Source organism: Ursus arctos, unplaced genomic scaffold (genome assembly GCF_023065955.2).
Source record: "Ursus arctos isolate Adak ecotype North America unplaced genomic scaffold, UrsArc2.0 scaffold_19, whole genome shotgun sequence".
Taxonomy (NCBI): domain Eukaryota; kingdom Metazoa; phylum Chordata; class Mammalia; order Carnivora; family Ursidae; genus Ursus; species Ursus arctos.
The window spans coordinates 58010600-58154778 of NW_026622863.1; the positions used below are offsets into that span (position 1 = coordinate 58010600).

General features: G+C 38.1%; 2 protein-coding genes and 1 pseudogene across 2 annotated transcripts; 2 read left to right on the forward strand and 1 right to left on the reverse strand.

The window, feature by feature from the left end:
• The first annotated feature begins 3276 nt into the window (after window positions 1–3276).
• On the forward strand, window positions 3277–96091 carry LOC113269424 (glutamate carboxypeptidase 2). The gene is made up of 19 exons (XM_057314632.1): window positions 3277–3473; window positions 5487–5595; window positions 10691–10877; window positions 18191–18292; window positions 24317–24442; window positions 25280–25466; window positions 34553–34646; window positions 40511–40609; window positions 41131–41216; window positions 43248–43367; window positions 45519–45601; window positions 58098–58161; window positions 62437–62504; window positions 73055–73146; window positions 74726–74816; window positions 78099–78363; window positions 78643–78724; window positions 83348–83440; window positions 95763–96091. The coding sequence occupies exons 1-19, from the start codon at window positions 3365–3367 to the stop codon at window positions 95950–95952; spliced, it is 2247 nt and encodes a 748-aa protein (XP_057170615.1). The 5' UTR covers window positions 3277–3364; the 3' UTR covers window positions 95953–96091.
• On the reverse strand, window positions 34059–34155 carry LOC125281869 (U6 spliceosomal RNA; annotated as a pseudogene).
• A 14585-nt stretch (window positions 96092–110676) lies between the features above and the next one.
• On the forward strand, window positions 110677–119770 carry LOC125282902 (tripartite motif-containing protein 64C-like). Its single transcript, XM_048220598.2, is given in 8 exon segments — window positions 110677–110773; window positions 110776–110814; window positions 110817–111085; window positions 111652–111747; window positions 112420–112650; window positions 113437–113459; window positions 119114–119357; window positions 119534–119770. Coding segments are annotated over 8 exon segments (1236 nt in total).
• Window positions 119771–144179: the final 24409 nt, after the last annotated feature.

Here is a 144179-nt window from a genome sequence, read left to right on the forward strand (position 1 = left end):
GTCATGTTTTTCCTATTTGGCTGGAACAGATGTCTTTATGGGTCTAGATAACTCTCATAGCTATATAGTGCCCCAAGGTTCAGTCATTCCACTGAGAGGGCATGGGGGAAGAGGGAGAGAGCGAGGGGTGAGGTGGACAGAGAAAGAGAATTGAGGAGTTATTTGGTAACTTGGTAACTTTGAGGAGATGTACTTTGCATATTTGTATGTGGAAGTATTTGTGTCTTCTCAATAATATTTGTTGTTGTTTATTTATTTATTTTTTTAGATAAATACCCTAAATGAATCTAAGATTCAGCATTTTAGAAGCCATATCTTTATTCATTTGTTCTTTTCTTTATAATCTGGGCCTTTTCGCATCCTTTAGTTTTTAGAATTGCTACCTAGTTTGTTTTTAAAATGGTGGTGAGAATATTTAATATGAAATCTATGCATTTAACAGATTATTTATTTATTTTGCTTTTTGTTTTTGTTTTTATTTTATTTTTTATTTTTTAATTCCAGTGTAATTAACATACAGTGTTATATTTACCTCAGGTCTACAACATCTGATACAACAATTCCATACATCACCCAGTGCTCTTAATCTCCTTCACCTACTTCATCCATGCTCCCTACCCTTCTCCCTTCTGGTAATCACCAGTTTGTTCTCCATAGTTAAGAGTCTAGGGGTTTTATGTTTGTTTCTTTTTTACTTTGTTCATTTGTTTTGTTTCTTAAATTCCCCATATGAGTGTGAGCATACCGTATTTGTTTATCTCTGACTTATTTCATTTAGCATTATACCCTGTAGATCCATCCATGTTGTTGCAAATGGCAGATTTCATTCTTTTTATGGCTGAGTAGTATTCCATTGTATATCTATACTTCCTCTTCTTCATCCAGTCATCTCCTGGTGGACATTTGGGTTGCCTCCATATCTTGGTCCTCTTTTAACAGATTTCTAAGTGTGCAAAACAGTATTGTTATCTATACCGCACAAAGTTATCTATAGGTGCAATGTTGTGCACCATTTATCTAGATCTTTTTCATCTTGCACAACTGAAATTTTATAGCCCTTGATTAGCAACTCCCTGACAACCACTGTTCTAGTCTTTGCTTCTTCAAGTTTGACTCTTTTAGATATATAAGTGAAAGCATGCAGTATTTTCCTTTCTGTGACTGGTTATTATACTTAGCAGAATGTCTTCAAGGTTCATTGATGTTGTCACATATTGAAGGATTTCCTTCTTTTTCAAGGCTGAATAATATCTCACTGTATGTATATACCATATTTTTTTAACCCATTCATTGATTGGTGGACATTTAGGTTGTTTCCACATCCTGGCCATTGTGAATAGGGCTGCAATAAACATGACAGTGCTAATATCTCTTCAAGATTCTGCTTTCAGTTTTTCTGGATGAATATCCAGAACTGGGATTGCTGGTAGTTCTTTTTAAATTTTTGAGGAAACTCCATACCATTTTTCATAGTGGCTGCGTCATTCTGCATTCCCACCAACAGTGTACAAGAGTTCCAATTATTTAAAACAAAACAAAATAAAACAAAAACAGAGATTCTAGCTTTTAGTTTCTAGTTTGGCATAAACAATGTAATATCCCTCCATTCCCTGTTCCTCCCATTTCCTAATAAAATTGCATTTTAATTGAATCTTCAGTTTCTTCTCCACCATATTCTTTTTTTTTCTTTTTAAGATTTTATTTATTTGAGGGAGAAAGAGAGAATGAGTGGGAGGGAGGGGCAGAGGGAGAGGGAGAAGTAGACTCCCCGCCAAGCAGGGAGACCAATGTGGGGATGCAGGGCTAGATCCCAGGACCTGGAGATCATGACCTGAGTTGATGGCAGATGTTTAACAGACTGAGCCACCCAGGCACCCCATTCTTTCCCCCATATTCTGTCAGAAGCTTTGAAGAAGATCTTTCTTCAGCCACACACTAACTCGATTCCCTTCAGTTTTGAACTCAATATATTTTTCTCTGAATTCCCATTACAGACTTTCAAAATGGTAAGTGCCTGGGTGGCTCAGTTGGTTTTGTCTGACCCCTGATTTTGGCTTAGATCATGAACTTTGCACTCAGAGAGTCTGCTAGAGAATTCTTTCTCTCCTCTCAGTCTGTCTCTCCACCCCCTGCCTTGCTCACACACACACTCTCTCTAGAATAAATAAATCTTAAGAACAAAAACAAGAACAACTGCAACCTTTGCCAAAATTTATTCCCAACAGCTTCTGGCTGAGTTCGCACTTTTATACTTTTATATTCCAAATAAATCTCAATAAGTTTTCACTTTGCTCTGTACAAATCACACACACCTTACTTCTTACCACACTGAAATCACTAACATTCTCTGATTATTCTGCTGTGTGTGGAATATGTCTACTTCATCTGTCTCGAGAATGCTTTCTCATATTTCGAGTTCTTCAAGGGCTACTCCCTCTTTTTAAATGTTTATTCATGACAAAATTTGTGGTGTTACTTTTCAGAACAGATTTTAGCTTTAATTCAATATATTAAGTTCTTATGTGAATCAGCTACACAGAAATTTTTGGTATGCTTAGAATGAAAATTGCATTCTTCAATCTATCCTTGAAAATATTATAACACTACTAAAAAACAATAAACAAGATAATTTATATATTGATATGAAAATCTTCATTATTGAGTAAAAAAATTTAAAAATTATAGGCATATATATGTTCAAAAATTCTTACAAAACAAAAAGAAAAAAGCAGGATACTCAATAGAAAATAGCTTCTTACTTTTTCAGAAAAACCACATTTGTCATATTTAAGTAAAATGCAGTATTTTTCTGTTAATGTTTATTACTACATAAAAACTTGTTTATTATTTTAAGAAATATGTATAGAAGTATAGGAAGTAAGAAGCTCAAGAAAATCTTTTACGCCCATCTCTTCCTGACCTCACCGTACCACCCTCCAGAGGTAAACACTGTAAATATTTCCGTACTAATCCTACCCAGACATTTTCCTATGCACACACACAAAATATTTCAAGAAATACAAAATGAGATCACGCTATGCCTTTATTTTTTTTAAGAAGGTTTTAATTGTTGTATATACACATGCAAAAAAGTACACAAGCCACAATCTTACAGCTTCAGGATGCTGAATTATCAGAGTTTGCACTTCGTAAAACCTCCCGAAGCTGATTGGTTCAGAGTAAGCTACAACTATTCTAGGGCGGAGAAACGAGTCCCGCGCCAGGCGCGCCGCCTTCTAGCCCGCAGTAACTGATAAGCGCGGCGTAGGTGGGAGGAAGCCGCTGTCCCGCTGTCCCGCTGCCCCGCTGCAGGGGGGCCGCAGCAGAGGCCCAGGTCCCAGGAGGCCCCGCCGGCCGCGCCGAGATGTGGAATCCCCTGCACGAAGCCGACTCGACCTTTGTCGCTTGGCGCCGCCCGCGCTTTGGGACGCTCGTGCTGGCCGCCGGCCTCTTGATCGTCGGCTTCCTCTTCGGTAGGGGGGCGCAGGACTCGCACATGCCGGAGCCTACCCCGCGGCCCCGCGGTTCCCGGGACTCGCGGGCCGCTGCCGAGTGCGGTCCTGTTGCGTGTTTACCCCAGGGACGGTGCTTTGGGTTGCGGGAAGGTGGGGAACGGGCTCCGGCGCCTTAGCTGGGGATCGCTGGAGGCGAGGGCACAGTAGGGTTCTGGACAGGCTATGGTAAGACAGTCACCCAGGGTAAGGAGTGGAACGCAGAGACCCTGAAACAGGACTTCAGCAGGTGCCACCCGCTCGAGCCCTTTGGGAAACTGGTACGTATTATGACCAGCGGGGCAGTTGAACTAGGTCGTCCAGGAAGCTTTGCGGGATAGGACTCTAACCTGTTTGGGGTCTTTCGTCGTGTGCCTGAGCTGCTTCATGTATACAGTAGGTGGACGTCAGGGCATTGTTGCACGGGGGCTCTTATCTCTCCTCATTCTTTCGTCCTTGGGAATTAAATAATTAGAGGAACATTTGAAAACTGGCTATTATTGTCAGCGCTCTGAGCAGATCTTTGCCGGTAGGTCTTTTGCGTTACTCTGTGTACTGATTCGCACACTTAACCCAACTTCCTAAAAATCCAGGGGCAGCACTGACAAGCTCAGACTCTTAAATTTTAATTTTGACTCTGCTACTTCTTCGTGGCTTTGAACAATTTACTGAGTCTTTCCTGGCTTCAGTTTTTCAATCCTTATGATAAGAATATCTGTAATTTATTCGGAATGGTAAATGAAAGAGCATCCGAAGCTCCTAGCACAGTGTTGGGTTGCTGGCACTTTTCTTTACTCCTTCTTGATGAGGAGATGCTTCTAATTGGACGTTGGTGCACAGGACTAGTTTAAGGTAGTTCACCCCTGCTCTGAATTCACTGCCCAGTGGATGACACAGAATAAGTTCTTTATTAATTGTAAATTTTTTCTTAGGATTCTCTGCTCTCCTTTCCCCCCACAGGCCTCCCACCTCTTCATTTTGTTCGTTTTTCATCTCTCAATTCAAGCATTTCATCCTCAGTGTGTCCTGCCCTGATCCCAGTCTAATCCAAGTCCTTTTGTTTTATGTACCAGTGGAATTGTATTTCCATTTGCTGCCACCTATTTATTTCAATATGCATGTATATATGCGTGTGTGTATGTATGTATATGATTAATAACTGGAAATTTCCACAAAAGCTGGATGGGTGATTTTGGTAACTATTTTACGCCCAGATCATATCATTTCTCTAAATAAAGCCTGTAAAGATGCCTCATTTCCCCCAGAGTGAAAGCCAGCTACAAGAGCAAAGTGCTCCACGTGATCTGGCTACCCATTCCTTCTGGTCTCTGTGCACTGGGCATCTTGCAGAGCCTTTGGGTGAATTGTAGTTTTCTTTTTTCTTTTTTTTTAATTGTAGTTTTCTTCTAGCTTTCTAAAGTTCAAAATCTCAAGCCTGCTTCAATTGGAAACACAGAATCTCAATACATTTTGTTTTAGTTTCTGAAACAAATTGCAAGTCTGAGTTTCCTTCAACTCTGAAATAATTTATGTACTTGAAATAGATTCATCATTAATTCATTATAAACATTTACTAAATGCTTATTCTGCATCAGCAGAGGAGCAGTCACTGGGGATAGAAGCTTTCAGGAGAAAATAGGTAGATCTCCTTTTTGCCTTAACCTTTAAGAGATCTTGTTTATCCCCATTAGTTGAAACGTATTTAATTTTATTGGTCCTTTGCTTATAAAACATTTCGTTTTTTAGAATCACAGCAACATCTGTCATTGAAATTATTTTAAAAAAGTATGTTGTGACTGATCTGTATTTGAAAAGTGTTTCCATGATTTTTTTTCTAGTGAAACTGGGCAAGAGAAATTAAATGTAAAATAATCTCAGTTAATACTGGAGGTCATTGATACTTTGTGTTTCATGCATGATAGATACAATAATAAGGAAAAATAGGTCCTGTTTGTGAACTCATGTCTTGTTCCTATCTTTGTATGTATTTTACAGGATGGTTTATAAAATCCTCCAATGAACCTACTAACATTGTTCCACAGCATAATGTGAAGAAGGTATTTTTGGATGAATTGAAAGCTGAGAACATCAAGAGGTTCTTATAGTAAGTATATACTTGATGGCTTATATGGGTAATTTGTTATTCTGTTCAGAAAGTTTTGATTAAATATTTCATATACAGGAACTGACTTTTAAAAAAAGTTTTATTTGTTGAAAACACTGTATCATATTTCATCTAGACAGGATTATACTTTAAGCTAAACTGTATCACTAGATTCAATTTTGGGCAGGAGTCAACAAACTATGTCTTATAAAGGACCAGCCCCTGTAGGCCAGCCGATCTCTGTTACAATTACTCAGCTCTGCTATTGTAGCACAGAAGAGGCCAGAGAAAATACATAAACATACAAGAGTAGCAGTTTCAGTAAAACTTTATTTATGGGCACTGAAATTTGAATGTCATATATGTCACAAAATATTTTTTTTTTTGCTGTTTATAATGTAAAAACCATTTCAGCTTGTGGACTGTACAAAAATAAGGAAGTGGGCTGGATCTGGTCAGTGGAACAATTTGCTGACTCCTGTTTAGAAGACAACATTATATTTTAGGCAAAAAGAATAAACTTGGACTTTGCACTCAGATATACTTTTTTTTATAATAATTTTTTATTATGTTAGTCACCATACAGTACATCATTAGTTTTTGATGTAGTGTTCCATGATTCATTATTTGCATATAACACCCATGCAATACGTGCCCTCCTTACTACCCATCACCGGCCTACCCCAGTCCCCCACCCCCTCCCCTCTGAAGCCCTCAGTTTGTTTCCCAGAGTCCATAGTCTCTCACGGTTCATTCCGTGGACTCAGATATGCTTGAATTTAAATTACATCTTTGCCCATTGACAGTAAAATGACTTGGAGTGAATACTTAACCTTCCTGAGCTTTCATTTCCAAATCTGTAAAATGGGAACCATGATATCACTGTGACAAGGATGAATTAGAGAGCGCATATATGACATGGTTTGAAAACTAGCTCTCTGTTTCCTGAAATAGTTATTTGTAGTGTAGAGCAAAATATGTAAATTAGTAAATTTAAAGAGCATTTGCAAAGCAACTAAAAATAAAACACTTGTGTAGAATGACTGTATGTAACTGATTAGACTACTTAGCTTTTCCAAAGCAAAATACTTGGAGGTCCTGATAGTGATTGAAGCATTCCTTAGTGAATACAAGTTAGAATTTTATGTAAAAGACAGTTATACACACACACACACGCATAGATGTACACACACATGATCATACAAACACATATGTCTATTTTATTTATTTATTTTAAAGATTTTATTTATTTATTTGAAAGAGAGAGTGAGCTAGAGAGAAAACACAGCAGGGGTTGCGGCAGAGGGAGAGGGAGAAGCAGGCTCTCCACTGAGCAGGGAGCCGAGCCAAAGCAGGGCTGGATCCCAGGACCCCAGGATCAAGACCTGAGCCAAAGGCAGACATTAATGGACTGAGCCACCCAGGAGCTTCCTATTTCAATTACAATAGAATTAAAACTATGAATAAAAATTTGCTTGGGCACCTTCCAGTCTTTGGAAGGGCCATTTCAACTGAGAGACCTGGAAGCTTAAATTTTGTGGAAACCCCTCCTCTGCCTCTAGGACTTCTTTCACTATAATTCTGTATAATAGATAAAGTAAAAGTGGAGCTCTGGCAAGATATAATGTTCACTTCTAGACAGAGCTGCTGTCCCTGCTTCCTTTCCTAACCTGTGACATGGACTGACTGGCAGAGAACAAAAATGAATGCCTTCATTTCTCTTTCTAGACCCTGAGTAAAATGAAAGCAATCAGTTTCTTGCTTATTCTCCATGACCCCAGCAAAACGCCTCTCATTGTTTAGAACTCAAGGATTTTCACCATTAGCACACACAAAAAAAGAAATTAAGAGAACCCAACTCATCCCTCCAAGGACCACAGAATTACCAGAAACCTCCTGGACTCTCCAGATTTCCCATTTGCCATTCAGCCATTAGAGAGCTTTCAATCTAATTCTACCCATAGGCCAGGGGTCGGTAAAGCCTCAGATCTTCCATCTTATCTTCCTTTGCTCTGCTTCTAAAGGTCCTCTCTACTTCCAAGTTGTCTGCCTCTCCATAGTGGCTGGGAGGATCAAAGTAGGGGCTGTTTTTTTCAGCCTCCTTTGGGATAGGGGTTGTCCTGTTTCCCTTCTGGTTTTTTTTTTTTTATTATATTATGTTAGTCACCATACAGTACATCCCTGATTTTTGATGTAAAGTTCGATGATTCATTAGTTGCGTATAACACCCAGTGCACCTTACTACCCATCACCAGTCTATCCCATTCCCCCACCCCTTTCCCCTCCATTGAATTCTCAGCTCTGTTCACTACTTTGCATCTCCTTAAGGAAACTTTCCTTCTATTCTGGTCCGGTTTTGAAAGACAAGATTATTTTAGAAAACTCTTGTAGACCTGTGGGCTCAGAATTTCCCTGATAGGCCTTTGAGTACCACTTCTGCTTTTACTAGCTGCTTTCCAGGCATCTAGCTCCTGGAAGCACTGTTCCATCATTTGTAAGCCAGACAGCTCTCTTTATTAATTGAGATAATGTAATGATATGTGGCACTTTTCTAGCCAGACAGAGATATGTGAGCCCACTTTTAAATACAAGTTGTTGGCTATTTGGGATGGTTTGTAAATTATTATTTTTTAAGAAAACTTGATATTTTAGTAGGATTGACAAATTATTTGCAACACTCTTCGTAATTGAATAATACAATAAAAATTAAGAGTTGCAGTTTAAGTTACCCAATTGAGCTACGGATCTTTGGAAAGTAGTGAGGTAGTAATATTCTCCGAGGGTGCAGATGAGAAACTAAAGATTTAGCCAGGATTACACAGGTTAGTGGCAAAGCCTCTACTATACCACTTATAAGATTTTATGCCAATTTATTTATCATTGGAAATGGATTTTTTCCTACTCTTCATTAGGATCAGCTTTGCTCCACATGAGTGGGTTCCAGCCCTAATTGTAGCACACTCTTGTATCCTCATTGGTAATGACAACACTGTTACAAGGAATTTCACTTGTAATAGCCAGGTTTGATAATTATCAATTCCTCCCTCCCTCCCTCGCTCCCTTCCTTCCTTCCTTTTTTGGTGGTAGGGAGAACAGGTTCAAGACTCCCTATTGGTAACTGTTCTTTTTTTCTTCCTTTCATTTTTATTTATTTATTTTTTTAAGTAAACTCTACCCCCTAAGTGGGGCTCAAACTCACAACCCTGAGATCAAAAGGCACATGCCTTATCAACTGAGCAAGCCAGGTGCCCTATTTCTTAACATGTAGGGACAGTTATCACTCTGACTTGAGGAAATATGCATAATCTGCATTCACTTTAGTTACAGTTTGTGATCTGTATTATATAGAAAAAAAATTGCAACGTGTTGGCTCTTTTTCTGTTATCTCTGCAGGTATTCATTGAAAAGATATAAAGAAACCTCAGCTGCCTCTTGTGTTATTTTTGTTATTACTTTTTGCAAATACACATTAGAAATTTTGTGTAAGTTGTTGTAAGGGAGCAAGAATGTCCTATCCCTTTCAAGGTCCTACTAGCAGGACTAAGAATTAAATTGACACAAGAGAGATTCACAGGAGAAAATCAGATTTAATAGTGTATGTGTGGGGAATCCGTATAGACATGGGAATTCCAAAGACAGGCAAAATGAGGTATATGAAAGGAATCCACTTTGCAGGGTGATTAAGAAGAGCAGATGTTTGGTAATTAGGTAGATATTTGTCCTGCCATACAGATGGATCACTCAGATAAAATTTATCTCTGCTAATAACCCTTATTTTGAGAAAGATCACCAATTTAGATTCTTCTGTTTTGTTAAGGGAGTGGCAAAAGTTTCTTTTGATCCTGTAGGGTTTTGATGGCCTTCAGCTCAGAATAATGTTCGTGCCAAAGTGGCCCATCTTGGGCAGTCCACTTTGGCTTCTATAGTGTTAAGCCCTTAAGCATTTTTGAATAAGGATTTTGATACTATCTTTGTAAATACAATTTAAATTATTCCAATAGAATTATAAAAAAATAATCACAAGAACTCCATTTTTTTAAAAACTGAGAGTTATGCTTCTTGGCAGTTGATTTTCCAAGTCAAAAATTAAGATAAATTACCATAAAAGTAAACATTTGAAAATGGAATTATCATAATCATGTTGCCTATTTATTTGTTTTTTAAAAAATCCCTATAAGGATGGACATGTGTTGATTTTAGAAAAACCTACATATTCAGGAGCAGAAGTTTGTGAAGATCTAGAAGTAAATGTCTTTTTATGATACATGATGCTTTTTGGCATGTGGATTTTTTTTCTCTAAGTGATTTGAGACCAAAATACCAAAGAGCTGAATCTTCAGGGAAATAACACATTTCCAGGAGAGAGAGAGAAATTTAAACAAACAAAAGCACCAGTATCCAGACATATTAAATGAGAAAGTAGTAAACTCATGAAAATATTTTTAGTAGCTACCCTCATAGCTTATTCATTAGAGATATTCCTGGTCAGGCTAATTATCATCATTGATTTTTAAGTGTATTACTATGCACAATGAACGGAGTACAAGAGATTCAGTCTGAGCTTCTTGAAATATGTTTAGATTATTCCTTAATGAAGATACTTTATAAAGGTTGCTAATCAAAAGCTTTCTCACTTGGCCATAACTTGGAGTACTTAAAAATAAATGTAATTATCAATCATTCTTGGCTCGTCACAACTTGGTATTTTGTATGAAAATATTTTTTACCTTCTAAATCTGTTTCACAAGTGAAATAAATAATTCCATGAAAATTCTAAGACGCATGAGTCTTAAGGAAAGAATAGGACACTTTCCTCATCTACTATATGGGGACACGCCCACAGGATTTCATATAACAATTCTCTACAAAGATCAGTTTCTCCAATTTTTCTTTTGAATGAGTACAAATTAGAGCATGAAAACTTCAAAATAAGCTTTGAAAATCTATTTGATGCAATAATAGTACCACTTTCCTTCTTTAACATATCACATTTCAAAGCACCTTTGAAATGTCAATCTGCCTTCCTTGGTTGTTCATTTGGGATAAAGGCAGACTAAACATTAATTTCTAACCACTTTCAATTTTTGTTCACCAGTAATTTTACACGGCTGCCACATTTAGCAGGAACAGAACAAAACTTTCAGCTTGCAAAGCAAATTCAATCCCAGTGGAAAGAATTTGGCCTGGATTCTGTTGAGTTAGCCCATTATGATGTCCTGTTGTCCTATCCAAATAAGACTCATCCCAACTACATCTCAATAATTGATGGAGACGGAAATGAGGTAAAACAAAGAGATAAGAAACTATCCTCATCTCTATTCTTTTCAAACAGCTTTTATGAAAGAATGTCCTATACATCTCTAATTATTGATAGAAATCAATGTTATTGAAACTTGTGAATGATGTCTTTAATATCTCATTACCAATGTCAACTCCTTTCCTATGATGTTTGAATTTAATGTGATGTTGGAAAAAGTCTGAGAAATTAATGCTTGATGACAGTTGTATTTTCTGTTTTTTAGTATTGTGTGCTAATACAAAATATGATATATTAATACTTCCAAGCAAGTAAAATATACACATTTTTGATAGGTTCAGACTATAAAAGATACTGTATGAGTTTGGGGATGTGAGGAAACTCAAGACATCTGGTGTGCAGTTTGAGTCTGCAGCTTTTTACTGGTACATAATGATATGACTCATATGATCATGTGTTCAGCTCTGTGCCCAAAACTTGGATGTGGGCATTTAAAGGGGAAGAGAATTTGGAGAGAATGTCTATAGAATGATTATCTAAACAATTTACAATCTTGTTTGCAAGTTAGGGTACATTCTTGAGGAAGAAAAGAATACAAGTAATTTGAGATATTTCTTATCATGATATGTATTCAATATGAAACTCATAAAATAAAACTCATTTGTTTAACCCTGTTTAGCATACCTTAGTTTTAGAGCTACTGTACTGAAATAGCCCCTTTCAGTAGAGATAGTTTCCTTCAGTCGTTTTGTTACTTGAGCCTTCTCAATTGTATATAGCTTCAGATATGTCCAGATTGATCAGTGAACTGAAAATGTCATGTGATTTAAATATATATAAATTTAAAATTTTTTTCCTAATATGTCAATCACATTCTATCAACTAATGAATCAGTCTTTTAATGGCAAATATGCTGTTATGTTTTGCTGTTAGTGATGTAATGCCATGCTAAATTTCCTAATATGATTTAAAACTTTCCATATTAACTACTATTTTAAATTATTGTAGTTAATAGTTAATCTTTTTAAAATATTAAACTACCTCAAAATTTAAAAAGTATTTTTTAAAAAAGGTTATGTGGAACAATATACAGCATATGGTCCCATAATATTTATTAAATAAGTGGGGGCATATCTATATAATTAAGTACTAAGGAGTCTATAAAAGTATGTTTAGGAAAGTTATTTAATGATGAAATAAGATATTGATTATGTTAATATATATGTTCATATATGTGTATAAAATCTCTGTCTTGATCTGTCGGATTTGGGGATGATCTATCCAGTGAGGAAAATAACAAACTTGCGCTTCTTTTTCTTTTTTCTTTCACCTCCCAATTTTGACTGTGACTTTGCTTTTATTATTCCATTTCATTATTTGTTTTGTCATTATAAGCATTTATTAAATTCTTCAAGTCTGACACCTAATATAAAGGTATCATGTAGAAACATCATTCTGGAGATTTTCTGGAATGGTGTTAGCTGTTTCTTTTGGCTTCCTAGACCAATTTCTGTTGGAATGGGGAGTGTTTTCCCCACACATCCAACAAGCAATTCTCAAACACCAGTTGGGTGTCCTATGATTCAACTCAATTCTGACACTATTTCCCCAGAGAGAGCATCAGATTCCATCGGTAACAATTCAGTCTCATAAGACTGCCCTCTTCCCCACCCATTCAGATGCCAGTTGCAAGCCTAGGTTGTTAACCTGTGTTTCTGACCTACCAACTATAGACTGGAGGTTCCAATGACCCCATTCAACTCAGGATGCCAGTTTGTTCATTGTACTTCTGACAGATGGGCAGAAATTAGAGGTTCCTATGATCCCCTCCTCAGGATTGATTAATTTGCTTGAGCAAATTAACATTTGCAAAAAACATTTTACATTCCAAATTACTGATTTATTGTAAAAGGATGATAAATGATACAAATCAATAGCCAGATGAAGGATGCATAGGGCAAAGTATGTGGGAAAGAGCAGAGAGCTTCCACACCCGCTCTAGGAACCCCAGTCCCCCTCATCTCCAACCGAGAAGCTCTCTGAACCCTGTCCTTTGGGTTTTTATGGACGCTTCATTACATAGGTGTAATGATTAAATCTTGGCTCTTGTGATTGATTCAACTTCCAGCTCCTCTCTCCTGGCTGGGAGGTTAGCAGTGGGACTGAAAATTCCAACCCTCTAATCACTAAGTTTGTTCTCCTGGCAACCTGCGCCCATCCTTAAGTGGGGTCCAAAAGTTACCTCGTTAACATAACAATAGACAGCTTTGTTGCTCTTATCAGGAAATTCCTTTTAGAACATTTTAGGAGCTCAGTGCCAGAAACGTGATGAAGATCAAATATATATTTATCATAAATCTCAATATCACACTGCCTAAAACTTCCTAATTTTTAAAAAGCTGTATCATTAGTCCATTTTCCTTTTTTATTTTCATCCAAAGTACATCTGAACATAGTCACATACTTCTCCAAAGTGCCTTGTTTTCTCCCTATTTCTCCTTTTCCTGAAGCAAGCTGTGTCAACTGTTGACACAAAATGAACAAACCTTTTAAATTTTAAAGGAAAAGGAAAAGAGTTTTATTTGAGCCCAAGTTAAGACAGCTGCCCAAGATACATGATTTTCACGAAAGAAAAAAGGAGCATTGGGGGGGAAAGGAAGAGTAAAAATTACATAATAGGAAAGTAAAAGTGACTTAAGTGCTGTGTATCAGTAATTAGAAAAAAAAATTAAAGGAAAAAACTGATTTAAAACATAGCATGTCAAACTAAGTAAAATCAGCTGTGTACTATTTTATAAGGAGTAATTTGAACACAACATCACAACAAGTTTGAAAGTAACTGAAAAACTGAAAAAGAAATACCAATTAAATATTGACTTAAAAAATGGTTTTATCTTATAAAGTAAGTTTTAGGACAAAGTTAAAAACCTCATTAAGAGATAAAGAGGGTCACTACCTAAGTTTTTCAATTCACCAACAATTCTAAATTTGTTTTTATCTGTAGAGGAAAAGTTACAAGAGGCCCCAAATGGAGTTACTTCTACTAAGCCCCCTTCAGCAACCCAAGACTTAATACCTAACCTAACAGTTTCAGCCTCTCCCAGGAATGTGATCTTTAACTAGTCAATCTGAAATTATCTGGTCAGCACTGATGAGGTAATCCACCCGATGACCCCTTTTGTCCCCTAAAGGACAAAGATCAATAAGGAAAAATACAAGGAAAGCATAAATAAATACGGAGTGAAAAACAGAGGCATATCTATTGATGCTGTGCAGATTCAAAGAGATAAGAAAATTCTAGGAAGAAGGATGCCAATAATTCACAGCTGAGACGAAATGGAAAAAACATGAAAATTGACACAAGAATGCTTTTTTTAAAAATCCAAATAGTTCTATAAGATTAATTAAATTGAATTAGTACTTCAGAAACTCCAACAACACAGAGCATCAAGACCAACTGGTTTACCTTTAAGTTTGAAAGATTGAAGTTAAAGATCATTTAAATATAACACAACCTATTTCAGAGAATATTAAAAACTCAATTCATTTTTTAAAGCAAGTATAATCTAGAAATGATAACCCAACAAGCAAATTGCAAAAATACAGGCCAAATGTGTAATGTGTATATATATGGATAATATAATTATCGTTATGAAAAAGAAAAATTGCATACTCATCTCAAAACATATCCAGCCCCCCCCAAAAAAGTTGAAAAGTGAAAAATAAATTCACGATAAAAACTCTTAGTAAACTTGGAAAGGAAGTTAATTAACATCACCTGATAAAGGTCACAGCAACTATCAAAATTAATGGTGAGACATTAAAAACATTCCCTTTGAGTTTGGATATCTATCACTACTTTTCAACACTGTACATGGCCCTGGTCCTGGGCAGGGGTACAAACAGTGATGGGAGACCAAGAGTGAACCTGACATTATGTTATACCAACTAGAGCACTAAATATCTACCTTTTCTGAGGCACACAGAACCTAACGTGAAACCATATCAACTACTACCCTTCAGAAATGCCCACATCCTCCATATAGCCCATAATTTTTCTGTAAACCACATAGGGTATGAAACTCATCTGAATCATTGGGAAAGATTCTAAAAGAAACTGTAGTAAAGTACAATACAAATCCATCCAGAAACAAAGTCCTTGCATCAGCACGTCTTTCAGCCAAGGGAGTATTCAAGTTGGTGTCACTCAATTTGCCTATATGGATGGTAATCTACAATTTTACAGCCTCTCTGAACAAGGGGATTTTAGAGCAAGTTAATGAGTTATTCTAACAAGTAGGAAAAATTTGTAAGGTCAAGGAAACAACTTTTTTGGGTGACTTTATCAAAGGTAGACTATATAACAGAGAGCATTGCTCACTTTCCAGAATTCACTAATATAGCCTCAAATTATGTATCCTGAGTATAACTAAAACAGTTTAGTTTACAAATTTCTATTTACCTTTTGTGGCATAAAAAAAGGCAATATATAGTTCAATCTATATCATATGTTCCCTCTATGTGAACAAAGATAAGATAATGTGTCTGTATATATTTAAAATATTTCTGGTAGAATTTATAGAACAGTAGTCATATTTCTTGCCTGTGGAAGGAGGAACTTGTGCGTGTTGTGCAGGAGACTAAAAGTTTACAGTTTACCACAGAACTCAGCTCTGAATAGTCACAATAATTAAATTACACTGGGAGATGGTAATAGTACAAAAACATTCACAAGTGGGGCAGAGGGACAAAAACAGTTGAACTGTTGCAATATTCATAGATAACACCTAAATCTGAAACATAGCATGTTATTTAAAGAAACAGAGGTAAATATCCCCCAAATCAACTCCTGGTTGTGATAAAAGAAAGGGAATTTTCAACTTTTCATGTTTGTGGGTCCTACTCCTGGGCTCCCAGAGAAGCTATGCTTGAATGTTTACCAAGGTCAAAATGACTCAGCAAAACCTTGAAGTATGAATGGTCTCTGTTTTTGCCCTGAGCACACATTGTATATCTGCTTCATTAAAAAACCAAAGAGAAGCATTCCAAACATAAGGACAAGAAAAAGAAAGAAACCTCCCAGATTCCCATAAGATTAAAATCATGCAGACTTGCACATACTAAAAATATAAGATAAAGTCTATAATTTTCTGGAATGTCCTTTGTCATAATGATTTCTAATTCTTTTCCCCCCCTTCCCTTCTTCTTCTTCTTTTTTTTTTTTTTTTGGATGGTTAATCTTGCCAGTTTCATTTTTTAGTAGTTTGGAAACTAAAAAATCTGATCCCTACTTAACAATGTCATAATTGATCAATATTCCTATAATACAAACATACAAATATCTTAGAATATTTTCACTTTGGTCATACCCTACCAATTTATGCCCATAATTCTAATCCAATCTTGTTCTTGTCAACTTGAACAATACTTGACTTTATTATTACATACAGTGCATATTTATTCATTTTTTCCACATATTCAGGACACCTTGCTTACCGGTCCTTCTTGAATCATCTTAGAGCTTCTTTTAGAGGCTTTATTTGTTTTGTTGAATGATGTCATTTAGAGATTTTCTTTAAGTGAATATCCATTGACTCCGAACTGTTAATTTTTCATAGGAGAATGTGTCTTTCATTTCATTTTTTCTTTTCATTTCCTCCCTCCCTTTCTTTTTCTTTTTCTTTCTTTCTTTTTCTTTCTTTCTTTCTTTCTTTCTTTCTTTCTTTCTTTCTTTCTTTCTTTCTTTCTTTCTTCTCTCTCTCTCTCTCTTTTTCTTTCCTTCTTCTTTCTTTCTTTTATAGAGAGAGAGAGAGAGAAAACTCATGCCTGCGTGCAAGGGAGGGGAGGGGCAGAGGGAGAGAGAGAATCTTAATCAGGCTCCATGCCCAGCTGTGAGCCCAATGCGTGGCTTAATCTCATGACCTGATATCATGACCTGAGCCGAAATCAAGAGTCAGACGCTTAACCAATTGAGCCGTGCAGGTGCCCCCATTTCATTTTCAAAAGGAAGGATGTTTTTGTGGGACCTAGATTTGTAGTTTGACAGTTATTGTCCCTTTACACATGGAGAGAATATTTGACAGCATTTTGGCTTCCATTATTACTGTTGAGAAATTAGCTGCCAATCTAATTTTTATTCTGTTTGGGTTTCTTGTATAATCTCTCTTTTGTAACTTTTGACATTTAAATAGTATATTGAATATCATAATTTTACTATGATGGGTCTGGATGTAAGTTATTTTTTCGTTAGCTTGGTCAGTAGTCATTGGACCATCTGAATCTTAGAGTTCATAATTTTTATCAGAAATTTTATTTAACAAAATTTTATTGAAAAATTCTTATTATATATTTAAATTTAGCTCCTCCACATTCTTTCTATTCTCTTCTCTGTCTCTCTCTCTTTTTTTTAAAGATTTATTTATTTTTTATTTTTTTAGAGAGAAAGAGAGCTAGTAGAGAGAGGGCAGAGGGAGAGAGAATCCCATGCAGACTCCGTGCTGAGTGCAGAGCCCGACATGGGGCCCAATCCCACAACCCTTGAGACCACCACCTGAGCTGAAATCAAGTCAGATGGCCAACCAACTGCGCCACTCCAGCGCCCCTCTATTCTCTTTTACGAGTCCTCATATACACATCCAACGGGTTTGTCTCTAGTGTATCCTTAACCCTGAAGGATGTTGTTCTTTGGCAACCCAGCTTTATGTAGGGGTGTCTTGTTTAGACTCCATTATTTCCATTATTTGGACCATCTCAGAATTTCGTCAAACTCCTGTGCCTCTGTTTTGGCTCTGAGAGACCCAGTTAAGGCAAAGGCAGACTTTAGTGCAGCCTTTCAGGATTCCTGATTTCATGCCATTTTTTTGGCTTCTGAGTATTCCTCACGTTTTTTTCCCAATTTGATGATACATTTAAAAAGGTAATATTTTATATTTGGTTCAGCATCTTTAGTTCTTTTCAGTGTGAATGTTGTTCAGTGTAGATACTATTAGATATGGATCCCCCCAAAATGTAATATTTTTATTGAAGCGAATTTGGTATTTAATTTGTTGTTAAATAATTATCTTAACAATGTTATAAAGGATTAAGATTACAATACAATGTTACTCTTTATTTGGGTGTTAACATTTTCCTCCTAAATCAAAACCTGGTGCTTGATAGATCCTCTCTGGGTCTGTGGTTTATTCTAGGACAGTGCTGGGTATATGATTTTTGTATTTTCAAAATACAAAATAAAAATCCCTCTACTGACAAAAATGGTAATGTACATTTTTCCTTGTTTGCTTATAGTAATCAAACTTCACCTGACTTAGTTTTGACTATTCTATTTTGCTTTTCCAGATTTTCAACTCATCATTATTTGAACCACCTCCTCCAGGATATGAAAATGTTTCAGATGTTGTGCCACCTTTTAATGCCTTCTCTCCCCAGGGGATGCCAGAGGTAAAAATGCAATAAGATAAAATATAAATAACAAACAGAACCCCTCATACATGCAGACAATAAATAAACAGTTATAAGGAGATATTTGATATAATCCAAATTTTTAAATAAGAGAGAAAATACTATTTTTTATTTTCAAATGTATTGGATTTATTAACTTATTTATAATTTAAAAATTCTTGCAAACTTTGAATGAAAGTGTATTTTCCATGGTTATATGAAATTTACTTCAAATGATTAGTTTACATCTTAATGGTATAATATTAGAAAAATTCTTTCTAATATTTAGCACATAAACAGAATGCTTGCAATCATAATTATTTCATAATTGATGGTTGAGCTAGGAATGAGGCATATAACTATTGGTAGTGAAGAGATAACATATTTTATATCTCAGGTGTACTGTGGTCACTTAGGCTTATACCACAGGTTAAGGTGCCTTACCATCATGGACCCATGTATGATTCTTAATTTCCTTTCATTTCTTTTCGTTTTTTCTTTTCTTTCCTTTTTTTTTCTTTAGAGAAGGAGAGAGCAGGGGAGGGGTAGAGGGAGAGGGAGAGAAAGAATCCTAGGCAGGCTCCATGCCCAGCAGGCCTAGATCTCACAATGCTGAGATCATGACCTGAGCCGAAAATCAAGAGTTGGACACTTAACCAACTGAGCCACCCAGATGCCCCAGCATTGTATATATTCTTGAAATTTTTTAATTTATGTAAATAGCATTTAAAATTAGGTCTTACTTGATCTCTTACTCTTTTCAATCAATGGCCTTTAAAAACTCTTTCCATGTTGCTTTATGTCATTACTTTTTACTGTTGCTTATTGTTCCACGTTGTATGCACACCACATGTAACTTACCCATTCTTTTTGTGGTGAGTCAGCTTTACTCCTAAATCCTCATCACCACCGTGTTGCAGTGAATATCCTCATATGTGTCCCCTTCTGGGTTTTTAAGGGTTTCTCTATTTATAGTAAACCGGGGTGGTATTGCTGTTTTGTAGGAATATTTAATTTCACAGTGTCCAGACTGTAGCAGTTGATTGCTTCCATTGACACTCAATGAGTGTTCCTTTTTCCTCATATATTTTCATCAACACTTGAAACTATGTAACTTTATGACTTTTGCCCTTATTTTATTCTAATTCACATTTCTCTGATTACAACCGAGGTTGCTCATCTCTAAACATATTTATTTATTAGCCGTTCTGGTTTTTATTCTGTACAATGACTAAGTATAGCCTTGTCTTCTTTCTGTTGAATTTCCAGCCTTTTTCTTATTAAATTTAAGGGTTTCTTAAATATTTTAATTATTTATTCCATATTGGTTTAAATATTACAAATACCTTTTTCTCATTTTTTACTCATTTGCTCATGTTATCTAAGCTGCCCTTTATTTATTTTTTTAAATATATGAATATATATATATATATATATATATATATATATATATATTTGATTTGTGAAAGAGAGATCATGAACAGGGAGAGAGGCAGAGGGAGAGGGAGAGACAGATTCCTTGCAGAGCAGGGAGCCTGACATGGGGCTTGATTCCAGGACCCTGGGATCATGACCAGAGCCAAAGGCAGATGCTTAACCAACTGAGCCACCCAGGTACCCCAAGTTCCCCTTTATTGAAAAGATATCTTTAATTTTAATATTGCCCAATTGTTCTCCTTATGTTTTTATACTTTGGGTCTTTTTATTAATTCTTTTCATTATTTACAGTGATATCTGTATAACCAGAATATACAAAAAACACTAATACATCATTATTTAAAAATAGCATTAATATTATCAGATTAGAGTTAAGTATATATGGACAAATAGTGTATAATGACAGAAAATATAACAAAAAATTTAAAATAGCCATAAAATATAAAATACACTTTAAAAGTCTTCACTGAGTGTGATGTAGTTGAAGAACACTGTGAAATTTATTAAGCAGTGAAAATATTAAGTGTAAAGAAACAGATTATGTTTCCAGGTGATAAGAGAGAGTGCTATAAGGAGAAAATTGTTCCCACATGAGTTTGTGGGTTTAATGTATAATCAATTGAAATCTCCCAAGTAATTTTTGGACTTTGACAGAATTATTCTACTTAAACTCTTCTAGATTAACGGGAAGATAGAAAGAGTCTGTGATTCTGCATGAGATTCTTGTTTGTGTTCAAATATTAGATGAGTTTGTTGGCTGATGTGCTTCATTGGGTCACCTGTAACTCAGCCAGTGCGATGTTAATTTTTTTAAAGTTAGATATGTCTGTGCTTAAGATATTTCACTATAAGTAATCTTTGGATCTGAATTCTCTGGAGTGTGAAATACTGGGCTCTGCTTTAGGCTATTTGAAATGAGCAATTCGATAATGTCTTATAAAAATATAATCTAGGGACGTCTGGGTGGCTCTGTCAGTTAAGTATCTGTCTTTAGCTCAGGTCATGATCCCAGGGTCCTTGCTCAGCAGGGAGCCTGCTTCTCCCTCTGCCTGCTGCTCTCCCTGCTTGTGCTCTTGCTCTCTCTCTCTGACAAATAAATAAATAAATCTTTAAAAAAATTAAAATAAAATAAAATAAAAAATCTAATCTAATTTAGTGGTTCTCAAACTTCGGCATGTACCATGATAATCCAGAAGACTTATAAAATACCAGTTCTTGTTCCCACCCCCTTGAGTTTTGGTAGGTCTTCATAGTTCATTTCCAACAAGGCCCTAGGTGACTGATTCTGAGGGCTTACGAACCATGCTTTGGGAGCCACTGGCCTTGTCTCCCGATTCTGTTTCAATTAACAAGAGCAAGAAGATGGAAGCTTGAAAGAAACGGAAAATTCTAGGCTAACAGTGCAAGATTGTATTTATTCCCAGTCATAGAACAATGGTACAGTGTAAACTTTACAAGAAGATCATTGTCTGAAAACAAAGCTTTTTTCTAACTGACAGTGACAACTTGCATTTGTGAAGTGCCCAGAGGATACATCTATCACCCTTGTTTTATTTTCAAAGTCACCCTTGTTTTATTTTCAAAGTGTACTGTCATTTTTCAACTAATGTCTCCTCCTATCTCTCATTTGTCTTGTGAGGATTGCAGATTATGAAAAGACAGCCACAGCTTGCAGACATTTAAGGAAGTAGTCTCCCCAAAATTAGTGATATTAAATAGGGATCAATTTCAAGTAGGACACTGACACTAAGACAAAATTCACTGAAATTAAATTGGTTAATAACTCTATATTCACAGAATAAGAGTGAGCTCCAGAGAGGGCTAACAATTATAAATGAGACATACAGTGCAGTCATTAATAGTGTGTTAATCCTGCATTGTCAGAGAAAAATATAAGAGCTAAAAGCAATCCCTTTACTGAAGCAAAGATTCAAATGTCACCTTCTCAGTAGACTTAACTTTTTTTCATTTAAAGTTGCACTCGCCCAAGTACTAGTTTACTATTTGCCTATCCTATTTAAACTTTGAAACAATTTTCTACAGCACCTGTCACTTTTTAATATACTATGTAATTTACTTAGTTATTATTTTTATTATCTTATCTTTCTGCATTTCAGGTGAATGTAAGTTCCTTCAAGGACAGGAATGTGCTGTATCCCTAGTTTGTAGAACACTGCTGGATCCATAATGATACATTTTCAACAAGTTTGTCAATTGAATCCTAGAATTAGCTTACAAACCACTTAATTTTAGCATGTGTTATAAATTTATTGTGCGCAAGCTAGGAGAAATGTAGCAGAAGAGGGAAACAATAAAAATAAAATTATAGGATATGAGAAATTTTCCTGCCCAGGGAGTTCAAACTAGGATGTATGAAGACTTTACAGAGGCAGACATGAGATCATTTTAATGAAATTGGTTTCCACCACCAATTTCTCAGTGTATAATTACATTGGATTGAGAACTACCCCATGGTCAGGTCCTGCTGGTACTTTGTTCCCACTTCCTTATTTATAATAATTTTTCTCTTATTTTTACAAATGAAAGACATCTCTCACCCACCCTAAAACAATATGAAGCATATCTCCAAGTCGTAAAAATCTCTGAGGTTCTGGACTAAGAGACAATAGTGAAAGATTCTCATAAATGGATAACAAGAGATTTGGCAAGTCAAATGGTTTGCAGTTGAACAAAATTAGATGAGCCTAGTTGAGCATCTAGCTGACATCATTAGAATTAACTCAGATAATAGATCAGTGTGTGTGATTTGGGCATTGTAATTTGGAAGGAGTTTAAATAACTTCATGATAATTCTGTAACAAAACTTCTTTCCTTTCCATCTCAAAGTTTCTCGAAATTATGTAAAAACAAGACGTGTGAATAGAACTAATGTGGAGTCCTGTCTCATTCTAGCAATAATTTATTCATCCAGTGACCTGATGTTTTAACATCTAATAGCTTTAAGAGATATATTTCAAGTAAAATTTTATGCTTGGGTATCATTTATGTAAATTGGTAATATTATTAGACTTAGTCTGATACTACTAATAATTAGCTTACTCCTAAAGAATTTTCTTCGTGCATACATCCTGTCACAAGACATTTTAAAAAATTCTCTCTCTTTCTCTCTCTCTCTCTATATATATTTATACACAGACATACATAAGTATATACACACTTACATATGCACATACACACACACACACACACACACACACACATACACATATATGTATATTCTTAATCAAGGGAAGTTTGGCAGTGATCAAGGAAAGACTTCCAGACTTTCCTGGATTCTAGGTGACAGAAACTGAGATGGAATGTAGCATCCTAGATGTTAATTAAGAAGTGTTCTCTTGGGATCAATAGTTGTGTCAGGGGAGGGAACCTGGATTGAGCAGAGGGAGCAGTGACCCTCAATGGTAGCTCAGGGACAGCCTCTGCTGATCTGAAGGGCATTTCTAGAGTCAGCAGCCCTTCAGAGCTGTCCTGGGTTGGACTAAAATGTCCAAGGCTTTATACTCCCCACTGATCAGTCATGGACTGTGTGACATCCCAGGAAGGGGCATGACTTTGAGCAGGGTGGTTGTCTGTAGCTGAGGAAATTCCTGAAGAGGCTTGAGAACTGAAGGCTGTCTGCAGAGAGCCTTTCTTGCAACTGGAGCAAGAACGTCTTCAGCGAAGGGGGATCTGGGCAGCACATCCCAGTGTCCAGCACAAATATATTCTACTCTAGAATAAAATTCTTTGGGGAAAGGGGGACAAGATAGAAGCTCGAGGAGAAAAGGCATGATAAAATTCTGACTGAAGAGTGTCTTCCTTTTTAAATGGATGATGTAAATCAGTATAGTGTGTATATTCTTTTGGGTTACATACAAAAAGTGATGTAAAAGTGCTTGTCAAAATATTAATAGTTATAATATGTTGGAAATTGCATTTGTTGTAGCTCCTTAAAGGTATGATAAGCAATTTTAGATGTCAAGTAAATATATGAGGGGTGTGTTGTTTTTCAAAATTAATTTAGGGAGTAGGTGAGAAAAAAAAATGAAGGATACTGGTTTAACAGGTCATTTTGCAAATGAGAATACTGAGACTCAGAGATGTTATTAAGACTTGCACATAATCGTATTAATAATATGAAAGCAGACCCATAAGGCAGTTATACTACCTGACCATTCTTCCTTACCTGGTGTTAGAGGAGACCCATTAGGCTACTAGTTGTGAATGTACTTCTAAGAATAAAACTCTTGTCAAGTGTTTCTTAACCTAGGGTGCCTGGACTCCTTCAAACTGCATGCGGCAATGTGTATATTCATATACATTTTGGGGGGAACACTTCTATAACATTATAACCACTGTAAAGGAGACATAAAAACAGAGCTTACTGTTAAATTCATATGTCTGTAAGTCAGCCAATTGCTATAATTCAGGCTCATTTCTCCCTTGCATCTCTTATGTGAGACTGATGCTTTTCTGGCCCTCTTGCATGCTCTTGCCTCTTTCCTCATTCAAAGATGTGAAACAGTCATGCAGAGGAACCTCCTTGTATTAAATCATACTTATATTAAATCATTCCGATCTCAACAGGGTGATCTCGTATATGTTAACTATGCACAGACTGAAGACTTCTTTAAACTAGAGAGGGACATGAAAATCAATTGCTCTGGGAAGATTGTGATTGCCAGATATGGGAAAATTTTCAGAGGAAATAAGGTAAAAATCATTTTTTTCCTTTTCTCCCAATATAAAAAATATATCATATCTTACATATGTAGAAACATATCCTTAAAACTTTCTGAGAACCATGATTCTCTCATATTCTGTAACACAGCCACCTTATGGGGAGGACACATTTACTGGCTTATAGACAGGGGTTTTAAATGGGGTCATTGGAGTTTGGACCAGTGTAGAAGTTCAAGGAGAACAGAGCAGATTTTTCCATACCTGCAAGTTATGCCTGTGGTATACATAGAAAGCATTCATTGGGTTTGTTGTTGCCATCAGTATCTTTGTTTTTTAATATTATCTTTGAAAATATTTACTAAATTCAATTTTAATGTGAATTGTTATTATAGGTAATCAGAGAAACCAAATTCTACATAGCAGTTTTAAAAAATTACTATCACTTGATCTGTTCATTTTTTTCTTTTTTGTGAGAAATTAAATTTCAAAAATATTCCCTTCCAGCCATAAAAGATATAGGAATCTGGTCTGTAGAGTCTGCTTTTTTTCTTGTACATCTAGACTAGTGAAAGAAACAGAAAGTACTTGCTATCACTACTATAGACATTTTCTAAAGCTACAGCTCTGAGGGATGATCCATTCCTAGAAACCCATTTTTATCTTTTTTTTCTCCTAGAAACCCATTTTTAGAACTTGAAGTAGGAAAAAGCAAAAGCTAGTTCTCTATGAAATGTCCTTATTGTAGGTCCAATGATAAGAGATTGAAAATAACATTTGACTGTTCATGTAAGCGTAATTTCAGAAAAGATTGATATTATCAAATCTAGAACAACCAAACTGAATTAAGAGAGACATTGTGCTTTCCAGGTTAAAAATGCCCAGCTGGCAGGGGCCAAAGGAGTCATTCTGTTCTCAGATCCTGCTGATTACTTTGCTCCTGGGGTGAAGTCCTATCCAGACGGTTGGAATCTTCCGGGTGGCAGTGTCCAGCGTGGAAATATCTTAAATCTTAATGGTGCAGGGGACCCTCTCACACCTGGTTACCCAGCAAATGGTGAGTGATTGGGCCTTAATCATCATGGGAAACTTAAAAACATTTTTAAGTGATTTTATTAAAGGTTTTCCAGATGAAGTATGTCTTTTTAAAATTCTCTTTCCATCTAAGAAGTACGTTAAAGAGTTTCAAATTCTGGAAATTATTGGCTTAGGTCCCTTATCTCTTATTTGGAACCCTTGGGCCTGATTCAGATATTTTCAGATATTTAAAAGTAATGTGAGTCATATCCCATATATTGGCTGACACTCAGGAGGCTAGGATAGAATACAGGAAGCAGGCATATAAATATTTTTTGCAACAAAATATATGAATAATCATACTAAGCAGAGGTAAATAATAAATAATAAAAATAAATAATATGGATAACCACATATTTACTCAAATTAGATTTTGCTGTCAAATGAGTTTGCATCAAATCAGGTTTTGATGCCAAGTAAATTCCCTCCAAATTTATGGTTTTTACAGTTTTTGGATTTCCTAGTTGTAGATTCAGGATAGCAGAAAAGAAGTTCTATAAACCCCCAAATTGGCACATTTAAAATTTAGTGTCCAGGGGTGCCTGAATGGCTCAGTCAGTTAAGCCTTTGACTCTTGATTGGGGCTGGGTGTTGTGAGATTGAGTCCCATATCCTGCTCCGTGCTCAGCACAGAATCTGCTTGAGGATTCTCTGTCTCCCTCTCCCTTTGCCCCTCTCCCTGCCTGCACTCTCTCTCTTAATAAATAAATAAAATCTTTTTTTAAATAAATAAAATAGAGAGTCCAGAAAATGCTTATTGCATCTTTGCTATGTAAATACAATAGTGATAACTTTCTAAATTGTTTCCTGAATTAACAGCTTTGTAGTTTTACTGCCTCTGCTTGACCAGAAGAAAGGGAGACAAGAGGGCGGTCTGCCCAGATCACCACACCACTGAGTGAGGGGTGGGATTCCACTTCAGGAAGCCTGGCTGGAGATGCATATGCTTGTATAAGGCTGAAATGCTCCCCTGTAAAACTGTGGATCATTAACAAAGGGAGCCACTTAATTTGAATGTACTCAGCTATTTGATAAAGTTTATAAAAATCTGCGATGGTTGAGTTTATGTGGGTTTTTTTTTAAGATTTTATTTATTTGAAAGAGAGAGATAGCAAAAGAGAACACAAGCAGGGGCAGAAGGAGAAGCAGACTCCCTTGAGCAAGACCCTGGGATTATGACCTGAGCGGACTGCAGATGCTTAACCAACTGAGCCACTCAGGCGCCCCTGGGTTTCTGTGGTTTAAAACTAGTTAAGGTGTATAACTTGGATAATGAAGATAATATTTATTCCTCATCTGATTTTTTTGTCAAATTGTAGACTCCTTTAAAGCTTATGTGTTTTGGCTTTATAAATCTTCTTGGAACATAGTACACTGTCATAGATTTTTTATACAACACATATTTTATTTTAAACATATTTTATTTTAAAATATGTATTTTTTAAACAATACATATTTTTAAACAACACATATTATCCTATAATAAAATTACATAAACACACCTGAACTTCACTTCTTTTTTTCCCCCAGATTAAAAAAATATACTTCTCTTAATCTCTGTTTTACAAAGCTAAAATTATAAACATACAATGAACTTAACTAGACTATTTCTGTTAATTATTCTCAAATTTAAACAGTATTTGGGGGAGGAAAGTGGTATCCTTGGTATCCCTATGGGGCTTGCACTTATTAAATTCCCTTTTGTACCCTGTTAATTTTTTTTAATTTTATTTTCCTTTTAGTTTTGCTTTTTATTATGGAATAGTTCTAACATACACAAAAATAGAGATAATTATCAACATATTTTATCAATCTTGTTTCATCATCTCTTCATCCTCCCTTCTTTATTGTTACTTAGGAAAATTTATTTTTTTATTTTTTTAAATTTTTTAAAATGTTTTTTTATTATATTCTGTTAGTCACCATACAGTACATCCCTGGTTTCTGATGTAAAGCTCGATGATTCATTCGTTGCGAATAACACCCAGTGCACCATGCAATACATGCGCTCCTTACTACCCATCACCAGTCTATCCCATTCCCCCACTCCCCTCCCCTCTGAAGCCCTCAGTTTGTTTCTCAGAGTCCATAGTCTCTCATGCTTCATTCCCCCTTCTGATTACCCCCCATTTCGTTATCCTTTTCTTCCCGTACCTATCTTCCTAGCTCTTATGTTCCACAGATGAGAGAAATCATATGATAATTGTCTTTCTCTGCTTCACTTATTTCATTTAGCATTATCTCCTCCAGTGCCGTCCATGTTGCAGCAAATGTTGAGAACTCGTTCTTTCTGATAGCTGAATAACATTCCATTGTATATATGGACCACAACTTCTTAATCCAGTCATCTGTTGAAGGGCATCTCGGTTCCTTCCACGATTTAGCTATTGTGGACAATGCTGCTATGAACATTGGGGTGCATATGGCCCTTCTCTTCACTACGTCTGTATCTTTGGGGTAAACACCCAGTAGTGCAATGGCTGGGTAATAGGGTAGCTCAATTTTTAACTTCTTAAGGGACCTCCACACTGTTTTCCAGAGTGGCTGTACCAACTTGCATTCCCACCAACAATGTCGGAGGGATCCCCTTTCTCCACATCCTCTCCAGCAATTGCTGTTTCCTGCCTTGTTGATTTTTGCCATTCTAACTGGCGTAAGGTGGTATCTCAGTGTGGTTTTGATTTGAATTTCCCTGATGGCTAATGATTTTGAACATTTTTTTATATGTCTGTTAGCAATTTGTATGTCATCATTGGAGAAGTGTCTGTTCATATCTCCTGCCCATTTTATGATTTGTTTATTTGTTTCTCATGTATTGAGTTTGAGAAGTTCTTTGTAGATCTTGGATACCAGTCTTTTATCTGTAGCATCATTTGCAAATATATTCTCCCATTCTGTGGGCTGCCTCTTAGTTTTTTTGACTGTCTCTGTGGCTGTGCGGAAGATTTTTATCTTGATGAAGTCCCACATGTTCATTTTATCTTTTGTTTCTCTTGCCTTTGGAGATGTATCATGAAAAAGATTGCTTTGGCCGATGTCGTAGAGGGTGCTGCCTATGTTCTCCTCTAGGATTTTGATGGATTCCTGTCTCACATCGGGGTCTTTCATCCATTTGGAGTTTATTTTTGTGTATGGTGTGAGAGAGTGGTCAAGTTTCATTCTTTTGCATGTAGCTGTCCAATTTTCCCAGCACCATTTATTGAAGAGACTGTCTTTTTCCCACCGGATGTTTTTCCTGCTTTATCAAAGATTAGTTGCCCAAAGAGCCGAGGGTCCATCTCTGGGCTCTCTATTCTGTTCCATTGGTCTATGTGTCTGTTTTTGTGCCAGTACCATGCTGTCTTTGTGATCACAGCTTTGTAGTACAGCTCGCAATCCAGCATTGTCATGCCCCCAGCATTGTTTTCCTTTTCAACAGTTCCATGGCGATTCGGGGCCTTTTCTGTTTCCATACAAATTTAAGGACTCTTTGTTCCAGTTCTTTGAAAAATGTCCTCAGTATTTTGATCAGGATAGCATTGAAAGTGCAGATTGCTCTGGGTAGCATGGACATTTTAACTATGTTAATTCTTCCGATCCATGAGCATGGAATATTTTTCCATCTTTTTCTGTCTTCCTCAATGTCTTTCAAGAGTGATTTATAGTTTCTAGAATATAGACCCTTTACGTCTCTAGTTAAGTTAATTCCAAGGTAACGTATGGTTTTTGGTGCTATTGTAAATGGGATGGATTCCCTACTTTCTCTTTCTTCAGTCTCATTGCTCAGGTTTAGAAATGAAACTGATTTCTGAGCATTGATTTTGTATCCCACCACATTACTGAATTGCTCTATATCTTCTAATAGTTTGGGAGTGGCTTCTTTTGGGTTTTTCATATAGAGTATCATGTCATCTGCGAAGAGAGACATTTTGACTTCTTCTTTGCCAATTTGGATACCTTTTATCCCTTTTTGTTGTCTGATTGCTGTTGCAAGGACTTCTAGTACTATGTTGAATAATAGTGGCGAGAGTAGGCATCCTTGTCATGTTTCTGATCTTAAGAGAAAGGCTTCCAGCTTTTCCCCATTGAGAATATTTGCTGTAGGCTTTCCATAGATGGTTTTTATGATATTGAGGAATGTACCCTCTATCCCTACAATCTGAAGGGTTTTAATCAGGAAAGGATGCTGTATTTTGTCAAATGCTTTTTCTGCATCTATTGAGAGAATCATATGATTTCTGAATATTTCTTTCTGGATAAAATCCAAGACCCCGATCGATTTGCGAATGTTGAACCACCCTTGCATCCCAGGAATTAATCCCACATGGTCATGATGGATAGTCCTTTTAATGTACTGTTGGATTCTATTAGCCAGGATCTTGTTGAGGATTTTGGCGTCCATATTCATTAGGGAAATCGGTCTGTAATTCTCTTTTTTGATGGGGTCTTTGCCTGGTTTGGGGATCAAGGTAATATTGGCCTCATAGAATGAGTTTGGTAGCTTTCCTTTGTTTCTATTTTTTAAAATAGCTTTAGGAGAATAGGTATTATTTCTTCTCTGAATGTTTGGTAGCATTCCCCAGGAAAACCATCTGGGCCTGGAGTTTTGTTTTTTGGAATGTCGTTTATCACTGACTCAATCTCTTCCTAATTAATTGGCCTGTTTAAAAAATCAATTTCTTCCTGCTTCAGTCTTGGTAGTTTATAGGTTTCCAGGAAGGATTCCATCTCTTCCAGATTGCTTAATTTATTGGCATAAAGCTTTTGGTAAAAGCTTCTAATAATCCTTCCAATTTCATTGGTGTTGTTTGTGACCTCTCCTTTTTCATTCATAATTTTATTAATTTGGGTCCTTTCTCTATTCTTTTGGATAAACCTTGCCCGTGGTCTGTCAATTTTATTGATTCTCTCAAAGAACCAGCATCTAGTTCTGTTGATCTGCTCCACTGTACTCCTGGTTTCTAATTCATTGATTTTTGCTCTAATCTTGGTCAACTGCTTCCTCGTGCGTGGATTAGGCCTGTCCCTCTTTTGCTGTTCCAGCTTCTTGAGGTGAGAATATAAAAACTGCATTTTAGATTTTTCTGTTCTTTTGAGTGAGGCTTGGATGGCTATGTATTTCCCCATTAGGACTGCCTTTGCAGTATCCCATAGGTTTTGGACCATTGTGTTTTCATTCTCGTTGGTCTCCATAAATTGTTGAAATTGATTTTTGATTTCGTGGTTTATCGAATCATTCCTGAACAGGAAGGTTCTTAGTCTCCAAAGTTTGAGTTTCTTCCAAATTTTTCTTCCTGGTTGAGTTCCAATTTCAGAGCATTGTGGTGTGAGAATATGCAGGGAATAATTTCAGTCTTTTGGTATCTGTTGAGACCTGTTTTGTGTCACAGAACATGGTCTATTCTTGAGAAAGTTCCATGGGAATTAGAATAGAATGAGTATTCTGTGGTTCTGGGGTGTAGTGTTCTATATATATCTATGAGGTCCAACTCATAAAGTATGGCATTCAAAGCCCTTGTTTCTTTGTCAATTTTTTGCATGGGTGTTCTGTCTATTTCTGATAGTGGAGTGTTGAGGTCACCTACTATTAACATATTTTTATGTATGTCTCTTTATTCTGGTTAAGAGTTGGCTTGTGTATCTTGCTGCTCCCTGTTGGGGGCGTATATATTTATAATTGTCATATCCACTTCTTGGATACATCCTTTAAGAATAATATTGTGCCCTTCTGTGTCTCTAACTATAGTCTTTAGTTTAAATTCCAATCTATCTGATATGAGAATTGCTACCCCAGTTTTCTTTTGAGATCCATTTGCATGAAAGATGGTACTCCATCCATTTACTTTCAGTCTGAATGTATCTTTAGGTTCAAAATGAGTCTCTTGTAGACAGCAAATGGATGGGTCATGTCCTTTTATCCAATCTGCAACCTTGTGGAGTTTATGGGAGCATTTATGCCATTTATATTGAGACTGATTATTGAGAGATATGATTTTAATGATGCCATGTTGCCAGTAAAGTCTTTGTTTCTATAGATTGTGACTTTCTGTTCTGTATCACTCTTGGGGCCTTTTTACCTTTATAGAACCCCCCTTAATATCTCCTGTAGGGCTGGTTTCGTGGTTACGAAATTGGTCAATGACTGGCGATTCTGGATGGTCTTTATTTCTCCATCAATTCTGAATGACAGCCTTGCTGGAGAAAGGATCCTTGGCTGCATGTTTTTCTCTGAAAGAGGTTTAAAAATGGCCCCCCAACCCTTTCTGTCATTCCAGGTCTGTGTAGACAGGTCTGACGTAATTCTGATACCCTTGGCTTGGTACATGAGAAATTTCTTTGCCCTGGCCGCTTTCAATACTGTATCCTTGGATCTAATATTTGCAAAATGCACTATGATGTGATGTGGTGTAGGTTTGTCATGGTTGAGCTTGGTAGGGGTCTTCTCTGCCTCTTGGACAAGAATGTTTGTTTCCCTTGCTTGATTAGGGAAGTTTTCAGCTACAATTTGTTCACATTTCTCTTCTAGATCTCTGTTTTTCTCCACCCTCTCGGGGATGCTGATGATTCTGACATTGGAACGTTTCACTGAGTCAGTTATCTCTCGTAACCTACGTTCCTGAGCATGGATTTTTTTGAGTCCAGATTCTATTTTAGCTTTTTCTTATACTAACCCATCCTCCAATTCACTTTCACGTTCTTCTGCCTCATTCACCCTGGTCGTCAGAGCCTCTAGCTTTGACTGCATTTGGCTCATAGAATTTTTAATTTCTGCCAGATTCACTCTCATTTCTGCCCTTAGAGATTCTATATTCTCATTAACATTTTCGTTAATACTTTGTTCAAGTCTACACATCATCTTGACCATTGTTACTCTGAATTCCATTTCTGATAATTTGGTTATACCCATAACCATTAGTTCTGTGGCAGAGGCCACAGACTCATTGCCTTTTCTTTGCTGGGGGTGATTTCTCCTTCTTGTCATTCTGATGAGGAGAGGTTGCGGGGTTGTCCAGAGCCCAAATTATTGACTGGGACACAGGCTGTGCACCCTTGTTTTATAGGGATCTTAGGGATGTGGGCTTCTTGATTTTTCAGTCTGCCTTCTGGGGGAGGGGCCTGCTGCGCCGATACTCAGGCAACCCTGTTTGGGTAGAGTCTCCTTGTCCCCTGCGAGGGGGGATGGATATGGGCACACTGTGAGATGGTATTTCCAGGCTTTTGTTCTCTGGAAGCTTTCCCTGGCAGTTTGCTCTTCCTCTTCTGAGAGTCAGATCAGCAGTGGCCGAATCTCAGCCTCTGTTTCAGAACTGGGATCGCGGACCGTTCTCCACTGATGTTCTAGCCACTTTAACTCTGTTTCTGTTGGTGCTGCTCAACCCTGCGGCGTTTCGGGACGTGTGCCCCACACCCTGCGTCCCAGCCCTCACTTCCAGGGCTGGCTCTTTTCTGTCCTTTGTGTTTCTAACACCGCCAGCCACCAGCCACCAGCCACCCCCGCGCGCTCCCAGAACTGCTGGTCTCAGTCTGGTTCCAGTGAGTGCACCGGAGGTCCAGTTTTCAGACCGGTCGCGCATGTTCCCTGGCTCACGGTCTCTGTCTGCTGTCTCTCAGGTGCCGGTCTGCGAGTCCACCCACTCCCCTGTGCAGGTGGCTACCACTTCCCGGTCCCTCCCCCTTCCATTAAGCTTCCAATATCTGTTGGCAGTTTCATGGCTCCCCTCTTTGTACCTCAATACTCAGTGCTGGAGATGTTCATTTGTAGAGATCCAGATGTATCTTCCTGCGTCTCAGGCTGATTCCGTGGATGTTCGTGCTGGTCTGGTACCTACCCAAGTCGACTCAGCGGACTGGCTGAAAAAGGGGTCCCCTACTCCTCCACCACTTAGGATACTTTTAAAATAAATTCCACATAACCTATCATTAATTCATTTTACCCATAAAAAGAATACACTTTTAAAATCACCTAAAGTTCTTATTAGATAATTTAAAATTTGGAGGAAAAGTGGAAAAATAACATATTTTTTAAATCTGAAGAAATTACAGTATGTTTTTATTTTTAAGTAGAGTTTACATATAATAAAATACACAGTTCAATAAAATTTTTTAATTGCATATATCTGTGTCACTCATAATAAAATACAGAACATTTTCATGACTCCAGAAAGTTCTCTTGTGCTCCTTTTTCTGATCAACTGCCTTCTGGTATTTCTCACTATTGATCAGTTTTGAATTTCATATACATGGAATCAACATACATTCTCTCTCTCTTTTTAAGATATTATTTATTTGAGAGAGAGAGAGAGCATGGGTGAAGGAAGGGTAGAGGGAGGAGGAGAAGCAGGCTTCCCACTGAGCAGGGAGCCCCACATGGGGCTCAATCCCAGGACGCTGACATCATGACCTGAGCCCAAGACAGACGCTTAACCAACTGAGCCACCCAGGTCCTCTCAGTGTCTATTCTTTTGTACCTTGCTGCTTTTATTCAGTATGATGATTTGAGATTTATCCGTGTTATTGTGTGTACTAATCATTTGGTCCTTTTAATTGCTGAGAAGAATTCTGTGTGACTATACTACAGATTGTTTTGTTTTTTTTTTAAACAGAACACTTCACAAATTTGCATGTCATCCTTGCACAGGGGCCAAGCTAATCTTCTCTGTATCATTCCTATTTTAGCATACGTGCTGCACCAGATCATTTATTCCTGCTGCTGTTGACAGACATCTGCACTGTGTCCTGTGTTTGGCTGCCCGAATGCAGCTGCTATGAACAATTTTTACAGGCCTTTTTGTGCACATATATTTTCCTCTTCCTTGGGGAAATACCTATGAAAGTAATTTTGTGTCCTCGTGCACAATTCCATATAACCTTATTTTCAAAAGAGTTATCCAAAGTGACTGTGTATTTTTACACTCTTGGAAGGAATGTGGGAGAGTTTCACTTGTTCCACATACTAACATTTGAGATTGTCTTTTTAGTATGACAGTTCTAGTAGATGCAATATAAGAATGTGTTTAAGATGATTTACAGAAAAAAACTTTTGAATGGGACTGAATTTTTACTAATGTGTGTTCCACTTTTTTTCAGAATATGCTTATAGACGTGGAATCACAGATGCTGTTGGTCTTCCAAGCATTCCTGTTCATCCAGTTGGATACTATGATGCACAGAAGCTCCTGGAGTAAGTTTGTGAGAAACAAACAGATGGCTGTTTGGATATTGCTCTTTATTGGCAGTCTTCAACTATCGGCAGTATTCAACACCTGAATATTTCTTCAATATTCAGAAATACGGAAATTCTCTTAAATGGTAGAACCTACAATTTTATCACCATTTTAAAGAACAGTTGATCTATTCTGGAATTTACTTTACGTAGTGGTATCCAGTGTGAGAGTCATGAAAATGAGACTTTCAGTTCTCCAACTGCAGGGGGCGTGATTGATCAATGGAACTAGCTACTGTGCTTTGAAGTCTGTCACCCTGTGTGTGTCAAGGCCATGCTTCCCACAAGCATTCCCCTCAGTGACTGGTTGCAGCAGGGTCACTAAAACAAGCCCATTACTGGGTGGCGCAGGGCTCCTGTCATGGGAGACTTTAGCTCAGGATTCCACAGCAGGCTTGCTCAACTAGATGCCGCCACCCACCACCCTTTTCTTCCTTCTCTTTCTCCTTCACTCCACATGAGACCTGCATTGTAGTCTGTTGGATTTTTCAGCTTTGTCCTACCCCCCACCTTACTATTTCTCTCACAGGCTTTTCCCCTAAGAAATCTCTTACTCATCTCATCCTCATATTGTCCACAACTTGAGCGACCTGGAATAACACAGTGTGAGAGCAATTCCATCTTATTTTCCTCTTTATGCCTCTTCCCCCTTTGCTTTTCTGACATTGGAGCCCTTTCCCCTTTCCTGCCATGCTTTCTCCCATCTGCATGTCCCTTCTTGTCCAGTCTCCTTTAGGAAGGAGAGAGCATGACTTCTCTGTAAGTAGAATTGTGAGAGAAGCATCTGGCCAGGTAGTACCGTTTCTCAAATAAGAAGGCATTCTTAATCATTTTATTCCAGTCTCCATAAGAAGACTTTTCATGACCTAAAGCAGTGCCCTTCTTTTACAGTTGAGGAGGCTGACATTCAGAGGAGTGGAAGGATCTGTCCCATTTAAGGGCAGACTAAGGAATAGCACCTTGGTCTTTTTTGCTTTTGAGCTCTTAGCTTTGCCACATGGGTTAGAATTCAAGATCCAGGCACAACTTTTGAGGGCACTATGGCTATGTGTTTACCTAAACATATTTATAAAGTCTCAATATTTGTGATATTTAAAAAGATGAACGTGATTGTAACTACTTATAATAGTTGAAAACTACAAATAACGCAAATCTTCAATAATTGGTAAGTAGTCAGATACATCACTGGCTATGATAGTGCATGGGGCCATTAATATATGTGTTGTGCAAGAATATTTAATGATATGGAAACACAAGTATGCTATACTACTAAGTGGAAATGGCAGGTTTATCTAGATATCTAGAAATCTATAGATATATTTATATATAGACATGCAGAGATATAAAGAGAATAATCTCAATTATGTAAACGTTTTTTAAAAAATGAACTTGTATTATCTTTGTAATTAAAAAAGAATGCATGGAAGGAAAGAAGGAAAGATTATATAGAATTGATTTTGAGGTGTACTTAACTATGTCTACTATTTGCTCCAATTAACTAGGTCAATGTCACCTATGACCTAAATGTGGACTAGAATTACTTGATCAGAAAAAAATCACAAATGCAGTTTGCCTCTAATGTATTTAATTTAGCCTCTTTAAGCCATCTTATAAATGCAATCACCATTAATAACATAACTTCCATGGAAAAGTGCATTTTGTTTTGAAAACACCATAATTAAAAATGAACTTAGAAAGCACAATCTACTTGGATAAGGAGATGATCTTTATATATTAAAAGCAGGAAGACAGGTCCAATTTCTTTTCTTTTTTTTTTTTTAAGATTTTATATGTAAGTAACCTCTACAGCCAATGTGGGGCTCAAACTCACAACCCCAAGATCAACAGTCACACGCTCCACTGACTGAGCTAGTTGGGCCCCTCTCCTATTTCATCTTCCACACTTTCTAACATATAATGAAACATTCTACATGATTGGAATTTAGTCTTATACATTTTTTTCAAAGAACATATAATTTGTTTATGATTTTCACTGTGTTTATTTACTCCCTTTGCACACTTAGGTTAGGAGTATGCTCATTGTCCCTGACAGTCAATTCTCAGATGCCCACAAATGGTTAGCCATTTAACATTATGTATTAATTGGAAAAGATGTTTTACAAGTTGGATACATCATAAAATGAGAGTTTCTTAAATGTATGAGAAGATGAGGAGAGATATAAAATCATATTAATGGTCCAAGAATGCTGAGAATTTCATATCTGAGATGTGAGTTAAAGTAAAGCAAAAACACATTTACTTGGGTGGGAGGGATTCCCATCTATACTGAAGGGAATGTGATTAAATGGTTTTCATTTGCCTCCCTGAGTAACAACTAGGATTATGATAGCAACGCCAACAATAATGACAGCAATAATAATAGCATCTATCATGCTATTATTTGTCAATTTTGTTGATCTTATCAAAGAATCAACTTTTGGTGTCATGGGTTTTCTCTGTTTTTTTCCTCTGTTCTCTAATTATCTTTGTTACAATCTTTATTATTTCCTTTCTTATGTTTGATACAAGCTTCCTTTTTTTCTTTATTGTCCAGTTTTTTAAGGTGGAAGACTAGTTTATTGATTTGATGTCTTTCTACTTCTTAAATATAGATGTTTATGGCTATACATTTCTCTCCAAGCACGGCTTTAGGTGCATCCCATAAGTTTTGATATATTGTGTCTTCATTTCCATTCATCACCAAGTATTTGCTAAGTACTCTTGTGATTTTTTCTTTCAGCCATTGGGTATTTAGGAGTCAGTTGTTTGATTTCCATATATTTGCATATTTCCCAAATTCCTGTCTGTTATTGATTGCTTAATTATTTCTTTTGTGGTTGGGTTAGTAAACAGATTACATAATTAATTAAAGCATTGCATAATCTCAGTCATTTAAATTTATTTAGACTTATTTCACAGCCTAATATATAGTCTATCCTGGTAATATGTTCCATATGCACTTGAGAAGAACGCGTATTCAGCTGTGGTCAGATAGAGTGTTCCAGATGTGCAACAGGACATTTCTGGCTTGCTAGCTTCTTCAGCTCCAAGTCTGGGGAAATAAGCCAAAAAGGAAACTGAAGGAATTCACCACTGTGCCTTTTCTTGTACTCTGAGATCCCAAGTTAGTTTGTTTTCTTCTCTCCACCCTTCAGAGCCTAATGTTTGTTTTCTGTATACTTATGGTCCAGAGAATTTAGTTGTACTTAGCAGGAAGAATAGGGTAAAGCACATCTCCATTTTTCCAGAAGCAAAGTTTTACTCCTTTTCAAGCTTCTGTCATGGTACCCTGGTTATCTTATACCACAGCCAAAACAATCACCATACCTTACACTTGCTCTATACTTTTCTGCATCTGTACCTCTTTATACCATATTTTGTACCTGGAACGCTCTTCACGTCATCTTCCCATGCCCAGATCTTAACTCATCCTTTAAAATTCAAACAAGTAAAACCTCTAGAAAGTGTTCATGATCCCACAAGCTAAATCAAGTTTCCTTTTGTCTATATTCTTTACCACTTTTTCTATCATTTGTCTTGCTTTGTTTTATACTATAGTTGGCTTTATACGTATTTTCTTCTGATTAACTTCTGACTATACTCTTTGGTAGAACCACGGCGTCATGTACATATCTGTGTTCCTTAGTGAGTAGAACACATTGTCTTGAACATTGTAGACAATAAATCTTTGCCAAATAGACAAATAAAAATTAATTTGCTACAGGATATAGATTTTAAATGCAATGCTTTTTATACATATTTGTTGAGCATCCCTTATCTGATTAAATCTTTTCTGAGACATTTTCAACACTTACTTTTATTTCCTGAAGTTTTTATGGTCTGAAAGTTTAATATTCAACTTTTTAATTTTCTTGGAATTTATGTTTTATTTATAAAGTGAAGTAAGTACCTAAAGAAACTTATATCCTTAATTATATCAATAATATTTATTGACTAAAACTTCTATTCTCCATAGATGTATGATATTTCCTAAACTGATACATCAGATTCTTACATACAGCTGTTATATTCTATTCCAATCATCTGTTTACTTGTCCTTGTGGGGCACTACAATTTTGGCTTTATATTTTATTATTTTGTGGGAATATGGACTATTCATTACCTTCCTTGTGTTATAATACACAATTGACTGTTATTCTTCCTGATGAATGTACCTTCTTTTGTTTCTCATATTTTTATTTTGAAAAGGAAATAACATTTACACAGTTCAAAATTCAAAGGAGTATACAGTAAAAGGTTTCCATCTTACCCATTTACACCCCAAAAGCAATTAGTATTGTTAACTTACAATATCTCATTATAGAAATATTTTATGTATAATCAAGCATAGGTATATCTTTCTTCACTTATGTTCTACAACATTTTTGCGTACTTAATGCTCTGCTGTTTTGACTGATTATGCTTTCTACCCATGTAAAGTGTCTCTTCACGTTAGTTGATGCTCTTTGTGTGAAATTTTATTATAAATAGATAAACAAATTTTATAGTATGTTACTTGAATTTATGTTTATTAGCCAAACTCCTGAGTGAGATAGGGAAAAAAGTAAGCATTTACTCTCAGAGCATTTTAAAACAGAATATTACTTGTAATTAGTTTTTTATGAGAAGATAATTTAATCGATTAGTATTGTGTGTGCAGTAGATTCTAGGTCAGGTTGAACTGTTCACATGTCCTCGAAGAGGCAGACAGGGAACAGCTGCTGTGTGTAGGCACAGCACAAACGAGGGAGCTGCAGAGCGTGCTCCGCTGCGAAGCCTAGGGTGTATGGGGGTCTGTGAGGACAGATAAAGTCATAAAGTATAGATTGATCTTTTCCATGCTCTTAATTTTCCCCTGAACCACATTCTTCTGTTAGCTCCAGTTTAGCAAGGGGACATTTGGTTTCCGTGCCTAAATCAAGAATAAGTCAATCAGTGCTCTTAAAAGAGTCATCATCCTTCCAGATATGTTGAAGTAAAACCACAAGAACCCCTTCATTCCATACACATTATCATATTATCTTTCTCAGCCACCTGCTGAAAAATAACCAGGGCTAGTGGCATGTGCTGGCAAATCTGCCTGAATCTTTCTACCTTTTTACATTTTTTTAAAGATTTTTATTTTTTAATTTATTTGACAGACAGAGAGCACAGGCAGAGGGAGAAGCAGGCTCCCTGCTAAGCAGGGAGCCTGATGCAGGGCTTAATTCCAGAACCCTGAGATCATGACCTGAGCTGGAGGCACTGAAACTACTGAGCCACCCAGGCGCCCCTCTACCTTTTTAAATTAAAAAAAAATAGAATGAAGCTTTTAGGGCCTGATAATTGAAGTGTAATCCTTTCCTTTGCTCTTCTTCACTCCCTAATAGATGTGTGTGAAAGGACTTTGTAAAAGATGACCATATGCATATTTGGGGATATATTTATCAGTGAGAGAAATAATAAAATAGAAAATCCCAGAGTTTGATGTCAGAACTCTTCCCCCAGTGTGTGCCCTGGAAAGCACTTTTTGTAAACTAGCTTTCTGTTAGAAACTGGGAACGCAGAGTCTAAATTCTTACCAGATGTTTGACCCGCAGCTGTGCCACTTACCAGCTGCATGACCTCAAGCATGTTACCTGTCTCTCTAAGCTTCAGGCCTCTCATCTTTGAAGTGGGAGTAACAGTAGATGCCACCTCATAAGAGCCATAGTAAGGGGTAAATGGCATATCCCTGACTCATAGAAGCCATTATGAGCAGGCACTCCAGAAAGCAAGCTCACTGACATTTTAACTGTTAGCTCCAAAGTGTTCCTTCAGCTAATACTTTTTGCGTTCAACAGGAAAATGGGTGGGGCAGCACCGCCAGATAGCAGCTGGAAAGGAAATCTCCAAGTGCCCTACAATGTTGGACCTGGCTTTATTGGAAACTTTTCTACACAGTTAAGAGATTATTTCTATTGTAACTCTCTTTGGGGGGAGGAAACCTTTTTTCAAAAAAAAAAAAAACAATTACGTAGGATAACAGAAAAAGTAAAATACATCTAGTACCAGCAGGAAACAAAACCACAGGTTGTACAGGGGGATACATTTAAATCGTATCAGACAACTGGACAATGGAATCCTTGCATGTGTACATTTAGAAATGAAGCATGGGAGACTATGGACTCTGAGAAACAAACTGAGGGCTTCAGAGGGGAGGGGGGTGGGGGAATGGGATAGACTGGTGATGGGTAGTAAGGAGGGCACGTACTGCATGGTGCATTGGGTATTATATGCAAATAATGAATCATCGAACTTTACATCAGAAACCAGGGATGTACTGTATGGTGACTAACATAATATAATAAAAAAACATTAAAATAAAAAAAAGAAATCTTTAGAATGATGTAAGAGTTAAAAAATTGTGGGTCTCAAAGCTTTAACCAGTATTTTCAGAATGTGTCCTTTATTTTTGCATTAGAAAAGTCAAGATGCACATCCATTCTAACAACAAAGTGACAAGAATATACAATGTGATTGGAATTCTCAGAGGAGCAGTAGAACCAGGTAAATTAATCATTTGCTCAGCAAATATCAATTGAGCAATTCTTCTGGGCCAGGTACTGTTCTGAGCTCTGGGAACACAGGGTGAACAGAGCACAGCAATTCTTTTTTTTTTTTTAAGATTTTATTTATTTATTTATTTGACACAGAGAGAGAGATAGCCAGTGAGAGAGGGAACACAAGCAGGGGGAGTGGGAGAGGAAGAAGCAGGCTCCCAGAGGAGGAGCCTGATGTGGGGCTCGATCCCATAACGCCGGGATCACGCCCTGAGCCAAAGGCAGACGCTTAACGACTGAGCCACCCAGGCGCCCCAGAGCACAGCAATTCTTTGCCCTAATGGAACTTACGTAAACACAGAATACATAAATATGAGGTAATTTTGTATTGTGATACATGTTGTAAAGAAGAGGAAATGTGGGGTTAGGTTGATTAGATGCCCAAATGTTAGTTAATGTTAAGCTGTGCATGCTTCAATTAAAGGATCAAGGGAGGAAGGGCAGGGAGAGGTCATTTTGAAGTATTTTCTCAGGATTTTCTGGATTTGCTTACCATGTATTTTGCTTGGGGAAATATCTTCATGATAGCTACAAGCATCTATATAAAAGATAACACTCTTAGAAAATTAAGGTAACCTTGGGGTGCCTGAGTGGCTCAGTCAGTTAAGCATCCAGCTCTTGACTTCGGCTCAGGTTCTGATCTTAGGGTCATGAGATCAAGGCCCAAATGTTAGTTAATGTTAAGCTGTGCATGCTTCAATTAAAGGATCAAGGGAGGAAGGGCAGGGAGAGGTCATTTTGAAGTATTTTCTCAGGATTTTCTGGATTTGCTTACCATGTATTTTGCTTGGGGAAATATCTTCATGATAGCTACAAGCATCTATATAAAAGATAACACTCTTAGAAAATTAAGGTAACCTTGGGGTGCCTGAGTGGCTCAGTCAGTTAAGCATCCAGCTCTTGACTTCGGCTCAGGTTCTGATCTTAGGGTCATGAGATCAAGGCCCGAGTCGGGCTCCATGCTCAGCTTAAGAGTCTCTCTTTCCCTCTTCCTCTGCCCCACCCCCTCAACCCTGCTCATGTGCACTCACTCTCTAAAAAATAAAAAAAGAAAGAAAATTAAGGTAACTTTGAATTAATGAATCCTTTACATAATTTTATTTTCCATTGAAGTTCGTGAGATATATAGACACATGATTTCCACAAAATTTCAGATGACCTACAGATTAATACATTTTATAAATAGTCTTCATTATGTTTCAGTTCCTTAGGAATTATGGTTATATATTGGTTACCAACAGGCATACAGTTAAATCACATATTTTTCTTAGAAGCAGCCAATGCTTTCTTTCAGGGGTAAAGAATATTGGTATGCTTTCAGTGAGTACTAAATAATATGTAATGGACAATTCATTGAATCTTCCTAAGTACCTGTTTTGTGCCAGCTCTGTATTAGGCATGAGGAATGGAGGGGTAAAATGAAGACATGAGCCATGGATAAGAAGCCATATATTCAAGTGTGGTAACTGCTTTGTCAGATATGATAGGATTGCTCTAGGAGCTGGATTGTGGGAGCAGTTTCTTCCCATTTGGAAGCTAGGAAAGAGTCACAGAGGGGGAGAATCGCTGAGCTGTACCTTGAAAATTGAGCAGAAGGAATAGGAAGTGGAGAACTTACTACGTGGCCACTGCATTCTCTTACTCTGAAAATACTGGAAGCAAATTGATAAGTAGGTAAGAGAGGAGTATCAGAGAATTATAAAAGGAGGTGCATAGAATAATTTCTATACTTTTATACTTATCATTACTTCTATACTTATGATTACTATCATACATTGAAGTATATATTTGCTTATCACATTCATATTTTCTTCATACATCAAAATCAGAAAAAAATAGTATATTTACACAGGTCTTCAGGAACCTTGGTATCTTTCTTTGAGTCATGAGTGCTCTGTATTTGGTGCTCTTGAGTCATTTGCAGTTTGCTCCACTGTTGACCTGGTATGACAAGTACTTTTGTAATGATACTTTCTAGACAGATATGTCATTCTTGGAGGTCACCGTGACTCATGGGTGTTTGGTGGCATTGACCCTCAGAGCGGAGCAGCTGTTGTTCATGAAATTGTGAGGAGTTTTGGAACACTGAAAAAAGAAGGTAATATAAACAAAGTAAAAAGATCGGCCTCTCTGAATCTCAGTGTAGTCTTCTCTAAAGTGGGTAAAATTACCACCTTCTCACAGGATTGTATGAAGGGTCAACTGAGAGGATGTGTGCAAAGTATACCATCTTAGTAGCATCAAGTACTTAGTAATACCTATTAGCATAGAACAGCTTTCAATAACTAGTGGCTATATTACTCATCTGGGTTAGTTAATTATATTGTTTATTTATTTTTGCTTATTTATAGAATGTTTACATTATTGATATTCATAAAATTATAATCTGAAATAAAGGAATTCTGCTGTTAAGGGTTGCTCTTGACAACAAAGAAGGTGGAGGTGGGTTTCTTCACAGGAGAGGACAAACCAAAACAGGTCATAAGCCAAATTGTACTGATCAGAGAACTGTCCTCGCACCCTTCTAACCTCACACGTCAGGTCAAGTGTCCCAAGTAAGGAGATGGAAGCTTTCTCAGAAAACTACTGGTCTCGCTGCCTAATAGGATTTCTCGAATCTTTGCTGTTTGCATTCCCACACCCCCAGCCTTGGTTTGCCCTCTCAAGATTTAGGTTTCTTCTCCTAGCACCAGTGCTTTAATTGTTTTAGAATCTTCCTATGAAAACAAAGATAAGATTGATTTCAAAAGGCTACTTTTTAAAACATATTACACCTTGAGAGCAGAAAATCTGCTCTGTGTACTGACCCTGCAAATGAGGGTTCGGGGCTGGAAATGTGATCTATGATTTTTTAGCAGCAGTAAAAACAATGGCAAAAATATGTTAAGTGTGCATTGTACTCGTTTCCTCAGAGAACCAGTGTTTTCACGTGTTCTCTGTTTTGAACTCCTAGCAACCAGGGAGAAGTTTAGTTATTTCTGTTCTCACATCACCAATAAGCTAAACAAGGTTTATAGAATCCAGTTGTATAGCTAGTGAGTTGTGTAGCTGGTGTGTGGCAGAGTCAGAGAATCAGGGTTTCAACTCGAATTTCTGGCTACCAGTCCACAAAGCCACGTCTCTCTTTAAAACAAAATGGTGAGGAGCTATATTCTTTTTTCCGCACAGCCATCTTATATTTTAAAGACACAAAATTATGAAGGCTTGAATCTACATAGCTCATGAATTAGCTAGTGTTTAATAGCAGTGTAAAACAATGCCATGATTTTTCAATAAGATTCCCTATGATGAATACAAAACATCACAGTGACAATGATAGCATGCCAAAAGAATGCAATGATAAGGAATAACAATTCATAGGAAATTTGAATAATATCATGAACAAACTTGACAAAAATAAAACACTGGACTCAGCTGTAGGGATACACATTCTTAAGAAGCACAAATGAGCTATTTACTGAAATAATGACAAGTTTTTGGAGCATGCATGAAGTGCTATATTTGTAAACATGACTCCATTCAATCTTCCCCCAAATCAAGTAATATCTTCATCTTTACCTTGCTATTCCTGGGGTACAGATGAGGAAAGGGAAACAGAGAAAGCTTGCGTAACTTCCCCTCAGTCCTACTGCTAGTAAGTGAAAGAACTGGGAATTGAAATAAGATCTTTCTTTAACTCCAAGGTCAGTGTTTATAACTCCCAGCCACATCACCTCCTTGTTGAGTGATGCTTAATTATTGTAGCAGCCACAGACATCAGTACTGCTAACTGAGCTTCTGTTGACAAATTCTGGCAGAGAATGGAGTGAAATCACACAACCAGCTGACACTGAACAATTGTTTGTGTGATGCCAGAATGTGGAAGAGTTGTAAGGAATTTTCTCTCAGTTCTATCTGCTCTCAGAACACAGACCACATCTAACACTTTCTTCTTTCTCTCCGGCAGCTGCAGAGCCAGATGGCTGCCTGTGTGTATCTAATCATTATATATCAGTTAGAATATTATGACTTCACAGAATTTTTGCTGTGTCTACATTTTCCCCCTTTTTAGTGCAAATGTGCTCTTTTGTATTGACAAATCAGCTTTAAAATCTCACGAAAGGAAATTATATAAGTCAAAATTCTCACCAGAGTTCACCTTTCCTAAACAACCAATGAAGTTTTAGGGTTGTTTTTCTGTGGAGTTTTACAATGTTTTGGATATATTATGCATTTTCCCAGCATTTATATGTATTCACATATATTTTAGGATGGAGACCTAGAAGAACGATTTTGTTTGCAAGCTGGGATGCAGAAGAATTTGGTCTTCTTGGTTCTACTGAGTGGGCAGAGGTTAGTTGATAATTTGCTACAATATAAATTTTCATAATAGCAAAGCAGTTAATACTTAATTCTCAAAAATGTAAAAATAACAATTGAATTCAGTGAGGATATATTCAGACTTTTTTCTAAAATCTGAAATAACACATCCTTGTTTAAAAATAACAATTCTTTGTATTGAAGAACTGTTTTGTTTGAACTTTTGAAGCCACTTAATGTCAATTGTCAAAATGATTTATCTTCATTTTCTGGGAGTGTGATAGTAAATAAGTAATTCACTAGAAACCAAACATCAAAATAAGATATCACATTTCTATCGCCATTTCCAAATTAGCTCCTAAAGCTATCCACATTTAAATCCCCCCCTTGAGCCTGTACAGTAGTTGCCCCCAAACTGGACAACCTAGAAGAAATGGATAAATTCTTAGAAACATATAATTTTCTTGGGTCCATAGCCTCTCATGGTTTCAGAGGGGAAGGGGATTGGGGTGAGGGGGTAGCAAGGTGATGGGTATTTATGTTCCTTATATGACTGACTCTGAATTAAGTCATGGTAAAAATGAGACAGGAAGTCTCACTGAAGAATATTTGATAGGCCCCTTTAGAAGTAATTTTACCTTTACACTGAAGATGTTATATACAAACCAAATGGTAACCACAGATCAGAAACCAGTAATGGATATGCAAAAAATAAAGACAGGAATCTAAGTATATCACTAGAGAAAGCCAACTAACCACGAGAGAAAAGAGCCAAAGAAGAAAGGAACAGAGAGGAACTACAAAAACAAACATAAAATGAGCAACAGAATGGCAATAAGTATATCCCTATCAATAATTACTTTGAATTTAAATGGACTAAACATTCCTATCAAAAGACAAAGGGACAGAATGGATAAAAAAAGCAAGACCCATCTACATACTACCTACAAGAGACTCATTTTAGAGTTAGAGACACATGCAGGCTGAAAGTGAAGGGATGGAGAAGCATTTATGCAAATGGCTGTGAAAAGATATCTGGGGTAGCAATACTTATATTGGACAAAATAGACTTTAAAACAAAGACTGCAACAAGAGACAAAAAAAGACACTATATAATCGTAAAAGAAACAATCCAACAAGAAGATATAACAATTTTAAATATTTATGCACCTGACATGGGAGCATCCAAATACATAAAGCAGTTAACAACAAACATAAAGGAACTAATTGATAGTAATACAATAATAGTAGGGGACTTTGACGTCCCATTTACATCAATGGATAGATTATCCAAACAGAAAATCAACAAGGAAATAGTGGCTTTGAATGACACTTTGGACCAGATGAATCTAACAGATATATTCAAAACATTCCATCCTAAAACAGCAGAATACACATTCTTTCCAAGTGTACATGGAACATTCTCCAGAATGATCATATCTTAGGTCACAAAATAAGCCTCAACAAATTCAAAAAGATTGAAGTCATACCATGCATCTTTTCTGACCACAGCACTGTGAAACTACAAGTCAATCACAAAAAAAAAAAAAAATCTGAAAAGAACACAAATACATAGAGGTTAAGTAACACGCTACTAAATAATGAATGAGTCAACCAAGAAATGAAAGAGAAAATCGAAAAATACATGGAAACAAATGAGATTGAAAACACAATGGTCCAAAATCTTTTGGATGCAGCAAAAGCTGTTCTAAGAAGGAAGTTTATAGCAATACAAGCCTACTTCAGGAAGCAAGAAAAATCTCAGATAAACAACCTAACCTTACATCTAAAAAACTCGAAAAAGAAGAACAAACAAAACCCCAAATCAGTAGAAGGAAGTCACTATAAAGATTAGAGCAGAAATAAATGAAATAGAAACTAAAACAAAAAAAAAATAGATCATGAAACCAGGAGCTGGTTCTTTGAAAACATCAACAAAATTGATAAACCTTTAGCTAAACTACATCAAAAAAAAGAGAAGACTCAAATAAACAAAGTCAGAAATGAAAGAGAAGAAATAGCAACCAACACCACAGAAATACGGATTATAGGAGAATATTATGAAAAATTATATGTGCCCCAAAACTGGACAACCTAGAAGGAATGGATAAATTCTTAGAAACATATAAATTTCTGGGGTCCATAGCCTCTCATGGTTTCAGAGGGGAAGGGGATCGGGGTGAAGGGGTAGCAAGGTGATGGGTATTAAGGAGGGCACATGTTGTGATGAGCCCTGGGTGTTATACGCAACTAATGAATCATTGAATACTACATCAAAAACTAATAATACAGTGGCTAACTGAACTTAATAATAATAAAAAAAACAAACATATAATTTACCAAAACTGAATCAGGAAGAAATAAAAAATTTGAATAGACCAATTATCAGCAATGAAAGTGAATCAGTAATCAAAAAATTCCCAACAAACAAAAGTCCAGAAACAGGTGGCTTCACAAGTGAACTGTACCAAAAATTTTAAAAAGATTTATTAACTATTCTTTTCAGATTAACCCAAAAAATAGAAGAGGAAAGAAAGCTTCCAAATTTATTCTATGAGACCAACATTACCCTGATACCAAAACCAGAGAAAAACACTACATAAAAAGAGAACTACAAGCCAATACCACTGAGGAACATAGATGGAAAAATCCTCAACAAAGTATTAGCTAACTGAATCCAACAATACATTTAAAAAAAGTCATTCGCCACAATTAAATGGTATTTAATCCTGGGTGGTTCAATATTTGCAAGTCAACCAATGTGATCCACCACATTAGCGAGAGAAAGGATAAAAACCATATAATCATTTCAATAGATGTAGAAAAACCTTTTGACAAAGTACTACATCCATTCATGATGAAAACCCTCAACAAAGTAGTTTAGAGGGAACATACCTCAACATAATAAAGGCCATATATGAAACCCCACAGCTGACATCATGCTCAGTAGTGAAAAACTGAGAGCTTTTTTCCTAAGGTCAGGAACAAGGCAAGGATGTCCACTTTCACCACTTTTATTCAACATAGAACCAGAAGTCCTAGACACAGAAATCAGACAAGAGAAAGGAATAAAAGGCATATACATTGGTAAGAAGGAAGAAAAACTTTCACTATTTGCAGGTGACATGATACTATAGGAAACCCTAAATTCCACCAAAAAACTACTAGAACTTATACATGAATTCAGTAAAGTTGCAGAGTACAAAATCAGTAGGCAGAAATCTATTGCATTTCTATACACTAATAATGAAGAAGCAGAAAGAGAAATTAAGGAAAAGCAATCCCATTTACAGTTGTACCACAAATAATAAAATCCTAGGAATAAACTTAACCACAGAGGTGAAAGACCTTTACTTGGAAAACCTTAAAACATCGATTAAAGAAATTGAAGATGACATAAACAAATGGAAAGAAATTCCATGCTCATGGATTCGGAGAATAAATATTGTTAAAATGTCCATACTACTCAAAGCAATAAACAGATTTAATGCAATTCCTCTCCAAATACCAGCAGCATTTTTCACAGAACTAAAACAAACAATCCTAAAATTTGTGTGGGACCTCCAACGGCCCCAGATGGCCAAAGCAGTCTTTATTTATTTATTTTTTTAATAATGATTTTTTATTTTATTATGTTAGTCACCATACAGTACATCCCCGGTTTCCGATGTAAGGCTCAATGATTCATTAGTTGTGTATAACACCCACTGCACCATGAAATACGTGCCCTTCTTACTACCCATCACCGGCCTATCCCATTCCCCCACCCCCCTCCCCTCTGAAGCCCTCAGTTTGTTTCTCAGAGTCCATAGTCTCTCATGTTTCATTCCCCCTTCTATTTACCCCCCCTTTCTTTATCCCTTTCTTCCCCTACTGATCATCCTAGTTCTTATGTTCCATAGATGAGAGAAATCATATGATAGTTGTCTTTCTCTGCTTGACTTATTTCACGTAGCATTATCTCCTCCAGTGCCGTCCATGTTGTAGCAAATGTTGAGAACTCGTTCTTTCTGATAGCTGAGTAATATTCCATTGTATATATGGACCACAACTTCTTAATCCAGTCATCTGTTGAAGGGCATCTCGGCTCCTTCCACGATTTAGCTATTGTGGACATTGCTGCTATGAACATTGGGGTGCATATGGCCCTTCTCTTCACTACGTCTGTATCTTTGGGGTAAACACCCAGTAGTGCAATGGCTGGATCATAGGGTAGCTCAATTTTTAACTTTTTAAGGGACCTCCACACTGTTTTCCAGAGTGGCTGTACCAACTTGCATTCCCACCAACAATGTAGGAGGGATCCCCTTTCTCCACATCCTCTCCAACAATTGTTGTTTCTTGCCTTGTCTATTTTTGCCATTCTAACTGGCGTAAGGTGGTATCTCAGTGTGGTTTTGATTTGAATTTCCTTGATGGCTAATGATTTTGAACATTTTTTCATGTGTCTGTTAGCCATTTGTATGTCTTCATTGGAAAAGTGTCTGTTCATATCTTCTGCCCATTTTTTGATTTGTTTATTTGTTTCTCGTGTATTGAGTTTGAGAAGTTCTTTGTAGATCTTGGATACCAGTCCTTTATCTGTAGTGCCATTTGCAAATATATTCTCCCATTCCGTGGGCTGCCTCATAGTTTTTCTGACTGTTTCCTTGGCTGTGCAGAAACTTTTAATCTTGATGAAGTCCCATAAATTCATTTTATCTTTTGTTTCTCTTGTCTTTGGGGATGTATCATGAAAAAGGTTGCTTTGGCTGATGTCGTAGAGGGTGCTGCCTATGTCCTCTTCTAGAATTTTGAAGGATTCCTGTCTCACATCGAGGTCTTTCATCCATTTGGAGTTTATTTTTGTGTATGGTGTGAGAGAGTGGTCAAGTTTCATTCTTTTGCATGTAGCTGTCCAATTTTCCCAGCACCATTTATTGAAGAGACTGTCTTTTTCCCACCAGATGTTTTTTCCTGCTTTATCAAATATTCGTTGCCCAAAGAGCCGAGGGTGCATCTCTGGGCTCTCTATTCTGTTCCATTGGTCTATGTGTCTGTTTTTGTGCCAGTACCATGCTGTCTTTGTGATCACAGCTTTGTAGTACAGCTCGAAATCCGGCATTGTGATGCCCCCAGCTTTGTTTTTCCTTTTCAACAGTTCCTTGGAGATTCGGGGCCTTTTCTGTTTCCATCCAAATTTAAGGACTATTTGTTCCAGTTGTTCGAAAAATGTCCTCGGTATTTTGATCGGGATAGCATTGAAAGTGTAGATTGCTCTGGGTAGCATGGACATTTTAACTATGTTAATTCTTCCGATCCATGAGCATGGAATATCTTTCCATCTTTTTATGTCTTCCTCAATGTCTTTCAAGAGTGATTTATAGTTTCTAAAATATAGGTCCTTTACGTCTCTGGTTAAGTTAATTCCAAAGTAACGTATGGTTTTTGGTGCTATTGTAAATGGGATGGATTCCCTAATTTCTCTTTCTTCGGTCTCGTTATTCGTGTACAGAAATGCAACTGATTTCTGAGCATTTATTTTGTATCCTGCCACGTTACTGAATTGCTCTATAACTTCTAATAGTTTGGGAGTGGCTTCTTTTGGGTTTTCCATATAGAGTATCATGTCATCTGCGACGAGAGACATTTTGACTTCTTCTTTGCCAATTTGAATACCTTTGATCCCTTTTTTGTCGTCTGATTGCTGTTGCAAGGACTTCTAGTACTATGTTGAATAATAGTGGCGAGAGTGGGCATCCTTGTCGTGTTCCTGATCTTAAGGGAAAGGCTTCCAGCTTTTCCCCTTTGAGAATAATATTTGCAGTAGGCTTTTCATAGATGCCTTTATGATATTGAGAAATGTACCCTCTATTCCTGCACTCTGAAGGGTTTTAATCAGGAAAGGATGCTGTATTTTGTCAAATGCTTTTTCGGCATCGATTGAGAGGATCATATGGTTCCTGAGTCTTTTCTTGTTGATCTGATGTATCACGCTGATTGATTTGCGAATATTGAACCACGCTTGCATCCCAGGTATGAATCCCACTTGATCGTGATGGATAATCCTATAATGAACTGTTGGATTCTATTAGCAAGTATCTTGTTGAGGATTTTGGCATCCATATTCATTAGGGAAATCGGTCTGTAATTCTCCTTTTTGAGGGGGTCTTTGCCTGGTTTGGGGATCAAGGTAATATTGGCCTCATAGAATGAGTTTGGTAGCTTTCCTTCTGTTTCTATTTTTTGAAATAGCTTTAGGAGAATAGGTATTATTTCTTCTTTGAATGTTTGGTAGAATTCCCCAGGAAAACAGTCTGGGCCTGGAGTTTTGTTATTTGGAAGGTTGTTTATCACTGACTCAATTTCTTCATAATTAATTGGCCTGTTTAAGAAATCAATTTCTTCCTGTTTCAATCTTGGTAGTTTATAGGTTTCCAGGAAGGATTCCATCTCTTCCAGATTGCTTAGTTTATTGGCATATAGCTGTTGATAAAAAATTCTAATAATCCTTCCAATTTCAATGGTGTTCGTCATGACCTCTCCTTTTTCATTCATAATTTTAATAATCTGGGTCCTTTCTCTTTTCTTTTTGATAAATCTTGCCAGAGGTCTGTCAATTTTATTGATTCTCTCAAAGAACCAGCTTCTAGTCCTGTTGATCTGCTCTACTGTACTTCTGGTTTCTGCTTGATTGATTTCAGCTCTAATTTTGGTCAACTGCTTCCTCGTGTGTGGATTAGGCCTGTCCCTCTGTTGCTGTTCCAGCTTCTTGAGGTGAGAATATAAAAACTGCATTTTAGGTTTTTCTATTCTTTTGAGTGAGGCTTGGATGGCTATGTATTTCCCCCTTAGGACTGCCTTTGCAGTATCCCATAGGTTTCGGACTGTTGTATTTTCATTCTCATTGATCTCCATAAATTGTTTAATTTGATTTTTGATTTCCTGGTTTATCGAGTCATTCCTGAGCAGGATGGTTCTTAGTCTCCAAGTGTTTGAGTTTCTTCCAAATTTTTCCTTGTGGTTGAGTTCCAATTTCAGAGCGTTGTGGTCTGAGAATATGCAGGGGATAATTTCAATCTTTTGGTATCGGTCGAGACCTGTTTTGTGTCCCAGAACATGGTCTATTCTTGAGAATGTTCCATGGGCATTAGAATAGAATGAGTATTCTTTTGTTCTGGGGTGTAGTGTTCTATATATATCTATGAGGTCCAACTCGTCGAGTATGGCATTCAAAGCCTTTGATTCTTTGCTTAGTTTATGCCAGGGTGTTCTGTCTATTTCTGATAGTGGAGTGTTGAGGTCCCCTACTGTTAATGTATCTTTATTTACATGTCTCTTTATTCTGGTTAAGAGTTGGCTTGTGTATCTTGCTGCTCCCCTGTTGGGGGCATATATATTTATAATTGTCATATCCACTTGTTGAATACTTCCTTTAAGAATAATATAGTGCCCTTCTGCGTCTCTAACTATAGTCTGTAGTTTAAAATCCAATTTATCTGCTATGAGAATTGCTACCCCAGCTTTCTTTTGAGGTCCATTTGCGTGAAAGATGGTACTCCATCCTCTTACTCTCAGTCTGAATGCATCTTTGGGTTCGAAATGAGTCTCTTGTAGACAGCAAATGGATGGGTCATTTCTTTTTATCCAATCTGCAACCCTGTGGCACTTTATGGGAGAATTTAAGCCATTCACATTAAGACTGAGTACTGAGAGATATGCTTTTAATGATGCCATGTTGCCAGTAAAGTCTTTGTTTTTATTGGCTGTGACTTTCTGTTCTGTATCACTCTTGGGGCCTTTTTACCTTTATAGAACCCCCCGTAATATCTCCTGTAGAGCTAGTTTCGTGGTTACGAAATTGGTTAGTGACTGGCGATCTGAAATGCCTTTATTTCTCCATTAATTCTGAATGACAGCCTTGCTGGATAAAGGATCCTTGGCTGCATGTTTTCCTCTGAAAGAGCTTTAAATATGCTCCCCCAACCCTTTCACTCATTCCAGGTCTGTCTAGACAGGTCTGACGTAATTCTGATGCCTTTGCCTTGGTACGTGAGAAATTTCTTTGCCCTGGCCACTTTTAACACTGTATCCTTGGATCTAATATTTGCAAAATGCACTATGACGTGACGTGGCGTAGGTTTGTCGTGGTTGAGCTTGGGAAGGGTCCTCTCTGCCTCTTGGACACGAATGTTTGTTTCCCTCGCTAGATTAGGGAAGTTTTCAGCTATAATTTGTTCAAATATCTCTTCTAAACCTCTGTTTTTCTCCACCCCCACGGGGATGCCGATGATTCTAACATTGGATTGTTTCATTGAGTCAGTAATCTCCCGTAACCTACATTTGTGGGAGTGGATTTTTTTAAGAGCATCTTCTATTTTCATTTTTTCCTCTATTAACCCATTCTCCAATTCACTAACCCTTTCCTCTGCTTTGGTGACCCTGGCCGTCAGAGCCTCTAGTTTTGCCTGCATTTGGCTCATAGAATTTTTAATTTCTGTCAGATTCGCTCTCATTTCTGTCCTTAGGGATTCTATATTCTCAGTAACCTTTTCGTTAATACTTTTTTCAATTCTGCTCATCATTTTGACCATCGTTACTCTGAATTCCATTTCTGATAATTTGGTTACATCCATATCCATTATTTCTGTGACAGAGGCCACAGACTCACTGTCTTTTCTTTGCTGGGGGGGTTGCTTCTCCTTCTTGTCATTCTGATGAGGAGAGGTTGTGGGGTTTTCCAGAGCCCAAATTATTGACTGGGTCCCAGGCCGTGCCCCTTGTTTTATAGGGATCTTAGGGATGTGGGCTTCTTCTTTAAAGATTTTATTTATTTATTTATCTGAGAGAGCGAGACAGACAGTCAGCAAGAACGGGAACAGAAACACTGGAGTAGGAGAGGAAGAAGCAGGCTCCCAGCAGAGGAGCCCGATGAGGGACTCCTTTCTGGAACGCTGGGATCACGCATTAAGCCAGAGACAGGCGCTCAATGACTGCACCACCCAGGCGCCCCGGGTTGTGGGCTTCTTGATTTTTCAGCCTGCCTTCTGTGTTCTGGGGGAGGGGCCTGCCGCACCGATACTCAGGCAACCCTGTTTGGGTAGAGTCTCCGTTTCCCCCGCGAGGAGGGATGGGGATGGGCACGCTGTGAGCCGGTATTTCCAGGCTTTTGTTCTCTGGTGGCTTTCCCTGGCGGTCGGCTCTGCCTCTTCTGAGAGTCAGAGCAGCAGAGGCTGCATTGTCACAGGACAGAGGGATTGCAGCCTGTTCTCCACTGATGTTCTGGCCACTTTAACTCTGTTACTGTTGGTGCTGCTCAACCCTGCAATGTCCCAGGATGTGCGCCCCACACCCGGTGTCCCTGCCCTCACTTCCAGGGCCGGTGCGTCTCTGTCCTTTGTGTTTCTAACGCCGCCAGCCACCGGCCGCCCCGCGCACTCCCGGGTCTCCCGGTCTCAGTCTATGCCAGGTGAGCACACTGCGATTCCAGAGTTCCGTGAGAAGCCTGGTGGCGCGCGCACCCGGTTCAGGGTCTCAGTCTGCTGTTCCGCGGGTGCCAACCGCGAGTCTGCCCGCTCCCCTGTGCAGGTGGCCTGCCAGCCGCCAGCTGCCCCGCGCACGCTCCGGGAGCTCCCGGTCTCAGTCTGGATCCCGTGAGCACACCGGGATTCCGGTGTTCCGCGAGAAGCCTGGTGGCGCGTGTTCACGGCTCACTGGTCTCAGTCCGCTCTCTCGCGGGTGCCATCCATGAGTCCGCCCGCTCCCCCGTGCAGGTGGCTGCCGCTTCCCGGCACCCAAACGCGGTGGCTCCCTCCCCCTTCCGTTTATCTTCTGATATCTGTGCGCAGTTTTATGGCTCCCCTCTTCGTACCTCAATACTCAGCGCTGGAGATGTTCATTTGTAGAGATCCAGATGTATCTTCCTGCATCTCAGGCTGATTCCGTGGTTATTTAGGCTGGTCTGGTACCTATCCAGCTCGACTCAGGGGACCAGCTGAAAAAGGGGTCCCCTACTCCTCCGCCATCTTAACTCCCTCCAAAGCAGTCTTTAAAAAGAAAAAACGGGAGGTATCACTATTCCAGGTTTCGAGTTATACTACAAAGTTATAGTATGGCATTGGCACAAAAATAGACACATAGATCAATAGAATAGAATAGAGTGCCTGGAAATAAACACCACAATCATATGGTCAATTAATTTGACAATGCAGGAAAGAAGATGCAAAGGGGAAAAGACAGTCTCTTCAACAAATGGTATTGGAAACACTGGACAGCTACATGCAAAAGAATGAAATTGGGTCACTTTCTTATACCATAAACAAAAATAAACTCAAAATGGATTAAGGACCTGAATATGAGACCTGAGATCATAAAAATCCTAAAAGAGAGTACAGGCAGTACTTTTTCTGACGTTGGCCATCGCAACATTTTTCTAGATATGCCTGCTGATGCAGGGGATACAAAAGCAAAAATAAACTATTGAGATTATATCAAAATAAAAACCTGGACAGCAAAGGAAACAATGAACAATACTGAAAGCCTACTGAATAGGAGAAGATATTTGCAAACGACTTATCTGATAAAGGGTTAGTATCCAAAATATATAAAGAACTGAACAGCTCAACACAGAAAAAACAATCCAATTAAAAAGTGAGCAGAAAACATGAACAGATGTTTCCCCAAGAAGATATACAGACGACCAGTGGACACATGAAAAAAATGCTCAACATCACTCATCATCAGGGAAATGGAAATCAGAACCACAATGAGGTATCACCTCACACCTGCCAGAATGTCTGAAATCAAAAACAAAAGTGTTGGTTAGATGTGGAGAAAAAGGAACCTTGTGCACTGTTGGGGGGAATGCAAACTGGTGCAGCCACTGTGGAAACCAGTATGGAAGTTCCTCAAAAAACTAAAAATAGAATTACTATATGATCCAGTAATTCCATTACTGAGTAATTACTCAAATAATATGAAAAACAATAATTCAAAAAGGTATATGCACCCCTATGTTTATAGCTGCATTATTTACAATAATTATTTACAATAACTAAGTTATGGAAGCAGCCCGTGTCCATCAATAGATGAATTGATAAAGAAGATATCTATATCTATATCTATCTATCTATCTATCTATCTATAAAGGAATATTATTCAGCCATAAAAAGAATGAAATCTTGTCATTTGCAATAACATGGGTGGACCTAGAGAATATAATGCTAAGCAAAATAGCTCAGAGAAAGACAAATACCATATGTTGAATTTAAGAAACAATGAATGGGTGGGGGAGGGAAAGAGACAAACCAAGAAACAGGCTCTTAAGTATAGAGAACAAACTGATGGTTACCAGAGGGAAGGTGGGTGGGGTAATGGGTAAAATAGGTGAAGGGGATTAAGAGTACACTTATCATGATGAGCACTGGGTAATGTATAGAATTGTTGAATCACTGTATTGTACACCTGAAACTAATATAACAATATATGTTAACTATACTGGATTTAAAATTTAAATTGCATATATTTGAGCTTGCATATATTGTTGGCTTTGTGGAATGGAATAGCTGTAAATATATGCAAAGTTAATGTTTATCTCATTAATTTCCAGGCATGCTGTAAAACTTATTTGGCTTCTATTATATACTTTAGGAAGTAGGAGAAGCCATGTAAACTTCCATTTTCTTTGGGTGGGAAAGAAAGTAGTGCTCCTGAAGACAGGAAGGATTTATGGTGGCATCAGAAAGAGCCTAAATATTTTGAGGTTTGTCCCTTACAGATTATTTTCACCACCTAGAGTTGCAAGTTTTTTCCACTTCCTTTCTTACTGTTGGGACGCTTAGGAAATTACATGTTTGGAGATTCAAAATCCACTGGATAGCTTAAAAACCAAACAAACAAATAAAACAACTCTGCTACAATTTTTGTCAGCATTTTACTATTGTGCAATGATCAGTCTTGACCAGTGGGTGGCGCCATCCTACAGAAGAATGTCATGCTTCTGAGTATAGTATGGAAACTTCACATATTTTTAACCCATAAATTTGAAATTATTCATTCCCTGAGAATCGGACGGGATTCTTGGCGCCTGGGTGGGTCAGTTGGTTAGGCGTCCACTCTTGAGCTCAGATCAGGTCTTGATCTCAGGGTCATGAATGAGTTTAAGCCCCATTGGGCTCCATGCTGGTCTGGAAGCCTACTTTAAAAAAAGAGAGAGAGAGAGAGAGGTTTCTTTCTTAAGTCATTCATGTTTGCTAAGAGAATTTCTTAAAGGATAAACCATGGCATGGTTAAGGAATCAACTCCTTCTCTATTTACCACATTAAGAATATGAGCAGTTTCGTCTTAAATTTTAATCTTAAAAATGTTTTGCTTGTTATTTCTTAGAATAATCTTTATTGGAATTCTTTCAAACAAACTCTGTTTGAGAATGTTATATATCAGTTTTGTGGTCAGCTCACTTCAGAAATCTGTACACAGTACATGTAGATGTACATTGTTTTAGGGGGCAGTTATGGTATATGTTTATGGTTTTCTTTCTTTTTTATTATAGGAGAATTCCAGACTCCTTCAAGAGCGTGGTGTGGCCTATGTTAATGCTGATTCTTCTATAGAAGGTAAATGATGTTGGTCTCATAAGAAAAGATGTGATCTTGGTAGTAGCAGCCACTTAGTTCATAAATGATGCTCCAGTAAGGAGGGCAAATATAGTAATGTGGTTAGGGACTCTGCTGCTGGTGGTTCCAGCTGTGCCCTTGCCTCACAGCAGCTGTGAGCCCAAGATACTAATTTGGGAGAACAACCCTTTCTGATTTGCTTCATCTGGCAAATTACCTTGTCCGTGCTAGGGATCATAAATACCTGTTAAATGGATAAATAAATCATAGAACTAAAGATTTCTAGTTAAGTGAATAAGTAAATCACAGAACTAAAGATTTCTATGGTTTTAGAATGGAATAGCAAAAAAAGTATAATTTAAATGTAATCCTAGTTTTATCATATCACGCATATAGATTTTGGAAAAAAATACTGATGTCCAAGTATTTTTTTTATTAATTTTTTTCCCAATTCACCAAATAGTTATTGAGCACTTCTCTATGTAATGTATTTTCCAGTATTTCAAAGGAATCAGAGGTTAGTAAAGAACAGTCTTGCACTCGGGACTTTGTTCCTCAGTACAAATGATAAATTAGTCCAGGATTTTAATATATGCAGGTACTATGAAAAGGCCATAAGGATGCCTGGGTGACTCAGTCGGTTAAATGTCTGCCTTCGGCTCAGTGTCTGCCTTTGGCTCAGGTCTCTCTCTCTCTCTCGAATAAGTGAAATCTTTTAAAAAATCATATTACTATATTTTTTAAAAAGGCTATAATCAGACTGATCTGGAAGTTCAGAGGAGAGAATAGTAGTAAGTTCGGGAAAGGCTTGAGAAATGACATTTGAGACTGGCCTTTAAGAACAGATTTGCTTTTGATAAGCAGAGATTTGAACAAAAGGGCATCGTCAGATCTATTTCCAAGATCAAGCAGTCCATTGCCACTACCCTCCACACCCACTCATCTTTCTGTTTTTGACCACATGCACCTTCCCGGCCAGTGCAGCTGCTGTTTCCAGTACTCAGATGACTGTTCAACACACTCTACCTGTTTAATTCTTATCATTACAGCCTCCCCTGAACTGTTGCTTTTTCAAGGAAGCCCTGTCTTTAGCACTCATCGCTGCCATGGCTAAACAACTATTTGCTTTACAAACTACTTCTGTTACTAGGCTGTATTCTTCAGCCAGGAGCAGACAGGATCTTGATAACTCGTGGCTTCCTTGCTAAAGAAACATGTGTTGTACAGGTGCAGCAAATGAATGAGTCAATGAATGCAGGGTGGTCTTTTAGAATTTTCCCTTTAGTGTAGGAGTAAACTTTCATATCAGCAGTAATTGAGACAGTGCATTTTGCTGGAGGCAAGTTAACATGTACATTTCTTCTTCATCCACCTGTCTGAGTTACATCGTCCCAGAAGGTACTCATGCACTGCATGTCAGCCATGCTGCCTTCCTCCTCTGATGTTCCTGGTGAAGAGCCTGGCCTTTCTCGGGGCACTGCCACTTCTTAGTTGTGTGACCTCAGGTTGTGACTCACTTTCAGTGTCTCAGTTTTCTCACCTCAAATAGAGTTACCGGGCTGCCTGGGTGACTCGGTTAAGTGTCTGCCTTCAACTCAGGTCATAATCCTGGGGTCCTGGTATCAAGTCCCACATTGGGCTCCCTGCTCAGTGGGAAGTCTGCTTCTCCCTCTCCCTCTCCCCCTGCTTGTTCTTTCTCTCTCTCTCTTGCTCACTCTCTCTCAAATAAATAAATAAATAAATAAATAAATAAATAAATAAATAAAATCTTTTTAAAAAAAGAAGAAAAACACTTAAAAAAATAGAGTTACCATAGCACGTATCTCCAAGGCTCTTGTCAGGCCATAGCAGTTAATATTTGCAAAACTCCCAGACCTGTCCCTCTCACAGAATGAAAGTTCAAAAATATTAGCTTTGGAACTATTACCTTACTTTGAAACACATAATCGGATGAAACACCTTTGGTATACAGAATAAGTTCTTACATGTATCTTTCAAAAGTAGAATAATGTTGTCTTTATTGCTAGTTTTGTTTGTAAGATTTGATTTTTAATGCTTTTAAATCATTGGAATTTGCTGATGATGTCACTCACTGCCTAAAATGCTGCATTGTCTCCCCATCATTTTCAGGATCAAGAGCACATGACACCATGTTACTCAATGCCTAGGCCATTTTTCTTACTTTGTTTTATATTTAAAATTTTGTTAAATATTTGTTTTTAAAATAACACAGTAAGTGATACATTGGCTTTCTCATGGTAAAATGCAAAATTTATAAATAAAGCAAAAATAGTATCACTCTCAAACTCAGCCCTCTCTCCAAAGGTGCTACTGTCCTCAATTTGGGATGTTTCTGTCACACTGACATTCATCTATAGAATTTAGCTCCACAAACCATCAGTGGTGTTGAAGGTGCTGTCTTAAATGCTTTACATGTAAACATTTATTTAATCCAATAATCCTGTAAGGTAGGTACTTCGTCTCCCTTGTATAGAAGAGGAAACCACCAATTCAGAGAGATTAAGTAATTTTCTAAGGTCATACAGCTAGTAAAGGATTGAGCTGAGACAAATCTAGCTAGTCAACTTCATCCTTTAAACCACTATATTGTGTTGCTCCTCACTACCTTATACAGGTTTTCATTACATATTACATATTACATGTTACATGTTACATGTTACATGGTTCTGCATCTTCTCCTTTTCCATTCAACAGAATTTATGGAAAACTTTCCATGTCAGTATATATAGATCTATCACTTGAAAACAAAAACTTCTACAGTGATTTTGACAGAGCAGTTTATGTCTTAACTCTCCAGTGGATGGTCACAGATTGCTTCAATTTGTTGCAGTAAATATCTTGTTTATTTGCCTGCCTTGCCTTTTTCTATACAAGCAGAGAGTGGAGGGCTACATGGCTTGGTCATGATATATGTGCATTACGTGGTAATACATACTGCCAGACTACTTCTCTGACTCTCTGGTTTGCACTCCAGTAGCTCTTTATCACCTTTTAAAATGGCAGTGGCTAAAACTTGTACATACTTATTCTTCCAGTTGAATTTTAGAACCGGCCTTTCAAGTTCCATGAACAATTCTGCTGGGGTGTCTACTTATTGTTAAAGCCTCAACTTTTGCTGTTCCCAGACATGAAACTGAAGCTTTGAAATAAGAGTTGCTGGCCATTCTCTGAGTACATCATGTACTTTTATATTTCTGGGCATTTGTATAGACTATTCCTTGATGAAGTTGTCTTAACTTCCCCTTCCCCAGGCCACCATCCTGCTTTAGCCTCCCCTCCCTGTGCTCCCACAATTTCTTGAAGGCACCTTTCCTGGCTAGTTCACATGATTCTCAAACTCATCAGACAGAATTCCTGAGGAATGGGAATGCCATCTCTGCTCTCTATTCAGAACTAACTGGAGAGCATCTGCCTTGTAAATGCATTTTTAAAAAGATTTAATTATTTTAATAGCGTGTGTGTGTGCACACATACATGTGGGTTGAGGGGCAGGGGGTGAGGGGCAGAGGGAGAGGGAGAGAGAGAATCTCAAGCAGACTCCAAGCCGAGCATGGAACCTAATGCAGGGCTGGATTCCAGGACCCTGAGACCATGATCTGAGCTGAAATCAAGTCAGATACTTAACTGACTGAGCCATCTAGGTGCCCCCATAAATTCATTTTTACAACAAATATTTATTGGGTAAATGCTAAAGGCCAGGACTGTGCTAAGCCCTGAGGATAGGGCAACAAATAAAAGAGAATACCTGCTCCCATGGAACTTCTAGTCTGGTGGGAGGATAGAAAATAAAAAGGCAAATATTTAACATGTTTGAGAGATAACTAATGAGAAAAATAAGCCAAGGTCAAAAGAGAAAGAGTGGCTAGGATAAAGGGAAGAGATGATGTCCTCTAGGTAGGGTGTTCAGAAGAAAACTCTCAGAAGACATGACATTAGACTAAGGGGGAGGTTTAAGTCATGCAGACATAATGCAGAGACCTGTTCCAGGCTGAGGGAACTGTATATGCAAAGCCCCTGAGTAGGAGTCAGCTTGGGCAGAGTGGGAGGTGAAGATTTGAAGTGGTGACAGGGGTTGTTTCGTGCCTGGAACTGAGGACTGTGGTGAGCGTGATGGCTTTTATTGAGCAATAAGTTGGAGAATTTTTACTGGATCTAGGTTTTAAAAGGATCCTTCTGGCTAAAGAGTTAAGATTCATCTTTGATTGAAAGAATAAAGTAAATGAAATAAAAAACCACCCTCTCTTTATCTTTAAGGAAACTATACTCTGAGAGTTGATTGCACTCCACTGATGTACAGCTTGGTATACAACCTAACAAAGGAGGTAAAAGTAATTATGTATAATTTTAGAAAGTTCAAGTTCTACAAATGATGTTTTCTTGAGGTACCATTATTATGTTAAGCAGCTGCATGGTTTTATAACTTTTTCTCTCATATAGCAAATATTCTGTCTAATAAACTCCAGAGAACATAACATCTAATAAACTCTTCACACATTACCCCATTTTTCCCAACTACCCTGAAGCAGCTTTGGGGTGGCATTGTGTCCACCATCCCCATTTGAAATCGAGAAAATGGAGATTAAAAAGCATTAACCCCCATATGCACCCCAATGTTCATAGCAGCATTGTCTACAATAGCTAAATTGTGGAAGGAGCTGAGATGCTCTTCAACAGATGACTGGATTAAGAAGATGTGGTCCATATATACAATGGAATATTACTCAGCTATCAGAAAGAACGATTTCTCAACATTTGCTGCAACATGGACGGCACTGGAGGAGATAATGCTAAGTGAAATAAGTCAAGCAGAGAGAGACAATTATCATAAGATTTCTCTCATCTATGGAAAATAAGAACTAGGAAGATCGGTAGGGGAAGAAAGGGATAAAGAAAGGGGGGCAATTAGAAGGGGGGATGAAGCATGAGAGACTATGGACTCTGAGAAACAAACTGAGGGCTTCAGAGGGGAGGAGGGTGGGGGAATGGGATAGGCTGGTGATGGGTAGTAAGGAGGGCACGTATTGCATGGTGCACTGGGTGTTATATGCAACTAATGAATCATGGAACTTTACATCAAAAACCAGGGATGTACTGTATGGTGACTAACATAATATAATAAAAATATTATTATAATAAAAAAATAAAAATAAAAATAAAAAATAAAAAGCATTAACCCCCATAATCACACAACTCATACAGTAGCTGAACTGGGACTTGGTCTTGTGATTTAACTCCTTAATTTTAAAACTGATTTATGCTCCTTCCTGTAATGATATCAATTAGCCCAGGACACAGAGAGAGTTAAAGTTTCTAAATGATTGAGAAGGAGTATGTGTAAAAACACCAAGCACTGATTCCAGGGTCAAATCAGTTTGGGGCAGAGGCTAGGTAAGACCATGTACCCCCCTTCCTGACTTCCAGCCTAGAGCTGCACTCCACTGAGCCCCCCTTGAGCTGGGCTGACAGCTGAGGTCCTCTTAATTCTTTTTTTTTTTATTTTATTTTTTTTAAAATTTTATTTATTTATTTGAGAGAGAAAGAGAGGGAAAGAGCATGTGGGGGTGGGGGTGCAGAGGGAGAGGAACAAGCAGATTCCATACTGAGTGCAGAGCCCCATGTAGGGCTCCATCCCATGACCCTGAAATCATGACCTGAGCTGAAATCAGGACTCAGGCACGTAATTGACTGAGCCACCCAGTTGACCCCATAATCTAAATTTTATTTTTTATTTATAATTTTTTAATTTTTAAAATTATATTATGTTAGTCACCATAGAGTACATTCCTAGTTTTTGATGTAAAGTTCCATGATTCATTAATTGCGTATAACACCCAGTGCACCATGCAATACGTGCCTTCCTTACTACCCATCACCAGCCTATCCCATTCCCCCACCCCCCTCCCCTCTGAAGCCCTCAGTTTGTTTCCCAGAGTCCATAGTCTCTCATGGTTCATTCCCCCTTCTGTTTACCCCCCTTTCTTCTCCCCTTTCTTCTCCTACTGATATTCCTACTTCTTATGTTCCATAAATGAGTGAAACCATATGATAATTGTCTTTCTCTGCTTGACTTATTTCGCTTAGCATTATCTCCTCCAGTCCCATCAATGTGGCAGCGAATGTTGAGAAATCATTCTTTTTGAGGGCTGAGTAATATTCCATTGTATATATAGACCACATCTTTGAATCCAGTCATCTGTTGAAGGGCATCTCGGTTCCTTCCATGATTTAGCTATTGTGGACAATGCTGCTATGAACATTGGGGTACATAAGGCCCTTCTCTTCACTACATCTGTATCTTTGGGGTAAATCCCCAGTAGTGCAATGAATGGCTGGATCATAGGGAGCTCAATTTTTAACTTTTTAAGGGACCTCCACACTATTTTCCAGAGTGGCTGTACCAATTTGCATTCCAACCAACAATGTAAGAGGGATCCCATCTCTCCACATCCTCTCCAACAATTGTTGTTTCATCCCTTGTCAATTTTTGCCATTCTAACTGGTGTAAGGTGTTATCTCATTGTGGTTTTGATTTGAATTTCCCTGATGGCTAATGATTTTGAACATTTTTTTGTGTGTCTGTTAGTCGTTTGTATTGACTTCATTGGAAAAGTGTCTATTCATATCTTCTGCCCATTTTATGATTTGTTTATTTATTTCTTGTGTATTGAGTTTCAGAAGTTCTTTGTAGATCTTGGATACCAGGCCTTTATCTGTAGAGCCTTGCAAATATCTTCTCCCATTCCGTGGGCCACCTCTTAGTTTTTTTGACTGTTTCCTAGGCTGTGCAGAAGCTTTTTATTTTGATGAACTCACACAAGTACACTTTTTCTTTTGTTTCTCTTGCCTTCGAAGATGTGTAATGAAAAAAGTTCCTGTAGCCGATGTCACAGAGGTTGTTGCCCATGTTCTCCTCTATGATTTTGATGGATTTCTGTCTCACATCGAGGTCTTTCATCCATTTGTTGTTTATCTTTGTGTATGGTGTGAGAGAGTGGTCAATTTTCATTCTCTTGCATGTAGCTGTCCAATGTTCCAGCACCATTTATTGAAGAGACTGCCTTTTTTCCACTGGATGTTTTTTCCTGTTTAGTCAAAGATTAGTTGCCCAAAGAGCCGAGGGTCGATTTCTGGTTTCTCTATTCTGTTCTATTGGTCTATGTATCTGTTTTTGTGCCAGTATCATGCTGTCTTTGTGATCACAGCTTTGTAGTATAGCTTGAAATCTGGCATTGTGATGCCCCCAGCTTTGTTTTTCCTTTTCAGCAGTTCCTTGGAGATTCAGGGCCTTTTCTGGTTCCACACAAATTTAAGGGCTGTTTGTTCCAGTTCCTTGAAAAATGTCATTGGTATTTTGATCGGGATGGCATTGAAAATGTAGATTGCTCTGGGTAGCATGGTCATTTTAACTATGTTAATTCTTCCAATCCCTGAGCATGGATTATTTTTCCATCTTTTTGTGTCTTCTTCAATGTCTTCCAAGAGTGATTTGTAGTTTCTAGAATATAGATCTTTTACCTTTCTGGTTAAGTTAATTCTGAGATAACGTATAATTTCTGGTGCTATTGTAAACGGAATGGATTCCCTAATTTCTCTTTCTTCAGGCTCATTGTTCATGTATAGAAATGCAACTGATTTCTGGCATTGATTTTCTATCCCGCCACATTACTGAATTGTTCTATACCTTCTAGTAGTTTGGGGGTGGATTCTATTGGGTTTTCCATATAGAGTATCATGTCATCTGCGAAGTGAGACAGTTTGACTTCTTCTTTGCTGATTTGGATACCTTTTATCCGTTTTTGTTGTCTGATTGCTGTTGCAAGGACTTCTAGTACTATGTTGAATAATAATGGCAAGAGTGGACATCCTTGTCGTGTTCCTGATCTTAAGGTAAAGGCTTCCAGCTTTTCCCCATTGAGAATGATATTTGCTGTAGGCTTTTCATAGATGGTTTTTATGAAATTAAGGAATGTGCCCTCTATCCCTACACTCTGAAGTGCTTTAATCAGGAAAGGATACTGTACTTTGTCAAATGCTTTTTCTGCATCAATTGAGAGGATCACATGGTTCTTGACTCTTTTCTTGTTGATATGATGTATGACACTGATAGATTTGCGAATGTTGAACCACCCTTGCATCCCAGGGATGAATCCCACTTGGACATGATGGATAATCCTTTTAATGTACTGTTGGATTCTATTATCCAGGGTCTTGTTGAGGATTTTGGCGTCCATATTCATTAGGGAAATCAGTCTGTAATTGTCCTTTTTTGTTGGGGTCTTTGCCTGGTTTGGGGAATAAGGTAATATTCATCTCATAGAATGAGTTTGGTAGCTTTCCTTATGTTTCTATTTTTTGAAATAGCTTTAGGAGAATAGGTATTATTTCTTCTTTGAATGTTTGGTAAAATCCCCAGGAAAACCGTCCAGGCCTGGGGTTTTGTTTTTTGAAAGGTTGTTTATCACTGACTCAATCTATTCCTAATTAATTGGCCTGTTTAAAAAATCAATTTCTTCCTGTTTCAGTCTTGGTAGTTTATAGGTTTCCAGGAAGGCCTCCATCTCATCCAGATTGCTTAATTTATTGGCATAAAGCTGTTGGTAAAAGCTTCTAATAATCCTTCCAATTTCATTGGTGTTGGTTGTGACCTCTCCTTTTTCATTCATAATTTTATTAATTTGGGTCCTTTCTCTATTGTTTTGGATAAGTCTTGCCAGTGGTCTGTCAATTTTATTAATTCTCTCAAAGAACCAGCTTCTAGTTCTGTTGATCTGCTCTACTGTACTCCTGGTTTCTAATTCATTGATTTCTGCTCTAATCTTGTTCAACTGCTTCTTCGTGCATGGGTTAGGCCTGTCCCTCTTTTGCTGTTTTAGCTACTTGAGGTGAGAATATAAAAACTGCATTTTAGATTTTTCTGTTCTTTTGAGTGAGGCTTGGATGGCTATGTATTTCCCCCTAGGACTGCCTTTGCAGTATCCCATAGGTTTTGGACCATTGTGTTTTCATTCTCATTGGTCTCCATAAATTGTTGAAATTGATTTTTGATTTCCTGGTTCATCAAATCATTCCTGACTGGGAAGGTTCTTAGTCTCCAAAGTTTGAGTTTCTTCCAAATTTTTCTTTCTGGTTGAGTTCCAATTTCAGAGCATTGTGGTCTGAATATCCAGGGAATAATTTCCGTCCTTTGGTATCAGTCGAGACCTGTTTTGTGACCCAGAACATGGTCTATTCTTGAGAATAATCCATGGGCATTAGAATAGAATGAGTGTTCTTTGGTTCTGATGTGTAGTGTTCTATATATATCTATGAGGTCCAGCTTGTCGATTATGGCATTCAAAGCTCTTGTTTCTTTGCTGATTTCTTGCTTTGGTGATCTGTCTATTGCTGATAGTGGAGTGTTGAGGTCCCCTACTATTAGCGTATTTTTATCTATATGTCTCTTTATTCTGGTTAAGAGTTGGCTTGTGTATCTTGCTGTTCCCCTGTTGGGGGCATATATATTTATAATTGTCATATCCACTTTTTGGATACATCCTTTAAGAATAATATAGTGCCCTTCTATGTCTCTAACTATGGTCTTTAGTTTAAAATCCAATCTGTCTGATGTGAGAATTGCTACCCCAGTTCTCTTTTTAGGTCCATTTGCGTGAAAGATGGATTTCCATCCCTTTACTTTCAGTCTGAATGTATCTTTAGGTTCAAAATGAGTCTCTTGTAGACAGCAAATGGATGGGTCATGTCTTTTTATCCCACCTGCAACCCTGTGGCACTTTATGGGAGCATTTAGGCCATTTACATTGAGAGTGATTATTGAGAGATAGAATTTTAACTATGCCATGTTGCCAGTAAAGTCTTTGTTTCTATAGATTGTGACTTTCTGTTCTGTATCACTCTTGGGGTCTTTTTACTTTTATAGAACCCCCCGTAATATCTCCTGTAGTGCTGGTTTCGTGGTTACAAAATTGGTCAATGACTGGCGATTCTGGAAGGTCTTTATTTCTCCATCAATTCTGAATGACAGCCTTGCTGGATAAAGGATCCTTGGCTGCATGTTTTTCTCTGAAAGAGCTGTAAAAATGCCCCCCTTCTCTCATTCCAGGTCTGTGTAGACAGGTCTGACGTAATTCTGAAACCCTTGCGTTGGTAAGTGAGAGATTTCTTTGCCCTGGCCGCTTTCAATACTGTATCCTTGGATGTAATATTTGCGAATATGCACTATGACGTGATGTGGTGTAGGTTTGCCGTGGTTGAGCTTGGGAGGGGCCCTCTCTGCCTGTTGGATATGAATGTTTGTTTCCCTCACTAGATTAGGGAAATTTTCAGCTATAATTTGTTCAAATATCTCTTCTAGACCTCTGTTTTTCTCCACCCCCTTGGGGATGCCAATGATTCTGACATTGGAACGTTTCATGGAGTCAGTAATCTCCTGTAACCTACATTCCTGTGTGTGGATTTTTTTGAGTCCCGATTCTATTCTAGCTTTCTCTTCTAGTAACCCATCCTTCAATTCGCTGATACGTACTTCTTCCTCATTCACCCTGGCCGTCAGAGCCTCTAGTTTTGACAGCATTTGGCTCAGAATTTTTAATTTCTGCCAGGTTCACTCTCATTTCTTCCCTTAGAGATTCTACATTCTCAGTAACATTTTCGTTAATACTTTTTTCAAGTCTACACATTATCTTGACCATTGTTACTCTGAACTCCATTTCTGATAATTTGGTTATCTCCATATCCATTAGTTCTGTGGCATAGGCCACAGACTCATTGTCTTGTCTTTGCTGGGGGGGACTTCTCCTTCTCGTCATTTTGATGAGGAGAGGTTGGGGCATTGTTCAGAGCCCAAATTATTGACCGGGACCCAGGCCATGTGGCCTTGTTTTATAGGGATCTTAGGGATGTGGGCTTCTTGATATTTCAGCCTGCCTTCTGGGGGAGGGGCCTGCCACGCTGATACTCAGGCAACCCTTTTTGGGTAGAGTCTCCATGTCCCCTGCGAGGAGTGATGGGGATGGGCACACTGTGAGCCGGTATTTCCAGGCTTTTGTTCTCTGGCGGCTTTCCCTGGTGGTTTGATGTGCCTCTTCTGAGAATCAGAGCAGCAGTGGCTTAATCTCAGCCTCTGTCTCATAACAGAGGGATCACGGACCGTTCTCCACTGATATTCTGGCCACTTTAACTCTGATTCTGTTGGTGCTGCTCAATCCTGCAGCATCCCGGGATGTGCGCCCCATACCCGGTGTCCCAGCCCTCACTTCCAGAGCTGGCGTGTCTCTGTCCCTTGTGTTTCTCACACTGCCAGTCGCCAGCCGCCAGCTGCCAGCCACCAGCCATCCCCACGTGCTCCTGGAGCTCCCGGTCTCATTCTTGTTCCAGTGAGTGCATGGGAGCTCCAGTTTTCAGACTGGTCTTGCACCCGTTTCCTGGTTCACGGTCTCAGTCTGCTCCCTCACGGGTGCCGGTCCGTGAGTCTGCCCGCTCCCCTGTGCAGTTGGCTCCTGCTTCCTGGTGCCCAAATGTGGCGGCTCCCTCCGCCTTCCCTTTATCTTCTGATATCTGTGTGAGGTTTCATGGCTCCCCGCTTCATACCTCAATACTCAGCTCTGGAGATGTTCATTTGTAGATCCAGACGTATCTTCCTGCGTCTCATGCTGATTCCATGGATGTTCAGGCTGGTCTGGTACCTATCCAAGTCGACTCAGGGGACTGGCTGAAAAAGGGGTCCCCTACTCCTCTGCCATCTTAACTCCCCTCCTCAGATTGGATTTTTTTGAGCCAAGTTTCTGTTTTAGCTTTCTCTTCTACCATCCCATCTTCCAATTCACTAATTCGTTCTTCTGCCTCATTTATCCTGGCCGTCAGAGTGTCTAGGTTTGACTGCATTTGATTCATAGCATTTTTAATTTCTGCCAGATTCACTCTCATTTCCACCCTTAGAGATTCTATATTCTTATTAATATTTTCATTAATATTTTTTCAAGTCTACACATCATCTTGACCATTGTTACTCTGATCTCCATTTCTGATAATTTGGTTATATCCATTTCCACCAGTTCTGTGGCTCAGGCCACAGGTTCATTATCTTTTCTTTGCTTGGGGGGGATTTCTCCTTCTTGTCATTCTGATGAGGAGAGTTTGCAGGGTTGCCCAGAGCCCAAATTATTCACCAGGATCCAGGCAGTGTGCACTTGTTTTATAGGGACCTTAGGGATGTGGGCTTCTTGATTTTTCAGCCTGCCTTCTGGGGAGGGGCCTGCCATGCTGATATTCAGGCAACCCTGTTTGGATGGAGTCTCCCTGTCCCCTGCAAGGGGGAATGGGAATGGGCACAATATGAGCTGGTATTTCCAGGCTTTTGTTCTCTGGCAGCTTTCCCTGGCAGTTTTCTGTGACTCTTCTGAGAGTCAGAGCAGCAGTGGCTGTATCCTAGCCTCTGTCTCAGAACATAGAGATCTCAGTCTGCTCTCCACTGAGCTCTCCTGGCCTCTTTGACTCTCTTTGTTTTGGTGCTGCTAAAAACCCTGCAGCCAGCATCCCAGCCCTCCTTCCAGGGCCGGCATGTCTCTATTCTTTGTGTTTCTAACACTGCCAGCTGCCAGCCGCCCCCACACACGCTCCCGAGCTCCCTGTTTCAGTGTCGTTCACGCACACTCTGGAGCACAGGTTTTCAGTTTGGACGCACCCATGTTCCCAGGTTCAAGGTCTCAGTCTGTTCTCTTGCCAGTGCCCGTCTGTGAGTCCGGCTGCTCCCCAGTGCAGGTGGCTACCGCTTCCTGGCACCCAAGTGCAGAGGCTCCCTCCCCCTTCCATTTCTCTTCTGTTATCTGTGCGCGGATTCACGGCTCCCCACTTCGTACCTCAATACTCAGTGCTGGAGATGTTCACTTGTAGAGATCCAGATGTATCTTCCTGGGTCTCAGGCTGATTCCATGGGTGTTCAGGATGGTCTGATATATATCCAGCTCCATTCAGGGGACCAGCTGAAAAAGGGGACCCCCTACTCTTTCTCCATCTCTCATCCCTCCCTCCCCCTGACATCCTCTTTTAATTCTGACAGCAGCAGAAGATCCCAAACCTGCTGGAGAGATTGTGCCCGAATTCCTCTGGGACTGTCAGGCAACTCTTCACTTCCCTTGTCCTTATCCTCAGTCCACCAGGCCTAGGGTTCATCATAATGAAGTTGTTGCTTGGCAGATCTTTGTTTTACTGCTAATTACCTGATTTGAAGTGGAAAGGAAAAAAAGACTTGCCTGTTTAATAGAATTACCAGTTGAAGTATAATTACCAAAGAAGACACAACTATTCCCCTTCAGAAAAGGATTTTAAGTAAGACTTAAATGTTATTAACCTTTGGTTTCAAAAGCATGGAATGTAATCTTATAACTTAGCTTCTCCTCTAGGATTAGAAAAAAAATAATTTGAAAAAAATCTATTCATGTCATTACTCAAGAGCTGAATCATTTGTCTGCAGTTTTATCAATTTCCATGAAGTGTGTAAAAATTTAAGTATCTGCAACAGGGTGTTTCTGAGAATTTTCACCATTCATGTAATTTAAGGTAAGTGCTGAGGAAGCTCGGCAGTTATATTTGTTTACTGGCTGGTTTGGTGGCACCCGGGGACATTTGCAAAAACACTACTCTCTAGGTCAGATTTGAAATTTTGTGATGTTTGACTGTTTTGGAGTTTGTTTTATTATGTTTTATTTATTTGGGGAGAGTGATTCCTAGCATTTTACATTTGCAGGATAAACTGAGAATTTAGTTCTATATTTCTACACTGTTCTAAATGTGCATTTCTTAGAATAAATGGAACAGTGCTGTCCCTTATATCAAAATTTTGTGTCAATTTATAAACTTGAGTGAAATTCTTCTGTTCCTTATTTATTCATATTTTGTAAATTAAGATGTAAATAATATAATTTTTGTTAACCTAAGTTCTGACTCTCTTCTCATGCTTATGCAAATTTATGTGTGTTCCCATAGACCTTTGCACCTAGCACATTAAATTCCACATTTTTACTTGCAGTTCCTACTCATAGAGAGTATCTAATGTGTCTTATTAAGCTTCGTATCCCTGGCATTCACACAAAGTCTTAAATGACATAGGTACTCTATAAACTTTTAAAAATTGAATTTTTGGAAAATAGAACGTAGGGCTTTTATTAAGTATAAAATAAAAACATTGTATACATATAATGTATAGTGAATAACCTGTAAATAGTTGATGGAACATTAACTAAAGTTTAGTTTGTGAAATGTTTGAAGCATAACATCTAATTTCAGGAATAGTCTAGAACTCAATAATAGATCATGTTTTTTTCCTTGGTTTTCTCATCTGTAAAATCAGAAAATGTATTTAAAGTCCAATATTTAACACAATTACAATAAATACTCAATTAAATAAAATATTAATTCATTTGTTTTTAATATATATTATTTAATGATTTATGCAACCTCACTGGCAAGACGCAATATTAAAAGAAATACATTCTGTTAATCATCTTGCTTCCTTTCATTTTTTTTTATAAGAGGAGAGAAATGTGTTTTTGAGAACAGCCTCCATCAATTCAGAAAAAATAGACTAAAAAATCTTACAATATGACCATTCATTTACATACACTGGCTTGGTAATAATTTGGCCTTCTTTTCCATACACTGCATGTATTTTTTATGATTGTCACATTTAAATATAATAGCATGAACATTTTCCCCTATTGTCAGAAACTCATTATTGTAATTCTTAATTATAGCTTATGTGTAAATTGTATCACGTGCTTTGCTGAATATAGTTATTCATTCCCTGGTTAATGGACATTTAAATTTTAAAATATCTGATTTATAAGTATTTTCTTTTTTTCCCTTTTAATTTGTGTAGCTCCAAAGCCCTGATGAAGGGTTTGAAGGTAAATCTCTCTATGAGAGCTGGAATGGAAAAAGTCCTTCACAGGAGTTCAGTGGCATGCCCAGGTAAATAACCAAGACTCTCTACTAGATATAGTATGGGATTGGGTTGAATCAAAGTGTATTTTCTTTCAATGATAAAGAGAAGGCAACGCTTTGGTTCACGAATAAAATATTACTATGTGTCTTGAAGTTAAATCTATAGGCTATGGTTCTTTTTTGAGCAGACAATATATATGCATGGTCCATAAATCAAAAGTTATAATGGTGGAAAGTAGTTCCCCTCTCACTTCTGTCCCCTTGTTACTCAATACATTTTCTTTTTTCTGAATATCATACAGTTAAAAAATATTTTGGTTACTGTAAAAAAAATACAGGCATCATTTCAATATTGGTTGGGTTAGAGGAATAAATATCTCAGAGACATAGATTGATTATAGATAAGATTATACCTATCTAGAGTATGAATAATTAAAAATTATTAAGATAGGATTTACATCAGAATTATCTAATCAAACTTGTGCTTCTTTTAACTTTATCATGAACAACAAATACAGATGATAAAATAAATTGAGGGCAAATATTTTACAACTTAATCTTTAAAAAAAGTAACTTATGTAATTGTGATTAAATGATTTATAGTAGGAAGTATATATTCAATTTTTGGCCCCTTTCATGTCACAGAGAGCTCCTAAAATCTTTAGAATGTTCTAAGTGATGAAAGAGACAGCATGTCTCTTGTTATGTTAGCAGGGTGACCTTTGGACCGCACGTAAGGATGGGGACTGATGGCCAGGAGAACCAACCATATACTTAGAGGGTTAGGACTTTCAGTCCCACCCCATGAGCAGAGGTTGAATCAATCTTCATTACATGCCTTTGTAATGAAGCCTCCATACAAACCCATGGAGACAGGATTCAGAGACCTTCCACGTTGGTGGATACATGGAATTTAAAGCAGAGTGGTGTGGCACCCCTGGGGAGGGCATGGATAGCTCTGTACCTTTTCCCACACCTTGCCCTCTGCACCTCCTCCATCTGGCTTCTCCCAAGTTATATCCTTTTATAGTAAACCAGTGATCTAGTAAGTAAAATGATTCTCTGGATTCTGGAAACAGCTCTAGCAAATTAGTTGAATGCAAGAAAGGGAACTTGGGAATCTCCAATCTGTAGCCTGTTGGTCAGAAACATAAATAAAAACCTGGGTTTGTTATCTTCTTTGTTGTTGGCTTCTGAAATCAGTGGAGGGACAGTTTTGTGGGACTGAGTCCTTCACCTGTGGAATCTGGTGCTACCTTCAGTCTCAGAATTGAGTTGAATTGGAGGACACCACCCAGCTGGTGTCCCAGAGCTTTGCTTGTCGTTGGTATGGAGAAACACCAAACATCCCCATCCACATGTTGGAATTGGGTCCAGGAACCCAAAAAAGCAATGGTCGTTACTACCCAAAACACTCTTATGGAAGTAGATATTTTGTGATCAGGACTGATATTCTTGTCAATCAGTTTTTGTTGTTGTTGCTTGTCTGACATGACTTTTATAAAGAAAAATTATATTTATAAGAACAAGAATGGAGTTTAATTAATCTTTAATTTATACTCACTGAAGAAACTACTCAGATAATCTCTTATTTTATCCCTAAAAGGATTAGTAAATTGGGATCTGGTAATGACTTTGAAGTGTTCTTCCAAAGACTTGGAATTGCTTCAGGCAGAGCACGGTACACTAAAAATTGGGTAAGTCTGTCAGTACGTTTTTCAAGATTACTTATGAATATATTTTATCTTAAACAAATAATTCTGAATTTAAAAGGGGGAGTGACATAAGCCCTAGAGAAATAGAGGAATTTGAAACAGAAGTAAAAACCCTCAAAAAATATCCTCAGAATTCTGAACTCATCCCTCAGTGTGTTCCAGCCTTCAGGATTGCTGTTGAGAAATTTGGTGCTATTTGATCCCTGATCCCTTGGCTCTGATTTTTTCCTTTTATTGAAATATAATTGGCATTCAATATCTTATTAGTTTCAGGTGTGCATCATAGTGATTCAGGATTTTTATAGATTACAAAATGATCCCCACAATATCTAGTAACCATCTATTGATATGCAAAGTTATTACAATATTATTGACTATATTTCTAGTGCTGTACTTTACACCTCCAGGACTTAATTATTTTATCACTGAAAGTTTGTACCTCTTAACCCCCTTCACCTATTTTCCCTACCCTTTAACCCCTCCCCTCTCTGGTAAGCAACAGCAGTTTGTTTTTTGTATCTGTAGTCTGTTCTTGTTTTATGTGTTCATTTGTTTTTGTTTTTTTTAGATCCCACGTATAAGGAATTGTGTGGTATTCATCTTTCTCTGACTTATGTCACTTGGCAAGTTACTCTCTAGGTCCATCCATATTGCAAATGGCAAGATTTCATTCTTTCTTATGGCTGAGTAATATTCCTCTGTGTGTGTGCTTATACATATACATATATGCGTGTGTGTGTGTGTGTGTGTGTGTGTGTGTTCACCTATTAATGGACAATTAGGCTACTTCCATATCTTGGCTATTGTAAATAATGCAGTGAACATAGGGGTGCTTGTATCTCTTTGAATTGATGTTTTCATTGTCTTCAGATAAATACCCAGCAGTGGAACTGCTGGATTGTATGGTAGTTCTATTTTTAAATTTTTGAGGAATCTCCTTACTGTTTTCCACAGCAGCTTCAGCAGTTTGCATTCCCACCAAGGGTGCATGAGGGTTCCTTTTCTCCACAACCTCCACAACACTTGTTATATTTTGCCTCTTTGATAATAGCCAATCTTCCAGGTGTGATGTGATATCTCATTGTGATTTTGATTTGCATTTCTCTGATGGTTAGTGATGTTGAACATTTTTTATGTACCTGTTGGCCATCTGTGTGTCTTCTTTGTAAAAATGTCTATTCAAATCATCTGCCCAGTTTTTTTTTTACCTCTGCCCAGTTTTTAATCAGATTTTTTTGTATTTTTGATACAGAGTTGTGCAAGTTCTTTATTTGGGAAAATAAATCCTTAATGAATGTATGATTATCTTGCTCAGTAGGTTGCCTTTTCCTTTTGTTGATGTTTTCTTTGCTGTGCAGAAGCTTTTTATTTTGATGTAGTCCCATGTGTATATTTTAGCTTTTGCTGCCCTTGCTGGAGGAGGCTGGTTCAAGAGAATATTGCTAAGGCCATGTCAAAGAGCTTAGTGCTCATGTTTTCTTCCAAGAGTTTTAATATTTCAGGTCTTCAGTTCAAGTCTTTCATCAATTTTGAATTTATTTTTTGTATATGGGGTAAGAAACTGGTCCAGTTTCATTCTTCTGCATGTAGCAGTCCAGTTTTCCCAGCACTATTTATTGAAGAGGCTGTCATTTCCCCACTGTGTCATTCTTGCTTCCTTTGTCATAGATTAAATGACCACATATGTATGGATTTATTTCTGGGCTCTGTATTCTATTTCATTCATTGATCTATGTATCTGTATCCATACCAGTACCGTGTTTTTTTTAAAGGAAGGTTTTAGTATGTTCCATGTGGTCCTTGGTGTATGTCTGTGCCTTGGTTATGCCATTTTTCCTTACAGTGGGCTGGGTACAGAGTGGGCCCTTTGGTCTGGAAACATGTCTTACAGTTGGAGGGAATGCTTTTCCCTTTGATCACTTCTTCCTATTTTGTCTTTTTTGAGCTATTTTTTAAAAGATTTTATTTATTTGTTAGAGAGAGAGAAAGAGCACAGCAGGGGGAGCTGCAGAGTGGAGGGAGAATTATTACTGTTATTAAAGTTTCCCTTCATTCCATGCAGTACATCCTTACTCTTGAGTGATTTTCTTTTAGTTTGTGTGTTTGGTCTGTACCTTTCAAGTCATAGGCTGTTTTCAAATGCTTGGTCATCTTTGGCAACCTGTCTTATTTAGGAATTAGTCCATAAAAAGCTGACCAAAGCCCTGTATGCAAGGGTGGCCCTTGTCAAGTGGGAAGCTTCAGAGAAGAATGATTGAGAGTGCCTGTTCTAGATGCTTCATGGGGAAGTGACAACTGAGAATCTATAGGTCTTTTCTCTTGGACTAGTTATTCTCTCCAGACAGGAAATCTTTAATCCTACCACTGGGGTAGGACTCAGGCAGGCTTAGATGGGGGTGGGGTGAGGGTAGATATTAATATTATCTATGCTTTACTCATGAGAATACTACAGTAAAGAAAAGCTAATAATCTTTGGGTTAATAACCACTCAAAGTTATTTGGTAATAAATCCTAAAGCCTGAATTCAAACTCTAGCTGTCTAATTTTAGAATCCTAGCCTCTTCAACACACCACTATATAGTGTTCTTCTATATTAATAAAAAAGTAAACAACTAACTAAGGCAGGCAAAAGGCATAAATCAGCAATTCATTGTTTGAAAACTCCTTGTCTCTTGCCTTTTGTGTATGTTCTTGGTGTCTTCATATGTCTGAGCATTCCTTCTCTCTCCTTCGTGAGATTTTGGATCCACTACTGAATTCCTCACTGCATGGACTCTTCATGTTTCCGCATGCTGTTTGCCAGAGAGTCATCCATTTGTGGAATTTTAATCATTAACAATTTGCAGCATTACCCTATATAATATTGTGTAATGTTCATTTACAATTGCCTCCAACAATTCCTTGTCTTCTTAAATTGTTTGTACTGAAATGCAACATTATCTTGTCTTTGTTTCAGAAACGTTTTCACATCTCCTGTATCCTTGAAGGCAAAACTGTTAGGTCTTTCCAGATAATTTTTATACTATCATTTATGTTATGTACACATATTTTTAAATTACAAATCTGGGGTATATTTTAATATTATAATATTAACCCCTTATTAAGTGGCTTATTGAGGTTCTTAAGTACATTCCTTTATTCATTACTGACCAAAACAGTTTTACTAGTATTAATAGTAAATATTGTACTATACATTTTATTATAAGCTATCTTACAAGAAATATATTTTGGTTTTTGTGTGTTTTGTTTGTTTGTTTTTTGTAGGCAACAAACAAATTCAGGAGCTATCCATTGTATCACAGTGTCTATGAAACATATGAATTGGTGGAAAAGTTTTATGATCCAACTTTTAAGTATCACCTCACTGTGGCCCAGGTTCGAGGAGGGATGGTATTTGAACTAGCCAATTCCATAGTGCTCCCATTTGACTGTCGAGATTATGCTATAGTTTTGAGAAAGTATGCTGACAAAATCTACAATATTTCAATGAAACATCCACAAGAAATGAAAACATACAGTGTGTCATTTGGTATGCTACACTTCCTCTTTCAAAATTCATTATCTGTGTGTTTCAATTAATCTCTGAAATGTTATGATCTGCCTTAGTGCCCTTATTATTTATTGCCAGTCCATGTGATCAGATGCTTTGTTTACATCTATAAATGTATGTGCCATTTCACTGATGCTTCTCTTGTAATATATAAAATATAAATACTGTGTAAATGCAGAAGAGGACAAACAGCTTCCTATATTGTTCCCTTTGCATAAGCCATAGGACAATGCCATTAGGCCCCAATTTCTATTTCAGATTCACTTTTCTCTGCTGTGAAGAACTTTACAGAAATTGCTTCTAAGTTCAGTGAGAGACTTCAAGACTTGGACAAAAACAAGTATGTTCTACATTTTTAAGTTATGCCTGTGATAGATACAATGAAAAAGAGATACTAATTACATCTTTGTTGCTGAAATATCTTTGGAAAATGTTTTGCTCCCTTCTGTCTCTCCACTGTAAAGCATCCTGTACAGGGCTGCCATATCTCTCTAAGACCCATCTCTAACTTTCTGAGTGGCAGCCATGTACTGAGAAATGCCAGTGTCTCCTTAACTACCAGCTATTAGTTACAAAATTCCCACCTTAGCACTGAAGGTCCTCCGCTGTGTGACCCCAGCTTTTTCTAGCTTTGTCTCTTGTTCTTTCATTGTCCATCATACTTCAACTAATTCTCCCATTTTCAGAGCACACCTTCTTTTCTTTGTCTTCTTAATGTCATTACCTCCAGAGTTCCTCCAATATTTCCACTTCCACCTGGTAAAATTCTTTCTCCAGAATAACAAGTATTGAGAAGCCAGTTTTCTCCCAAAATTAAGCATTTAGGATTAATCCTGTGTGAAATCACCAAAGTAAACATAATTGGAATAGAACTTTAAGATGGGAGAAACATAATGTGAGGGTATTAAGGAACTTCTTTTAAAGTGGAAATTTGAGAGGGAACATCAATTGTATATGAAGCCTGCTATGATGATAAAAATATAAACTCCTTGGGGACTGATGCAAAAATACATAGAAAGATAAGAGCAGACAGTCCATATTCAACAATAATGTTGTTTAAGCTCTTCTAGGAACTGATAAGAAAGTGAGTTCAGAATCTCACTTGACATTGCTTGCAAACGTAAGCAATGGTTGTAGAAGAATTCTTTACTAAAAGTTGAAATTTCTTGGAAGTCAAATTCCAAGTTTAAAAGCAATAGGGAAATGACAAAACAGTCAGGTTTGAGAACACTGAAATGGCTAATAATATGAAAGTTAATCATCAATAGCAAAGATAGAAGACTGGGAAACCTCTTTTCCAGCATAATAATGTTTATTTATAATCATGTTTATAATATAAACATTATAAAAATATTTTTTGAAAATTGGAAAGAAAATCCAAAAGAACAAGCTGAAAATGTTGGCAATTGGCAAGACAATTAAAAAAGAAGACACTACCTGTATAGAAACAGTTAAAAAAAAATTCAAATTCACTACTGTTTAAAAAATACAGATGAAAATAACATCATACTATTTTCAAAATAACCTTATGCTGTCTTCATATCAACTTACTAATGTATTAAAACTTGCTTGTACACATTGCACCAGATGGTGCCCTGGAGCAGATGCTCTCACACTTTTTTTTTTTAATGATTTTTTATTATATTATGTTAGTCACCATACAGTACATCCCCGGTTTCCGATGTAAGGCTCAATGATTCATTAGTTGTGTATAACACCCAGTGCACCATGCAATACGTGCCCTCCTTACTACCCATCACCAGTCTATCCCATTCCCCCATCCCCCTCCCCTCTGAGGCTTTCAGTTTGTTTCTCATAGTCCATAGTCTCTCATGTTTCATTCCCCCTTCTGATTACCCCCCTTTATCCCTTTCTTCTCCCACAGATCTTCCTAGTTTTTATGTTCCATAGATGAGAGAAATCATATGATAGTTGTCTTTCTCTGCTTGACTTATTTCACGTAGCATTATCTCCTCCAGTGCTGTCCATGTTGTAGCAAATGTTGAGAACTCGTTCTTTCTGATAGCTGAGTAATATTCCATTGTATATATGGACCACAACTTCTTAATCCAGTCATCTGTTGAAGGGCATCTCGGTTCCTTCCACGATTTAGCTATTGTGGATAATGCTGCTATGGACATTGGAGTGCATATGGCCCTTCTCTTTACTACGTCTGTATCTTTGGGGTAAACACCCAGTAGTGCAATGGCTGGGTCATAGGGTAGCTCAATTTTTAACTTTTTAAGGGACCTCCACACTGTTTTCCAGAGTGGCTGTACCAACTTGCATTCCCACCAACAATGTAGGAGGGATCCCCTTTCTCCACATCCTCTCCAGCAATTGTTGTTTCTTGCCTTGTCTATTTTTGCCATTCTAACTGGTGTAAGGTGGTATCTCAGTGTGGTTTTGATTTGAATTTCCCTGATGGCTAATGATTTTGAACATTTTTTCATGTGTCTGTTAGCCATTTGTATGTCTTCATTGGAAAAATGTCTGTTCATATCTTCTGCCCATTTTTTGATTTGTTTATTTGTTTCTCATGTATTGAGTTTGGGAAGTTTTTTGTAGATCTTGGATACCAGTCCTTTATCTGTAGTGTCATTTGCAAATATATTCTCCCATTCCGTGGGCTGCCTCTTAGTTTTTCTGACTGTTTCCTTGGCTGTGCAGAAGCTTTTAATCTTGATGAAGTCCCATAAATTCATTTTATCTTTTGTTTCTCTTGTCTTTGGGGATGTATCATGAAAAAGGTTGCTTTGGCCGATGTCGTAGAGGTTGTTGCCTATGTTCTCCTCTAGAATTTTGATGGATTCCTGTCTCACATCGAGGTCTTTCATCCATTTGGAGTTTATTTTTGTGTATGGTGTGAGAGAGTGGTCAAGTTTCATTCTTTTGCATGTAGCTGTCCAATTTTCCCAGCACCATTTATTGAAGAGACTGCGTTTTTCCCACCGGATGTTTTTTCCTGCTTTATCAAATATTAGTTGCCCAAAGAGCCGAGGGTCCATCTCTGGGCTCTCTATTCTGTTCCATTGGTTTATGTGTCTGTTTTTGTGCCAGTACCATGCTGTCTTTGTGATCACAGCTTTGTAGTACAGCTCGAATTCCGGCATTGTGATGCCCCCAGCTTTGTTTTTTCCTTTTCAACAGTTCCTTGGAGATTCGGGGCCTTTTCTGGTTCCATACAAATTTAAGGACTATTTGTTCCAGATCTTTGCAAAATGTCCTCTGTATTTTGATCGGGATAGCATTGAAAGTGTAGATTGCACTGGGTAGCATGGACATTTTAACTATGCTAATTCTTCCGATCCATGAGCATGGAATATCTTTCCATCTTTTTATGTCTTCCTCTCGAACATGGCGGCTCCCTCCACCTTCCGTTTATCTTCCGATATCTGTGTGCGGTTCATGGCTCCCCTCTTCGTACATCAATACTCAGTGCTGGAGATGTTCATTTGTAGAGATCCAGATGTATCTTCCTGCATCTCAGGCTGATTCTGTGGTTATTTAGGCTGGTATGGTACCTATTCAGCTCGACTCAGGGGACCGGCTGAAAAAGGGGTCCCCTACTCCTCCGCCATCTTAACTATCCCCCTGCTCTCACACTTTTCTGATAGCATTGTGAATTGTTTTAAAAACCTTTTTGAAAAAAATTAATAAAAAATAAAAGCTTTTTTGAAAAGCATAAATACATACTGTTAAAGTTTCAAGAGCCATATATAGGTTCTTAGACTTGGCCGTACTATTTCCATTTCTTGGCCATTTTCGTCAGGAAAGAGTTTCAAGTTTGGAGAGAAAAAAGGGCTTCTCAGAGAAAGATATGAATTATAATACCAAACAATTCAAGGGGCTAAACATCCAAATGATTTTGGCTCAGGTCATGATCTCAGGGTCGTGAGAGGGACGGATCCACGTGTCAGGTTCCATGCTGGGCTTGGAGCCTGCTGAAGATTCTCTCTCTTTCTGCCCCTATTCAACTCTTCCCCTGCTCCTGCTATCTCTTTTAAAAAGTTTTTAATTAAAAAATAAAAATAGTTTATTTAAAAAATACCAAATAATTCAAAATGGTTAATACCTAAGAGGAGAGAAATTACCAAAAAATCAGATGTCTGCCAATTTGAACATTTTAGAAGCATAAAATAGTTGATTATAAAGAAAATATAATGTAAGATATTTACAATAAAATGTGAAGTAAACAAAAAATATTTAAAATTGTAAATAAAGTTTGATTACATTTTTATCGAACAAATGTAGAGAAAAACTCAAAGTAAACCAGGTAGTATAATAACTGTCATCCTGGGGTGAATATGGGATTTTTTTCCCTTATACTTTACAGTACTCTCCAAATTTTTGTGTGGGTAAAAAAATAAAAGTAAATCAACAATGAGAAATAAATCTTAAGGAGATTCAAAACACCATGTATTCTCTGAATTTGATTTTCTGTCCTTAAAAACTATGATGTTTCCTCTCTCTGGAAAAGGACCTTATGGACATAGATTATGATTTTCTAGGACATTTGGCTTTAATAATAATAAAATAAAATAAAAACATTGGCTATCATTTGGTAAATTAGTATAATTTTCCAGGAACCCTACTAAGCATTAATAGACTATCCCACTCAATATCAAAATCACTTCTTTAAGTAGATTATTAGGATCCTTAGATAAAAAATGTCTTGCCTATATTTAAATACCTAGGTTTGTCAATTAATTAGTTCAATATAAATAAAAAGTATTGTTGACTTTTTCAACTGGCACATATAACTTTCTGTGGTATTATAAGCCTCAGCAGAATAGTATTTTATAGGATTTTAAAAATGTAACTGTGTGGGCTAGTTTCTTAATTTGCATATCATAGGGACTTAAGATGTATTACTTATGTTTAGTTTTTTTGTGAATTTTTACTTTGCTGTGCAGTGCATGCTTTCTCATGAAGTGACATCTGTATTTGTTTTCTTACTTAGCCCAATATTATTGAGAATTATGAATGATCAGCTGATGTTTTTGGAACGAGCATTTATTGATCCTTTAGGATTACCAGACAGGCCTTTCTATAGGTAAGAATGCAAATATGACTCCTCATTATATCCTTTTTTCTTATTTTTTGCACTGCAGAAAAAATATAGTTGATTTTTTGTAAGCAAATAGAAATTTCAAAATATATATAGCAAATGATGTATTATTTCTTCATATAATGTAATATGATTGCTACATTTTCTTTTTATATCTTTTTTATTTCAGATTATAATTTAATATATGTTCATTGTAGGAAATTTAGATCAACAAAGTCACAAGTAGAAAATAAAAATCACCCCAATTCCGTTGGTTAGTTATAAAATCATGCTTATATATGGTTTATATAATTTTAGCCCCGCTCTCATTTTAAATATATTTGACTTATGTATGTATACACATAAGACATAATAAATATATGTAAAATGTAAAAAATGTGAGGAAGAAAAAAGATGGCAGAGGAGTAGGGGACCTTTTTTCAGCTAGTCCCCTGAATCGAGCTGGGTATCTACCAGATCATCCTGAACACCCATGAAATCAGCCTGAGATGTAGGAAGATATATCAGGATCTCTACAAATGAACATCTCCGGCACTGAGTATTAAGGTACCAAGCGGGGAGCCGTGAATCCGTGCACAGGTATTGGAAGATAAATGGAAGGGGAAGGACACTTCCACCATGTTCAGGCACTGGGAAGCAGTAGGCACTTGCACTGGGGAGCAGGTGGATTCGTGGACTGGTACCCACGAGAAAGCAGATTAAGACCGGGAGCCGTGGAACGCCTGTGTGACCAGACTGAAAACCGGAGTTCTGGAGTGCTCACTGGAACCAGACTGAAAACCAGAGCTCAGGAGTGCACACTTGAGTTAGACTGAAATCTGGTGATCAGGAGCATGTGCAACCAGATTGAGACAAGGAGCTCAGGAGCGCATGCAGGAACTGGGGACAGCTGGTGGTGTTAGAAGCAAAAAGGACAGAAACTTGCCAGCACTCCCAGGGACTCTCCCTAGGAGAGTGGCTGTGGGGCGCACAACCCAGGACGCTGTGGGGCTTTTAGCAGCACTGACATAAACAGAATTAAAGTGGCCATGAGAGCTCAGTGGAGAGCAGACTGTGATCTCTCTGTTCTGAGACAGAAACTAGGATATGGCCACTGCTGCTCTGACTCTCAGAAGAGTCACAGAAAACTGCCAGCAAAAGCCTCCAGAGAACAAAACCCTGGAAATACCAGTTCACATTGTGCCCATCCCCACCCCACCCCCCCACAGGGGACAGGGCAACTCTACCCAAACAGGGTTGCCTGAATATCAGCATGGCAGGCTCCTCCCCCCCCCCAGAAGGCAAGCTGAAAAATCAGGAAGCCCACATCCTTAAGTACCTATAAAACAAGTGCACATTGCCTGGTTCCTGGTCAATAACTTGGGCTCTGGGCATCCCTCAACCTCTCCTAATCTGAATGACCAGGAGGAGGAATCCACAGCAAAAAAGGAGACAGAAACTGTAGCCTGTGCCACAGAACTGATGGATATGGATATAACCAAATTGTCAGAAATGGAGTTCAGAGTAACAATGGTCAAGATGATGTGTAGGCTTGAAAAAATATTAACAAAAATACTAACAAGGATATAGAATCCCCATGGGCGGAAATGAGAGCAAATCTGGCAGAAATTAAAAATGCTATGAATCAGGGGTTGGGTTAAGATGGCGGAGGAGTAGGGGACCCCTTTTTCAGCCAGTCCCCTGAGTTGAGCTGGATAGGTACCAGACCTGCCTAAACATCCACGGAATCAGCCTGAGACGCAGGAAGATACATCTGGATCTCTACAAATGAACATCTCCAGCACTGAGTATTGAGGTACGAAGCAGGGAGCCATGAAACTGCCCACAGATATCAGAAGATAAACGGAAGGGAGCAGGAGACGCCATGTTTGGGCGCCAGAAAGTGGTAGCCACCTGCACGGGGGAGTGGGCAGACTCGTGGACCAGCGCCCGCGAGAGAGCAGACTGAGACCGTGAGCGGGGGAACGCGTGCCACCAGACTTTTCACAGACCTCCGGTGCACTCACTGGAACCAAACTGAGACCGGGAGCTCCGGGAAGCACGGGGGCAACAGGCAACTGGTGGTATTAGAAACACAAAGGACAGAGACGCTCCGGCCCTGGAAGTGAGGGCTGGGATGCCGGGTGTGGGGCGCACATCCCGGGACGCTGCAGGGTTGAGCAGCAGCAGCAGAAACAGAGTTAAAGTGGTCAGAACATCAGTGGAGAATGGCCCGTGAACCCTCTGTTCTGAGACAGAGGCTGAGATTCGGCCACTGCTACTCTGACTCTCAGAAGAGGCATAGCAAAATGCCAGGGAAAGCTGCCAAAGAACCAAAGCCTGGAAATACCGGCTCACAGTGTGCCCATCCCCATCCCCCCTCGCAGGGGACAAGGAGACTCTACCCAAAAAGGGTTGCCTGACTATCAGAGCGGCAGGCCCCTCCCCCAGAAGGCAGGCTGAAAAATTAAGCAGCCCACATCCCTAAGATCCCTATAAAACAAGGGCACATGGTGTGGGTCCCGGTCAATAATTTGGGCTCTGGACAACCCCGCAACCTCTCCTCATCAAAATGACGAGAAGGAGAAGTCCCCCCCAGCAAAGACAAGACAATGAGTCTGTGGCCTATGCCACAGAACTAATGGATATGGAGATAACCAAATTATCAGAAATGGAGTTCAGAGTAATAATGGTCAAGATGATGTGTAGACTTGAAAAAAGTATTAACGAAAATGTTAATGAGAATGTAGAATCTCTAAGGGAAGAAATGAGAGTGAACCTGGCAGAAATTAAAAATTCTGAGCCAAATGCTGTCAAAACTAGAGGCTCTGACGGCCAGGGTGAATGAGGAAGAAGTACGTATCAGCGAATTGAAGGATGGGTTACTAGAAGAGAAAGCTAGAATAGAATCGGGACTCAAAAAATCCACACACAGGAATGTAGGTTACAGGAGATTACTGACTCCATGAAATGTTCCAATGTCAGAATCATCGGCATCCCCAAGGGGGTGGAGAAAAACAGAGGTCTAGAAGAGATATTTGAACAAATTGTAGCTGAAAACTTCCATAATCTAGCGAGGGAAACAGACATTCTTTTTTTTTTTTTTTAAAGATTTTATTTATTTATTTGACAGAGATAGAGACAGCCAGCGAGAGAGGGAACACAAGCAGGGGAAGTGGGAGAGGAAGAAGCAGGCTCATAGTGGAGGAGCCTGACGTGGGGCTCGATCCCGTAACGCCAGGATCACGCCCTGAGCCGGAGGCAGACACTTAACCGCTGTGCCACCCAGGCGCCCCGAAACAGACATTCTTGTCCAACAGACAGAGAGGACCCCTCCCAAGCTCAACCACTGCAAACCTACAGCACATCACGTCATAGTGCATATTCGCAAATATTACATCCAAGGATACAGTATTGAAAGTGGCCAGGGCAAAGAAATCTCTCACTTACCAACGCAAGGGTTTCAGAATTACGTCAGACCTGTCTACACAGACCTGGAATGACAGAAAGGGTAGGGGGGGGGGGGCATTTTTAAATCTCTTTCATAGAAAAACATGCAGCCAAGGATCCTTTATCCAGCAAGGCTGTCATTCAGAATTGATGGAGAAATAAAGACCTTCCAGAATCGCCAGTCATTAACCAATTTTGTAACCATGAAACAAGCCCTACAGGAGATATTAAGGGGGGGTTCTATAAAGGTAAAAAGGCCCCAAGGGTGATACAGAACAGAAAGTCACAACCGATACAAACAAAGACTTTACTGGCAACATGGCATCATTAAAATCATTTCTCTCAGTATTCAGTCTCAATGTGAATGGCTTAAAATTTCCCATAATGCTACAGGGTTGCAGATTGAATAATAAGAACTGACCCAACCATTTGCTGTCTACAAGAGACTCATTTTGAACCCAAAGATACATTCAGACTGAAAGTTAAGGGATGGAGTACCATCTTTCACGCAAATGGACCTCAAAAGAAAGCTGAGGTAGCAATTCTCATCTCAGACAGATTGGATTTTAAACTAAAGACTATAGTTAGAGACACAGAAGGGCACTATATTATTCTTAAAAGATGTATCCAGCGAGTGGCTATGACAATTATAAATATATATGCCCCCAACAGGGGAGCAGCAAGATACACAAGCCAACTCTTAACCAGAATAAAGAGACATATAGATAAAAATATGGTAATAGTAAGGGACCTCAACAGTCCACTATCAGGAATAGATAGATCACCTACGCAGAAAATGAACAAAGAAACAAGAGCTTTGAATGCCATACTCAACGAGTTGGACCTCATAGATATATATAGAACACTACAACCCAGAACCAAAGAATACTCATCATATTCTAATGCCCATGGAACATTCTCAAGAATAGACCATGTTCTGGGACACAAAACAGGTCTCAACAGATACCAAAAGACTGAAATTATTCCCTGCATGTTTCAGACCACAAAGCTTTGAAATTGGAACTCAACCACAAGGAAAAATTTGGAAGAAACTCAAACACTTGGAGACTAAGAACATTCCTGCCCAGGAATGACTCGATAAACCAGGAAATCAAAAATCAAATTAAACAATTTATGAAGACCAACAAGAATGAAAACACAACGGTCCAAAACCTATGGGATACTGCAAAGGCAGTCCTAGGGGGAAATACATAGCCATCCAAGCCTCACTCAAAAGAACAGAAAAATCTAAAATGCAGTTTTTATATTCTCACCTCAAGTAGCTAAAACAGCAAAAGAGGGACAGGCCTAACCCATGCACGAAGAAGCAGTTGAACAAGATTAGAGCAGAAATCAATGAATTAGAAACCAGGAGTACAGTAGAGCAGATCAACAGAACTAGAAGCTGGTTCTTTGAGAGAATTAATAAAATTGACAGACCACTGGCAAGACTTATCCAAAAGAAGAGAGAAAGGACCCAAATTAATAAAATTATGAATGAAAAAGGCAAGGTCACAACCAACACCAATGAAATTGGAAGGATTATTAGAAACTTTTATCAACAGCTTTATGCCAATAAATTAAGCAATCTGGACAAGATGGAGGCCTTCCTGGAAACCCATAAACTACCAAGACTGAAACATGAAGAAATTGATTTTTTAAACAGGCCAATTAATTAGGAAGAGATTGAGTCAGTGATCAACAATCTTCCAGAAAATAAAACCCCAGGCCTGGATGGTTTTCCTGGGGAATTCAACCAGACAGTCAAAGAAGAAATAATACCTATTCTTCTAAAACTATTTCAAAAAATAGAAACAGAAGGAAAGCTACCAAATGCATTCTATAAGGCCAATATTACCTTGATCCCCAAATCAGGCAAAGATCCCATTGAAAAGGAGAATTACAGACCGATTTCCCTAATGAATATGGATGCCAAAATCCTCAACGAGATCCTGGCAAATAGAATCCAACTGTACATTAAAAGGATTATCCATCATAACCAAGTGGGAATCATCCCTGGGATGCAGGGGTGGTACAACATTCACAAATCTAAGAGTGTCTTAGATTTTATTCAGAAACAATAATTCAGAAATCATACGATTCTCTCAATAGACACAGAAAAAGCATTGGACAAAATACAGCATCTTTTTCTGATTAAAACCCTTCAGAGTGTAGGAATAGAGGGTTCATTTCTCAAGCTCATAAAAGCCATCTAAGAAAAGCCTACAATAAATATTATTCTCAACGGGGAAAAGCTGGAAGCCTTCCCCTTAAGATCAGGAACACGACAAGGATGCCCACTCTCACCACTGTTATTCAACATTGTAATAGAAGTCCTTGCAACATCAATCAGACAACAAAAGGGATAAAAGGTATCCAAATCGGCAAAGAAGAAGTCAAAATGTCTCTCTTCGCAGATGACATGATACTCTATATGGAAAACCCATAAGAATCCACTCCCAAACTATTAGAAGTTATAGAGCAATTCAGTAATGTGGCAGGACACAAAATCAATGCTCAGAAATCAGTTGCATTTCTATACACGAATAATGAGACTGAAGAAAGAGAAATTAGGGAATCCATCCCATTTACAATAGCACCAAAAACCATACGTTACCTTGGAATTAACCAGAGACGTAAAGGTTCTATATTCTAGAAACTACAGATCACTCTTGAAAGACATTGAGGAAGACACAAAAAGATGGAAAAACATTCCATGCTCATGGATCGGAAGAATTAGCATAGTTAAAATGTCCATGCTACCCAGAGCAATCTACACTTTCAATGCTATCCCGATCAAAATACCGAGGACATTTTTCAAGGAACTAGAACAAATAGTCCTGAAATTTGTATGGAACCAGAAAAGGCCCTGAATCGCCAAGGAACTATTGAAAAGGAATAACGAAGCTGGGGGCATCACAATGCCAGATTTCGAGGTATACTACAAAGCTTTGATCACAAAGACAGCATGGTACTGGCACAAAAACAGACACATAGACCAATGGAACAGAATAGAGAACCCAGAAATGGACCCTCAGCTCTTTGGGCAACTAATCTTTGATAAAGCAGGAAAAAACATCCGGTGGGAAAAGGACAGTCTCTTCAATAATTGGTGCTGGGAAAATTGGACAGCTACATGCAAAAGAAACTTGACCACTCTCTCACACCATACACAAAGATAAACTCCAAATGGATGACAGACCTCGATGTGAGACAGGTATCCATCAAAATCCTAGAGGAGAACATAGGCAGTAACTTCTACGACATCAGCCAAAGCAACCTTTTACATGACACATCTCCAAAGGCAAGAGAAACAAAAGATAAAATGAAGATGTTGGAATTCATCAAAATTAAAATCTTCTGCACAGCCAAGGAAACAATCAAAAAAACTAAGACGTAGCCCACGGAATGGGAGAATATATTTGCAAATGATGCTACAGATAAAAGACTGGTATCCAAGATCTACAAAGAACTTCTCAAATCAATACGTGAGAAAAAAATAAACAAATCAAAAAATGGGCAGAAGATATGAACAGACACTTTTCCAATGAAGACATACAAATGGCTAACAGACACATGAAAAAATGTTCAAAATCATTAGCCATCAGGGAAATTCATATCAAAACCATACTAAGATACCATCTTACGCCAGTTAGTGGCAAAAATCAACAAGGCAGGAAATAGCAATTGCTGGAGAGGATGTGGAGAAAGGGGATCCCTCCTACATTGTTGGTGGGAATGCAAGTTGGTACAACCACTCTGGAAAACAGTGTGGAGGTCCCTTAAAAAGTTAAAAATTGAGCTACTCTATGACCCAGCCATTGCACTACGGGGTATTTACTTGAAAGATACAGGCGTAATGAAGAGAAGGGCCATATGCACTCCAATGTCCATAGCAGCATTGTCCACAATAGCTAAATCGTGGAAGGAGCCGAGATGCCCTTCAACAGATGACTGGATTAAGAAGTTGTGGTCCATAAATACAATGGAATATTACTCAGCCATCAGAAAGAACGAGTTCTCAACATTTGCTACAACATGGACAGCACTGGAGGAGATAATGCCAAGTGAAATAAGTGAAGCAGAAAGACAATTATCATATGATTTCTCTCATCTATGGAACATAAGAACTAGGAAGATCGGTAAGGGAAGAAATGGATAAAGAAAGGGGGGGGTAATCAGAAGGGGGAGTGAAGCATGGGAGACTATGGACTCTGAGAAACAAACTGAGGGCTTCAGAGGGGAGGCTGTAGGGGACTGGGATAGACTGGTGATGGGTTGTAAGGAGGGCCATATTGCATGTTGCACTGGGTGTTATACGCAGCTAATGAATCATCGAACCTTGCATCAGAAACCAGGGATGTACTGTATGATGACTAACATAATGTAATAAAAAAACATTAAAAAATAATAATAAAATAAAAAAGAAACTATTCTCAACACCTATATGCCAATAAATTAAACAACCTGGAAGAAATGGATGCCTTCCTGGAAACCTATAAACTACCAAGTTTGACACAAGAAGAAATTGATTATCTAAACAGACTGATTAATTATGAAGCGATTTAAGCAGTGATCAAACCCCCTCCCAATTCAAACTGAGGGCTTCTGAGGGGAGGGGGCATGGGGGAATGGGATGGGCTGGTGATGGGTATTAAGGAGGGCTCGTATTATATGGTGCACTGGGTGTTATACGCAACTAATGAATCATTGAACTTTACATCAAACCTAGGGATGTACTGTATGGTGACTAACATAGTATAATAAAAAAATATTATATTTAAAAAAAAAACCTTCCCACAATACAAGAGTCCAGGGCCCAGCGGATTCCCCTGGCAGTTCTACCAAACATTCAAAGAAGAAATAATACCTATTCTCCTGATGCTGTTTCAAAAAACAGAAACAGAAGGAAAACTACCAAAGTCATTCTATAAGGCCAATATTACCTTGATCCCCAAACCAAGCAAAGACCCCATCAAAAAGGAGAATTACAGACTGCTATCCCTGATGAATATGGATGCCAAAATTTTCAACAAGATCCTAGCTAATAGGATCCAACAGTACATTAAAAGGATTATCCATCACGACCAAGTGGAATTCATCCTTGGGATGCAAGGTTGGATCAACATTTGCAAATCGATCAGTGTGCTAGATCACATCAACAAGAAAAGCGTCAAGACCATATGATCATCTCAATTGATGCAGAAAAAGCATTTGACAAAATACAGCATCCTTTCCTGATTAAAACCCTTCAGAGTATAGGGATAAGAGGGCACATTCCTCAATTTCATAAAAACCGTCTATGAAAAGCCTATAGTGAATATCATTCTCAATGGGGAAAAGCTGGAAGGCTTTCCCTTAAGATCAGGAACATTACAAGAATGCCCATTCTCACCATTATTATTCAACATAGTACTAAAAGTCCTTGCAACAGCAATCAGACAACAAAAAGGGATAAAAGGTATTCAAATTGGCGAAGAAGAAGTCAAACTGTCTCTCTTCGCAGATGACATGATACTCTATATGGAAAACCCAAAAGACTCCACCCCCAAATTACTATAACTTATAGAGCAATTAAGTAATGTGGCAGGATACAAAATTAATGCTCAGAAATCAGTTGAATTTCTGTACCTGAACAATGAGACTGAAGAAAGAAAATTAGGGAATTGATTCCATTTACAATACCACCAAATCATACGATATCTCAGAATTAACTTAACCAGAGAGGTAAAGGATCTATATTCTGGAAACTATAAATCACTCTTGAAAGACATTGAAGAAGACACAAAAAGATTGAAAAATATTCTATGCCCATGAATCGGGAGAATAAACATAGTTAAAATGTGCATGCTACCCAGAGCAGTCTACATTTTCAATGCCATCCCGATCAAAATACTAATGATACTTTTCAAAGAGCTGGAACAAACAGCCCTTAAATTTGTGTGGAACCAGAAATGACCCTGAATCGCCAAGAAAATGTTAAAAAGGAAAAACAAAGCTGAGGGCATCGCGTTGCCTGATTTCAAGCTATACTACAAAGCTGTGATCACAAAGACAGCATGGTACTGGCACAAAAACAGACACATAGACCAATGGAAGAGAATAGAGAACCCAGACATGGACCCTCGGCTCTATGGGCTACTAATCTTTGACAAAGCAGGAAAAAAACAGTCTCTTCAATAAATGGTACTGGGAACATTGGACAGCTATATGCAAAAGAATGAAACTTGAGCACTCTCTCACACCATACACAAAGATAAACTCCAAATGGATGACAGACCTCGATGTGAGACAGGAATCCATCAAAATTCTAGAGGAGAACATAGGCAGCAACCTCTACGACATTGGCCAAAGCAACCTTTTACATGACACATATCCAAAGGCAAGAGAAACAAAAGAAAAAATGAACTCGTGGGACTACATCAAGATAAAAATTTTCTGCACAGCCAAGGAAACATTCAAAAAAACTAAGAGGCAGCCCATGGAATGGGAGAAGGTTTTTGCAAATGACACTACAGATAAAAGACTAGTATCCAAGATCTATAAAGAACCTCTCAAACCCAATACACGAGAAAAAAAATTAATCAAATCAAAAAATGGGCAGAAGATATGAACAGACACTTTTCCAATGAAGTCATACAAATGGCTAACAAACACATGAAAAAATGTTTAAAATCATTAGGCATCAGGGAAATTCAAATCAAAACCACCTTGAGATACCACTTTATGCCAGTTAGAATTTCAAAAATTGACAAGGCAAGAAACAACAAATGTTGGAGAGGATGTGGAGAAAGGGGATCCCTCTTACATTGTTGGTGGGAATGCAAGTTGGTACAGCCACTTTGGAAAACCGTGTAGACGTCCCTCAAAAAGTTAAAAATAGGGGCGCCTGTGTGGCTCAGTTGTTAAGCATCTGCCTTCAACTCAGGGCGTGATCCTGGTGTTATGGGATCGAGCCCCACATTGGGCTCCTCTGCTGGGAGCCTGCTTCTTCTTCTCCCACTCCCCCTGCTTGTGTTCCCTCTCTCGCTGGCTGGCTCTCTCTCTCTCTCAAATAAATAAATAAAATCTTTTAAAAAAAAGTTAAAATTAGAGCTACCCTATGATCCAGCAATTGCACTACTGGGTATTTACCCCAAATGTATGGACGTAGTGAGGAGAAGGGCCATATGCACCACAATGTTCATAGCAGGATTGTCCACAATAGCTAAATGGTGGAAGAAGTCAAGATGCCCTTCAACAGACAAATGGATTAAGAAGATGTGGTCCATATATACCATGGACTATTACTCAGCCATCAGAAAGCATGATTACCCAACATTTGCAGCAACATGGACAGGACTGGAGGAGATTACGCTAAGTGAAATAAGTCAAGCAGAGAAAGACAATTATCACATGGTTTCACTAGTTTATGGAACATTAGAAATAGCAGGGAGATTGGTAGGAGAAGGAAGGGTAGAATGAAGGGGGAGGTAAACAGAAGGGGGAGTGAACCACAAGAGACTATGGACTCTGGGAAACAAACTGAGGGCTTCAGAGGGAAGGCAGGTGGGGGATTGGGATAGGCTGGTGATGAGTATTAAGGAGGGCACATATTGCATGGAGCACTGGTGTTATACACAAATAATGAATCATGGAACACTACATCAAAAACTAAGGATCTACTGTATGGTGACTAACATAACATAATAAAAAATTTTAAAAAAATATATAAAATGTATATTTATATACTCTCCTAACGTTCACATTTTTTTCTAATTTTTGACAATTATAAATATTTCTGATAAACATCAATGATGAACAGTAAGTTGATCTTACTAAGAATTGCAGAACAAATTAGATCAGTGACTACTGAGAAATGTCCCTGTCTTTCTGTTTATGGATTATCAAAGGATCAGAATTAGGAGTAAGGGCATCATCCAAACATGGTGAGTGGTTTCTCAATGGTGGCATGATTGTGCTTCTTTCCTTCTTTACCTCTTTGGGAACTTATCTTTCCCTTCATGGGTTATGACATGAACTGACATAGGTCTTTCAATAAAATATCACCTTCTACCTAGGTCATGTTACACTTTCAAAATGTTTTTAATGATTGTTCATGCTTTAAGCTAGGCATTCTAACATGTTAGTGTGTCTTCTTTTTTAAAGAGAAAAACACAATAGTATGTTGGCAGGTCACAAAGAGGACTTTAATAATCACAACTGTGCTACATTTCAGAGGGTAAAGTGGGAGAGTGAAAAGTCAGTGCTTATTTGCAGTCTAGCTTGAGACTAGTCACTTAAATCTCTCAAATCTCAATTTCCTCCTTTTGAAATGCTAGTAGCAACTTTGTAGAGTTTTTTTTTAAGATTTATTTATGTATTTTAGAGAGAGAGAGGTTGCACATGTGCGTGCAAGTGGGAGGAGGGGCAGAAAGGGAGAGAGGGACCGAGAAGCAGACTCCCCACTGAGTGGGGAGCGTGATGAGGTACTGGATCCCAAGATACTTAGATCATGATATGAGCTGAAACCAAGAGTCAGAGACTTAACCAACTCAGTTACCCTGGTGTTAGCATTTATTTTTAAGAAATAGAAAAATTATAGGCAAATCATTTAATTGCAAGCATGATCCATAGTAGGTGACAAGGTATTGGGGCTATCATTACTTTTGTTGCTCTGAACCACATTAAGTCCTCTGTTTAAAGTTAAAACATAATTAACACATACTTCATAGACTGGTTTTTGGAGATGATTAAACTTGGAAGTTTAGCTGACAAGTGGCTTATTCGAATTATAAAATTAGAATTGTGCAGTTCAGGATTTGTAGAGTGCTCCTGTTTTTCTCTTGTTATATATCATTTGGGCACCTGATAGACACCAAACTGTTTTTATCAACAGGCACATCATATATGCTCCCAGCAGCCACAACAAGTATGCAGGGGAGTCATTCCCAGGAATTTATGATGCTCTGTTTGATATTGAAAGCAAGGTGGATCCTTCCAAGGCCTGGGGAGAAGTGAAGAGACAGATCTCCATTGCAGCCTTTACAGTGCAGGCTGCAGCTGGGACCCTGAGAGAAGTAGCCTGAGGTGGTTCTTCAGAGAACCCGTTTTGAATAGGTATGGTCTATCACTCAGAAAAAATCATGAAAGGTGTATTCCAAATTAGGAGTAAGGGCATCATCCAAACATGGTGACTGGTTTCTAAAAAAATAAAGTTAATACACACACACATCTTAGCATTTGTTTTTCTTCTCCTTGTGAATCAAAAAAGAAAGAGGGACAATTTTTATTCTATAATTATGGAAGGTTATTCCAAATTTGAACTGTTAAAATTAACTTTTTCTCCTCCAGTCCCATCCATGTTGCTGCAAATGTTGTGAAATTTTTCTTTTCGATGGCGAGTAATATTCCATTTTATATATGCACCACATTATCTTAATTCAGTCATCCGCTGAAGGGCATCTCGGCTCCCTCCACAATTTTGCTATTGTGGACAATGCTGCTAAATTAAGGCAAACACCTACTATATTAAAACTCCTATGTGGCATTATAGGGGATAGAGTCTAATTCAGCACTGGTGTCAACCCTACTGGCCACCCAGGGCTGACAGATTACTATCTTAGCAAATTAGTTGAGCTACTCTGATCTATTCACACTGCTGGTAATTATAGTCACTCTATACAATAAATGATAATTACTTTTATTTAATTAGCAAATATCCTATTTCTATCAAAGGATATATATAACATATGTACAGTAAAAAATAATAAAGAAATGAACATTGGTAGAACTGCCCTCCCACAAATAACCAGATTAAGAAAAGGAATGTTACCAATATCTTTGAATCCCCCATCTACCACTGACCAGTGTGCCTTCATCTTCTGCCAGAGATACTCACTTTCTTGAATCTTATGTGAATCTTTCTATTATTTATCATTATACCACACAGGCCTATATTCCTTATGTGTTTTTGGCTTTGTGTATTTTTTTAACTGTTTATAAATAAAATCATACTGTGTATCTATTTTCTAAGACTTGATTTTTTCAGTCACCTTTGAAGGTGCATCCATGTGTCATTGGGGCTGGAGTTCATAAGGGTTCACTGACGTGGAACAATTCACTTGCATGAATATAACATTTATCTGTCAGGGTCCAGTTAAGACAGAGAAACCACATGGCAACATAAGCAGGTAAAGTTAATATAAAGAATGATTGGTTATGGTAGCATTGCAGTAATGAGATACTATCTAGTTAAAGGTAAAGAGAACTCTAAAGAATGTAGGTATAACAGGTCCAAGGAGCAGTCACTATCCCAAGGGCTGAGATGGAACAGCCAGTGAAGAATTTCCCCCATGCCATGGGCCTTACTGAACAGCAGAAAGATACTGTGGTGCTGTGCAGAATTTGCAACCCCCCCAGAAACCTGTACTCTAGGCCACCGTAGAAAACTGATTCAGGGGAATTGCCTTGCCAGAAGCTCTTTACCACCAAACCAACCAAGGGCAGTGTTAGAAGAAGCTCCTGGCTACTGAGTTCTGGCCACCATGAACTGCAAGAAGCAAGTGTTATGGCAGCAGCCTACACTGCAGGACAGGGACACTGCAGGATGGGAGTGCTGCAGGATGGGGGCGCTGCAGGACGGGGTTACTCCAGGATGGGAGCAATGGTGAAGCCATGTATGCTATATGACCCAGATGCTGAAATCATTTGCATGCAGAAGCCTGCCAGCTGAGCCTTTGGGAACCAGGAAGGAAAACCCCTTCCTGCAATGTGTCTACAATGCCTTCTACTCACAAAGTTTAACACCATGTCTCTTGTCAAAGAAGAAGTTTTTAAAGAACCCATATATATTTACAAAGAGCAGACAATGAAGACTAAGTCTGGAGCAAAGAAGCAATACATTGAATAGCTGACACATAATAGAACACATTTATTCATTTTTCTGCTGGTGGGAGTTTGGAATGTTCTCTGTCTTTTGCTCCTAACAACACATCTCCCAATACAAATATTCAAGTTATTCTCTTTTCTGACACCATCTACCCATAAATGAAATGTCTGGGTAGTAAAATGTGTACATCTTTAATTTTATTGGGCAATGTGAAACTGTTACACTTATTTTATTCACTTATATTCCCAATGAAAAGTAATCATCTTATACAAAAGAATAGAAATAAGAAAAAATTGGCAGATTAGAGAAATATGAAGAATTTAATGTTGCTAGAATCCAAGGAGAATATAGGAGAACAATCTATATATTTAGCAACAGATCATGTAAGGTTTGTGAAGATACACTAAGGAGTGTGATTCTTTTCCTGTATAAAAAGCCATGCAGGGTAGACAAATGTGAGATTTACATTTTAGGAAGCACTCTGGCCTAGGCATAGATGATTTGGAAAGGCATTAATCCAGCAAGAGATCACAACCTGAATTTTTTCTCATAACACCTGTGTCACGCAGACCTTCACCCTCAGAAAACACAAGACTTCCCTCTCATCCTTCACATTTCATCTCTTCTGCAAAGACTTACAGGATATTTACCAATTCCCTATATCTTAACCCCTACCAATTTTTAGGAACAAGTCTGGATCATGACTGTGGCTCCAGTGTCTCTCTACCAGGATGCAGAGTCCTCAGCGTCCACTTATCTTTGAATAGCCAGTAGTGTGCACATGGAACTGTGTCTGGGAGACAATATGTTTGGCAAATGGTGTGTCTGGGAAGTGATGTGCTCAGCACTAAGATTTCAGCAATGCCTTGTAATGGGATTTGACTGAGCATGCTAACAGGCTTTTATTGACGTCGGTGTTAGACATTTGGACAATACTGTGGGTGACGCAAGGGACTGGAGAAAGGTGAACATTACCATTCTAAAAAATGGATAAAAACCCACACAATACTGGAAAGTATTGTGAACTTTCAGTCAAATTGTAAACATGCAAAAAGCATCCCCACAAAACATTTTGTGTAATCCCAGGGCTTAATAACATATTTTAGCAATACATTTATTGTAACTGTCATTCACAAGAGGTCATATGGTGACGGGGAACCTGGGTGGCTTGGTTGGTTAAGTGTCTGCCTTCGGCTCAAGTCATGATCCCAGAGTCCTGGGATCGAGCCCCACATCAGACTCCCTGCTCAGCAGGGAGTCTGCTTCTCCCTCTCCTCTGCCCCCCAAATCTCCCCGCTTGCACACATGTTTTCTCTCCCTCTCTCTCTCTCTCTCTCTCTCAAATAAATAAAATATTTAAAAAAAAAACAAAAAGGTGCATACAAGAGGTCGTGCAGTGATGGTCAGAAGCACAGCTTTGGGAGACAGACTGCCAGTTCAAACCCTGCTCCTTTCACTTGGAATATGACTATAGGCAAATTATTGAGGCTCTCTTAAGTTTCTTAATCTATAAAATGGGTGTTAAACAGTATTTCATAGGGTTGCTGTAAGGAATAAAAGAGCTAGTACATGCAAAGCACTTAGAACAGTGTCCAGCATATAATTACTAATCAGTATATGTTTAATATTGTCATTTGAGTGGTAGGGTATTTCTTAATATGGTAATGAGTACCATTTTTTCTCTTCTCTTCTGCATGATGATATAGTTGAATTAAGTAACTACTATAGCTTCCAGTCCTACAATTCTGAATTATTGTTTATTCTTTTATATGCATCTTTTTATTTGGTTATTGTTTTTTTGTATGTCATATAGTTGTAAGATGTGTTTCACCAATTGCAGTTACATGTTTGTTGTTGAGTGTGGCTTAAAAACGAGGTGAATTAACTAATTATGTGCACAATAAATACACCAAATAAATTTTACATTGATCTGGATATTTAGTAATGATTAAGTAAAATCACTTATCAAACTGCAATGGCAAGAAAATGATAAAGATGCTGTATACATTTTGAACAGCAATTTTGTGATTATACTAAGGCCAAGTTTAACTGGTTTATGAAATTGGAAAGACAATGCATGAACTTTTAAGATGAACCGAGTTCTATGGAATTCCTGAAGACTTTTGTTTCTCATTAATCCCTTGGGATAATCTCAGAACCGTAATGGGTTCCATATTGCTGAAGGCTAGATTTTATAGGCTGTCTGCTGCGCAGTTAGAGGAGAAAGATGTATGGGTAAGTAGTCCATAGAGTGGTTTTATAGCTCAAAAATAGAATATCAAATTGGAATAATAAATAGAAAAATAAGTCAACATGTATACTAACCACTTTTCTAGTCTCAGGGACAGTACTATATATCTCTGTCTTACTCTATGAGCTACATTGATCCACAGGTTTAATGCCTTATATGTTCATCTGATATGAAAGTTTATAAAACATACATTGCTTTGGAAAACTGAAAAGATTATGAAGTCCAATAGAGATGGAATTTTATCTCTGATTTTTAAGGCCTATTATTATGATTTCTCATATTTCAATTCATACACTCTCCACTGCACTTATTTGAGTAAATCAAATCCTTCAGTAAATAACTTGGGGCTATTAATAAAGAAATCAAATTCAATGCCAAATAGTGAAATTTTCAAATAATTTAAACTCAATTTGTATTCAGTCAAAAAAATTATTTTTTAATCAAATAATTTAAATTCAGTTCAATCCCAAATATATTCAATCCCAAATATATTCAAATTCCAAAATAAATTCAGATGAAATAAGCAATTAAATATGGAGAATACAACCATAAAATCAGAATGAAATGAGAGTATGTGTTAATGTCTAGATGGATTGGATCTACTAAACCTAAAAATTGGGAGGAAAAAAGCAAATGATCTGTAAACAAAATGAAAATGCTATATTGGGAAAAATATTTGCTTTGAATATAACAGTGTTACCATAACTAACTTACAAGCTCTTTTAAATCAGTAAGTTCAGTATTAATAATTAATCTCCACTCTTCTCCCTGAAGGCTGTGTATGTTTGTGTGCGTGTGCTCAAGTTAAGAGAAAAAGAAAATAAAAGAATAAGGATAAGGACATAAAATCAAGGCACAAAGTAATATGAATATGCACAGTTAAACAGCAGGGCTCTTAACCTCTACCCTTCTTAAAGGTCAGCCACAACCTTAAGATAAACATAAATCTATTGCTCAGGAGAAGCAAACAAGGAGGGTGATAAAATGGCAAGCTGAAATGCAGAGTCAAGGGGATTACTGAACAAAAATAAATTAAGGGAACATGAGGAGGAGATCACAGAAAAAGTTAATCTGCATAATGTATTGAGTCAGAGTAGAAAGGATCCCTAAACCAGTAGACATACCTCTCAATGGAACTATTTCATCAAAAATGTTTTGAGTCTTTCTTGTTTTTCATAGTAATAGGAATTGTAGATAACGCTTCAGAGAAGTTTGTTAGATCACTACAAACTTTTGATCTATAAATTCATTTTGCTCAGTGATTTGGGAATTTATCTAAGACACTACCACTAATTTCTATTTCAGAATACTGATCCAGTAATCTACAGCCTTTTTTACAGTTTCATACCTACAACTCAGTCCCCATAGGTGGTTCTGCTGTTGAGTAATAAATTTATCTTCAAAGTCACTCAAACTGTTCCTTGGTTTGTAAAATATTTTTAACTTTAAAAAAGCTCACAAACAGAAAAAAAGTAGTTCTTTATAATAAAACATACATACCAAATACCTATAAACCCCTCCAATCTAAAGGACATATTTTTTAAAAGATTTTATTTATTTATTTGACAGAGAGAGACAGAGAGCAAGAGAGCACAAGCAGGGGGAGGGGCAGAAGGAGAAGGAAAAGGGAGAGAGCCTGAAGGGATCCAGGGCTCCATCCCAGGAACAGAAGGCAGACGCCTAACTGACTGAGCCACCCAGGCACCCCTAAAGGACACATTTCTGATAGACTTCACAGGGGTTTTTTTGTTAATATCAGAGAATATTTATTTTTAATTGCCTTTTCAGTAAAACATCCTCCACTTAAAAGATTCATGATCAACATAGAGGATTCTTGGTGGAGCACAGAAGATGTTTAGGGCAGGGAGACTACTCTGTGTGATACTATAATGAAGGATACATTTTATTATAAATTATCCAAACCCATAGGACGTACAATACCAAGAGTGAGTAAAGAATGGACTCTGGCTGACAATAATATATCATTGTAAGTTCATCAATTGTAGCAAATGCACCACTCCGGTGAGGGTTGTTAATAATGGGGGAGGTTATGCATGTGTAAGGGCAAAGAGTATATGGAAAATTTCTGCACCTTCCCCTCAATTTTGCTGTGGACCTAAAATTGCTCTAAAAAGTAGTTTATTTTTATGCAAGTGTCGTATTGTAGTTAATATATTTAGATGTAGAAAGGTCACTGAAAATTTCAGCATATGTGAAGTCACCTTATGTGGGCTTGAAAATGTAAAATCAAATAATGACATCAGACACACTGATGTAATTATCTACCACCAGGTGAATTATCTACCACCAGAGGTAGATCTGTTGATGTTTCCTTAAATGATTAGGTGATTATGTAAATCCCAAAAGAATGACTTGAACTTATGTTTACAGCTACAATAATCTAATCTTCTATTAAGAATGTAATACATCTATTGAAAGAAAGAGAGATGGGGAGGTGCAGAGGAAGAGGGAGAGAATCTCAAGTAGGCTCCATGCTCGGCATTAAGCCCAGGGCTTAATCTCACAAACCTGAGATCATGACCTGAGCTGAAACCAAGAGTTGGTTGAGCCACCCAGGTGCCCCCTAACTGATTTATTTTAAATCAGTTAGCAGTACTAGTTAGCAGTCCCTGCATCCCAGACATATTAGAAAATCACTATACTACACTATGTTCTGAAGTTAGCTATGCTATAAAATACTTTCAAATGTTCAATTGAGATCCAGTTCAGTTGAGGTGCTTGTAGCTGCTGCATTTGTGTTCTTGCTATGCAGCATTACTGACCATGCCGGGCTGATACCTGGCTTTATGGTCTGGGTCTGTCCTAAATTTTCTGGCCAAAAGTTGTTCATATTGGTTGAAAAGAAGATGACCAGGTTAGCCTAATTTGGGCTGTTTTTCCTATTGAAGTGTTCCCATCTATTTATAATTGACCAAGGAATACTGACAACAATTTTATTTTATTTCATTTTATTTATTTTTTATTTTTTTATTATATTATGTTAGTCACCAAACAGTACATCCTTGGTTTTTGATGTAAAGTTCAATGATTCATTAGTTGTGTATAACACCCACTGCACCATGCAATACGTGCCCTCCTTACTACCCATCACCAGCCTATCCCATTTCCCCAACCCCCTCCCCTCTGAAGCCCTCAGTTTGTTTCTCATAGTCCATAGTCTCTCATGCTTCATTCCCCCTTCTGATTACCCCCTTTCTTTATCCCTTTCTTCCCCTACCGATCTTCCAGTTCTTATGTTCCATAGATGAGAGAAATCATATGAAAATTGTCTTTCTCTGCTTGACTTATTTCACTTAGCATTATCTCCTCCAGTGCCATCCATGTTGCAGCAAATGAGGAGAACTTGTTCTTTTTGATAGCTGAGTAATATTCCATTGTATATATGGACCACAACTTCTTAACCCAGTCATCTGTTGAAAGGCATCTCGGTTCCTTCCACGATTTAGCTATTGTGGACAATGCTGCTATGAACATTGGAGTGCATATGGCCCTTTTCTTCACTACATCTGTATCTTTGGGGTAAATACCCAGTAGTGCAATGGCTGGGTCAAAGGTATCCAAATCAGCGAAGAAGAAGTCAAACTGTCTCTCTTCGCAGATACTTGATACTCTATATGGAAAACCCAAGAGAATCCACTCCCAAACTATTAGAAGTTATAGAGCAATTCAGTAATGTGGCAGGATACAAAATCAATGCTCAGAAATCAGTTGCACTTCTGTACACAAACAATGAGGCTGAAGAAAGAGAAATTAGGGAATACATTCCATTTACAATAGCCCCAAAAACCATACGTTACCTTGGAATTAACTAGAGACGTAAAGGATCTATATTCTAGAAACTATAAATCACTCTTGAAAGACATTGAGGAAGACAGAAAAAGATGGAAAAATATTCCATGCTCATGGATCGGAAGAATTAACATAGTTAAAATGTCCATGCTACCCAGAGCAATCTACACTTTCAAGGCTCTCGTGATCAAAGTACCAATGACATTTTCCAAAGAACTGGAACAAATAGTCCTTAAATTTTATGGAACCAGAAAAGGCCCCTAATCACCAAGGAACTGTTGAAAAGGAAAAACAAAGCTGGGGGCATCACAATGCCGGATTTCGAGGTATACTACAAAGCTGTGATCACAAAGACAGCATGGTATTGGCACAAAAACAGACACATAGACCAATGGAACAGAATAGAGAACCCAGAAATGGATCCTCAGCTCTTTGGGCAACTAATATTTGATAAAGCAGGAAAAAACATCCAGTGGAAAAAAGGCAGTCTCTTCAATAAATGGTGCTGGGAAAATTGGACAGCTACATGCAAAAGAATGAAACTTGACCACTCTCTCACACCATACACAAAGATAAACTCCAAATGGATGACAGACCTCGATGTGAGACAGGAATCCATCAAAATTCTAGAGGAGAACATAGGCAGCAACCTCTACGACATTGGCCAAAGCAACCTTTTACATGACACATCTCCAAAGGCAAGAGAAACAAAAGATAAAATGAACTTGTGGAACTTCATCAAGATAAAAATCTTCTGCACAGCCAAGGAAACAGTCAAAGAAAATAAGAGGCAGCCCACGGAATGGGGGAATATATTTGCAAATGATACTACAGATAAAAGACTGATATCCAAGATCTACAAAGAACTTCTCAAATCAATACACGAGAAACAAATAAATCAAAAAATGGGCAGAAGATATGAACAGACACTTTTCCAATGAAGACATACAAATGGCTAACAGACACATGAAAAAATGTTCAAAATCATTAGCCATCAGGGAAATTCAAATCAAAACCACACTAAGATACCACCTTATGCCAGTTGACAACAATTTTATAACTTCCTGATCACCATCTGGTAAAAAGACTCACCAACTCTTCCCACCAACCACATTGATGTCAACTTTGCAATTCATCAGCGTTTTGCCAGTAGCAACTTTGGGCTGCACCACCCAGGATTTTCAGGTGCCAAAATTTGGTGGGAGCCTGGCACTGGTCATGTTATAATCCATGTTGCAGTCCAGATGGATGTGTTACTGCCTGGTCCCTGGCATCTCACAGTATCCTCCCCCTGTCCTTGGCCTGCCATGTAAGATGAATGAACTAAAAGTCCTTTTTAACCTACACAGTACAAACTATTCTTCATGGGAATCTCAAGGCATCATAAATTTTTAATGTTCTTTTGAAATTATTATTTGGTCTATCTGTTTTCTATTTCCTCAGGGCTTGATATTTATGAGATTAGCATTTCCGTTAGCCTAACAGAAGATAACTTTTTCAACTATCCATTTTTAGATTTATGTTCATATTAGGTTTTTTATCAAGCTAAGACCATAAATCTTAGTGAATCTACATCTGGCAAATGTTCAAGAATTAGTCCATGGCAGGGAGTAGATATTTTCTAACTTTTGGCAGGCTCAGTGTTGACCATGGCAAGGGACTCAACCTTTTTAATCAATGTTTTTCAGGAGGCTCTTCCCACAGAAAGATGAGGGAGAAAGAGTGCCAGCTTCAATCACCTGCTCTTTGTTTTCTTCTCCAGTTGTACACAGCAGTTTTCTCTTTCTTATTTGAGATGTTATGGATTCCTTATTTCTCTACACACGCATTCACCTTCCCTATTAGCTTATAGTCTAAAGATTCTAGGAGTTTTGTCTATTTTACCTTTGAAAACTGGGTTTGGGGGGAGGAAATTGAGAAGTTGCTATGGTACTCAGTAAAACTTAGTAAGAATAGCAACTGTCTAATTACTATATTTTTTATTTGAGGCAGGGATGAGATCACAGAGCCTGGTTTATAGGACTTTTATATAAAGAAATCACAAATCCAGGAAATGGTGTAAGCAAATGTTGAACAAATCCCTGTAAATTGAACAGCACTATTGGGGGTATCCTGCACACATAACCAGTTAATTTTTTTAAATATTTTATTTCTTTATTTGACAGAGAGAGAGAAAGAAAGAGAGAAAACAAGTAGGCAGAGGGAGAGGGAAAAGCAGGCTCCCTGCTGAGGAGAGAGCCCAATGTGGGGGCTCAATCCCAGGGCCCTGGGATCATGACCTGAGCCGAAGGCAGAGGCTTAACCAACTGAGCCACCTAAAAATTACTGAAAAATGAAAATACTAAAAGCTCCTTCCTCTATATGCTTATGTAGATGATATACAACCTGCTAAGAAATGTTTGAGGCAATTTTCCCAGAATTAAAATTTCTGGAAAAGTCCTCATATACATATGTATATATACTTTACTAGTATATACCCTAATAGTATATAATAGTATATATTAAGTATATACTTAATCTCTTTAGAATACATTTTGAAGCATAATTACAGGTCAAATGATACTTCTGAAGCTTATATTAATTTACAATCCAATGTATTCAGTGAGAGGACAACTACTTTACCTCTTTCTAGGATATAATAGCTTTTATGGTTTTTCTTTCTTTTTTCAATTTGATAATTTTTAAAAGGTGACTTTTTTTAGGTTTTCAATTTCTAGCAAGGTTAGATTATTTTCATATGCTTATAAAAATAGAACCCAAATTCCCAAGCATTAAATAATTTAGCGAGACAACCTATATGTAAGCAGTGGTGACTTGTTGAATTGTGATAGGTGTCAACAAAATACAGGTAGTATTGTACTTATGCCAAAAATAATTTTCTACAGCATGCACAGCATGGTGACTATAGTTAATAATACTGTATTGTGTAATTGAAATAAGTCAAGCAGAGAAAGACAATTATCATAGGTTTCACTCATTTATGGACTATAAGGAATAGCACAGAGGACCATAGGGGAAGGGAGGGAAAACTGAGTTGGAAGAAATCGGAGAGGGAGACAAACCACAAGAGACTCTCAACTCCAGGAAACAAAGTGAGGGTTACAGAGGGGAGGTGGGTGGAGGGATGGGGTAACCCAGGTGATGGGTACTAAGGAGGGCACATGATGTGATGAGTGCTGGATGTTATAGGCAACTAATGAATCGCTGAACACTACATCAAAAATTAATGATGTACTATATGTTAACTAACTGAACTTAATCAAAAAAATGAATGAAAAAAAAGAAAGTTGGTAAAAGGATCTTAAAAGTTCTCATCATGAAATGGATAAAGAAGATGTGCTATAAATATACAATGGGACACTACTCAGCCATCAAAAAGAATGAAAGCTTGCCATTTGCAGTGCCATGGGTGGAGCTAGAGGTTACTATGCTAAGCCAAATAAGTCAGTCAAAGAAGGACAAGTACCATACGATCTCACTCATATGTGGAATTTAAGAAACAAAAGAGATGAACATATGGGAAGAAAAGAAAGAGAGACAGTGAAACAAACCATAAGAGATTCTTAACTATAGAGAATAAACTGAGGGTTACTGGAGGAAGGTGGGTGGTGATGGGGATTAAGGAGACCACTTGTGATGTGCACTAGGTATTATACGTAAGTGATGAATCAGTAAATTCTACTCTTGAAACCAATATTACACTAGATGTTAACCAACTAAAATTTAAATAGAAATTTGAAATTTGAATTTGAAATTTGAAACAAAAAAGTAACTATGTATGGTGATAGCTGTTAGCTAGACTTATAGTGGCATTCATTTTGTAATATATATAAATATCAAATTATGTTGTAACACTTGAAACTAATATAATATGTCAATTATACCCGATTAAAAAATAATTTTCCATATGCATTTTATTAAAGATAATTGTGCACATAATTTTTGTGTAAATAAGTATTATCATCTTATATAATATTTTAATACAAGTACATACATTGAGATATATCATATATACATATATATGTATATACATATATATAAAGCATTTGGTTTAAAACTATTTACCAAGATACAAGAGTCTGCAAAATAGTTTTTATTTTTACATGAACGAGTCATTACAAAATAGTCATCAAATATTGAAGGTAAGAAAAAAACTAGCAAGTTTATATATACAATTATATAAAACTAGCAGAGTTATACATACAATTATTTAAAACCCAACTGAGTGCCTAGGTACACTTTTAATTCTTTACTTTATTTTTTAAATATTTTATTTATTTATTTTAGAGAGAGGGGGGTGTGTGCATGAGTGGGGGGAGAAGCAAAGGGTGAGGGGAAGAGGGGGAGAGAGAGAGAATCCCAAGCAGACTCAGTGCTGAGTGTGGAGCTCTGTTGGGGCCTGATCCCATGACCCTGAGATCATGACCTGAGCTGAAATCAAGAGTCAGACATGCAGATTTGTTGGTTTTTCCATTTAATGTTTTATTGTTTTTATATAATCAGATAAACAATAGCTAGAGCTTAATTAGCAATTATAAATTTAAAAAGTAGAGTAATGGGGTGCTTGGGTGGTTCAGTCCATTAAGCGTCTCATCTGCCTTTGGCTCAGGTCATGATCTCAGGGTCCTGGGATTGAGTCCTGCTTCAAGCTCCCTCCTCTGTGGGGAGCCTGCTTCTCTCTCTCCCTACCCCTCACTCATGCTCTCTCTCGCTGTCTCTCTTTCTCTCAAATAAATAAATAAAATCTTTTTAAAAAATAAAATAAAAAGTAGAGTAAGAAAACAAATTTTAAAAATTGTGAAGTCAAATAGAAAATCATTTAATGAAGTAATTGCTTCAGTTAAAATGTCTTTTTTTTTTAAATGTCTTTTTGAACAACTTGTGTGAGGTCAACTTCTTCCATCACACTCCAAAACAAATCCAGATTATTAAAGCATTAGCCCTCCAGTGTTCTTCTCTGTATGCTATAAACTCTAAGTAACCACTTTTAAATCTTTCTGTATAACCTAATAAGCCATTTCCACTTCTTTCTGAAGACAACAGCCAATTTCAAGAAGTAGCTGTGACCTTAGGTGAGCTTAATTATATAAAAAGCACATTTGTCCAGAGAGGACTTCTCTGGGGTAGACTGACTGAATTTGCAGCTGCCAGGCTTTGGAGAACAGAGAATCCCAGCTGACCCTGCTATCGACAGACCTTCCAGACCTCCCAGAGCTTCCACAGGGGAGGCCACTCAGTAGACTCTGTTGAGTATGGAATTTACAGTAAATATCTTCATGCCTACTTTCTCTTCTACAAATACTTTTAGTTTAGCTGTGGTGCTGCTTGGGTCTTGTCCAAGCAAACAAATAGCTTTCCTAGTTATTTAAAATGCATCAATATTTAAAATATCTGTAATTAGAACATTTTTAATATATAATATTTGTTATATTAAGATGACTACTTTTTATTCTATTCCCTTATGTGTTACTAAATTTTTTTAGGTCCTAGAGATTTCTGCAGGTTTTTTTTAAAGTTATTTATTTATTTATTTATTTATTTATTTATTTATTTATTTATTTAAAAGAGAAAGAGAGCGAGAGAGAACAGGGGGAGGAACAGAGGGAGAGGGACAAGCAGACCCCATGCTGAGATTGGAGCCTGACTCAGAGCTTGATCCCACAACCCTGAGATCATAACCTGAGCCAAAATCAAGAGTAGAAGGTTTAACCGATTGAGCCACCCAGGCCCCCTGAGATTTCTGCAGTTTTTATGCAATTATGGACCCTATAAAGCACCTGAAATATTCAACATAATGTATGCATGTAATAGTATTTATACACAACAACCTAAAAGTTTAGTGTGCTGAATTAATTAGAAAGCCCTTGTTGTGAAAGTCCTATTTGCTATCCTTCTAAAACCTTCAGTGTGCAGTCTAGATTTGAAAAGTTTTCAAAATTGATCCAACCAACTGGTAAGGACTCCCAAGAAGTGCTATTGGTTACCATGGGGAAATACCAAAATAAAGATGAATAGACCATGCTTCCTTTAACTGCAGCTCTGTATTTTCTAGTGCAGAAAAGAAATCCCAGTGCTTATTCTCTTTTTTGTTTGTTTAAAAAAATGATTAATTGTTGCTGATTAACACTGTAGCTTGAACATTCACCAGTTCAATATGTGAAGATTCTCCGATGATCTGAACCAACTCTGGAAAAAATTATTTTCTGAACTAGAAACAAAAGATGATTTTTATACTTTATTTCCTAAAAGGAACAGTTTTGCTAAACTAGTCAAAGTTGAAGTCAACACTGATTTGAATTAAAACAAGCTTAAATTAAACCTAATCAATTTTATTTGTCTTTAGAAAAATACACTTGTTAGTTTGGAGACAGGGTACATGGAGGCTATTAGCATAGAGATGAAGTGTGTGTGTGTGTGTGTGTGTGTGTGTGTGTGTGTGTTACAGTCGTGGAGTCATGGAGAAAGACACACATAAAGAGAGAGAGGGAGAGATTGAGATTCTATACATGTTTCTGGACCAATCAGCTAAGAAATGTAATTCTGGAACCATCCTAACTTTTATTCCCTGCCCCAATCTTTAAGCTTGTCCACATAGTTTAATTCTGATTGAGAACACTGTCTATTTGAAACAAAAAGGATGGCGAGGACACTCTTGTTCCATTTTCTTATTTGTTTCATAGCACAAACCCAACCTGTCTATACTTAACAATGCCTATGTTTGTACTGGGATTAAATTAATAGGTTGATTAGATAGAGTTCAAGCAGACAAGCTTTTTTGTCTAAAGGCTTCCCCCCTGCCTTTATCAGGGTGGAGGAATGACTTTCTCTCTGTCTCTTTTCTTTTTGTAAATTTATGGAGACATGGATCTGGACACCTTGCAATCCTTTCAGAATGAAACCATCTGCTCCACCTGTATGAACCACTACTTAGACCCTGTCACCATTGACTGTGGGCACACCGTTGCAGTCCCTGCCTGTGCCTCTGCTGGAAAGAATCCCAAACCCAATGTGCTGCCCTGAATGCAGGGGAGTTTCAGAGAAGTCAGACTTCAAAACAAATATTGCACTCAAGAAGCTGGCTTCCCTTGCCAAACTGGCCCGATCTTACCATGTCAGCAGCTCCAAGGAGCAGATCTGTGTGCTGCACAAAAAAGTGAAGGGGCTATTCTGTGAGGCTGACAAGAACTTGCTCTCCAGGCCCTGTCCTGAATCAGCAGAGCATGTGGCTCATAGCCACAGTCCAGTGCAGTGGGCTGCTGAGGAATACAGGGTAAGCGATGCCTCTAAAACCATTTGGAATCCTATGGGCTTCTAAATCAGAGAGAAAGATGAAGAAAATGATAAGGAGGATGAGTTGAGTGGAGATAGTGGTGGCGATGAATTTTCAATAGAAATACCAAGATGTACATGCATCCTTTCAATGCTGTTGACCAATGTTGATGCTATAATCATAGCTACATTGAGCCTCTAGCAAGAGAAATGTCCTTAGAAACATTGTCCAAATATGTGCGGTGGATGCTATTGTGGGACAGATAGCTAGTACCAGGATCACTGGCTTCTAATGCAAGCTTGATGCCTTCACAGTCAAATTATATAAAAATCTGATTTCTCAGGAAATGGATTATATTATCTACAGAGTAATCTCAAATCTCTATTACATTTGTCACCTCTGATATCCCAAATATTAGAATCAAATTAGGTTAATGGGGAGAAATCTGATCTCTCCATGCTAACTCAAGATTATGGTTTTCTCAGCCACTGCCTTTTCCTAGAGATAAGGGGATAAAATCTACAATATCATCTTCTGTGTTGCTCAAGATCATGGTTATTTTGCAGGAAAAACTTCTGAAGAGAATGGGTTCTTTATGGAACATGACTCAAGAAATGCAAAATGAGCTGAATCAAGAAACTAGCAAACTCCAGTCATTTGAGGTAAGAATGAAAATGTTCTGTTTTTATGCAGATTGACATAATACTGGTTGAGACTTGTAGCTAAATTTAAGTTACCAACTAAAGGATAACTTTTTTCCAAGAAAAAAAAATTATGGTTTCAAATGATATATCAGTAAACACAAATATGCAAGCACATGAAAGCTAGTGCAAAGAATGCTAGTATATGGGATAACTAAGGCATGAAAGGTATTCCTAGTCCAAACTTGAAGGTTTGGATGAATCTTCTCAGACACTGAGTTTAAGAAAACATCACAATAAACTTGAGGAGAAAGAGAGGAGAGCAATAGAGTAGCACCTGGAGAAAAATCAGATAATTTAATTTAAAAATCTATAAAATATGATGTATACATAAATATTTTTAAATAGGAAAATCAAGCAAAAGAACAAGAGAAAAAAGTGGTTCCAGTGAGAAAGGAAATAATTTATGGAGTATCACAGAGAAAGAGCCTAAAACCGTTAGGGGGCTTGATTCAAACAGGGAAGGAGTCTGAGAACCTAGAGAAAGTGTGGACAAAAAGGACCAGTAAATATTCAAGACACGTGAAGATTTGGGCACAAAGTTTGTCAAGTACTTCCTTGATGACACGAAGGAAGTAGAATTCTCTGTTAAGAGTGAGAATATGTAACCCTTTGCATCTACTATCTCTTCAGGACTATGCGGCCTTAAGGAAGGTAATGATCAAAGTGCAGCATCAGCAGATGCATCTGTTTCTCCATGAAAGGGAGCATCTCTGTCTGGAGACACTGGAGAAAGAAGCAAAGGAGACTGTCCAACAACTCAAGGAAAGTGAAGTCAGAATGACCCATCAGAAAGAAAGCCTGACAGAAATGTATAGAGAGCTGACTGAGATGTGCCACAAGCCTGATGTGGAGTTACTCCAGGTGAGAAAAGAGGGTCCATCCTCAGAGGCAGGAATCCCTTTTTGGGCAATGTTGCCATGACATTGAAATGTTACCCACATATACCATTATTCTCATCCAAGTGATAATACTCATTGACTCCCATCATTATGTCTGTCCAACCACTTATTTCCTCATATCCTAGTAATCCTTGGGAGATTTTTACCCTCTTAGTAGCTCACCTAGGACAAAATTATCACTGTGTAATCAGGAGTACTAACTACACAGATAAATTATCCAAATCAGAAAAAACCTGTGACCAGAGGAAGGTTAAGTTGGGGTAATTCTCAATTTATGTTGCCCTAATCCATTGTCATTCTCTGTTCTCCAACCGCCGTGCCCCCTCCAGCCCCAGAAGTAACTTGCTGAAGATGCTGAGGTTTTGCCCTTTGCTTAGGCAAGAGTTAAAGAATTTAGTAATCAATTTCAATGCATTCTATATATATTTTTTGTATCTAAGTTCGCTGTTTTGCTCTAATTGTTATTGTAAATGGTCAGATCTCTTCTTGGGAATAAGACTGGGTGCCGAGTGACAGTGGAAACCTAAATCATAATGCATCACTATACAGCCTCTTCTTGACCTCCTTCCTTACTTAATACATCCCAAGGAAGCCTGTCATTCTTTATTGTAGGTTCTATTATGAAAGTAGTTTCTGATTGTTCCTTAGAGCAGACTAAGAGAAAAAACACATTTAAACAAACAAGGATACTAGAGAAGATGCAAAAGAACAAAACTCTCATGATTAATATTACTTTTTTTTCTTGTAGGACTTGGGAAATGTATTGCAAAGGTGAGTTTACACTAATGATTTCTGATTGCTGAGGAAGTCTCTTGTTCTTGTTGATAAAGTGGATGTACATGTTTTGAGTTCTTAAAGTCATCCTCTGTGGCTATTATCTATTTTAAAATATTTATGTATTTATTTTAGAGAGAGAGAGCAGGGGAGAGGGGCAGAGGGAGAGAGAGAGAATCTTTTTTTTTATAATAACATTTTATTATTATATTATGTTAGTCACCATACAGTACATCCCTGGTTTCTGATGCAGGGTACGATGATTCATTAGTTGCGTATACTACCCAGTGCACCATGAAATACGTGCCCTCCTTACTACCCATCACCAGTCTATCTCATTGCCCCACGCTCCTCCCATCTGAAGCCCTCAGTTTGTTTCTCAGAGTCCATAGTCTCCCATGCTTCACTCCCCCTTCTGATTACCCCCCTTTCTTTATCCCTTTCTTCCCCTACCGATCATCCTAGTTCTTATGTTCCATAGATGAGAGAAATCATATGATAATTGTCTTTCTCTGCATGACTTATTTCACTTAGCATTTTCTCCTCCAGTGCCATCCATGTTGCAGCAAATGTTGAGAATTCGTTCTTTCTGATAGCTGAGTAATATTCCATTGTATATATGGACCACATTTTCTTAATCCAGTCATCTGTTGAAGGGCATCTTGGCTCCTTCCATGATTTAGCTATTGTGGATAATGCTGCTATGAACATTGGGGTGCATATGGCCCTTCTCTTCACTACGTCTGTATCTTTGGGGTAAACACCCAGTACAGCAATGGCTGGGTCATAGGGTAGCTCAATTTTTAACCTTTTAAGGGACCTACACACTGTTTTCCAGAGTGGCTGCACCAACCTGCATTCCCACCAACAATGTAGGGTGGATCCCCTTCCTCCACATCCTCTCCAGCAATTGCTGTTTCCTGCCTTGTTGATTTTTGCCATTCTAACTGGCGTAAGGTGGTATTTTAGTGTGGTTTTGATTTGAATTTCCCTGATGGCTAATGATTTTGAACATTTTTTCATGTGTCTGTTAGTCATTTGTATGTCCTCATTGGAAAAGTGTCTGTTCATATATTCTGCCCATTTAATGATTTGTTTGTTTCTCACATATTGAGTTTGAGAAGTTCTTTGTAGATCTTGGACACAAGTCTTTTACCTGTAGTATCACTTGCAAATATATTCTCCCATTCTGTGGGCTGCCTCTAGTTTTTTTTTTGACTGTTTCCTTGGCTATGCAGAAGATTTTTATCGTGATGAAGTCCCACAAGTTCATTTATCTTTTGTTTCTCTTGCCTTTGGAGATGTATCATGAAAAATGTTGCTTTGGTCAATGTCGTAGAGGTTGCCGCCTATGTTCTCCTCTAGGATTTTGATGGATTCCTGTCTCACATCGAGGTCTTTCATCCATTTGGAGTTTATCTTTGTGTATGGTGTGAGAGAGTGGTCAAGTTTCATTCTTTTGCATGTAGCTGTCCAATGTTCCCAGCACTATTTATTGAAGAGACTGTCTTTTTCCCACCGGATGTTTTTTCCTGCTTTATCAAAGATTAGTTGCCCAAAGAACTGAGGTTCCATTTCAGGGTTCTCCATTCTGATCCATTGGTCTATGTGTCTGTTTTTGTGCCAGTACCATGCTGTCTTTGTGATCACACCTTTGTAGTATACCTCGAAATCCGGCATTGTGATGCCCCCAGCTTTGTTTTTCCTTTTCAACAGTTCCTTGGCAATTCAGGGCCTTTTCTAGTTCCATACAAATTTAAGGACTATTTATTCCAGTTCATTGAAAAATGTCCTCGGTATTTTGATCGGGATAGCACTGAAAGTATAGATTGCTCTGGGTAGCATGGACATTTTAACTATGTTAATTCTTCCGATCCATGAGCATGGAATATTTTTCCATCTTTTTGTGTCTTCTTCAAAGTCCTTCAAGAGTGATTTATAATTTCTAGAATATAGATCTTTTACATCCCTGGTTAATTCCAAGGTAACGTATGGTTTTGGGTGCTATTGTAAATGGAATGGATTCCCTAAATTCTCTTTCTTCAGTCTCATTATTCGTGTATAGAAATGCAACTGATTTCTGAACATTGATTTTGTACCCCGCCACATTACTGAATTGCTCTATAACTTCTAATACTTTGGGAGTGGATTCCTTTGGGTTATCCATATAGAGTATCATGTCATCTGCGAAGAGAGACATCTTGACTTCTTCTTTGCCGATTTGGATACCTTTTATCCCTTTTTATTGTCTGATTGCTGTTGCAAGGACTTCTAGTACTATGTTGAATAATAGTGGCGAGAGTGGGCATCCTTGTCGTGTTCCTGATCTTAAGAGAAAGGCTTCCAGCTTTTCCCCATTGAGGATGATATATGCTGTAGGCTTTTCATAGATAGTTTTTATGAAATTGAGGAATGTACCCTCTATCCCTACAATCTGAAGGGTTTTAATCAGGAAAGGATGCTGTATTTTGTCAAATGCTTTTTCTGTATCTATTGAGAGAATCATATGATTTTTGAATTTTTTCTTCTGGATAAAATCTAAGACACTGATAGATTTGCGAATGTTGTACCACCCTTGCATCGCAGGGATGAATCCCACTTGTCATGATGGCTGATCCTTTTAATGTACCGTTGGATTCTATTAGCCAGGATCTTGTTGAAGATTTTGGTGTCCATATTCATTAGGGAAATTGATCTGTAATTCTCCTTTTAGATGGGGTCTTTGCCTGGTTTGGGGATCAAGGTAATATTGGCCTCATGGAATGAGTTTGGTAGCTTTCCTTCTGTTTCTATTTTTTGAAATAGCTTTAGGAGAATAGGTATTATTTTTGTTTAACTGTTTGGTAGAATTCCCCAGGAAAACCATCCAGGCCTGGAGTTTTGTTTTTTGGAAGGTTGTTTATCACTGACTCAATCTCTTCCCAATTAATTGGCCTGTTTAAAAAATCAATTTCTTCCTGTTTCAGTCTTGGTAGTTTATAGGTTTCCAGGAAGGCCTCCATCTCATCCAGGTTGCTTAATTTATTGGCATAAAGCTGTTGATAAAAGCTTCTAATAATCCTTCCAATTTCATTGGTGTTGGTTGTGACCTCTCCCTTTTCATTCATAATTTTATTAATTTGGGTCCTTTCTCTCTTCTTTTGGATAAGTCTTGCCAGTGGTCTGTCAATTTTATTAATTCTCTCAAAGAACCAGCTTCTAGTTCTGTTGATCTGCTCTACTGTACTCCTGGTTTTTAATTCATTGATTTCTGCTCTAATCTTGTTCAACTGCTTCTTCGTGCGTGGGTTAGGCCTGTTCCTCTGTTGCTGTTCCAGCTCCTTGAGGTGAGAATATAAAAACTGCATTTTAGATTTTTCTGTCCTTTTGAGTGAGGCTTGGATTGCTATGTATTTCCTCCTTAGGACTGCCTTTGCTGTATCCCATATTTTTTAGACTGTTGTGTTTTCATTCTCGTTGGTCTCCATAAATTGTTTAATTTGATTTTTGATTTCCCAGTTCATCGAATCATTCCTGAGCAGGAAGGTTCTTAGTCTCCAAGTGTTTGAGTTTCTTCCAAATTTTTCCTTGTGGTTGAGTTCCAATTTCAAAGCGTTGTGGTCTGAGAATATGCAGGGAATAATTTCAGTCTTTTGGTATCGGTTGAGACCTGTTTTGTGTCACAGAACCTGGTCTATTCTTGAGAATGTTCCATAGGCATTAGAATAGAATAGTATTCTTTGGTTCTGGGGTGTAGTGTTCTATATATACCTATGAGGTCCAACTCGCCGAGTATGGCATTCAAACCCTTTTTGTCAATTTTCTGCATGGGTGCTCTGTGTATTTTTGATAGTGGAGTGTTGCGGTCCCCTACTATTAACTATATTTATCTATATGTTTCTTTTTCTGATTAAGAGTTGGCTTGTGTATCTTGCTGTTCCCCTGTTGGGAGCATATATATATTTATACTTGTCATATCCACTTGTTGGATACATCCTTTAAGAATAATATTGTGCCCTTCTGTGTCTCTGACTATAGTCTTTAGTGTAAAATCCAATCTGTCTGATATGAGAATTGCTACCCCAGTTTTCTTTTGAGGTCCATTGGCGTGAAAGATGGTATTCCATCCCTTTACTTTCAGTCTGAATGTATCTTTAGGTTCAAAATGAGTCTCTTGTAGACAGCAAATGGATGGGTCATGTCTTTTTATCCCACCTGCAACCCTGTGGCACTTTATGGGAGCATTTAGGCCATTTACATTGAGAGTGATTATTGAGAGATAGAATTTTAATGATGCCATGTTGCCAGTAAAGTCTTTGTTTCTATAGATTGTGTCTTTCTGTTCTTTTTTACTCTTGGGGATGTTTTACTTTTATAGAACCCCCCCTTAATATCTCCTGTAGGGCTGGTTTCATGGTTACAAAATTGGTTAATGACTGGCAATTCTGGAAGGTCTTTATTTCTCTCTCAATTCTGAATGACAGCCTTGCTGGATAAAGGATCCTTGGCTGCATGTTTTTCTTTGAAAGAGCTTTAAAAATGCCCCCCCCAACCCTTTCTCTCATTCCAGGTCTGTGTAGACAGGTCTAACGTAATTCTGATACCTTTGCCTTGGTACGTGAGAAATTTCTTTCCCTTTGCCGCTTTCAATACTGTACCCTTGGATCTAATATTTGCAAAATGCACTATGACGTGACGTGGCATAGGTTTGTCATGGTTGAGCTTGGAAGGGGTCCTCTCTGCCTCTTGGACATGAATGTTTGTTTCCCTTGCTAGATTAGGGAAGTTTTCAGCTACAATTTGTTCAAATATCCCTTCTAGACCTCTGTTTTTTTTCCACCCCCTTGGGGATGCTGGTGATTCTGACATTGGAACGTTTCATTGAGTCAGTAATCTCCTGTAACCTACATTCCTGAGCGTGGATTTTTTTGAGTCCATATTCTATTTTAGCTTTTTCTTATGCTAACCCATCCTCCAATTCGCTGATACGTTCTTTTGCCTCATTCACCCTGGCCATCAGAGCCTCTAGTTTTGACTGCATTTGGCTCATAGAATTTTTAATTTCTGCCAGATTTGCTCTCATTTCTGCCCTTAGAGATTCTATATTCTCATTAATATTTTCGTTAATACTTTTTTCAAGTCTACACATCATCTTGATCATTGTTACTCTGAATTCCATTTCTGATAATTTGGTTATCTCCATATCCATTAGTTCTGTGGCAGAGTCCACAGACTCATTGTCTTTTTTGCTGGGGGGGATTTCTCCTTCTCGTCATTCTGATGAGGAGAGGTTGTGGGGTTGTCCGGAGCCCAAATTATTGACTGGGACCCAGGCCATGTGCCCTTGTTTTATAAGGATCTTAGGGATGTGGGCTTCTTGAGTTTTCTGCCTGTCTTCTGGGGCAGGGGCCTGCCACACTGATACTCAGGCAACCCTGTTTGAGTAGAGTCTCCATGTCCCCTGTTACAAGAGCTGCTTTTTTTATTGAGATCTCAACGTTATAGTAAATGCATCCCTCAAAATGTGGGTGGCAGGAGTATCATTTTTCTTCATGTGATCCTGTGATCCAGCAATCCCACTTTTGGGTGTTTATTTAATTGAAATTAAACCACTATTCCGAAGCGTTATCTGCACCTTCATGTTCACTGCAGCACTATTTCCCATTGCCAAGATATGGAAGCAAACTACATCCGCCCATATATGAATGGTGTTTAAGAGAGAAGCTTCCAGATGGAGGGACTTGTGTGAAGGCACCAGGTCCCCCACTGCTGTGCTGGCTGTGGTGCAAACTCAGAGACAATGCTCTGAGGCTGTTCTTCAGAGGAAATTCACAAAGAACAGTCAGTGATGTTCTCCTACAACGAATTCTAGACACCTCACAGCTGCTGGGAGTAGCTCGCCCCAAGGCTAATGTGGTATGCTGGGGTCGCTGTGACCTTAGGCCTTGGTAGAGGTAAGATCAGCAATAAGCACCCCATGCCAGCAGCCTGACTTGCTCTGCCTGAGGCCTTCCGCTCGGTAGTGACAACTCTTGGTCTTCATAGATAAGCCAGTCTGAACTCTCTTTAGTGTTTGTTTTGCATTGCCTCAGAGGAGGGAAAATGAAGAGGGTAGTTGTGGACAGAGAGCCCCTGCCCCTCAGGACATGGAAATCCCATTCGCTAATGTTCTGAGTCAGGATGCATCCAGTAGCTACAGGCACCTTTCTAAGGATGCTGGAAGTGTGATGCTTGGAGTCGCCCACCAAAGCATATCCGGAGAGTCCCAGGGTGCCAAGAGCTTTGCAGCCTGGGGACCTCAGGTCTTCACCTCTGATAGGCATTACTAGGAGGAGGATGTCATGTGCTCCCCAAATTCGATTCTGGGAGTCTGTAAAGATTCCTTGACCAATGGTCATTCCTATGACCATCAATACTGATGGCATTATTCATCCTGCAGAAGCATTTCTTCTGTTTTCTTTGAAGATAAACAATCATTATGGTCTCTCCACCAACTCCTCACCCCTAATTCAGTACGTGAAAAGGCCTCTGCATCAGACTGGAGTGTTTGTGGATTACAATAATGGAACTGTGAGCTTCTATGATGTTTTCAAAGTTTCCCTCATATATAGTTTCCCCCTTTGCTTTGGTGCCCCCTGAAAAATCAAGTTTTATGAGCATTTATTTGATGAACCCCCATGTCTGAGGGAATTCCTGTCCTGAAACCTTTTCACGTGAGGCAACAGAATAATAGTGACCTTTGAGCACACTGTGACTTAAGGCAACAGAACTATCGTATGTTTATAAAATGGTATAACCACATTGAATGTATAAATTTGTTTATTAAATTTTCCTTTAATAAAAATTTTTTTGAACATTTTCTGGAATATAATCAATACCTTTTCCTCTTTTTTAATAATAGTTTAGTGAGATGAAATTTGCATGCCATCAAAGTCAGTCTTTTAAAGTACATAATTCAGTGGTTTTTGGTAGTATCCAAAGAGTTGTGCAGCTATCATAACTATTTAATCCCAGGACATTTCCACCATCCCCCCAAAAAACAAGAACCCATTAATATTTACTCCCTAACCTCCTTCCCATCCCTCCTCATCCCTAACTCTCTTTGCAGTCTTTATGGATATTTGTTTATTATGTACACTTTATGCAAATTGAGTCACACAATGTGGCTTTTTGTATTTGGTTTCTCTCACTTAGCACAGTATTTCCAAGGCTCCTCTGCATTGTGAGAAATGTGTTTTACTTTCAGATTTGAACCAGACTGGGGTAGAAGAAATGCAGTGGTATATATCTCAGTTTAATAAGCCAAGGGAGAGGTGCTTAGTCTCCTCTTCAAGTCTGACCTAGTTGGATAAATCCAAGTATCTGACAGACACTATCATTTCTCTAAACTCTAGTAACTCATCATCTCTTGGCTGAAACAAGAGCTTGTTAACATCAACCTCTGATCAAAGTGCAGTATCTGAACACTCAGACCCTTGTTTTTCTTCATAAACTTCAACAAGGGCCAAATTTTAGTATCATGATATGGCAATGTTTCAAGTAAACTTTTTCAGAACTAGCATAGAAAATGAATAGTTAACTCACAGGGATTCATATAAAGAAGCAAATGTTCATTTAGCATGTTGTACTGCTTCCTGTAAGTTCTGTCTATAAGGGATCCCACACATTGAGCCTGTGATAAAGAGAACATGAGGATCCATTTGCATATTTCTCGTGTCAATGCAATGCAGCCTGGTATTTTTTTCTCCTCAGTAAAGATAGTCTTGAGCATGGGGCTATAATCTATAACCCTTTTACCAAAATTCCTTCCTTCTCAGGAATCATTTTTATGGGCACTTCTAAGATTTGCAATTTTCTGTATGTTTTGTAAAATACAAGCCTTCATTGACAAAGCAAAAAGTTTACAGAGGTAATGAGAAAATAACAGTAGATAGAAAATAATATAATGCAAATCAATAGATAAATATTAATTACCTATTAGAAAAAATAGGCAAATATGATGAATGAATTCGTAAATAAAGAATCCCGAGTAAATCCACACTACCAAAGTAATGGGAAAATGCATTACTAGGCACTTATGGCATTTCTATATTCCCCTGTTAGTTTGGCAAATAAAATGTTTATGTATTAAATTTAAAAAATAAAAAATGTTGATAATATTTAGGGTTAACTACAGTGTAAAATAAAGAGCATTTCCACAAACTGGTATGCTATTTTAGCACACAATTTAGTATCTCTCCTGTGAAGCAACTCTCAATTCCTTTCCAACTACTTTTAATAAGCACTAAATAACACAAGGAAATGTAAGAGATATTCACTAAAGCATTATAATTCCGATTATTGGAAAGCCTATAAAAGTCTGCTCCGTATTTGGTAACTTAATTATAAAGAACAAAATAGGGAAGGAGAGAATTAGTAACTTTACAGGAAGAAATCAGGCAAACAGTACCTTAACTAAGTGATCAAATTTAATCACTACTGATGTCATGTGGATACCATGACTTGTTGTGATGGGTTGGGCACTTTATCTCCGTGGTCTTCCTAGCTAACAATGGACACTTTATCTACAAGGAAAAGACCAATGCACAAAGAAAAAGATAGTTTTCCCCAAGAAATAGAAGTAGTGACAGTAGGAAAACATACTTCTAGAAAATACAAGACAAACTTTGTACCAAAGAATTTCCATCAAAATGACTAAGTCAGAAAGTATTTCTGAGATGATGAAATACTTATTTCTTCCTCATGTTTGGGAGGAGATAATTTTCTCAGTTTTATTATCAGAGAAAAGCAAAGGTCTCTGGATGGGACCATATTATATAAATGTATGTGTGTATATTAAGGACTCTGTGTGTGTGTGTGTGTGTGTGTGTGTGTGTGTGTCCGTGTGTCTGCATGTAATCAATCTAAGGAGATGCCAAGCTTTAGGTCAATGATCCTCAAACTGTAGCAAAGTATCAGAATAATCTGATATAGAGGAATTGTTAAAACGGATATTCCTGGGTCCCATTCCATAGGTTCTGATTCAGGAATTCTGCAACAAGATCCAGAATTTAACTTTTCTAACAGATCCTTAGTTGGTGCTGATGTTGCTATGCTGGGCATGCACTGTACAAAATTCAAAAGTGGCATTAATTCAGAAAGTGAGCAGCCTTCTCATGGCATCAAAAACCAATGAACAGTTTTAACACTTTCTGAAGAAAGCATTTTTCTAACTTTAGGAAAAAAATATTTTATTCATCAGTAAGACTATAAAAAGATCATTCTTAAGATACATTTTTTTCTTCTTTTATTACCCTTTGAAGATTCTTTTCAGGATATCAGTGTAAAGCACAGCAAGATATTATGCTTTGGAAAGTACTGGCGAAGTCCTGAGAGGCATAGCCCTAATGTAAACAATGGTCCTTCTAAAACAAGTCTTGCTTGTTTTCAAAATCGTCTGATGAGAACCAAATTTCAATAAAAAGATCACTACATGCCATGGCTTTATTTTTATTTTATTAAAATTTTTTATTATGTTACATTAGTCACCATACTTAATTTTTGATGTACTGTCCATGATTCATTGTTTGCATATAACACCCAGTGCTCCACGCAATATGTGCCCTCCTTAATATCCATCACCAGCCTATCCCAATGCACCACCCCCTTCCCCTCTGAAACCCTCAGTTTGTTTCCCAGATTCCATAGTCTCTCATGGTTCATTCCCCCTTCTGTTTACCACCCCTTCATTCTTACCTTCCTTCTACTGATCTCCCTGCTATTTCTTATGTTCCATAAATGAGCGAACCATATGATAATTGTCTTTCTCTGCTTGACTTATTTCACTTAGCATAATCTCTTCCAGTCCCATCCATGTTGCTGCAAATGTTGGGTAATTGTTCTTTCTGATGGCTGAGTAATATTCCATTGTATATATGGACCACATCTTCTTAATCCAGTCATCTGTTGAAGGGCATCTCACCTCCTTCTACAATTTAGCTATTGTGCACAATGCTGCTATGAACACTGGGGTGCATATGGCCCTTCTCTTCACTATGTCAGTACCTTTGGGGTAAATACCCAGTAGTGCAATTGCTGGGTCATAGAGTTCTATTTTTAACTTTTTGAGGGACCTCCACACTGTTTTCCAAAGTGGCTGTACCAACTTGCATTCCCACCAAGAGTGTAAGAGGCATCCCCTTTCTCCACATCCTCTCCAACATTTATTGTTTCTTGCCTTTTCAATTTTTGCCATTCTAACTGGCATAAGGTGGTATCTCAAGGTGGTTTTGATTTGAATTTCCCTGATGCCTAATGATTTTGAACATTTTTTCATGTGTCTGTTAGCCATTTGTATTGACTTCATTGGAAAAGTGTATGTTTATATCTTTTGCCCACTTTTTGATTTAATTATTTGTTTCTTGTGTATAGAGTTTGAGAAGTTCTTTATAGATCTTCGATACTAGTCTTTTATCTGTAGTGTCATTTGCAAAAACCTTCTCCCATTCCATGGGCTGCCTCTTAGTTTTTCTTTAATGTTTCCTTGGCTGTGCAGAAGCTTTTAATCTTGATGAAGTCCCACATGTTCATTTTTTCTTTTGTTTCTCTTGCCTTTGGAAATGTGTCATGAAAAAAGTTGCTGTGGCCGATGTCAAAGAGGTTGTAGCCTATGTTCTCCTCTAGGATTTTGATGGGTTCCTGTCTCACATCGAGGTCTTTCATCCATTTAGAGTTTATCTTTGTGTATGGTGTGAGAGAGTGCTCAAGTTTCATTCTTTTGCATATAGCTGTCCAATGATCCCAGCACCATTTATTGAACTGTCTTTTTTTCCACTGGATGTTTTGTCCTGCTTTGTCAAAGAATGTTGCCCATAGAGCCGAGGGTCCATTTCTGGGGTCTCTGTTCTGTTCCATTGATCTATGCATCTGTTTTTGTGCCAGTACCATGCTGTCTTTGTGATCACAGCTTTGTAGTATAGCTTGAAATCAGGCAACGTGATGCCACCAGCTTTGAAAGCCTTTCCCTTAAGATCAGGAACACAACAAGATTGCAAACTCTTGCCATTATTATTCAACATAGTACTAAAAGTCCTTGCAACAACAATCAGACAACAAAAAGGGATAAAAAGTATTCAAATCAGCAAAGAAGAAGTCAAACTGTTTCTCTTCACAGATGACATGATACACTATATGTAAAACCCAAAAGACTCCACCCCCAAGTTACTAGAAGTTATACAGCAATTCAGTAATGTGGCAGGATACAAAATCAATGCTCAGAAATCAGTCGCATTTCTATACATGAACAATGAGACTGAAGAAAGAGAAATTAGGAAATCGATTCCATTTACATTAGCACCAAAAATCATATGATATCTCGGAATTAACTTAACCAGAGAGGTAAAGGATCTATATTCTAGAAACTACAGATCACTCTTGAAAGACATTGAAGAAGGCACAAAAAGATGGAAAAACATCCCATGCTCATGGATCGGAAGAATAAACATAGTTAAAATGTCTATGCTACCCAGAGCAATCTACACTTTCAATGCCATCCCAATCAAAATACCAATAACATTTTTCAAAGAGCTGGAACAAACAGCCCTTAAATTTGTGTAGAACCACAAACCCCTACTCACCAAGGAAATGTTGAAAAGGAAAAACATGCCACCACTTTAAAAATTTCTGTCAGTCAGCATCAATATCTGCTACATTTCTTAAGTGAATTAGAAGTTTGATGGTATATCCGTGGTTTTATTAAGATCACATTTTAGGGGCTCCTGGGTTACTCAGTCGATGAAGCATCCACCTTTGGCTCTGGTCTTGATCTCAGGGTCCTGGGACCAACCCCTGCCTTGGGCTCCCTGCTCAATGGGGAGTTTGCTTCCCCCTCTTTCTCTGCCCCTCCCCCCTCTGTCCTTCCCCTGCTTGTGCATTTTCTCTCTCTCTCTCAAATAAATAAAATCTTTTTTTAAAAAAAGTATTAAGGAGGGGATGTATTGCATGGAGCACTGGCTATTGTATGCAAACAATGAAACATGGAACATGACATCAAAAACTTGGAATTAACTTAACCAGAGATGTAAAGGACCTATATTCTAGAAACTATAAATCACCCTTGATGGACATTGAGGAAGACATAAAAAGATGGAAAGATATTCCATGCTCATGGATCGGAAGAATTAACATAGTTAAAATGTCCATGCTACCCAGAGCAATCTACACTTTCAATGCTATCCCGATCAAAATACCGAGGACATTTTTCAAAGATCTGGAACAAATAGTCCTTAAATTTGTATGGAAACAGAAAAGGTCCCGAATCTCCAAGGAACTGTTGAAAAGGAAAAAACAAAGCTGGGGGCATCACAATGCCGGATTTCGAACTGTACTACAAAGCTGTGATCACAAAGACAGCATGGTACTGGCACAAAAACAGACACATAGACCAATGGAGCAGAATAGAGAGCCCAGAAATGGACCCTCGGCTCTTTGGGCAACTAATATTTGATAAAGCAGGAAAAAACATCCGATGGGAAAAAGACAGTCTCTTCAATAAATGGTGCTGGGAAAATTGGACAGCTACATGCAAAAGAATGAAACTTGACCACTCTCTCACACCATACACAAAAATAAACTCCAAATGGATGAAAGACCTCGATGTGAGACAGGAATCCATCAAAATTCTAGAGGAGAACATAGGCAGCAACCTCTACGACATTGGCCAAAGCAACCTTTTTCATGATACATCCCCAAAGGCAAGAGAAACAAAAGATAAAATGAATTTATGGGACTTCATCAAGATTAAAAGTTTCTGCACAGCCAAGGAAACAGTCAGAAAAACTAAGAGGCAGCCCACGGAATGGGAGAATATATTTGCAAATGACACTACAGATAAAGGACTGGTATCCAATATCTACAAAAAACTTCCCAAACTCAATACATGAGAAGCAAATAAACAAATCAAAAAATGGGCAGAAGATATGAACAGACATTTTTCCAATGAAGACATACAAATGGCTAACAGACACATGAAAAAATGTTCAAAATCATTAGCCATCAGGGAAATTCACATCAAAACCACACTGAGATACCACCTTATGCCAGTTAGAATGGCAAAAAATAGACAAGGCAAGAAACAACAATTGTTGGAGAGGATGTGGAGAAAGGGGATCCCTCCTACATTGTTGGTGGGAATGCAAGTTGGTACAGCCACTCTGGAAAACAGTGTGGAGGTCCCTTAAAAAGTTAAAAATTGAGCTACCCTATGATCCAGCCATTGCACTACTGGGTGTTTACCCCAAAGATACAGACGTAGTGAAGAGAAGGGCCATATGCACCCCAATGTTCATAGCAGCAATGTCCACAATAGCTAAATCATGGAAGGAGCCGAGATGCCCTTCAACAGATGACTGGATTAAGAAGTTGTGGTCCATATATACAATGGAATATTACTCAGCTATCAGAAAGAACGAGTTCTCAACATTTGCTACAACATGGACGGCACTGGAGGAGATAATGCTAAGTGAAATAAGTCAAGCAGAGAAAGACAATTATCATATGATTTCTCTCATCTATGGAACATAAGAACTAGGATGATCGGTAGGGGAAGAAAGGGATAAAGAAAGGAGGGGTAATCAGAAGGGGGAATGAAACATGAGAGACTATGGACTCTGAGGAACAAACTGAGGGCCTCAGAGGGGAGGGGGGTGGGGGAATGGGATAGACCGGTGATGGGTAGTAAGGAGGGCACGTATTGCATGGTGCACTGGGTGTTATACACAACTAATGAATCAACGAGCCTTACATCGGAAATGGGGATGTACTGTATGGTGACTAACATAATATAATAAAAAATCATTTAAAAAAAAGAATAAAAGGGCTAAAAAAAAAACCAATGATGTACTGTATGGTGACTAACATAACATAAAAAAACCACATTTTAAACTATACTTTTTGTGTGTTTTACTAATTCTTAGCATTGATGTTCATATTGCTCACTTACTGCTTACCATATGCTCTATTTACTCCGTTAGGTTGTGAGGTTTTGGAAAGGAGTCTAGCATCAAAACATTTGATTTTTTATAAGCATGCCATATATCCTCTTCTTAAGCACAAAATATTGCCTACTGTGGCATGTCCTGTCTTACTCAATTTTCTACTTTGAAACAAGGTTTTAAAATGTATTTAGCAGGAGTGCTAAGGGATTACAATTTTATTAATGCTCATGGTCTGAAAAGAAACACAACTTGGCTATATGCATATGGAATTTATTTATTTATTTATTTATTTATTTATTTATTTATTTATTTATTACTGTGGACTATTGTATTGCTTATCTTTATTCGGGTGCTTCTGGACAAAAAGAAGATTTGTGGGTTCTTTGAGAGAAGCCCATTTAACATCCAAAAATATGACCATTTTCCTCAACCCCGATGGACACACTTCTGACTCCCTAATTTGGCCCATGTGATCCCATGCCAACAGACCTTAAAGTACTGGGATTTGGTACATTGGAGGGACAGCAGGCACCATTCCCAGGTTCCTGGGAATCTGGTGTCTGGAGCTCCACCATGCCCAAGAACCCTTCCTTGAGGCTGCACACTGAGGAACACTAAGCCCACCCAACTGGTGATGGCCCTGCTAACTCCAATGCCCAGTCCACTGCATCCTCACAAATACACATGAATTTCTCTTGTGGAAGGTTTCATTGGAAGAAGGCTGTTCCAACTTGGGAACCTAAACCCAGGAAACACACTTCTGCCAGTTCTGGAACTGCCCTGGTTAGAGTTTGAGTTCTCCTGATCCTCCTTCTAATCCACTCTCTGCGCAACATCCTCCTCCCCCCTACAGAGCAAGATCTACCCCAGACATCCTCTCATCTCCATGGGTTTTTTTCACCAGTAATGAATAGTCAAAACCAAATCTTTTGGCCTTTCGCTCCCTCTCTTCACAGTTCTCCAGTGGCTGCTTTACTTCAGTCATTGCCCGAGTCCCAAAGCTTGCACTTCACATCGCTGGTGAGATGCTGGAGCTGCCCTGTTGTTCCCAGTCCCACAGCTTAGTCCTTCATAGCTTATTCTGCGTGTAACAACTGCTAAATCCTGAAGAAAATTGAATTAGCCATGATAATTTAGGAAAATTCCACTAGAGCTTGTCAGGCCTTCTGGAACTCTCATTTACAATTGGGTGTTGAGAGGGTGGATCCCTTTCTCTGTGCTGGTGGAGATGAGGCAGAGGAACACCAATGAGTGTAGAATGGGAAGGTTTTGGGCAATTGGGTGATTGGTGGGATCATTGCTCAAGAAAGACACACATTTGGGATTTGGGATGAATCCAGAGGAAAACTGTAGTGAAGATGTCAATGAGATCACTACTTTGTGATAGGAGTTTTGCAGACATATGTGGACTTAGTGTAAGAATGGCAGATAAAAGGAAGGGTTTAAGCTGGAAAGGTATATAGGTTACAAGGAGAATATGCAGATCCCCAAGGCAGAGAAAGCAGTGAAGGGGACTGGGAGGAAAACAGGAGTTTATGGTACTTGAAGAAAAGGAATGCCCAATAAATGGATAATGTAGGAACCAATTCTATATTCTCCTTTCCTCCCTCTGACTTGCTACCTCCCTGAGACTCAGTTCAAGCATCCTTGACATGAAGAGATACCTATCCTTCCTCTGGTGTTTCAGATACCACACGCATGACAGCACATGGAGGACTCCTTGACATTTCCCAGTCAATTTTTGTTCAGTTTCTGCAGAATGCAAGAGCCTAAGTGCTAATCTAGTCCAGTCTATGTATCTGGAAGTTCTGAGAGAGATTTTCCTCCCTGGTCCTTCTCCCTAACTACATTATCTTTTAGTTTTCTAGGGAAGAGCCCAGGGAAGTCCTTCAGCTTTAATGTAATAATTAGCAAGAGTCCTGTTTCCCTCACCCTGCTGCCCTCACTCAGGTCTTACTATCTGGAACAACAATGCATTCAATTCTAGATCATGAAAAAGAGTTAGTGAAGTTAATAGCCAGAAGTTTTGTGTATCTGTTATATTTCCAGCATATAAAAGGCTGGAAAGTTTGCCCAAACTCTACTCATCTTTTCAATACAGCTTAGTAAGTGGGTTTATTTCTGGAATATGATGTGAGCTTGATATCAGGTAATTCAACAATCCAATTCCCAGTAATAATATAGCTAAGGAAACATAACATTCATACATGAGAGAAGTTATTTTTTAAAAAGATTTATTTATTTAATGGAGAGAGAGAGAGACAGAGAGCAAGAGTGAGCACTAGATGGAGGGAGGGGCAGAGGGAGAAGCAGACTCACCACTGAGCAGGAAGCCTGAGGTGGGGTTTGATCCCAGGATCCTGGGATCATAACCTGAGCTGAGATAGACAACTGCCTGAGCCATCCAGGTGCCCTGAGAAGTGATTTTTTAAATAAAAAATAGGCAGGATGGGTTAAAAATAACAATATGATAAGTAAGTAGCTATTTTTTGAATAGTGTAAAATTTATTTCAAATGCATATTGATCAGCATAATTAAAGCCATTGCAAATCCTACTAACTTCAAAGACAAAAGTAAGACAAGCATATTACTATGACTTAACATTGTTCCGGATATTCCAAACCAACATATTTAGAAAGAGAAAGGAATCAAAGGTATAAAAGTTATAAATATTGCCATTATTTTTTAAGCATTATTTACCTAGAAAATCACTTAATAATAATTCATTAAGATATCTAATTATCTAAACACTCAAAACTTAATTATTTTCAGATAAAAATGATATAACTACTTCTATGATACTAATATTCATAAGAATACAATATGGAAATAGGCAGTAATATTCAGAGAAAAAAGAGTATAATTAGAAAACACTAGCCTTAGATAGATTTCCAAAAGTGCTGATAAAATAGATAAAGAAACCAATGTGGTATTGGGACAAGAATTCATGGAAAGGCCAATAGAAGAGAAGAGCGTATTCATCTGTCTTTCTGTGTATCTATGTATCTTTTTAAAAATTTATTTATTTATTTGAGAGAGAGAAAGAGGGAGAGGAAGAGGGTCAGAGGGAAAGAATCCCCAAGAAGACTCCCCACTGAACATGAAGGCTATTCTGGGCTCCATCTCACTACCTGTGAGATCATGATCCAAGCCTAGACCAACAGTATGATGCTTAACCGACTGTGTCACCTAGCATCTCTATCATCTATATCTATCTATCTATCTATCTATCACCTATCTATCTACTATCTATTTATCTATCAATTATCTATCTATCATTATCTATCATCTATTTATCTATCATCTATCTATGTCTATCTTTCATCTATCCTTCATCTATCATCTATCTTTCATCTATCTATCTTTCTGTCTACCATCTATCTATCTATGTATCTATCATCTATTATCTATCTATGTATCATGGATCATCTATCTATTTTCTATCTATCTCTCTAATTCTTCTATCTGTCTATCTATCTGTCCTTTCATTTATCTATCCTGGAAGTTAAAGCTGAGACTCACTTGTACCAGGAGCAGCAGGAAGGAGTTGAGGCTTCTGCCAGGAATAAATTCAGATACCACGTAGAGCAGCAGTGTCCCAAGTCATAATCCCTTGATGTTATGGAGGCACTCACTCAAATAAAACTATAAATTTTTCAAAAATTAAAAAATAAATACTATTCTTTTGTGTTTTCAATATTTTATTCATAGAAAAAATTAACCATTCACAAAAGTAGAAAGAATAGAAAAATGAAAACTGATCATCAAACCATTATAATGATCAACTCATGGTTACTCTTAGAGAATATATTTTTAAATTTCTTCAACTAGGTTTTAAAACCGAAATTATAACAGCAAAATCATGAAGTTATATTAGTGGCTAAAATAAAATATGTCACTAACATTGACCATATTAAGGGTTTTAGACTCCTTGCCATTATCTGGAAATAGAGTGTCCATATCCATCACAGCCAGTGACATGCTTCCCTTAATAAAAACAATTATTTTAAGCAATACTTCTGTCTCAACTTCACTATTTTTAATCTCTTGATATGAGTAAGACTCACAGAGATCTAAGAATTAAATGTACATAAAAAGGAGGGAAATGAACAGGGGCAGGGAGAAGAGCTCTTCCATTTCACACGGATGCCCTGGATGTCTGCTGGAAAGTTCTCTGTCCCACAAAACTCAGTTGCAGTCTGAGTCAGAGGAGTCACCTGAGGAAGATGAGCTGCATCCACTGTCCCCAGACTCGCAATATCCATCCCCACTGCTGGAGTCTGAGGAGTCACTGCCTTTCTCCCCTTCCTCCCCCTCCTCATTTTCTCCTGATCCCCATGAGGCATGTGAATTTCCCCCGAGTAGTCTCTGACGATTAGGTCTCTGGAGTCTGCAGCCTGGACTCCTGTCCAAGCCCTTCCTGCAGACTCCTTGGTGACAGGGACTGCAGCTCTGTCTGTCTGATCTTAGGGTCTGGGCCTCCCCTCATGCTCATGTTTTTATGCTTGGTATGTGTGACCTCTCTGTACGCAGCATATTCTTCAGAAGACAGGATCTTGAGCCAGTGATCCAGATCCATCCTGTACTGTTTCTGCAGCTCCTCAGCCTGCTGCTCATAAAGCTCCTTCTGGTTCGGGGGACTCACTGCCAGCCTCTGCCAATCTCCACCATGCACTCCCTCAGGGGAACATCTTGCAGCTCCCGACTTAACCATAAATCCTGGTGGAACTTCTCATATCTGTTCATGGGGGGATTCTTGAGTTCTTTGTAGAATTTCATCCTCTTGGAAAAATGGGTTTCAGGGGGAGACTTCACTTCCTGTCCATGATTCTGAAACTTCTTTTGGCCTCTTTTTGGGGTCCTCTTGATTACATCTGATTTCTTGGAGTTCTGGAATAAATCAGAGTTCTCTGTCTTGAACTGAGCCAGTTTCTCCTCAAACTCCTGTTTCTCCTTCTGAAAATCATGAAAATATTTGAGCTTTATCTGCTCTGGCAGCTCCTTGTATTCCTCAGACAGGAGGTTGGTCAGCTGCAGGTTGCTCAGCTTGAGATATTTTTGGGAGTACAGGGACCAGTTCTCCTTGAAGAAGCAAAGGAAAGTAGTCAGGAGCTTCTTGGGCAAGTCTGGGTGTTTCTTGTGTCTTTTGCTTCTGTAGGGCTTTTCAACATGTTCCTTAGCTTCCAGAACTAATTCTGTCAAAGTGCGAAATTTTCTCATGTGGTAAGAAGTCTCTAACCATTCGAGCTTGTGCATTTCTTCAGAACAATCCTCAAAAGCTACTTTTCCCCAGTCCATCTGACTGGGTTGTTCTGAATGTGTGGCTCTCATTGCATGGAAGGTTAGTCTCCATGAGTTCCAGTAACTTCAAGATATCTCCTTTGGACAAGTCATCTTGGCCCCTAGGCAATGACATATCTAGACCTTGGGCCACTTATATGGTCCTAGCAGTTGCGACACCTCAGCAGGAGCTCCAAATTCTTCACTCTCCAGACTCAGTATGTGAGTTATTCTTGGAAGTCCTACAGTGTTTATGTTTTTGAGGAGAAAGAGAAGAAATGAATGAGGAAATCACAACCCACTTAGGATATTTCCCCTGTATAATTTGACCACCCTTAACAACGTAAATAGAAAAGTGCCTACTTCTGAGTTGAAATTTATGTTTACTTTTTTAAAAAGATTTATTTATTTGAGAGAGAGAGGGAAAGGGAGAGAGAAATTGAGTGGGGAAGGGGCAGAGGGAGAGAATCCTTCAAACAGGCTCCCCACTGTGTGGGGAGCCTGCTGTAGGGCTCACCATCCTGAGATATGACCTTTGCAGAAACCAAGAGTCGAATGATTAACCAACTGAGCCACCCCAGTGCCCCTATGTTTATGTTTTATATGTTTACATTTGTACTTTGCAAAGTCATCTTCTTTTTTGTTTTTTAAGATTTTATTTATTTATTTATTTGACAGAGAGACACAGCCAGTGAAAGAGTGAACACAAGCACAGGGAATGAGAGAGGAAGAAGCAGGCTCCCAGCAGAGGAGCCCGGATGTGGGGTTCGATCCCAGAACACCTGGATCATGCCCTGAGCCGAAGGCAGATGCTTAACAACTAAGCCACCCAGGCGCCCCTCAAAGTCATCTTCTTAACTCCAGCCTGACTTCTCACTAGAGCCAGTATAAAATGGTGCTGAGTGAGACCAACAAGTGGCCAGTGTCTCAGGAAACTCAAGATAAGAAACAAATCCGAGGGCAGGAAGGTAAAAAATTAAAACAAAAATGAAATGAGTGAAAGTGAAAGGACCACTGCTCCCTAGTGCCTTGAATGTGGCTACCTTCCAAGTGCAGTTTGGGGGTCCATAACCCAAGGTGAGAGCTGGAAACAAGAGTGAGGCAAGCTGGAGAGCTTCTCCAGACACACATTGCACTGTGGTCTTTTATGAATGAGACCTGAACCTGTGTAAATCCCTAATTTGCTTGAATTCTCCTGGACCCTGTGCAATGGAATGAATGCTTTCTAATGAGCCACACTCTTTGTCCCTTCAAGTGCCAAAGATCAAGTGGGAATATCAGAACATTTATGATTTCATTTGGGTTACTGTTCCTCATCTTTAAGCCTCAGTCCCTTTTACCATACTACATACAACAAGGTTTTCCAATTAAGATTTAGGGCCAGGCCAAATATAAAACTACACGAAATCTAGAATATTCCCTCTAGCTATCCCAATCTGCATACACAAAGAACATAAAATAAATAAACACATACATTTAAAGTTCAAAACAGTAACAGATCAAAATTTAACAGCTCAAGAGTAAACGGGAAGGACTTACATAATTATTATTAACTTGGTATAATATAGCTGCTTAGGAAAGTCTTAAGTCTGCCTACAGTTATTTTTTTTAAAGAAAAAAGGAAGAACTCTTTTACTTACAAGTGTGTGCTCACCTGATGAATGTGTAATTGGTCTTACTGATGCTTATAGGAAGATCTGCCCAATTGGGTCAGGGGTTCTGCATTCTCTGGATTCTCTGTACAAGAAGGCAGCTGGACCTTCTGACTTCCCACAGTCCAGCCAATTCAAAGGCCTCCATATAGGGGTATCTGGGTGTCTCAGTCGTTAAGCATCTGCCTTCAGCTCAGGGCGTCTGCCTTCAGCTCAGGGCATGATCCTGGAGTCCTGGGATCGAGCCCCACGTCAGGCTCCTCCACTGGGAGCCTGCTTCTCCCTCTCCCACTCCCCCTGCTTGTGTTCCCTCTCCTTGGCTGTCTCTCTCTCTGTCAAATAAATAAAAATTAAAAATCTTTTAAAAAAACAAAAAACAAAACAAACAAACAAAAAAACAAAACAAAGGCCTCCATACAAAGCAAACTTTGCCTTTGCAAAGCCTTTATATTGGGATCCCAAAGCCCCACCCTGATTAGGTTTCTGCAAGAGGCAGTACCAGAGGAAGATGTACCTTTCTGTCCTTGAATAGAAAAATCCCATTCTCAATCTCCAGAAGCAATATAATGCAATCACCCCTCTGTTTTTCATTCATCCTGGTGTTATTTTTACACAACATGCAGGGAAAATTTTTGTGTGAGTTTCTCAGTTCCCACACTCTACTCCCATTCCCACTCCAACATTTGACTATATTTCAAAATGATATTTGAATATAGGTCCTTCCCTTTGGTGTTAATTTCAGTCCTGCCCTGTGGCCTAGGATCTGATACTCTCTCCTCTTTAGGATGGCCATTAAAATCTTTTCAGTCTTGTTCCTTTTCCCTTAGTCTTCAGAGGTTAAGGAGATGTTTGAAATAAAAATGTGAATGATCATATTCAGTTCTGCATTTAGGGGGATGTGATATATAAAAATGATTTGATGAAAGCAATGTGATCAAAGTCACATCGGCTCTCAGGAGATCACAACTGAAATGATGACTTAGTTTGACAATATGAGGCTTCTTGACATTGTTTTTAAAAATCTGTTTTCTGGGACTCCTGGGTGGCTCAGTCAGTTAAGCATCTGCCTTCGGTTCAGGTCATGATCCCAGGGTCCTGGGATCAAGCCCTGAGTCTGGGCTGTCTGCTCAGTAGAGGTTCTGTTTCTCCTTCTCCTTCTCCCTCTGCCTGCTGTGCTCTCTCACTCTCTCTGTCAAATAAATTAATAAAATCTTTAAAAACTTAAAAAAGAAATCTGCTTTCTGGGGTGGCTCAGTTGATTAAGTGTCTGCCTTCCCCTCGGGTCAAAAATCCCAGGGTCCTGGGATCTAGCCCCGCCTAGGGCTCCCTGCTCAGTAGGGAGCCTGCTTATTCCTGCCCCTCCGCCCACCTCATGCTTTCTACCTGGCTTGCTCGCTCGCTCTCTCTCTCTATCAAATAAATAAATAAATAAAATCTTTTAAAAAAAGAAAAAATCTACTTTCCACCTCTATTTAAGATGTTTATTTCTAAGTAATTTCCAATGACTAATTTATTCTCTGAATATATCCAACAATGGGACATTATCAATGAACCATAAATTAATGAGATTTTTCAGTCATTAGATTTCCAATACAGTATGTAAATATGAACTAATTTTGGATTATTCAACTTACACATATACATAGACACAGCCAAATTTATACTTATTACTTCTTTCTTACTACTTCTACAGCAAGCATTGATGAGACCATAGCTCTATTTGTTCGATGAACACAGTTTACCTAAGAGGAGTTCCTGCTACTTTCCTAAATGAAACAAACACAGTATCATAACTTTAGTTTATCAGCAAACTGAGGTTGTTTCCATGAAATCATCTCATTTGCCAAACTTAAAATTGACTCTATTACTTCCACCTTTTCATAGTTTAAGCTATTGTGTCATCTGATCTTACTATTATATTTTTGGGATAATTTAATGATTTATTTTTGGTCTGATGTTTTATTCATTCTTTAGCTATTTCTAGAGATTATAAAGACTCAGAAAGTAGTTTCCAGGTGTCATAATTTTTACTTTGTGTAGATTATAAAAATGACTTATGAGAATCTTATTTTTTGAATGAATATATTACATTCTATTCTACAAGTGGCACTATGTGAGTATGTCAGAGGAAATATTTGGCAATTTATATGTAGATAATGCATTGAATAATTTGGAAAAGAACTTGTATTTGAGTGTTGGGAAATGATTTCAGAAACGTCAGTTTCCTGACAGAGAGTTAGAGATAGCAACAGTGAATGGGCTTGCAGAAAGCAACACTGGTAACTGTGGAGAAATGTCAGAAATTAGAGGGACAGTGCATTTCCAGACTAATGAGTCTAGAAATGAGGACCAAAAGAATGTGTTTTACACAACAAAATTTCAAAAACACAGGGTGTTTTCTGGTGCTGATTGTTATTCCGTGATAGTTAAATCATTTCACCATGGAAACGAAGGCTTGATAATAGTTCCAAAGGACCTGAGAACGTGCTGCTATTCTCTTCTCCTTAATGGTTGTTTTTAAATACAGGTGTGTCTATAATAAAGATAGGACGACAAATTAAAAAGCTTAGTATATTCATGTAAGAAAATTCTGGTTATAATCTCGTCCAATTTTACAAAGTTTATGTCCATTAATTCTCATATATTCAGAAATTGATTTCAGTGATGGATTCTGTTTGAAATAAAGAACATCAAAGGAGAAAATTTATAGTTTCATGACTGTGTCGTATGTGTGCACGTTTTTGTGCATTTTAATGAACGTGTTGCAATAAAGGCATTTTTCAGGATCGTGGATGAGGGAGAGAAGACATACACATCAGTGGCATTATATATATTTCTTAATTTTATCAATTTTTAAAAACTTTTTATTCTCTCCTTTAAAAATGTTGTTTTACTAACCATTAGCTGACAGACTGTTCCTGGAAACTGTAAGTTCACCGGAAAATGCTTGTTGATGGAATTAAGATAGTTGCTTAGAAAGCAAGAGGTTCTTTTTGCCTCTTGTACTCTTGGAGAGTAATCGCTTGCTGATTTTAATTGGGTCAAAGATGGGAGTTCTGGCTCCAACATTAAGTAGCAGAGTGATTTTGTACACGAAATCATGATGGGATGGTCTTGACACTTAAATGAAATAATGAAGGTAGAAGAGCTTAGTGAACTGCGCTTTGTCAAACCAATCGCTGGCTAGTCACAATACTGATTGATTTTTCAGACCAATCATGACTCACTCCCGCAGCTACAGATTGGATCACACTCCTGAAGTCCAAGCTTTTTGGAGGAAATGAACACCTCAACAAAACTGAGTTTCTTTTATACAGGAGGAAGAGAGTTGGAAACGCTGATGCCTGGTTGGGTAGGTAACCAATGAAGTTTTCTTATAGCAATTTTTTATTTATTTATTGCAAGTAAAGAAATATATTTAGCAACTGGATATCATATCACTAGTGAGCATGGATTTAACTAGCAAGGTAATTAATGCGGTGATAAGGTTACTATTTGGTCATATGTATCAGCAGCCACAATAGCGGCTAGGTTTTAACTGCCTAGTATATATTTAGTTATGGGAATTGCTTTTAAATTTATCTTCAAAAACTTTAATAACATTAAAATGAATCATTTTTATCAATATGCTCAAGACTATGGAATTCTTATGGCCTGTGCCTCTCTGATTAAGGTATCTTGTTACTAGAATAACTTTCAGAGTAGAGGAGATGCTCTCTTTTTATCTATATAAGGCTAGTTTGCACATGGCAGAAGTGTTTTCTTGAACAGGGTTTTGGAATGAATTGCTGAACCACGTGGCAAACCCTCACCTCTCCTTTTTGGGAAATGAATATGTTCCTTAAAATATTCTTGCCTTATCTCAAAGAGCTACTCTTTACAAAGTGACATAAACGGTCCACAGATGTTATTAGCAAAATGTGCACAGAAATCTATTGTGTATAAAAATATTTGTTCATGCCTCTATCTACAATAGCTTATTTTTTTGGTCCTATATCTTAGTTATCCTTTATCCATTTTATTCTTTTTATTATCAACTGATTTTAAACAAAGCTGATACTGACTTCATTTGAGTCAATGAACTTATTAGCATGTTCACAATATAAAAATGAAAATTTGCAAGTAAAACTCAGGAGTGTTAAAGTTAGGATTACAAGTGATCAAAAATTGAGACCTATCTCAGTAACAGACCCAGTTTAGTCAATTCCAAAACACAATGCACTTTTATATGTCAAAATAACATATGACTTCACCATGAAGCAAGACAAACAATCTTCTGTTCTCAATCATTTAGATTGATTTGTAGAACATGCAAGGGGGGGAATTATCTTTGTTTAAATTTGGGCAGGGAGAATTTTAGTAACAGACACATTATTCTACCGTTGGCAAGCACAGGAATTGCTTAGTATTTTCCTCTGGCTCTTCAAAGAATCGTTCTTAGAATTTTTCTTCAAGCTATGAAGTGGAGTCACCTAGGCCTGGGCACTCTTGAAAGCAAAATCACTTAGAAAGTAATATTTTGTGTGAAGAGAAGAAATATTTCTTTTTTTAACAATTCTTTTAAAAAAATTTTTTTTGTATTATATTATGTTAGTCACCATACAGTACATCCCTGGTTTCTGATGTAAAGTTCCATGATTCATTAGTTGTGTATAACACCCAGTGCACCATGCAATACGTGCCCTCCTTACTACCCAACACCAGTCTATCCCATTCCCCCACCCCCTCCCCTCTGAAGCCCTCAGTTTGTTTCTCAGAGTCCATAGTCTCTCCTGCTTCATTCCCCGTCCTGATTAACCCCCTTTCTTTATCCCTTTCTTCACCTACTGATCTTCCGAGTTTTTATGTTCCATAGATGAGAGAAATCATATGATGATTGTCTTTCTCTGCTGGACTTATTTCACTTAGCATTATCTCCTCCAGTGCCATCCATGTTGCAGCAAATATTGAGAACTCGTTCTTTCTGATGGCTGAGTAATATTTCATTGTATATGGACCACGACTTCTTAATCCAGTCATCTGTTGAAGGGCATCTCGGCTCCTTCCACGATTTAGCTATTGTGGACAATGCTGCTATGAACATTGGGGTGCATATGGCCTTTCTCTTCAGTACGTCTGTATCTTTGGGGTAAATACCCGGCAGTGCAATGGCTGGGTAATAGGGTAGCTCCATTTTTAATGTTTTAAGGGACCTCCACACTGTTTTCCAGAGTGGCTGTACAAACTTGCATTCCGACCAACAATATAGGAGGGATCCCCTTTCTCCACAGCCTCTCCAGCAATTGTTGTTTCATCCCTTGTCAATTTTTACCATTCTAACTGGTGTAAGGTGGTATCTCAGTGTGGTTTTGATTTGAATTTCCTTGATGGCTAATGATTTTGAACATTTTTTCATGTGTCTGTTAGCCATTTGTATGTCTTCATTGGAAAAGTGTCTGTTCATATCTTCTGCCCATTTTATGATTTATTTATTTGTTTCTCCCGTATTGACTTTGAGAAGTTCTTTGTAGATCTTGGATACCAGTCTTTTATCTGTAGTGTCATTTGCAAATATCTTCTCCCATTCCGTGGGTTGCCTCTTAGTTTTTTTGACTGTTTCTTTGGCTGTGCAGAAGCTTTTTATCCTGATAAAGTCCCACAAGTTCATTTCTTCTTTTGTTTTTCTTGCCTTTGGAGATGTGTCATGAGAAAGGTTGCTGTGGCTGATGTCGTAGAGGTTGCTGCCTATGTTCTCCTCTAGGATTTTGATGGATTCCTGTCTCACATGGAGGTCTTTCATCCATTTGGAATTTATCTTTGTGTATGGTGTGAGAGAGTGCTCAAATTTCATTCTTTTACATGCAGCTGTCCAATTTTCCCAGCACCATTTATTGAAGAGACTGTCTTTTTTCCACCGGATGTTTTTTCCTGCTTTATCAAAGATTGGTTGCCCAAAGAGCTGAGGTTCCATTTCTGGGTTCTCTATTCTGTTCCATTGGTCTATGTGTCCTTTTTTGGGCCAGTACCATGCTGTCTTTGTGATCACAGCTTTGTAGTACAGCTCGAAATCCATTATTGTGACGCCCCCAGCTTTGTTTTTCCTTTTCAACAATTCCTTGGTGATTCGGGGCCTTTTCTGTTTCCATACAAATTTAAGGACTATTTGTTCCTGTTCTTTGAAAAATGTTATCGGTATTTTGATCGGGACTGCATTGAAAGTATAGATTGCTCTGGGTAGCATGGATATTTTCACTCTGTTAATTCTTCTGATCCATGAGCATGGAATATTTTTCCATCTTTTTCTGTCTTCCTCAATGTCTCTCAATAGTGATTTATAGTTTGTAGAATATAGGTCCTTTACATCTCTGGTTAAGTTAATTCCAAGGTAAAGTATGGTTTTTGGTGCTATTGTAAATGGGATAGATTCCCTAATTTCTCTTTCTTCAGTCTCATTATTCGTGTATAGAAATGCAACTGATTTCTGAGCATTGATTTTGTGTCCCGCCACATTACTGAATTGCTCTATAGCTTCTAGTAGTTTGGGAGTGTATTCTTTTGGGTTTTCCATATAGATGACATGATAATGTCATCTGTGAAGAGCGACATTTTGACTTCTTCTTCTTTGCTGACTTGGATACCTTTTATCCCTTTTTGTTGTCTGATTGCTGTTGCAAGGACTTCTAGTACTATGGAATAATAGTGGTGAGAGTGGGTATCCTTGTCGTGTTCCTGATCTTAAGGGAAAGGCTTCCAGCTTTTCCCCATTGAGAATGATATTTGCTGTAGGCTTTTCATAGATGGTTTTTATGAGATTGAGAAATATACCCTCTATCCCTACACTCTGAAGGGTTTTATTCAGGAAAGAATGCTTTATTTTGTCAAATGCTTTTTCTGTATTTATTGAGAGAATCATATGATTTTTTAATTTTTCCTTCTGTGTAAAATCTTAGACCCCGATCCATTTGCGAATGTTGAACCACCCTTGCATCCCAGGGATGAATTCCACTTTTTCATGATGGATAATCCTTTTAATGTACCGTTGGATTCTATTAGCCAGGATCCTGTTGAGATTATGGCATCCATATTCATTAGGGAAATCGGTGTGTAATTTTCCTTTTTGATGGGGTGTTTGCCTGGTTTGGGGATCAAGGTAATATTGGCCTCATAGAATGAGTTTGGTAGCTTTCCTTCTGTTTCTATTTTTTGAAATTGCTTTAGGAGAATAGGTATTATTTTTTCCTTGACTGTTTGGTAGAATTCCCCAGGAAAACCGTCCGGGCCTGGAGTTTTGTTATTTGGAAGGTTGTTTATCGCTGACTCAATCTCTTCCCAATTAATTGGCCTGTTTAAAAAATCAATTTCTTCCTGTTTCAGTCTTGGTAGTTTATAGGTTTCCAGGAAGGCCTCCATCTCTTCCAGATTGCTTAATTTATTGGCAAAAAGGTGTTAATAAAAGCTTCTAATAATCCTTCCAATTTCATTGGTGTTTGTTGTGACCGCTCCCTTTTTTTTTTAAATAGAGTTCTTTTTTTTTTAAGATTTTTTTTTTTTATTTATTTATGTGACAGACAGCCAGTGAGAGAGGGAACAGAAGCAGGGAGAGTGGGAGAGGAAGAAGCAGGCTCCTAGCCAAGGAGCCTGATGTGGGACTCGATCCCGGAACGCCGGGAACACGCCCTGAGCCGAAGGCAGACGCTTAACGACTGCGCTACCCAGGCGCCCCGTGACCGCTCCCATTTCATTCATAATTTTATTAATTTGGGTCCTTTCTCTATTCTTTTAGATAAGTCTTGCCAGTGGTCTATCAATTTTATTGATTCTCTCAAAGAACCACCTTCTAGTTCTGTTGATCTGCTCTACTGTCCTCCTGGTTTCTAATTCATTGATTTCTGCTCTAATCTTGGTCAACTGCTTCTTCGTGCGTGGATTAGGTTGTCCCTCTGTTGTTCCAGCTCCTAGAGGTGAGAATATAAAAACTGCATTTTAGATTTTTCTATTCTTTTGAGTGAAGCTTGGATAGCTATGTATTTCCCCCTAGGGCTGCCTTTGCAGTATCCCATAGGTTTTGGACCATTATGTTTTCATTCTCATTGGTCTCCATAGAATTTTTAAATAGATTTTTGATTTCCTGGTTTATCGAATCATTCCTGAGCAGGAAGGTTCTTAGTCTCCAAGTGTTTGAGTTTCTTCCAAATTTTTCCTTGTGGTTGAGTTCCAATTTCAAAGCGTTGTGGTCTGAGAATATGCAGGGAATAATTTCAGTCCTTTGGTATCGGTTGAGAACTGTTTTGTGTCTGAGAAAATGGTCTATTCTTGAGAATGTTCCATGGGCATTGGAATACAATGAGTATTCATTGGTTCTGGGGTGTAGTGTTCTATATATATGTGGTCCAACTTGTCAAGTATGGCATTCAAAGCCCTTGTTTCTTTGTCGATTTTTTGCATGGGTGTTCTGTCTATTGCTGATATAGGAGTGTTGAGGTCTCCTACTATTAATGTATTTTTATCTATATAACTCTTTATTCTGCTTAAGAATTGCCTTGTGTAACATGCTGCTCCCCTGTTCGGTGCATATATATAATTGTCATATCCATTTGCTGGATACATCTTTTAAGAATAATATAGTGCCCTTCTGTGTCTCTAACTATAGTCTTTAGTTTAAAATCCAATCTGTCTGATGTGAGAATTGCTACCCCAGCTTTCTTTTGAGGTCCATTGGCATGAACAATGGTATTCCATCACCTTACTTTCAGTCTGAATGTATTTAGGTTCAAAATGAGTCTCTTGTAGACAGCAAATGGATGGGTCATGTCTTTTTATCCAATCTGCAACCCTGTGGTATTTAATGGGAGCATTTAGGCTATTTACATTGAGATGGAATATTGAGAGATATGATTTTAATGATGGCATGTTGCCAGTATAGTCTTTGTTTCTATCGATTGTGACTTCCCGTTCTGTATCACTCTTGGGGCATTTTACCTTTATAAAACCCCCATTAATATCTCATGTAGGGCTGGTTTCGTGGTTATGAAATTGGTCACTGACTGGCGATTCTGGAAGGTCTTTATCTCTCCATCAATTCTGAATGACAGCCTTGCTGGATAAAGGATCCTTGGCTGCATGTTTTTCTCTGAAAGAACTTTAAAAATCCCCCCCACCCTTTCTCTCATTCCAGGTCTGTGTAGACAGGTCTGACATAATTCTGATACCTTTGCCTTGGTACATGAGAAATTTCTTTTCCCTGGCCACTTTCAATACTGTATCCTTGGTTCTAATGTTTGTGAATTACACTATGACCTGACGTGGCGTAGGTTTGTCGTGGTTGAGCTTGGGAGGGGTCCTCTCTGCCTCTTGGACACGAATATTTGTTTCCCTTGCTAGAGTAGGGAAGTTTTCAGCTACAATTTGTTCAAATATCTCTTCCAGACCTCTGTTTTACTCCACCCCCTTGGGGATGCCTATGATTCTGACATTGGAACGTTTCATTGAGTCAGTAATCTCCTGTAACTTACATTCTTGAGTGTGGATTTTTTTATGTCCAGCTCCTATTTTAGTTTTGTCTTGTGCTAAGCCATCCTCCAATTCGCTGATACGTTTTCTACCTCATTCACCCTGGCCGTCAGAGCCTCTAGTTTTGACTGCATTTGGCTCATAGAATTTTTAATTTCTGCCAGATTCGCTCTCATTCCCACCCTTAGAGATTCTATATTCTCATTAACATTTTCATTAATACTTTTTTCAAGTTTACACATCATCTTGACCATTGATACTCTGAACTCCATTTCTGATAATTTGGTTATATCCATATCCATTAGTTCTGTGGCAGAGGCCACAGACTCATTGTCTTTTCTTTG

Excerpts from the sequence above, each read along its gene's own strand:
- LOC113269424 (XM_057314632.1), top strand. The coding sequence starts at position 3,365 with ATGTGGAATCCCCTGCACGAAGCCGACTCGACCTTTGTCGCTTGGCGC. Across the intron at positions 5,596-10,690 it reads AACATCAAGAGGTTCTTATA|TAATTTTACACGGCTGCCAC; the intron begins GTAAGTATATAC and ends TTTGTTCACCAG. Across the intron at positions 40,610-41,130 it reads ATTGGAAACTTTTCTACACA|AAAAGTCAAGATGCACATCC; the intron begins GTTAAGAGATTA and ends TTTTTGCATTAG.